This window comes from Crassostrea angulata, chromosome 4 (assembly GCF_025612915.1).
Source record: "Crassostrea angulata isolate pt1a10 chromosome 4, ASM2561291v2, whole genome shotgun sequence".
NCBI lineage: Eukaryota > Metazoa > Mollusca > Bivalvia > Ostreida > Ostreidae > Magallana > Magallana angulata.
The window spans coordinates 33,541,053-33,685,231 of NC_069114.1; the positions used below are offsets into that span (position 1 = coordinate 33,541,053).

The 144,179-nt window shown below is 32.2% G+C and overlaps 7 protein-coding genes and 2 long non-coding RNA genes across 9 annotated transcripts in view; 6 read left to right on the plus strand and 3 right to left on the minus strand.

Moving 5' to 3' along the window:
• The first annotated feature begins 3,758 nt into the window (after positions 1 to 3,758).
• LOC128180297 (uncharacterized) lies at positions 3,759 to 11,028 on the plus strand. Its single transcript, XM_052848276.1, has 7 exons — positions 3,759 to 3,880; positions 4,067 to 4,116; positions 4,210 to 4,338; positions 8,016 to 8,099; positions 9,026 to 9,104; positions 9,204 to 9,235; positions 9,323 to 11,028. Exons 1-7 carry the CDS (start codon positions 3,765 to 3,767, stop codon positions 9,868 to 9,870), a joined length of 1,038 nt encoding a protein of 345 aa, XP_052704236.1. The 5' UTR covers positions 3,759 to 3,764; the 3' UTR covers positions 9,871 to 11,028.
• A 4,161-nt stretch (positions 11,029 to 15,189) lies between these two features.
• On the minus strand, positions 15,190 to 17,669 carry LOC128182227 (uncharacterized). Its single transcript, XM_052850824.1, has 3 exons — positions 16,984 to 17,669; positions 15,609 to 16,852; positions 15,190 to 15,437 (listed from the first exon to the last, which is right to left on the minus strand). The coding sequence occupies exons 1-3, from the start codon at positions 17,667 to 17,669 to the stop codon at positions 15,190 to 15,192; spliced, it is 2,178 nt and encodes a 725-aa protein (XP_052706784.1).
• A 7,342-nt stretch (positions 17,670 to 25,011) lies between these two features.
• Positions 25,012 to 27,164, plus strand: LOC128180304 (uncharacterized). The gene is made up of 4 exons (XR_008243207.1): positions 25,012 to 25,258; positions 25,413 to 25,544; positions 26,136 to 26,235; positions 26,574 to 27,164. It is a non-coding gene; the product is annotated as an uncharacterized LOC128180304 (long non-coding RNA).
• A 5,610-nt stretch (positions 27,165 to 32,774) lies between these two features.
• Positions 32,775 to 42,863, plus strand: LOC128182228 (platelet endothelial aggregation receptor 1-like). The gene is made up of 11 exons (XM_052850825.1): positions 32,775 to 32,908; positions 33,121 to 33,170; positions 33,452 to 33,580; positions 34,418 to 34,448; positions 34,534 to 34,586; positions 34,755 to 34,886; positions 36,004 to 36,034; positions 36,212 to 36,264; positions 36,416 to 36,547; positions 41,227 to 41,329; positions 41,610 to 42,863. The coding sequence occupies exons 1-11, from the start codon at positions 32,775 to 32,777 to the stop codon at positions 41,731 to 41,733; spliced, it is 972 nt and encodes a 323-aa protein (XP_052706785.1). The 3' UTR covers positions 41,734 to 42,863.
• Positions 42,864 to 44,035: 1,172 nt separating this feature from the next.
• LOC128180305 (uncharacterized) lies at positions 44,036 to 46,693 on the plus strand. Its single transcript, XR_008243208.1, has 3 exons — positions 44,036 to 44,517; positions 45,140 to 45,240; positions 46,187 to 46,693. It is a non-coding gene; the product is annotated as an uncharacterized LOC128180305 (long non-coding RNA).
• An 11,852-nt stretch (positions 46,694 to 58,545) lies between these two features.
• On the plus strand, positions 58,546 to 70,793 carry LOC128180303 (multiple epidermal growth factor-like domains protein 6). The gene is made up of 19 exons (XM_052848282.1): positions 58,546 to 58,679; positions 58,900 to 58,949; positions 59,198 to 59,326; positions 60,359 to 60,389; positions 60,578 to 60,630; positions 60,794 to 60,925; positions 61,758 to 61,809; positions 62,030 to 62,079; positions 62,396 to 62,524; positions 63,240 to 63,270; positions 63,456 to 63,508; positions 63,673 to 63,804; positions 65,154 to 65,184; positions 65,375 to 65,427; positions 65,599 to 65,730; positions 69,089 to 69,166; positions 69,648 to 69,726; positions 69,821 to 69,852; positions 69,935 to 70,793. Exons 1-19 carry the CDS (start codon positions 58,546 to 58,548, stop codon positions 70,465 to 70,467), a joined length of 1,914 nt encoding a protein of 637 aa, XP_052704242.1. The 3' UTR covers positions 70,468 to 70,793.
• A 5,171-nt stretch (positions 70,794 to 75,964) lies between these two features.
• LOC128180302 (uncharacterized) lies at positions 75,965 to 76,324 on the minus strand. The gene has a single exon (XM_052848281.1). It carries the CDS (start codon positions 76,322 to 76,324, stop codon positions 75,965 to 75,967), a length of 360 nt encoding a protein of 119 aa, XP_052704241.1.
• Positions 76,325 to 77,542: 1,218 nt separating this feature from the next.
• LOC128180296 (uncharacterized) lies at positions 77,543 to 80,072 on the minus strand. Its single transcript, XM_052848275.1, has 5 exons — positions 79,943 to 80,072; positions 78,880 to 79,566; positions 78,662 to 78,781; positions 77,744 to 78,427; positions 77,543 to 77,657 (listed from the first exon to the last, which is right to left on the minus strand). The coding sequence occupies exons 1-5, from the start codon at positions 80,070 to 80,072 to the stop codon at positions 77,650 to 77,652; spliced, it is 1,629 nt and encodes a 542-aa protein (XP_052704235.1). The 3' UTR covers positions 77,543 to 77,649.
• Positions 80,073 to 138,558: 58,486 nt separating this feature from the next.
• Positions 138,559 to 144,179, plus strand: part of LOC128181318 (multiple epidermal growth factor-like domains protein 10) — a 7,506-nt gene continuing 1,885 nt past the window's right edge. Inside the window, exons 1-6 of the mRNA XM_052849680.1 lie at positions 138,559 to 138,691; positions 138,930 to 138,979; positions 142,158 to 142,289; positions 142,645 to 142,669; positions 142,967 to 143,016; positions 143,716 to 143,847. Of these exons, the coding sequence (XP_052705640.1) occupies positions 138,588 to 138,691; positions 138,930 to 138,979; positions 142,158 to 142,289; positions 142,645 to 142,669; positions 142,967 to 143,016; positions 143,716 to 143,847 (493 nt within the window). The 5' untranslated portion in view covers positions 138,559 to 138,587. The remainder of the gene's footprint in view (positions 138,692 to 138,929; positions 138,980 to 142,157; positions 142,290 to 142,644; positions 142,670 to 142,966; positions 143,017 to 143,715; positions 143,848 to 144,179) is intronic.

Here is a 144,179-nt window from a genome sequence, read left to right on the forward strand (position 1 = left end):
CGGTGTGTGCAGAAAATTTTTATAACACGCTAACGCGCGTTACTCAATTTTTATGCATACGCCGCTGCACCTATGAAATTGTATTTAAAAAAAATAATAATGAATCAATGCTTAGATAAAGATTTGATTTCGATACCATACTATTCAAATATTGGTTATTTCTGAGAGCAGATATTTGACAATACTAAATATAGTAATTTTTGTGTTGTCATGGCATCATTAGTACATGTACCAAGATCAGATGTAATGCTACATCATTGTAACAATAGGATTAATATACGTACCGTGTTGACCACCAGAAGTGATGTGGACTAACTGATTCCTCGCTGTTGACAGAGTTGAGACTTTGAAACAGACATCTGTGCGGCATGCGGCGAGCGGACATTCCACAGACATAATAATTAGGGGTACTGCTAGGATTTTTTTATTGAGGACATTTGACGTCAAAGCTTGGTCTGTGGCCAGCGTTGGGCCTGCTATTCGTGGTTAGTATGTGGCATGTTTGCTTCGTGCAGGACTTGCGTAAGGAGACTTTGTTTGGATTATCAAGACGATCTCGCTCTCAGCATTCCAGTGCTCAGTCTTTTGCAATTGTCCTAACGAAAACTCAGTTTGTAAATCTAAAAAAAATTCAGTTTGCCTACACGTGCTCAAGTATTGTTGTTAAAAAATTAACAAACGAAATGAAACTACATTGACGAAAAATTTGATTGCATGTTTTATTTCGTAATTTCGAAGCTTAAATTAAATCAAATTTCTACATACCTTCCTGATTGAAATTAGTTTTTCCGCTGCTCAATTTTCGTCTGCACACGGCCAAGGAGGCCAAGGACGCATATAGGGCGAAAAAAAAGTATCAAGTTATGATGTATACTAGATAAAAACAAAATCCGCAAAAATTGCATAGTACGAGGGTTGTCCAAAAAGTCCGTGGACACATGTAATTTCATTCTAAATAACGACGCTATATTTAGAAAAGTATTAAAATATTTTAATATAGACTATAATAATACATGTGTATAAAAATCAGAACAATGTACATTCTCATAATGTAGTTATCACTACAAAAACATTGCCTGTACAGGCCGCACGGCCCAGTCTGACGGTTACACGACGTTTTTATAACGTCGTACGTAGCGCGATGGTTTCTGTTACTTTTCAACGTAGTCACCTTTGCACTGCAAACACTTCTCACACCTTCTTAGCCATAAATCATAAATACCATTTACTGTCGATTTTAGATACAATGGTTCGAGTAGCATATTTAAGTTCATCAGAATCCTCAAATCTTACTTCTCTAAGCTGTGATTTGATGAAAGGAAAAATTGGAAAATCCATCGGAGCAAGATCCGGACTGTATGGCGGGTGTTCAAGAAGATCGAATCCTAGGAGTTCGATTTCCAGACACGTGGAAGCTGCCGTATGTGCAGGTGCATTATCTTGGTGTAGGATGATATATCCAAGGTCCACAGCCATGGCAGGGCGTTTTTTCTTACTTCTTAAATGTAAGTCGCGGCGTAACATCTGTAATAAATTAAACCAATGTTTCGTTTGGTACACTGTATGTGGCTTTAGAATATGTGAATTTATTCATATATATAGTAATTAAATGAATCAAAATTAAGATTAGAATGTCCGGGTATTAAATTTATGATTTACAATATGCTAAATGTAGCGAAATGGACGTTTTTAAATCTGTAATTACAATTTAAATGTGATGAAATGGGTAGTTCTCTACCTTGGAGTAGTATGCAGCATTCACCGTCTGACCGGAGGATACAGCGTGGACCAAAATCATTCCGTGCCGATCAGCAAAGAATATGTACATTTGTTTACCCACGGATTTCGCAACCTTTGCCTTTTTAGGTGCTGGTGAACCCCGGTGTTTCCAAATGCTGGATTCTGTTTTTGTTTCTGGATCAAAATGATGCAGTCAAGTCTCGTCCGTAGTAATGATTCTGTCAAGCCACTTCTCTCCTCCTCTTTTGAAATTCTGTATGAAAGCCTTACTTATCTGCATTCGTCTTTTTTGTGCTCATCGGATAAAAGTCTGGACACCCATCTTGCGCAAACACGACTCATACAGAAGTCTTCAGTGAGGATATTAAAAACCGAAGATTTGCTAACATCACTTATTGACGCGACTTCTCTTAACGTCAGACGTCTGTCCTTCATAACAATGTCATGAATGCGGGATTTCGTTATATCGTCACAAAGCAAAGGCCTTCCACTTCTTTCAGCGTCTTTTAAATCGCAAACTCCATCCGAGAATCGTTTGTGTCACTTGTAGACTAGTGATCTTGATATATGTCGATGCCTTTTTGTGTTCTCCATCATTTGTTTCGTTTCGATTGGTGCTTTCCCCGAGTCTACGCAGAATTTAATGATGGCGCGCTGTTCCATGCGATCCGCCGACGTCGCTTTTTCTGGCGTTTTCAAAGACATGTTCTTGCCGTAAACTCCTTGAAATATCCTCTGCTCAAATAAAAACGGCTTTAAATGACGTATGAAAATGACGTTCACAATTCTGACTACGCCACAGTTGAATATTTTGACGTTTTTACCTGTATTAAAAATACTGTTAATATTCATATCTTATAACTCATTCTCGAAGTTTGGACAATTTTGACAATGGGCCGTTCGTGCTTTTCGCGACACTTTAATACAATAAAATTTAAGTTTGATTTTAATGAAAACATTCAAAACCACTTTAATCTGATTTGGAATTTCATGACAAATATTTTGGTATACAATACGCATATATAAACCCGTTTAAAATGACAAAAACTTTTTGGACAGCCCTCGTATATTAAAAGATATTATTTACATGTATTTATTCTTGATAACTACATTTATTTGTGATGGATATATTTGATTATCCAGGATAGCGGATGTTCAATCAAACACCATACTTGATTGATAAGATTTCAATTCTAAATTTAAACATTAGTCCAATAAAACACGGCCGTAGCGCAGTGGAGACAAAGGAAGGAAATGCCTCACATTTGAAACGACGAGCGATCTGTATATCTGTTTTTATCAAAATTGGCCCCACCCCCATGCTACGTTGTACGTACCTGGAATGCACAAACCTCCTTGCGAACAGAGTAATCTTAGACTTTCAAGTAGTTTCAAGTTGTTGTAATTACCGTTGTAACGTTAACATATAAGAAGCCAGTTGTTCCTTCTGTTTAACGTTCTGATCGACAGTAATAATGATTTAAAATGTTTGATAACTCTTCATTACATAATTCAGTAACCATAAACACTAAGCTAGCATCGCTGCTTCAATTATACGATACATTTTAACGCTTGAATCGCCAAAGGTAAACAATGAATTTATTGTTTAAATTTTGTTTTATTCCCTTTTTGATTTTTGTTTATACTCTGTTTGTCCTCAAGGTCATTCTACTGCCTAGCTCTAGAATAACTTTCCATTATTTCCTGTTCTACACGATACATGGCCGCGCAAAAATCGCATCAACCTTTAAGCTAATTAAACAATGAGCCGATATTTTGATTGTAAATTACTATTACCGTATTTAAAAGTAAAGCTTAGCTGGTAAATACCAGTAGTGAGTCACGTCTTTCGCTGGCATTTACGGATTTATCTCACTAGTTATCAATTTGCTAACAATTTAACCTCATTGAAATTAATTTTGTAAAAATGTCAAAATCCTTCCTTGTTTTAAATATATTTCCGTATTCATTCCAATAAATTACAGTGTATCAATATACATGTATAATTAAATATTTGAGGCGATATGTTGACACATGTTTGTTTTCGTAATCTTTGGAATTTTGTTTTGCTTATATTGCTGATTTTGAATTTTGGCATCAATGCACAAGCAGAAACTGGAAATTGCACATCTCCAGAATCGTAAGTCTATTTTTCTATTTGAGCACAAACATTTAGATTTATAGTTTTTGTATTTATCTCAAGGGTAGACATTCAACGAGAAATATATTTATATAATCTTTTTACAGTGACAAGATATGTGAAAGTCAATATCATTATCGCTTAGATTTACAAATCATATATGTATCAATTTCTATTGTTTTTCAGAAAGAAAGTTTGTTGTACTAATTATCACGATGTTAACGGTGTTTGTATGAGTAAGTTTATTTTCTTTAAATCAAATTCATACATATGAAATTAATGAATACAAGGCCATATATGACTCTGATTTGAAATTGTTTAATTTGTAGAATGTCCAGTCGGTTCATATGGTAAAAATTGTACGGAAACTTGTCCAGATGGGATGTATGGAGAGTTTTGTTTACAGCAATGTAATTGCACAATGAATCAACAATGCAATTTTATGTTTGGATGTTTAGGTAATATTTTTGTTTTTGGTTTCATTTCATAATTGTATCCAGTAAATTATGCATTTTATTCCTAATTGTAAGGGTCTATTACCGAATAAATCTTTAACAATATACAGTACAATGCAGTAACCACTTACAACCCATGTCTTGTATAGTTTGTTAAATAATACCGATATTTTTATGATATAAAAGACTTTAATAACATTTAGTGGCGAGTTTTGTCACAATCTATTTATACTGACCCTGAGACTGTCTACTGGGGCCTTGGCGATCCGATGAGGAATGACCTATGGTGCTGAATGTAGATGATTCAGGCTAACGTTGAGCGTCTCCCCTCCGCTGTTAGATGCAGGAGCGCATGGTACATCACTGGTCTTGCTCGCCGCCGAGGTAGCCTCGATAATCCTTCGGCTCGGCGTTATAATTCGTTTCGCCGGGTTCCCCCGTACGTTTTGGTTGCCTTTCTTGTGATTTTTAGGAAGCATTTTAGTAGATGGCGACCGATTTAAATTCTAAATGCTCTGAAATTTTTAAAGCTGCTCGTCTACCTTGTAACCGTCGTCTGATAAATCAGTATCTATTATAGGCTTAGTCGTATGAAACAATGAGTATATGCCAAGATCATAGTCTCATGGACAATTGAACAATGATGCAGAGTTGTTGCGCTTGTACAGGAATTAAAAGCATTTATCACCATAATGCAATAAAATTCACAGGAAAAAAACCCAGATTTCTTACGTAGATTTATAAAGGGGAATGTTGACATATGCATCTTTCTTCCATTCGAAAGTCAATCGGAATAACTCGCACAATTTTTTAACGTTATCATCCGGACTTCATAATGGCTAGTGCAATGCAAAATCCCCGTTGAATTTATATTTTTAGCTATGTATTGAAACCCGACAAGTTCGAGGGGGCGTTTCAAAAAGGAAATCTTGGTATTTTTTTCATACTATTAGATGAACATCGTCTGAATCAAGAGGAATTTATAAATATCGAAATGTTTTAGAAAATATGCGGCAAAAATATCATGGGACAGACTATAGGAGCCAACTAACTACCTACGGTTTCTTCCAATATTTTATAGATGTGTGTAACCTTGGGAACCTAATCCGGCTAGTTATAGTTTGGTGACAGTAGAGCCAGTTTTTCTCGAACTAGATAGTTATATTTCTGATGACGAAGTTGCACGTGTTTTCATTGGCTTAAAATGTGGCAAAGCCACAGGTCGTGATTATTTATTGAATAAGTATATTGTAAAATTTAAGGATACATACATACATACAATGTAATTATTACATTGTGCATGTGTGGTAATATCTTATAATGGCAGATGTGTCTGTGGACTGCAATAAAAATATTCACTCTGATTATCTATTTACATAAACGATTCGAAATTTATTCATATATTCTTTCACTCTAATTAACAAATTACAATTTAAGAATTGTTTAGTACCTGAATCAAGGTGTACAATTGTCAAAAATAATTTGGTTGCCAATGAAAATAGGAGATAAATTAAAGATCAAACAAAATATACAATTCTACAATCATGTCATTTATGACTATGCAATTGAACTAATATAAATTTCACTAAAATGGTCACAATGTTGATAAAAATTTGTTAATCTGTATTTATTGTTTAAGGATGCCGATTTGGGTTTTCTTACGGAAAAACTACAATAGCACAACTCTTTATGTTTTAACCATATGTAATTTAAACCAACTCTAGTTTATTTGGGAAGGTTCATGAAAATCGACCGTCTGGTCCTTTTTAGGGACCATCTCAAAATAGAGGTACATTTACTATAGGAATATAGAGGAAACTGTCATTTTCCGCACATCAAAGCAGTTAAAAAAAATACAACAATAGCTTTTTTTCTCAAATTGTTATATATGATTAGTAATATCATTTCCTACCTTATATGTAAAAAACACAAAATTCTACCGTCTGGTTTTTAGTGGGGGCCATCTCAAAATATTAAAATGCACCAAATTTTGCTATATATTTGGATCATCACGAATGATGATTGGTATTATGGATTCATTCCAAAAATAAGGAAAATGTCTTCGAGGATAGCATCATTCTGTATATAAAATTTCAACAGCGTACAATTTTTACTTTTTCTTTTATGTTATTTCTTATAACGTACTCCTACAAAGCTTCATTTTATCATAACGTCATAAAAGCGCAATGGCAATACTCCCCTACTGCACAACGTAAAAATCGTGTTAAAAATAAAAATTTCCTTTAACAATCTAATATTTTTATCTGTATTTTGTTTATTGTGTTCAATTTTATAAATGATATCGAAAAAAATTCATAAGAAAACGCAAAACGCATTTCTCATCGATTTTGTTAATTTCATTTACTTCCAAAGCCGCTTAGGATTTATTTGATGGTCTTTACAAATTTGTATCAGCTACTGCTGCGCCTCTTCAACGCTGAAAACGTCATTTTATTACCACTTAAGTTTTCAACTTGTCACAAAACGCGCTATAAAATATTTAAAAGTTTTGTTATAGCCAAAACATTTTCAGAGTAAATAGTAGAATTATTATCAAATATCGGTGTACATTTTATTTGAATTTTTTCATTCGAAAAGTACTTTTCCGCCCAATTTTCAATTCATTATGTTAAATTTAACTTTTTGTTTTTGACATTGCGCCGCATGTAGAATTTCTGATTTAACATGCTTTCATTTCACTAATTTAATCTCAAACAATATTCAATTTTTAAACATTATTTGAATGCAAATTTCTTGAACCCTTTGTGGCACAAATTTCATCTTCCTTTGTCTTCGATTAACTGAATAACGCCACTTGTCTACGCTTTTTTGGGACAACCCTCGTATAAATCAACTGCATTATATTAGGATGCGCAAAATCATGCGCAATGCAAACTAAAGTCGACCTCCTTAAAATGTCCCGGTAAGGCTTTTCGAATAGTCAACTAAAAATTAAGCACCAATCGTCGAATATCAGCGAGATCAATGGTTGCAGACCTCACAAATCTTTGTAAAGTTAACAACACTAAGGTCGGGTTTTTGTTTACACTTTGATTATTGAAAAGAAAATTCCAAGTCACAAAATTTGAGCTTATGATTTCACAAGGGAAATGTAATGATCAAGTGCTTCTTTCCAATAAAATAATTTGACATAGTGCTCTCTTTAAATCTTCGTTTAACTTTTCTCTAAATTATGATTCTCAAGAGCTATAATGTAAGAAACCATGAGTGCAAAGTCCTTTTCGTAAGAACATTTGATTTATAAAAATGATTTTAGATCAGGTTTGGTCATATATTTAATCTGCGTGAATGGGTTTTCTAAGCGATGCAATTAATCGAATTGTTTTACTTGAGTCACTTTTCTTTAACTTAATAATTTCTAACTTACTTTCGACATGATCCATTTTATGATGTGGGACTCATGTTGAGGTGTTTTTTTTTAAATATTCAAGAATTAAAATCGTTTTTTCAAAACATAAAGCAGGGTATGTTTTGATAGGGAGTATAAATTCCTTATACATTTTGTAAGAACGTTTCGTTAAACGTCATGACAGACTAACAAATGGTTTGAATACTTTTTCTTATCAATCTTTAGTCAATAGGTACGGTTTAAGTCATGCGGATGAATTCTTGCAAAATTATTAAAATATAAGTTTGAAAGTAATATTCAATAACTTCAGTTTTAGATTGTCAGGCGGGAAGATATGGAAAAAATTGCTCCGATGTTTGTCCTGATGGATTCTACAATTGGTTTTGTATATATGGTAAATATCAAACAAGTTTCAGTTATCAATCTTAATAAAACTGGCTTTATGTATCTATTATCCAAATGCTCTATAGGAAATCAAACTTTTAGGGCTTAAAGGGGCATTGTCACTATTTTTGTCAAATTTTATTATTCTTTTTTTTATTATTTGATGCTCTAGAAATGCACTTCTAATGATCAACGTATAAATCGTAGTTATACGCAAGATGCAGAGTCTTCAATGCTTTGTTATGTAAACAGGGCCCGTGCCCTGCTTTTTTTTTTTTTTATAATAGTTCAATAATCCGGTAAAAGTTCTTTTAAAAGCTGATTTTTTTCTCTTATCCGTTTTAAGCATAAATAAATAATTTCTTGCATTTGTCATATTCAATTTAGGTCTAAAACTGGAATTTTTGCTTTAACTTTCAAAACGTAAACAAAAATTTTGTTTGCATACCAGAGAATTGTGAGTTATCTATTTCACTTATAATACGACGAATGACACTGAAATTTTAGTTGAAAATTATATATACCTTAATGAAGCATTGTAATTATTAAAAGCGAGCGAAAATTAAATAGATGATTGATATCGGGACCATGCCCTTTCAAAGCTAGTTTAGGTTTAATATATAGTGATATACCAATTTACATGCAATGAAACTAGGCGGTGTTTAAATATTTTAATGGACATATAAGCAATTAACTAATTGTTTCAATTAGATTTTTGTCAGGTTGAAACATTTAGAGGGCGATATAATTACCGAACTAGTGACTGATTCTAATTTTATATTACTATAGTTATCATAGTCTATCGCCAAAGGATAGGCTAGGATAAATGGCAAATTACTCATGGTATATAAATTTCATCTAATTATGAAAGTCTTACAAAGTATATCATTTACTTCAATTATGTTTTATCATTTTTTTTCTCCTTACTCTTTAAAGAATCATACAGATACATGTTTTGGATAATTCCAATTTTACTTGGAACAGTAATTTTCATCATGGTTTGTGTTTGCCGAAGGTAAGACATATTATTTTATCTTAAATCCTACTATTCATACATAATATAATATAAAAGTGTAGATCAATACTAACGTAAATAAATTCAAATAATATATAGGTGCCGAAAGACCAAACCAAGAAACTTTGTTGGTAAGAACTCTTCGTAGAATGCTTAATTCATTATTATCATAAACTCTTCTGTTTCTTTTATAAAAAATGCATTATTTGTTTTTAAAGATATCCCAACGTACACGACTGAAAAGAATAATACTACTCATGATGACTACGATCACGTTGTATTTACATGGAATAGTAGCAATAACAATTCACTGGAGAGAAGTAAAATTAGAAAATCAGCTTCGGAGATTGAGACAGGAGAAGCAGGGATGTCCGACGAAAATAATGAAGCTGGGGTTTACAATACACTAAATCTGCGTGTTTTTGATTATGAGGAACCAATCAAACACCAGCCTCTTAAAAGATCCAAGTCTGAAAACTCTTCCTTGTATGTTAAATGTTCGATTCCTCTTGAACCTTCAGCTTTCGACTCTGAACGAGTGTTAAATTGTAACAGGGTTTCGTCTCTAAGACTTACAACAAGCACTGACAGAAATAATTTTGTAAAAGGTGGAAAGGGTATTACTAAAACTCATGAGAATGACGAACCTTTTTTAGATTTTAATGTGCATGATTTGGCAACCCTTCCAGGTAAAAGCAATGCGTCTCAACGACAATTGTTTCTTAACGAATTGTCATCTCAGCTTTTAAATTTAAAGAAAAATTAGGATAACTACGTTCTTCGATTTGGAAAATGATTTTATGGTTTTAAAACTCTTCGGGATACAAGTGTTGCATACAAGCTCAAACTTCATTATTCCTTTCAGATGTAGAATTTTTGCTACATTTTTCTTAAAGAATGAAAACTATGTATCAATTTTTGAGAGAAACTAACTTGTATTAATAAAAACGTGAGACCCAGCTGCTTTATTTAAATTAAGGACCTAAGAATCATTGCACTACAGAGATAAACACTCCAAATGATATGAAAATTGTTTGAAATCACAATCCTCTAACGCGTTGTAATTATAAGTAAAAGTAATAGGGTGTCTATGATCCATATGGTACAAAGTGATAATCGTCATTATTTTATTTTTTAGTATTTGTGTTAATAAACTATAAACCTTTTTTTTGTTCATTTATATTAAACGGGGTATTTGGATGTGTTGATATTTAACATGTTGCATGATATTAGGAGAAACGTATTTTTTTCCAGAAATACAGGACGTATTCTTTCAAATTCTTAAACAAAGAACTAATGACACATTTGTTTCTTAAGTAAATCAAATCAAGCACATTTTGTGTTACATGTACTTCCTTATATGTTGGCGGTTTCAAAATGATACGATTAAGTATCTTAATTTCAAACAGCTGGCTGATTAAAATGTGATATTTTGTAATTTGGTTTGCAGAGCAATATAATTAGCACCAGTTTTAATATAATTTATATCAAACTTTCCAATGTCTAAAATAATGATAATAAGATATGTCTAAACATCAAACGATTTGAAAAAAATAGATCTACACCATAAACATTGAACTTAAGGTTAAGTAACTAACAGAATGATCATACATGACCTAAGGTATACTTGAAAATTTCTAAACAAGAGATATTTTTATTTATCAAATGTTGTTAAGGTAAATCCCCCTGGTAAACATGGATTGTTTATAAATTTATAAAGGAAATAGAGATAAACTGTACAGCTATGTAAATGCCAATTTACCGGAACAAAAGCACTAACGCTGCATTTAGAATTTTGTGAGAAACTGCATCTTATAAAAATATTGAACTGAGCTTATGAACGATATCTCCATGCATTACGATTTTCCCTTTCCTTATGGTTTACAGCTGCTATTTTAGTGTTTTACTTTCTGTAATTAAATATGTTATTCATGTTTTTGTTGTTATTTTTACATACTATTTATGTAAATGTATTACAGAGAGCAGACATGTAATATTGAACGATGTCTACATCAAAAGAACGCATATTTGTATAAATAGTTTGAGGCGCAAACGTAGAATATATATGACATGCGTTGCTTGGTGAGTAAGAGGAAAGTTTTCATTTACCAAAAGAAAATGTAATCAAAAAAGGAAATTCATGAGTCAAAAAATTATCTCTGTGGCATTTGAAAAAAAGGAGGAAAAAGGAGCAAAAAGTATCTTAATTGCGACAAAATGAATGTTAAAAATGGGCATAATTCTTCTATTAATAACAACCAATCTCTTAACTGCAACTTTATTAACATTTAGTCTTTTTTCATATTTACTAAGGACAAAGTCGATAACATAGGCAGGGGTCATTTCATTTTCTTGTATCTCCATAGGATAATGAGGATGCCTCCTTTTTACAAACATAAAATATAGTTAGTGCATGTTTGTCTATTGTCTTCTTTTAATGGAAGTTGTATATTCATACATGTATTTTAAGCTTATGTTGAAAGGCGATCATTAGACAAACATGGCTCATTGTTAAACAGACAAAATCTGTCTCTTCTTGCGTTTGTGTTCTTTGTTGTAAACTGTATACTTTGACATGTTGAATATTTTGATTCACTTCGTGATTTCTCACTCCAGGTCACGTGACGAGTAAGGTAGCTTAAGGTATTCTACTAGGCGGTATTATTTATCCATACATGTACCTATTTCAATTCATTCCAGTGGAGAGGCAATTACTTGATTTCTCTGAGATATCTTGAGATTATCGGTTGAGTGCGTTACTGGTCAATCTGCTTGTTTAATCTTTCCGAACACGTCAATTGATGACTCTAGTAACTGGTTTACAATCACCAATGGCTACTTGTGCTGGCCGATATTATCTGATATTTTTTTTAAAATGGTAACCTGGAGAGAGAGAGAGAGAGAGAGAGAGAGAGAGAGAGAGAGAGAACCCCTCCATGCATTGGTTTAAGTCTTGTCATCAACCAAGGGCAGATAAGTTTAAGAAACAACAACTTACTTTAATGCTTTAATACTTTAAATAATTATGACAATAGATTTTGTTTGGTTTTTACGAAACTTTATAAAAAATGATTTGAAGTAATATTGAGCGAGGAATAAACGGAACAATAGTGATGGAAAATGGGTCTATAATCATTTTGGCGACCAGTGACTTTAATGAAGCATTGGGTGATAAGAACATTTTCTCACTTGTCAATAAATTCATTACCCCGGTACAAAAAATCATACATATGATTAGGCAGAGGTTGTAGGTTTGTTTACATGTCAAATCCATCAACACGAGTTTCTTACAACTGTCTTTATTCTGGAAATTGTAACAATCGAAAATCGCAAATAATACGTTGGTAATGAATATATATCATAGTATATTGTATATTAATCTATGGAACGCTGGCACCATGTCCATCGTGCCTTGGCTGATCAAAGTAACGTGCTGGGGTTATTTCAACTTGGCTGATCAATGAAGCTTGCTGGAGATATTTCGACTTAATAATGACTAATGTGGTAAAACTTCCTTATGCTTAGTTCCCACTGTCGTGCGATCTGTTATAAACACCAGGATAGACAAATAGTAGTTTGTTGTGGAAGTTATCTAAACTTTTAGGATAGAATACAAGGTGATAAATACATCCTTATTTGGTTCGTTAATCTTTGATACGTTAATAAGGTCACGAAAGAAATAGTTCAGGTGACGCAATATATGATGATTCTATTGCCTGTTTCGATACGATAACATGCGTTATCATAAGACTGTCTAGATAGAATTTTCGATTGGAGCTTGATTTGAATCTTCGACGATTTAGCGACACAAGTCCTATATTTGACACGCTTGTGTACGTGCAGATACGTCTGTATGCGTTATGATACGTTTAGTGCAAACTGATGGTCATATTTTTTTTGCGATAGAGCATGATTATGAAGAAGATTCTGTTAACGAATAGAAGGTTCTCCCAATTTAGCCAAAATTTGACCACGACTAATACATATATAGTATTTATTTAGCCTGACAGACAATATTAACACATTGCGACGGAACCGAGGGCAGCGTGGTGCTTTTTTTCTCCAAGGTTAATACAAAGACCTTACCTATAATTCAAACCAACTGTTTTCATAAGTATTTTTTTTTAAATGTTTATGTTATGTAATGTTATGAACTGCTTCATATTGTATCTCAACAGCCAATTCGTTTCCGTTTCTTTATTAATCAAATGTAGGAAAAGATTGACTACAATAAAAGGTAAAATTACGAAACTTACTATGATGTACACGTATAAATCTGACAGAAATTTCCATTATAATAATAATAATGCCTGACCTGATGATATATTATATAATAAACAAGCAATGTACGAAAATATTAGACTTATATTAGAAAATTTAGACTTGACCGATGTTCCATACCCTTCATTTTGTTTACATATTGAAACTTGTTTAAACGACAAAAATACACTATGGGGGGAAACGCAAAAAGTTATTACTGTGTATAACAACAATGCAAATGGTAATTACCGTGATTATTTTCTGATGCATCAATTAGTATTCAACAACAGTTCAAACTTCACTACGCCGTAGTCTACAGTTCTTACAAGTATGGCGGCCTTGCATCACATAACGAAAATAATATGTCCGGACGAAATTGGGAAAAATGAAAAACCTGTTCTGATAAATTTGGAAAATAAATTTGGAAACCATAAAATCAATTTTATATACCGGCCCCTAAAATATGGTCCTACCTAGAACATATTTTACAATTTTGCATACAAAGCAACTTAGTCTTTCTCATCTGACTCCAACACGAGACAAACTTTGGCTATTGGGCGCGTAAGAATACTGGACACAGTTTTCACTTTGACAACACGCACGATACCATGTACATCCTTCTGAACCTCCAGAATTCGACCAAGATTCCAATGATTCCTCGGTCCATTTTCGACAATGAGAACCAAGTCACCTTCTTAGCATTGCGACCTTGCTTCAGCCACGTCTGTCTACTCTGAAGAAGAGGTAGGTACTCCTTAATCCATCTGCGCCAAAAAATGTCTGCAAGGTACTGGATCTGTCGCCATCTACGGCGTACATAGTTGTCTCTTTGTGAAAAAGTTCCAGGTGGTAATGTTTCTCCGGATTTGAGAAGTAGCAAATGGTTTGGTGTTAAAACACTCAGATCACTTGGATTATCTGATGTAGGCGTCAAAGGTCTTCCATTGAGAATAGCTTCAACTTCACAGAACAACATTGCGAGTCCTTCATCGTCGAGATGGATAGTTTCTTCATGTAGAACAAAAAATAGCACCTTTCTAACAGATCTGATGAGCCGCCCCCAGACACCTCCAAAATGTGACGCTGATGGTGGATTGAATGTCCAATCTATCCCTGACTGCAGTAAGTGAGAATGAATCTGGTTTATGTTCCATGTTTTGAGAGCTTCTTTTAGTTCTTTCTCAGCACCCACAAGGTTTGTACCATTGTCCGACCTGATAAATTTTGGTTTTCCTCTCCGTGCAATGAATCGGCGAATAGCATTAATACATGAATCTGTATCCAAGGAGAATGAAACTTCAAGATGAATTGCTCGGGTGTTAAGACAAGTGAACATCACACCATAGCGTTTTACCATACTCCTTCCTCTCTTCAACTCAAATGGTCCAAAGTAGTCCATGCCTACATAAGTAAAAGGCGGATCATCTGTTTTAAGCCTTTCAGCGGGTAAATTAGCCATCTTCTGCTGCATTGGAGGAGACTGGTATCTTCTGCATATAACACATTTCGAGATAAGCGATTTCAATAGAGAAGAAACACCAGGAATCCAAAACTTCTCTCGAATCACAGCTAAAGTGGAATTCTTGCCCAGATGTCCTGTAAATCTGTGGGCATCTAACACAATCAACTTTGCCAGTCTGGAATTTTTTGGGACAATCATTTGATGCTTTGCGGTAAAGGGTACATTTAGCTTTTCTAGTCTTCCTCCCACCTTTAAGACTCCTTCATGTAGAAACGGATCTAATCTGGAAAGCTGCGAAGACCTTTTGACATGTCCGTGTTTGGCTACAAGATCTTTCAATTCGTTAGCGTAATATCGCCTCTGCTAATATGCAATAAGTTCTCTTTCTGCTCTATCAAGGATGTCAGCATTGAGGTATGGAATGTTCTTTACTAATCTAGGCTTCTTTAATCTATCTTCACTCCTCATGTTTTCATTCTGCTTGATCTTTTCTTCAGGAATCCCAGAGTTCATCATTTTCTCATGTCTTTTTCTCTTCTGAATGACTGTTTTCCGCAGGTTATTCTTGGCTGTCAGGAACCATCCAACAGCAACTTTCATTCTTTTCCAGTCTGAGAAATGTTCCAGAATTTTTTCAACACCTTCTACTGGAGATTGTATGAGAGCAGTGTTGGCACATTTTTTCACTTCCACATCATTCGTCGCCAGAGTGGTATCAATTTCATGTTCCGCAGGCCAGGTAGATTCTTGTTTCCAGAGAAATTCGGGTCCATGGAACTAACGCTGATTATCGATAAATTTAACAACTGACGAAACCCCTTTAGATGCACAGTCGGCTGGGTTCTCTTTTGTGTTGACATAATGCCATTGGTCAAAGTTTGTAGCGGCATGAATGATGGCAAGCCTGTTTGCAACAAAGGTTTGGAATCGAGTCTTTGTGTTAGCTATATAACGAAGCACTGACATACTGTCAGTCCAGAAGTGTATCTTTTCTATAGGATAGTCTAGTTGGTCATCAACTAATTTGCTTAACTTCACAGCTAGAGTAGCAGCTGCAAGCTCCATTCTAGGGATTGTCATCGACTTAAGTGGTGTGACTCTTGATTTTCCCATCACAAATGAACAATGTACTACCTTATTCTCATCAGTAATTCGCAGATATATGACAACTCCCATACCAAGTTCACTCGCGTCTGCAAAACAATGTAACTGGTACGACGCCAAGTGTCCAAAATTCTTTGGTTTGTAACATCTTTCAATCCTTACATCTTCTAATTGTTTTACTTGTGTAAGCCAGCTGTTCCAGTTTCTCAACACAGTTTCATCAATTTTCTCGTCCCATCCTATGCCATTTCTACACAGCTGTTGCAGCAAAGATTTAGCCGTCATAACAAATGGTGATGCAATGCCGAGAGGATGGTATATTGAACTCGTCACAGATAGAATTCCTCGTCTTGTCGTTGGTTGGTCCTTTATTCCTAGTTGAAATCCCAAGGAATCACTCTCAACAAACCAATACACCCCCAGGGCACGCTCTATCAATGTTTCACCATTTAGACTCAACTTCTTGATGTCATCAGCTCTATCATCTTCTGGAACTGACTTTAAAACCTCTGCACAGTTACTAATCCACTTTGTTAAACGAAATCCTCCCTTTTTACAGAGGTCTATCAAGTCCTTAATAAGAGATATGGCTTCCTCTTCAGTGTCAACTGATGCTAAGCAGTCGTCAACATACATGTTTCTGATTATGACATTTTGTACACATTGATCATATTCTTTGCCATATTCTTTGACGGTCTTTTGCAATGCATAATTACAGCATGCCGGTGAAGACGTAGCCCCAAAAATGTGCACTCTCATCCTGTAATGATTAGGTTCAGCGTCCAGATTTCCATCTTTCCACCAAAGGAATCGCATGCAATCTCTATCCTTCTCTGGTACGATAACTTGATGGAACATGGCCTCTATGTCACCTTGTACTGCGATACGTTCCTGTCGAAATCTCAAAAGTACACCCAAGAGGCTATTGGTTAGGTCAGGTCCTTGTAGTAATTTACTACTTAGAGACACACCCATAAAAACTGCTGAACAATCAAAAACTACTCTTATCTTTCCTGGCTTCTTTCATGGTATACACCGTGATGAGGAAGATACCATACTCGCCCGTCATCCCTCTTTAGCTGCATCTCAGGAACTGCTTCTGCGAAACCCTTTTCAAACAGTTTGTTCATAAAGCTGATATAATCATTTCTAAATTGGGGATTTTTCAACATCTTCTTCTTCAAACTTTCAAGTCGTTGCTGTCCTTGAATCATATTATTTGGTAGATTCACAGAATTCTCTCTGAATGGTAGTCCTATGGAATAATGACTATTTTCTTGACTGATAGACCCTTCTACCTGACTCAGAAACTTCTTATCTTCCACTGAACGTTCTCTTTTGTCTTCTATCGCACGTTCTGGAAAATCAGAGTTTATTGATGCCTTAACTAATTCTTCTAGTTTCTTGTCACATTCACAATACTGTTCAATTGTCACTCTGTTCACATCACATGTTCTAGTTTCTCCATCCCTGAGTACGTTCCATACGATCCATCCTAACCGCGTCTTAGTAGCGTGAGGGGAACCGCTAGGCCCAGTTACCACATCATATGGAGCGAAAGCATCTGGAACATTGCTACCTAAGAGGAGGCCAATCTCAGCATTAACATCTGTAAGTGTTACATGCGATAAATGGGGCCATCTTGATATTTCCTTCTTAGTTGGGATATGGTCATGGTTGACCGGCATCTTGTCTTTAGTGTAGACTTTAGGAAGATCAATGAATTCTGTCATGCTCATGTCGCTGATCTGCAGACCCTTAACTGAGTGAGATTACAGTTGGTAGGCTTCTCCCATTGTGTTCAAAGTGATGTTACATCTCTTGCCACTTGCTCCGAGTTGCCGCATTAGGTTTTCAGTGCAAAAGGAGACACTACTGCCCGAGTCGAAAAATGCATATGTTACAACACTATGGCTTTTGTCCTTCAATTTTATTCTTACCGGGATTATAGCCATGGCACATGTTTGATCACCGGCCCCAGTATCACAACAAGCACTAATACTTGAATTCTCTGCAAAGCAATTAGCAGCAGACTGCTTTATTTTCGGAACTGCAAGTGAAGAGTCACCAGCCTCGCTCTTATGATTTGACACGTTTACTGAGGATTTCGTTGGATCATGAAGAATTGTAGGGTGAAAACGTCCGCATAATGAACACTTCAGTCTGTTTCTACACTTCATACTCATGTGTCCTTTTTTCAAGCATCCATAACACAGTCCTTTACTCTTCATAAAGCTGTATCTTTCCTGGAGACTTATCCCTATGAATTTCTTGCAGTCACTGAGTAGATGAGAAGAATTTTCGCAATAAACACATTTCACGTTTAAGTCTGTTGGTTTAGATGTGTCATTTATAATGTCCGTTGACAGTACAACTTTCTTCTGTGGTTTATAATTGCTCTGTCGAGATTCGTTAACTGATATGTTTCCATAGGTTGGATCGTTGGATTTTTTAGCTTCATTTTTTATGAAAGTCACAAAGTCTGAAAATGCCACTCTTTTCTTTGCATCCCTTTTCTTCAAGACGACGCTTCCCCATCTGTCATGCATGTATATTGGTAATTTCAACATTAATCTTTTCATGTTTTCCTGATAGTCTAAAACTTTGATGCTATCCATACTCTCTGCAGCATTTTGACATTCTACCAAGAATAAGGAAAACTCATCCAACATCTTTGAGTCTTTCACTTGAGGCCATTCGAGAGCTTTCTTAATAAAGGTTGTGACGATTAGTTCATCGTCGCCGTACCTTTCTTCAAGTTGGTTCATTGCTGCTTTGTATGCCCTCTTGCCGTCCATATGGCTGAAGCCGGATACGACGCTACCTGCCTCCCCATGTGTCATTTGTTCCAGATAGTTCATTCGTTCATCATCGTCTTTAGTGTTTATAACTACTTTAGCATGGAACCGTCTAATAAATCTTCTATATTCCAGTGGGTCTCCGCCGAACCTTTTTATTTCTGGTAAGGGTCTTCGCAAATAGTTAACAACATCTTGTTGCTTTGTTTCCTTATCAGTGCTGTGGGATCTTGGAACAAAGGCGTTGGCATTTGGATCCAGAGAGCATGATATCTGTGACCCGATTTCTTGTTGAAACTTAGGCGTTCGTGGCGAAGGTTTCGGAATTAATTGTCTAGGACAACCAACACTATCTTCCTTATTCTCAATAAAATCAAACCGATTTAAAAACTGTTCTTCAGGAATATTTTCATATTTTTGTAGCACTTCACTTTTAGCGTGTGATACTGCAATACCTGTGTCGATATCCAGCTCCTCTTCATCTAGTTTCAGTTGCAGCTTAGCCATCTCGAGTTGCTTTTTTCTCTTCAGGACAGATTTACGAGCTTCTAATTCTGCTAACTTTGTTTCTACTTTAATTCTTTGTGAAGAAATGTTTGATGCATTAGAAGTGAATGATGTCGCATGACTATTAACTTTAATGATCTTGCTCTTTGTCTCTTCCATGCGAGAAAAGTAATCTTCGACTTCCTTCTTAAAGTTAATCAGGAATATATCTAAGTCTTAGTGATCTGCAAACATTTCACTCTTTTCCCTTTCATCTATTTGCGTTGCAAGTTCATCAAAATAATTGAGGAAACGTTCATATGTATTCAACCATGCACTGTATTGTTTTCTAACATCTTCAGTGTCACTTTTATTTTCGAACATCAAGGTCTTTATTTGTGAACCTAATGTTTTCAACTTTCTAAACGTGCTATAATATTGTTCTAATTTATATGACTTTCCACGTTCTGTAAGTTTTCTGTTTCTTGAGGGTCGTGATTCTCCAGCATCAAGTTCTGTGGCATCTGCCAATGGCTTCTGGCCATCTTCTTCGGACTCCTTGGCTGCCATGTCGGAAGTATTCACGTCAATGTTGTAATGTTATGAACTGCTTCATATTGTATCTCAACAGCCAATTCGTTTCTTTTTCTTTATTAATCAAATGTAAGAAAAGATTGACTACAATAAAAGGTAAAATTACGAAACTTACTATGATGTACACGTATAAATCTGACAGAAATTTCCATTTTAATAATAATAATGCCTGACCTGATGATATATTATATAATAAACAAGCAATGTACGAAAATAATAGAGTAGAAAATTTAGACTTGACCGATGTTCCATACCCTTCATTTTGTTTACATATTGAAACTTGTTTAAACGACAAAAATACACTATGGGGGGAAACGCAAAAAGTTATTACTGTGTATAACAACAATGCAAATGGTAATTACCGTGATTATTTTCTGATACATCTATTATTATTCAACAAACAGTTCAAACTTCACTACGCCGTAGTCTACAGTTCTTACAAGTATGGCGGCCTTGCATCACATAACGAAAATAATATGTCCGGACGAAATTGGGAAAAATGAAAAACCTGTTCTGATGAATTTGGAAAATAAATTTGGAAACCATAAAATCAATTTTATATGTTATATTGTTAATATGGCTTGGACTATCAAGAACATAACACAGTTTTTAGTAAATGAAACCGATTAAAGAGGAAGCGTGGTGCTCTTTTTCTCCAAGGTTAATACATAGACCTTATCTATAATCAAACCAACTGGTTTCATAAGTATTTTTTTAAAATGTTTATGTAATATTGTTAATATGCCTTGGACTATCAAGAACATAACCCAGTTTTTAGTAAATGAAACCGACTAAAGAGGAAGTCTTTACAATTGTGAGATCATCTGATATTGGATGCCAGATCAAACAGAGCACGAAATGGGACCTCCCCTGCCCACAACTAAAACGTGTAATTTCTATACAACATATGCATACAACAAAATATTGTTTAAACAAACCAAGAGGCCAAGGGGTCTCATCTGAGCAACAATAGCCATAACTCTGATTAAATCAGCATTACTATCAAAATAAAAATATCTAGACAACTTCGTACAGTAGATCTTGCTCAAAAAGTGAAAACAAACCTGTTAATTCATATCCACTCATTTTTATGGTAAACACTAAGCCCCTTTTGTAGGTTTTGTATTTGAAAGACCATTTTCTCGATTTCTATATACCCCCTCCCACTTCGTAGCCCGAGTTTTCTTATTTCTTTAGGAATCGTCGGTTGATAAACTTTAATCTGTACAAAAGTCTACTTTTTAGACTAAATGCTTTTCTAGAATATTTTAAAAGTGTTTTCTCTATATTTTCCAATGAAAAAAAATTGACCCAGCCCCAATGTGACTTCATCATAGCCTGCGGATCATGATTTGCACAATCTTGACTCTACACTCCATGAGGATTTTCTCCTTATATTCCTATGTAAAATTTATTCTACAATTGTGGCCCATCCTACTCTCGGTGTACATTATTTTCAGAAACTTGACTCTTTACTACCTAAGGATGCTTCAACACAGATTTGCGCTTTTCTTGCCAAATAAATTTTGAGAAGATTTTTAAAGATTTTCTCTATATATTCCTTATAATTGATACCCCCATTGTGGCCCCACCCTACCCATGGGAACTATAATTTGAACAAATTTGAATCTACACTACCCGAGGATGCTTTCACACAAGTGTAACCTTTAAGACCAAATTGTTTTTATAAAGAAGATTTTTATAGACTTCTTCTACTTCTTCCCATGCAAAATTCATCTCAAAATTGTCGCCTCATCCTTCCCACGGGGACTATGTTTCGCAAAAAAATTCGTCCCTCAATTGCGGCCCATCCTTTAACAGGTGTCTATGATTTAAGAAACTAGACTCTGTACTACCTGAGGATGCTTCAAGACAGATTTGAGCTTTTCTAGAATAAAAGTTTTCAAAATAAGATTGTGTGCATCAAACCATCGTCTCCCTGAAAGAGACAGGCAGATGGTATAGTATCTCTCAAAATAAGAGAGAAGGTTTATTGTGTAACAAAGAAATCATCGGTGATGATTTTTATTTTTTTTAAATGTACGGCGAGAGAAGACATTCGGGGAAAAGGAACACGAAATATTGTAGAATAAAGACAATTTTTTAAAAGTTGTCTGAACTAATGTCAAATCATTAATCTATATATACGATTAAATTCAAATTTTTTCCATTCTTTATGTTCGCTGTAGTTGTTGTCCTGATATGATCTTTTATATCAAATTCTTACATAAATGTTAATTCTGTATTAAGTATTTATTCGTTCCACTCAACCAAACATAAATAATTTACAATAAAATGATTATACAAAATAAAACAAGACATTTAAATGATATGCCAAATTAATATACATCAAAAGCAAAGAAGGGTGGATGAGAATTGATTGAGTTAACTGCGCTGAAGAGAACCTTCGAATGGCTATATGATTTTAGCGCTACAAGGTGACCAACAACTAACCATTAGATTACTTGTGTAAATAAACAGACACGTATTATTCGAACCTTTAATAAATACATATATCCCTCTTATACTACATGTATCATTTTCCGGTATGACAAAGACCTTATTAAACCTCTGACAATTTGTTGTTTTGTTTATTTTGTATATGTGTTCCTCTTGTAGCAAAATATTTGAGTGAATAAACTGAACTTTAGCTTGGCAATTACAAAGCTCATTTTTTTCCGGTTCATGTCTGGATGTTTAGGACTTATTTCTGCTTATAATTAAATAATTAACGCTTTCAGAAAATTAAATAACATCCTATTGGAATAATAAACTGAGTAAAATGTTTGTAAAAAACTTTTGATCGTTCTTTCCTGATTTACTGCTGATGATAACATAACTGACTGTGGTCAATAGCGAAAAAATGTGTTTTCTAAATACTGATTTAACGAGATAACTATTTCATTAAGCTCAAATATCCAGTATTTAACAAGTCTTTTAGTTCTTAATATGTTGATTAACGTTCTTATATAAAGCTTAGACGGTGTTGTTAATATCCATAACTTAAAAACAAATTTACCATCCCAATTTTTTTTATTGTATTAAGTCGTTTCAAAAGTTCTTAAATCTTCTTTTTGAATATCATGCAAATTCTTGGAAAAGCACCTTATTTACACACATTTTTAAAATAATTTTTTATTTCTGCCTTTGAGATTTTTTATTCTGTCGAATGGTGGTATATGAAATTATTGTACACATGTTGACCTTTTGGTTTGTCTAGGGTTTATGAAAGTAGAATTTTTTAACATGCAAGATCCCTCTTAAATTCACATGTGCATTATGCATATTAGCGTAGAAAAATTAGTTATTGATTTTAAGAAATGAAATGAAAAGGGTAATGGTAGCAACGGTACTAATGAGCTATATGCAATCGGGACGATATACATTTCTACATATATATTTATATTTAGAATTCGGTCATAATCAAAATGTATCCTCTGTCATCAAGTTTGTTTTAACATTTAAAAACTATGAAGAGCTGTAAGTTCAAATTTCAAAGAAAAATCCATTAAAATTCTTTAAGTAATAGTATAGTCCTATTTTATGTAATTAGAGTAAAAAAAAATTGATGCCCTATTATGAAACACCCTGTACATTTGTGTCTATTTGTTCCGTATCAATGACAACAACATCCAGTTTATTGCATATAACAATGTCTGTTGCAACATCAAGCGGTCGACTTTTGTTTTTTGTGATGAGTATCTTGTTAGATTTCATATTAATCAATGCCGCAGGATTACACCTTAAGAACTCAAAAACGGCAAGGGATGGCATTTCTTTAGTTACGTAAGTCTGTCCTTTCTTACTTTTATCACAGAGGGATTTAAGATTTTTAATTTTTAATGACATTTTGAATCCGGTAGCAGTGCATTAGAACGGAATGTTATACGGTATACACTTTGGTAACTGTTTTTAGAATGCATAGCAAACAAATCTCATTTTAATTTGATTTTAACCGTTATTATAAATAATTGGCATGTGTTTGATATATAAATCGACCAATTATTATTTTCTTTACGTATAATGTCATGTTTTAAAGGAAAAAGGAATGCAGCATCAACTTATACAATGCTAACGGCACATGTACTAGTAAGTGCTAGATTTTTATCATTATTTTGAAGACTTCTATAAAGATCAAATATTAATGAAAAGGATTCTTAGTTTGTTGTTTCTGTGAATGTAAGCGTAATAATTATAGCTTATGTAATTATCATTTTCTTTTCCATTGATAAACATTAAACATTCATAAAACAAATGTAGAAACGTTGAGAATGCAAATGTTACTAAGTTTTGTAATGATTTTTTTATTTATCTTACGTATATACTTAAGAATGTCCAAAAGGAACACAAGGGGTAAATTGTTCTGAAAAATGTCAAGCCAACATGTACGGAGAATTATGTTTAGAGAAATGCGACTGCCAACCACACCAAGAATGCAATAACATACATGGCTGCATAGGTAACATATAGTATTTGGTTGCTATTGTGATTTTGAGTCATTTAGTGACAAGCAAAGAAAAAAAATATATCAACCTTAAAAATGTTAAAAATAAGTCATTTCGGGTGTTGTTACACGCTATCCTAAAATACACAGTACAATTTTTCTTCATTTTATGTTTGTTCTCTTGACATCTTAAGCTTGTGATGTTTTTTTGCTATAATTAAAATTATTTGGCCGTAAGTTCTTCATACTTACACAAATTAGCTGAAATAGGGCAAGTTAACTAGCAAAGTATACTTGCCAACTGGGATGGTTGATCCCCACGGGATGAAGCTCTGCCATTTAGACAATTAAAATTACTGAAATATAACTAAAAGGTACATGTAGTCTAATTGATTGGCATAACTCTGCCATTTAGCCACATTGCCAGATCTTTCAGTTATAATTCAGTTGACAGCACGACAAAACTTTATCTCGTAGTAAACCATAATATTTTAAACGAAAACAATGTATATGACGTTTGGTGAATATTAAATGAATATCATTAAAAACAAATTAGATACAAGGCAATCCCCTGAAGGAATTCTTTTTGTTTCCTGTTTTGATTATCATATTTTAGCATATTCTCTTGAAGCAAATACAATAAATGTTGTTGCTTTTTATTTCACAAATTTTTCTGTTGATTTTCTATTGTAATGAACAAATGAATACTGAAAATCTATTTATCTTTTTTAATTGTTTAATTGCAGATACTTTGGGGATATGCAGTAATAAGGAAAGGTAGTTTCTATGCATCTAACAATGATCTCGAATTTGAAATACATAACGTAAATAAAATCCAAAACTATTTTTATAGGTCTATTATTTTTGTGATACTGATTTAAACAAACAAATAATTGTGACATTTAATATCACATAACGTTTACTAGTATAGTTGATTTTTTATCTGTTTTCAGCCCTAATGTGATTTGTTGTGATAACTTTATACTGTCTAATGGATATTGCAAAGGTATTATGGAATTTACAGAAATTATTTTTACAGGATAAAAAATGGTAGATATAATTATTTTTTTTATTTCAGAAACTGTTGACATGCCACTGGTCTATGTCTTATAAGTATTCTACGAACATTGAAAGCATGCACATTAAAATATCAATTTCAGCTTGTCCATTGGGAACATTTTGGACAAATTGTTCTCTGGTATGTCCTGATGGTTATTACGGTATGTTTTGCAAAGAAATGTGTGACTGCAAAACGTCAGAATGCGATAAAGCTGTTGGATGTCCTAAAAAAGGTAACCCTAATCTTAACAATCATTGTTTTTTTTTTTTTAGAAATTAATCATTTATATTTTCGTGCAAAGGGATACGTTGTAGATGTACATGTAAATTTTTATTTTCAGTGGCAATATTGTATATATATATTTTCTAATATATATCACACAAATGGAAAATTAAAAACCCTGTGCAAATACAGAAAACTCGATGAACTATATAACCTATGTGAGTCCCAAAATACAACTTTCATTTGTTGAGTAATTGTGTTGTTTTACCTGATCTGAAAGCTGAAGCACACATTAGTCTTTTGAAATTGGAAATGTTACTCAGTTTTGTAACTTAGAGAACGAAAACTACCTGTAGAGGTGAAAAAAATAAATATTCATTTGCAATTGAAATTTGTATGTTTGTATTTAAATCGTCCTCAGTATAATAGCTTTTATTTATTATTGATAACTAAATACATAGATGAAACATTTAGTTGTGCCATAAGTGGAAGGTAACAACTGTGTGGTATGTGCTCTGTTACAGTAAACTATAAAATTTAACGCACTTTGATTATATAACTTTATGTCAGTATATTTGTTTTCTGCCTGAATATTTAACAGACTCACCTCATTTGCCACCAACATCAAATATAACTATAGCAGCAGTTTCTCTGGCCATCACCAGCGTTGTGATAGGAGTCACAATTTGTGTAGTTGTAAGGTAATCAATTGCTATAAATTTTGAAGATTGTTGTGATATTGGATATGACATTACTGTTAAATACTGTACAGAATAATATCTTACATTTATGTTTGTCGAAAAGTAATGAATATTTTTTAATGATATCATACTTTTAAAATAATAAATGAGAAAACGATCTGTACGGAAGCTTTTTATTTTTGAAATTTCATTCATTTATACTATGATTTTAAAGGACCTTATTTAACTTATAAAGGTAAATATATTGATAACGGAATAAAATTATCTAGTTATATATTTTAAAGACTTTTTTAAGATCCCAAAAACAAAATAATATACATATATTTTATTTATTGTAGATTTAAATCAAGACAGCAAAGTGTTTACATAGCGCCTGTATCATATTTGAACGAAGGATCAATCGGATTGTCAAGAATAATCGAAAATAACTATTCATTCCTCATCAAAGAAAGTCCAAACTAGCCTATTGTGTTACATTTGTTTATAAGGAGTACATGTCTTAATGTAAATTGTTCGCCAAATACGATGAAACATTAACCTTACATCAGGTGAAAGATTTCCAACGCTTCAAATTTTAACAAACATTAAGCGATATGTAGAGTGGAGTTTGTATATACTAGGGTATATTATCTGCATCCTGCACATATTGTATATAAAATATACTAAGTAGTGTAATCTACAAAATGCTGATGGAAATCATGTTCTTTGCCAAGAAAACATATCTGGAATCAGTAAAATAGAATAGATTTGTCAGTAAGAAGCAGTTTGAGAAACTATAACTTTTCTATAGAATTAAATAAAATACTATTTGAAATAATATAGATATTTTCTGCATATTGTGGCATTGAATTTGAACAAACATTTTAAATACCAACAAAGAAGCATTTTTTCAATCCATTGTCGGAAACCCACAGCTGATTACACTTTTTTCCTTCTTCCTCTAAATGCTGATGGGGATAGGAACAATGCATTATCAGCGGGGTCTCTGACGATGACTTCCGTCTAACAAAATGGTGTGCCATTGCAAACGGTTACGATACAAGTACTTAATCAAACAATATTGGAAGTTATTATATATATATATATATATATATATATATATATATATATATATATATATATATATATATATATATATATTTTTTTTTTTTTTTTTATTTTTTTTTTAAAATTGGTGTCAGAAATCTCTGTGCTTATATATCCATTTAATTTGTTTTATTGAGTAACTGGTTTATGCCACAATAAAAGATTTTCTCTGACGTTTCGGATTCTCGTTAAGAAGCGATTAAAAATGTAGTTGAACAAATATAGCATTTTTAATTGTAAATAATACATTATCTTATTGTGGTTAACGAGTATCAATTATGTATTTAATTTGTATGCTAATATGCATTTTGGCGCATTATTTTGATAATCTAGAGAATACTTAAAGGAGTTTTAGCTCACCTGAGCTGAAAGTGAGCTTTTCTGATCACATTTTGTCTGTCGTTCGTCCGTTTGTCTGCCTGTCTGTAAACTCTAACACTTTCAACATTTTCTCCAAAACTACTGGACCAACTTCAATCAAACTTTGCACAAATTGTCCTTAGAAAAAAAGAATTCCAACTTTTTAAATTAAGGATCACGCCGTTTTTCAAGGGGAGATAATTAGGAATTATTGAAATTTCCAAAAATCTTCTCAAGAACCATGTAAGAGAGATCTAGAACGGTTTTAAGAGTACATAAAAAATTATATATTTATAGCTATTTTTTGGATTAAAAAAAAGAATGCTGTATAAATTATTACATGGTTAATTGTATATGTAGTAGAAAGAATACATTATTGTAAAATGTCAGATTACTTATTTAAAAAAAATCAAATCTTCCCTGTTTCTAGAATGTCAAAAAGGTACATATGGCAATAACTGTATGCATAAATGTCCCGACAGCATGATTGGGAATTTGTGGGTAGAGAAATGTAACTGCAAAGCTCATCGATAATGCCATTATATACAAGAATGTATAGGTCTGTATTCTTTTTTCTTTTAAATTGTATTAACTTTTTTTCACAAACAATATTTACAGAATGAACTGTTTTAATTTGCAAAAGTTTTTTTAAACATTTGTACAGAATCGAAATTGTAGATGTGACTTTCTCATATGATGCATTCAACATGTAGATGTCTTCTGTCAATTTTTTTAACTTTATCAATCTTTTCGAAAAAATGCCTTGTAAGTTTTATACTTTTTAAAAAATATAAAATTTGACAAAAAGTGGGTCATCCTTCGGTAATAAAATGTCTTGCAATTAATTTTTTTAGTTCAATAAATTTTCGCCAACAATTTATCTAAATTTTAACTTAACCTTATTATGCGATAAATTAATCATAATATTGGAAGCCAGGTTTCATTATTCCCTTTTTTAAGTTTTGTTACTGATCTTTTGGCCAAATATTTCTGTTTTCCGCCTACCATTTCCTTTTTATATAATTCAAAGGCTTAATTATTTAAAGCCCCAGTGGCTTATAATTGACTTTTTATTTATGTAATTTTTTTCAAGGACACTTTTGAATCGATTTAATGAATTTTATCTGACATCCGTTTGCATATTTCAAAAATAGAATCACATATAGCTTACAAACATTATTATACATGTTGATGTGTCTCGCTAAGGAAGTTGCATGGAGATTTTTCCGCGTATATTTTTGATACCTTCTATTAGTTAAGTTTTAATTATACATATTTTGATCCAGAAATTCTAGCATAAAAGAAAAAAAGTTGTGTCTTTTAACTCTAGTATTTTATCAAGCAACTAGTAAAGTAATAATTATACATAAAGATACGGAAGAACAAATGGCTTTTTATTCGTGTTTAGTTCGGCAGCAAAGATGCCTATAGCAAAATTGGAAAGCTGAATTCATTCTATTTACACTCCTACCTGTAGGAAATAATATTTCTTTATATATATATATATATATATAAATATTAACTTAAACAATTGAAAATATATTCGAATAATTTTGCATTCTTCCTAGAAACTTTATTACAATATCCAATTCTCAACAAAGTTTAAAAGTTAAATTGTTAGTATTCTATCTTCACCAAGGTATTGATTCCAAACAGTTTTCCGTTGCAAGGTTTTACATTTACATAAAGCATACATTTGTTATTTCAGTAATAAGGAAAGATATTCTGTTTACAAATTTTGTCACAACTTCAGTTTTACAATTTAAAAAGATCGGTTTTTAAAAAGATATTTTTCACTTGCAAATGTTTACCATCTATTTATGATTTCATTTTTAAGCAATGTCATCAATATCAACCACCTGAGTCCTCCATGTGTTTAAAGTAAAACTAGAAACAAAAGGTGAATGTTGCATGCATGCACTCTGCCATTTGTGTGACTTTTTTTTAAATCCCAAATAAAATTACAAATAAACGCGGATGACAGTAGATGATTATATAATAATCACTTATTATAAAAATAAAATCAAATTATGAATATTTGATCCTCTCTCACTAAAAAAAATTAACAACCAAAATAATAAAAATTACATAACTTGCAAAATTAATGAAGAAATTGATTAATAATTTGTAAAAAAAAAAATAAAAAAATCCTTGTGGTGTGGAACTCAAATATTTTAAAATCACCACAAATTTCCTAAGAATGTAAACTGACCGGCGTTCAGGGATAAAGGAAATACCAACTCTATCGAATCAACGCACCCACAATTTTCCCCTTAAACCATTTCATTAGTACACGCTGCGAAATCACTTTCGTTACTTTAATGAAGATGCCAAAGAATTTAGTATCATACTGCAAGAAAGATAAATTGTACAAACTAGACAGCAACATTATCAATAAACATAAAACATTTCAAGAAACCCTGAAATTCTTAAATGAAAAAGAAATTCTGACTTTTATTTTTTTTTTTTGGACAAAGTTCTGGGGGCCTTATTTCAGATTATCATTTAAAAAAAATGACATTTATAAAAAAAAAAAAAAAAACCTTTGTCGATTTAGTGGGCACGCTTAATCAAAAAACAACCTTTTAACATAATATGTACATGTCTAGGTGAATCAAGTAAACAAAACAAACCTGTTTAATTTTTGAAAATGATGAAACAGTAAAAAACATGTAAATTAAGTGCCTTATACGTTTTACGATTAAGATATTCTTAGAATATCCAAACCAAGCTATAACCAAAGAAACTGCTACTTGTACAAGCTTCTTGGAATTTCCCTCAATTTTAAGTTCGAAAAAACGAAATAATGTTCTCGTTATGGTCCTTTCTCTAAACTGCGTCCCCTGGTATGAAAGAACTACCTTGAGATAAAACCACAAGAGGTAGACCTCAACTTTTGCCTATTGTACCACAAGCAACTGGTCTTCTTTCACGTATCAACAAAACTACCCCCAAATCTTTTTCTGTGCTGTACTTAGTATAAATAATCAAGAACTGTAACATCTACATATTGTCATATCGCTGTTATGAAATGCATAATTTTAATGTTTCGTTTTGTGCAATTTATTGCTCAGAATTTCGCCAATGATATTTTAAACAATGACGTTATCATCTCTGATTGCTTTCATACTGGCTATATTAAAAAGATTTTTTACATTCATTGATCATGATACATGTAATTGTCTATATAAAGTACCGATCAGACCCAACTAAACCCAGGGTTTACTTTATGTGTTTACTCCAGCTTTCCTTTTTGAAAATTGGGTCCACTCGGGATTTACTTCAGGTTCACTCGAACATTACTTTTGTGGTCACCTGTATGCACTGAAGTGTGAAGCAGACCTGTAATTTATCTTACCATCTTACTGTCTGTAATTCCTGCCCCTTGTTATTAAGAATATACATGCAGCGTCTGCTTTCAGGGGTATACTTCTGATCTGCGTTTACAGTTTGTGTCCAATCTCGGTTTACTTTGGGTTTACTCTGGGACACTATAGTAAACCCGTAGTAAACCCGTAGTAAACCCAGAAAGTAGACCCAGTGTTTAGTTGGGGTTTACTTCCTGTTAGGTTGGGTCTGATCGGTACTGTATGTACATATCCATTAGTGTAATGTAATGAAATTAATGTGTTACTTTGATATAAGCTTGACCCATGGGAACATTTGGGAAGGATTGCTAAGATGTTTGCCCTTCTGGATACTACAGCTTGTTATACACTAAATGTGCAACTGCAGTGTAACAGATGGTGATTAAGCTTCCAGATGACTGAAGGATAGAGGTGTTGTTTTAGGATTGCATGTTAACATTCTTTCTTTCATTAGTATTTAGATTCGATTTGTATTGTTGTTTCATGGAATATGTAACGCAACATGCTATATGCTACCATTTGACAGTAACCAACACCTCAATTAAAGCGGTTTGAAAATTTTCTCTCAAATATAACGCAAATACAAATACGAATACGCGTACGTTCTAATCATTTAGATAATTTTACACATATTACAAAATGAATATCAGTTAATAAGTATATATTTTTTCTGTTCATCAGAATCAAACAACGAGAATGGTGTGAACTTATTATCGATGGTTCCAATAATACTAGGGGTTCTTGTCGTAACTATCTGCCTGTACCGACTGTAAGACAGTAATTTCTGAATGTTGCATTATAAAAGTTGTCATTTTCCAGGGAAAACGATAAAGAAAGTTTTATATTTTGAAGATGTCCCAACTGCAAATTTAGGAATTCCGTTTGCATGTATTATTTTATCATTATGATTATGTGAATTATCTCAATTCAATATTTCATCATTGTTTTAGTATCTTTATTGCAAGATACTCTAACGTTTCAGCCGGAAATACATGACATTGCCCAAAATGACTATGACAACATTGCCAGTATCAATGATTCAAATGAAATTTAAAGAACACCACCGATTCATTAAATCTTAATTACAAACTTATGGAAGCATTTACAAAATAAATGCAAAGGACAATTGTACAGAAAACACTCATTTAAACAACCATCAAATATATGTACCATCGAGATTGATCAATAACTAAACATCTTTCTAAATGATGTAATAGAAAGGACATTATTATGGAAAAATATACAACGTTAATTAAACTACGAAGAAAGTGCATACTTACTGAACTTATCAACTAAGACGACATTTAATTCCTGGAGAATGTACAACTCTTAAGATATACCCGTTTGCGTATTCATTGACGTAAAAAGCTTAATTCAATTGAATTGTTTTGTTCGTCTCCTATAAATGAAATGGATAATGGTTATGGTAATAACGGTTATGATGAGCTTTGTGTAGCAAGGACGTATAAACATCTATTCAACATATAGAATTATTTGGCTATGATTATGAAATATCCCTTTTCGATTTTCTTTTTACATTAATAAAAGAAAATATAGCAACTGTAAATTTGAATATCAAAAGAACGACCATATCATAAAGTTTAAGATTTAAGTATAATCATATTTATTGTCATTACAAATCAAAACAATTGAAACCATACCACTTATTATGAAACACCCTGTACAATTTTGTATTACGTGTTTTCCGGTTCAACGAGAATAACTATGTGTGTTGCAACATCATGCGGTCGACTTTTGTTTTTTGTGATAAGTATCTTATTAGATTTCATATTAATATATGCTACAGGATTACACGCAAAGATCTCAAATACGACTAGGGATGGCATTTCTTCAGTTACGTAAGTCTGTCTTGTCATACTTTTGTCACAAACGAAATTTTGCATTCGAACAAAATGCTATTCGTACTCAAATTGGTTACTATTGTAAAATGCATAATAAACAAAACTAGTTTTGATTTCGTTCTAACTGTTATTGTAAATGATTGATATGAGTTTAATATAAAAATCGACTTATCATAAATTTCCTTATTTGTTGCTTTTATGTTTTAAAGGAAAAAAGAATGCGGCACTGACTTACACAATGTTAATGGTACTTGTACTAGTAAGAATCAGTTTTTTGTGACGTTATACAACTATTAACATATATTACATATATTTTATAAAAATAAAAATATTAATTAAAAGCATTATTATGTTTGTTGTCCTGCAAATGTAACGAGTGCACTTATCCTGCAAATGTTACGAGCGCATTTATTGTCACTTATATAACTATTATATATTTATTATTGATAAAACATTAAATATTCACACATGCAGAGGTGCAGAAACATTAAAGTTTTCAAGTGTTAAGAAGTTTTTAGATCTTTTTTATGTATATTAAAGAATGCCCTAAAGGAACACGAGGGAATAACTGTTCTGAAAAATGTCAAACCAATATGTACGGAGAATCCTGTTTAGAGAAATGCGACTGCCAATCACACCAAGAATGCAATTACATACATGGCTGCATAGGTATATGTAACTTCCGAATTAGATTGCCATTGTGATTGTCAATTAAATATTTACTGCCAACCTAAACCAAAGAAATAACTATATCAAGTCTAATGAATTTACCGAGAAAAGTGAATAATTGGATGATATTACCACCGCTGTTCAGATTGGTCATGAATGATATACTCATATACAGTACTTTTTTCTCTTTCATTTTATTTTTTTTCTCTTTTCTTCTTGTTAAGATCGTTTGTTATACTTTAAAACAAGTCACTGGGTGAAGTTGCTGAGGGGCATGATTTAAAATTATTTGGCTGTTAGTTAATATCAATTACAAAACGTAGCTGGAAAGTGGCCAAGTTAAAAAAAAACCATATTCACTAGCAAACTTCAATGGTCGATCTCCACAGGAGGAAGTTATGCCATTCAGAAAACTGAAAGGTGACATCAAAATAACAGAAATGTGTTTGATTGGCAGACATTTCAGCTATAATTCAGTTGAGAGCATGGCAAAACTTTATCTTGTGCTCCATTAATATTTTAAAGAAAAAACAACCTTTGTGACTTATTGTGAAGATCGATGCCATTTTCTCATGAACAAAAATATGACAAAATAAAGGTATGAGTCCTGGTTAAATAATTGAACTTCCTATTTCAATGTGTTCCCATTTGTGGGTTGTGTAAATCACTTAGTTTATTGTATTTGATCGAACTTGCATGTACTCTTGCAGAAAATAGAATTACCAATGCTGCTTTTGTTATTTATCTTAACAATTTCTGGGGGAGGGGGGGGGGGGTTGTGTATTAAACAAATTTTTACCAAAAATTTGTTAATCTATTTTAACTGTATAATTTTAGATTCTTTCGGAATATGCAGTAATAAGGAAAGGTATTTTTATATACATTTATCAATGAGCTCGAATTCATATCATATAAAAATTTGCCTAGTATACTTTTTTTTATCTATTTTCTAGCGATGATATAATTTGCTGTGATAACTTTCTACTGACAAATGGACATTGCAAAGGTATTATGAAATTAGATAGAAATTAAAAATAATTTTGCGTGATAAAAAATGAAACATAAAACTAAATTGTCTATTTTTCGTAACTGCGGACAGGTCACTGGGCTAACGTTCATAAATATCTAACGAATATTGAAAGCATACATGTACACATTAAAATATCAATTTCAGCTTGTCCATTGGGGACTTTTCGGACAAATTGTTCTCTGGAATGTCCTGACGGTTATTACGGTATGTTTTGCAAAGAAAAGTGTGACTGCAAAACGTCAGAATGTAATAAGGCTGTTGGATGTCCTAAAAAAGGTAACCCTAATGTTAACTTAAAACGAACCATTGTATTTTACTTTTAAAAGTTACTTTCGACAAAATCTTTGCTTTTCCATTGATAAACATTATATATTCACAAAACCAATGAAGAAACGTTGAGAATGTAATTTTTACCAAGTTTTGTGAAGATTTACATTTATCCTACGTATATACTTAAGAATGTCCAAAAGGAACACAAGGGAAAAATTGCTCTGAGAAATGTCAAGCCAACATGTACGGATAATTATGTTTAGAGAATTGCGACTGCCAACCACACCATGAATGCAATAACATACATGGCTGCATATGTAACATATAGTATTTGGTTGCTATTGTGATTGTCAGTCATTTAGCGACAAGCAAAGAAAAAAATATATCAACCTAAAAAAATGTTTAAAATAAGTCATTTCGGGTGTTGTTACACGTTATCCTAAAATACACAGTACAATTTTTCTTCATTATTTGATTGTTATCTTGAAATCTTGTGATTTTTGTGATTAAAATTATTTGGCTGTAAATTCTTCATAAATACACATATCAGCTGAAATTGGGCAAGTTAACAAGCAAAGTATACGAGAAAACTGTAATGGAGGATGCCGGGGATGGAGCTCTGCAATTTAAACAATTGAAATTACTGCAATACATGTATGACTAAAAGGTACATGTAGTCTTATTGATTGGCATAGCTCTGCCATTTAGCCACCTTGCCAGATCTTTCAGTTAAAATTCAGTTGATAGCACGACAAAACTTTATCTCGTAGCACTCCATAATATTTCAAAGAAAACAATGTATATGACGCTTGGTGAATATCAATGAATATCATGAAAACATATTACATACAAGGTAATCCCCTGAAGGAATTATTTTTGTTTCCTGTTTTGTTTGTCATATTTTAGCTTTGTAGCAAAAATTGATAAAAATAATGTGTCCTGATTTGTAAGTTCTGTTTTATCGTAATTTTTTTTCATTTTGTTTGGTCGAACAAGCATATTCTCTTGAAGAAGATATCATAACTGGTCTTGCTTTTTATTTCACTAATTTTTCTGTTGTTTTTCTATTGTAATGAACAAATAAATACTGAAAATCTATTTATCCTAATCAATTTAATTGCAGATACTTGGGGGATATGCAGTAATAAGGAAAGGTAGTTTCTATGCATCTAGCAATGATCTGGAGTTTGAAATACATATCATAAATAAAATCCAAAAATATTTTTTGTAGATTAATTATTTTTGTCATACTGATTTAAACAAACAAATGATTGTGACATTTAATATCACATAAAGTGTACTAGTATAGTTTATTTCTTATCTGTTTTCAGCCCTGGTGTGGTTTGTTGTGATAACTTTATTCTGTCTAATGGAAATTGCAAAGGTATTATGGAATTTAACAGAAAATATTATTACGGGATAAAAAATGGTACTTGTAATTTTCTTATTTGAGTAACTGTTGACATGTTACTGGTCTAAGGTTTATAAGTATTCTACGAACATTGAAAGCATGCACATTAAAATATCAATTTCAGCTTGTCCATCGGGAACATTTTGGACGAATTGTTCTTTGGAATGTCCTGACGGTTATTACGGTATATTTTGCAAAGAAAAGTGTGACTGCAAAACGTCAGAATGTGATAAAGCTGTTGGATGTCCTAAAAAAGGTAACCCTAATGTTAACTTAAAAAGAACCATTGTATTTCAGTAATTTAGTTATTGATATTTTCTTGCAAAGGGATACGTTGTAAAAGTACATGTATATTATTTTCAGTGCTAACATTGTATATATATATATATATATATATATATATATATATATATATATATATATATATATATATATATATATATATATATATATATATATATATATATATATTTATATATAATTTAAAAATGATAAATATCCAGAATAAAATCACAAATTGATCCTATTAACCGCAAACGTTTTCGCCATTCCTGGCTCTTCAGGCAGTTATGTACAAATGACTGATATGTAACGTAGTAACGTCAATAAGCAAAAGTTCATTGTGACGTCATAATAACGTTAAAGTAGCGGAAAGTTAGAGTCACAGAGCAAAAAGGCGCTAATAAATAATAATCGCAAATATAACAAATGATTCAATTATATCACATGCATATAATAAATTGTTCACTGGGTGCGATTAAGTTTTGGTTTAAATAATTTAATAAAGTGGTCTTCCTTGGCTAAGCGCAGTATTTCATTTTCATTTGGAAGTTTATAAAATGGGAATAGGGTAAATTTTCCCTGGCCGCATTCAGCAAAATGTTCACAGCATGTCCAAAGGAGAATTAATGATTTGCCAAACAAACAAAGATTCAATAATGCTAGACCCAGCACGCATGAACGAAGACAAAATGGTGGACAAAAGCATCATCATACGGATAGCGAAGGGACCAGAAGAGAAAACCAAACACGTAATCCTAATTCCAGTGTGAATTTTTTAGGCCAACGCCGAGCCCAGAGAACACGGAAGAAACAGGTCACGTTCCGTTTCAAAAATTATTGATAAATGAGCCAACGGGTCCTAAAATTATAAATTTATCCGGAAGGGATTTAAATGAGACCGAAATAGGATTATTAAAACATGGCTTGAAATTTACTCCAACTCCTAAAAAGGAGAACGTCGACTTAATAGCTGATACGGACGAATTTTGTCGTAAATTGCGCCTAAAGGAATTCTTTCAAAACTCAGCAGATGAGGATGAATCATTTGTTCGTAATAAAAAAGGCTTTAGACCCCCTCATAACAGGGACAAACATCTGGAGGAATACATCACGTGTCTTAAATCATCTGCAATCTCAAACAATGGAAAAACAAAATAAATAATAATTTACCCGTATCCCAACAACATGCTATCAACAACTTACAACGGGATTCAACAATAATTATAAAAGAAGCCGACAAAGGAAGCGCAGTAGTTATTATGGATAAACTCCATTATAGAGAAATGGTGTTGAACGAACTAACTAATTCAAGTTTTTATCGTAAAAAATTAACAAACGAGGATCGACACACAATGCTGAGAGTGGAGAAACTTATTTAAAAACATGCCGAAAACCTGACTTAAGATGAAATTGATTATTTGACAAACTTTGAGGTAAAATCCAGTAACTTCTATGGATTGCCCAAAATTCACAAATCTAAGGAAATCCAAGACGCGGTAAAAAATTGTGCTGATATATATATTAAAATACCTCAACCAACCGACTTGAAAATTCGTCCTATTGTCGCTGGACCAGCATCAAGCACTCAAAGACTAAGTAACTTACTTGACATTATACTGAAATCTCTTTGTGAATTATTACCTAGTTACGTCAGAGATGATATGGATTTTCTGAACTATATTCCTAAAAGTGTTGATCCTAAAACAATTCTCGTCAGCTTCGATGTTATAAGTCTTTATACTAACATCCCACATACATTAGGACTAGAGGCCATAAATTACTGGATAGACAGACATCCAAACACTCTAAATACTCGGTTCTCAAAAGAATTCATACTTGAAGGACTAAAATTAGTTCTGGAAAATAACCACTTTCACTTTGACGAGGAATTCTTTTTACAAACAAAAGGTACCGCTATGGGGACTAAAGTTGCGCCCACATATGCTACGTTAGTAATGGGGTATTTAGAAAATACACTTTTTGAAAGAACATCAGCCGAACTTAGTACCTATATAGGATCCAATTGGAAACGCTATTTTGACGACTGTTTCATTTTCTGGACTAAAGGGGAAGACGACTTAGAGAAATTTCATTCTTTACTAAATACTTTAAATGAATCAATACAATTTACGATGGAGAAGAGTGACAAGGAACTTCCATTTTTAGATCTACGTATTATAAAAAATGGGTCATGTATAACAACGGATTTATACTGTAAGCCCATGGACACACACCAATATCTGGATTTTAGATCATGCCACCCTTCCCACACAAAACGCAATATTCCGTTTAACTTAGCACGGAGAATTTGTACAATTATCACAGACAAAACCTTACGATCTAAACGTCTGGAAGAATCAAAAATACTTCTGCAACGTCAGAGATACCCGAAAAATTTAATCAACGCTGGAGTAAAAAGAGCGACACAAATTCCATTACATGTTCTACGTAATCCTCGCCGGTCTTCTAATAATCGCAACAACGACGGGAAACTTGCTTTTGTTGTGACCCACAATCCAAGGAACAGAAATATTCTAACAGACGCAAAACGACTTTACCCTATATTAGAACAGTCAAAAAATATGAAGAAATTATTACAATCCGAGGACATGATCAGTAGCCAACGACAAGCACCCAATCTTAAACACATATTGACCAAGGCCCGATTTACAATGCAGGAGGAATTTCCATCTGTGAAAAAATGCGGCGACCCGAGATGTGGTACATGTGCCTACATAGAAGAAGGAAATACAATTCTACTAAAATCTGGGATGGAAATTCGTGCCAATTCGTCGATAAACTGTAAATCGGAAAATGTTATTTATTGTGCTATTTCTCCCAACATGCAAAGAATTTTATATTGGACAGACGGGGAAACTAAACGCGCGTGTTCGTGTCCACAAGCAACAGATTAAAGACCCGAGTGTTTGTAATACTCCATGCTGTGAACATTTTGCTGAATGCGGCCAGGGAAAATTTACCCTATTCCCATTTTATAAACTTCAAAATGAAAATGAAATACTGCGCTTAGCCAAGGAAGACCACTTTATTAAATTATTTAAACCAAAACTTAATCGCACCCAGTGAACAATTTATTATATGCATGTGATATAATTGAATCATTTGTTATATTTGCGATTATTATTTTTTTAGCGCCTTTTTGCTCTGTGACTCTAACTTTCCGCTACTTTAACGTTATTATGACGTCACAATGAACTTTTGCTTATTGACGTTACTACGTTACATATTAGTCATTTGTACATAACTGCCTGAAGAGCCAGGAATGGCGAAAACGTTTGCGGTTAATAGGATCAATTTGTGATTTTATTCTGGATATTTATCATTTTTAAATCATTTAAAACTGTGCCGATTTATTTTTTGTTGTATTGGGAAATTATATATATATATATATATATATATATATATATATATATATATATATATATATATATATATATTTGTTATATTCAGTAGTATATTCTCACTATATAACTCTATATAGACGAATAGTCAATAATTGTAATATTAGCTCGTCCGAAAAATATTGACCGGTCAATATTTTTTTTATATTGACCGGCTAGGAATAATATCTAGAGAACATTCCCTCTATTTCCAATAATCGCCTCTGATTTGTTGATTCGTAAACGATGACGTAAATAATTCTTCGCGACTCCAAAACAAGGTGACGTCATAATAGACAGTCAGTCAAGGCAAGTAAATAACGGACGCGCAATGCGACGGTTTGCTATCATAACGGATATAAGGATTTGCGAATTACTGTGAAGTAAAATCAGGTAGAACATCTGTATGTTAATTCTTAAGGTCGGCGGAATATCACCAGTGACCGTTTGATGCAGAGGATATTTTGGAAATGAACTTCGCACAAAATTGAATTCGTGAATTCTTTGTTGAGCTGACAATATTACGGCGATCTGTTTTCAATTACTTTCTTAAATTTTGCGTTGTTTCTTCATATAACAAAACAAATGTTGACTGTGTTTTCGGGCAACATTGATTATATTCGTCCCTCGGGGGCTAATATAATCAATGTTGCCCTCAACCCCAGTCAATATTTGTATAATATATATATATATATATATATATATATATATATATATATATATATATATATATATATATATATATATATATTTTTTTTTTTTTTCTACAATATATATCACACAAATGGAAAATTAATAACCCCGTCCAGTTTACATACACATGTATTGATATATAACTCGATGAACTATTAGAACTGTAAGAGTCCCAAAATTCAACTTTTATTTGTTGAAGGATTGTATTGTTTTACCTGATGCAAAAGCTAAACACACACTGGTTTTTTTGAAAATAGAAATGTTACTCAATTTTCTTATTCAGAAAACGAAAACTACCGTAGAGGTGAAAAAAATGAATAATCATTTGTAAGATTAAATTCCATTTGAAATGTGTATGTTTGCATTTAAATCTTCCTCAGCTTTTATTTAATCATGAGAACTAAATACATAGATGAAACATTTAGTTGTGCCATAATTGGAAGGTAACAACTGTGTGTTCTGTGCTCTGTTACAGTATACTATAAAAATGATAATTAATAAATATTTGATTACAAAGCTTCATGTCATTTAAATTCTTTTCGTCCGGAATAATTAATAGACTCACCTGACTTGCCACCCACAACGTCAAATATAACCATAGTAGCAGTCTCTCTGGCCATCACCAGCGTTGTGATAGGTGTCACAATCTGTGTTATTATCAAGTAATTAATTGCTATAAATTTTAAAAATTGTTACGATATTAGATATGATATTGCAGCTGAGTACTGTACAGTACGATTTCTTACATTTATGTTTGTAGAAAAAAAATCAATTTTGTTAATGAATTTCAAACTTCTTAAATATTAAAGGATAAAACAATTTGTAACGTAGAAGTCACAGTGGAAGCTTTTTTGAAATTTTATTCATGAACGGCATAAAATCATCTAAATTTTATGACTTTTAAAGACATCCTAAAGAACAAAAAAGTTTTATTTATTGTAGATATAAATCAAGACAGCAAAGTGTTTACATAGCGGCTCTATCATCTTTGAACGAAGAATCAATTGGATTGTCTAGATTAAGAGAAAATTACTATTCATCCCTCATCAAAAAAAGTCCAAACTAGCCTATTGTGTCACATTTGATAATGTCTGAATGTAAATTGTTTGTAAAATACACTGAAACATTAACCTTACTTCAGGTTAAAGGATTTCCAACTCTTCAAATTTAACAAACATTAAGCGATATGTAAAGATGAGTTTGTAAATACTAGGGTATATTATCTGCATCATGCTCATATTTTATAGAAATATATACTTAGCAGTGTAATCTACAAAATACTGATGAAAATCATGTTCTTTGCCGAGAAACAAATATTTAGAAAATCAAATACAAACTCAACAAAACATGGTTCTGTAGAATAGAAATTGGTAATGTAAGGATGGCATCAGAAGTCTTTTATCTGAACGTTTTAAAATTCAATTTTTGAAACGTTTTAAAGATAAATGTTATATACAGATATATTTGACTAATGCTTATCTTTAATCATTTACATTTATGTTCTTTATTTCATTGTAATGACTTGATACTTCGCATTTAAAGCATATAGAATGCATCCTTAATTTTATATTTTAATTATTTTATGGCATCCATATAAAAACAAATACATGCAATGTACTTGCGAAGTATTATAATTTTATAAGTATTATAAGTCTGTCTTATTATCTCTTCGATAAAAACAATTCATATTGACTGTTGAATGGGGAATTAATGAAGTTGTTGTTTATCGAAGGGGGGATTTTAATATATCGTTCGATATAAAGTCAAAGTAGGTTTTAAAAAGAAGAGATACTTAATAGAGAAGAAAAACTTCTTTTTAACAAATGCAACTTATTCGATGGTTTTAAACTACGTAATGTTCTGGATTAAGCTAAAAATCATTTTTAAAAAAATCAAAGATGAAACATACTGGATATTAATACTGCCAGTGATTTTTATCAATAGTTAAATAGCGCTGACATTTTTTTTGGTTTAGAATATATTTGCCTAAAATGTCATTTTTCTCCATCAAATGTTTCTCAGAATAAATGTTTTCCGCATATTTTTATAGAATGCATCCTTAAATTTATATTTTGTTTATTCTATAGCATCAATGTAGAAACAAATACATGCAATGTTCATGCAAAGTATTAATTAGAAAATAAAAATACTATCCCTGATCTATATATCTGTTTTGAATGTAAAGAAGATTGGTAAATCTTTTGAAATTAGGTCTTATTCAGCTATGGCAAATGCACTTCCAGTGCTAAAATGATTAATGATAAAAGTGTGCATTTTTTGGCACATTATTTTGATAATCCAGAGAATACTTATAGGAGTTTTAGCTCACCTCAGCTGAAAGCCCAAGTAATCTTTTCTGATCACATTTTGTCTGTTGTCCGTCCGTCTGTCTGTCCGTCCGTCCGTCTGTCTGTACACTTTTCACATTTTCAACTTTTTCTCAAGAACTAGTTACACATGTAACCATCCAAACTTGGCACAAATCATCCTTAGGCAAAAGGAATCCAAAGTTATGAAAACTAAAGACCACTCACGTTTTCAAGGGGAGATAATTATGAATTAATGAAAAACAATTGGGGTTGATGTTTTACATAAGTTTATATAGAGTAATTCTTTAGAAATCTTCTCAGGAACTAATCAACCAGGAAACCGGACACTTGTGCGGAAGCATCCTAAATAATGTAAATTTAAAGATGTAAAAATCATGATCCCCGGGGGAAGGGTGAGGTAACACCGGGATGTTGAATTTTTACATAGAAATATGTAAAATAAATCTTAAAAATCTTTTTCTAAGAACTAACAATCCAGGAAAGATTTAATTTGTGTGAAATCATCATCTGGGAGTTTAGATTGAAGATTTTTAAAATCAGGATCCCCGGGGTGGGGCCACAATGTTATTGAGGGGTCAAATCTTTTACATAGGAATATAATAGAGAAATAGAAAAAAATCTTTTGTCTCAGAAACCAAAAGAGCTGAAAAGATGAAACTTGTGTGGAAGCATCCATATGGTAGGGTAGATTTAAGTGTGTTTAACTCATGGTCCCCATGGGTAGGGTAAGGTCACAACAGAGGAAGGGTCAAATTTTCACATAGGATTATATACATAAATATCTTTAAAAATCTTCCTCAAAAAACCTTTTGCCTTAAAAACTGTAATTTTAGTAATGTAGATTCAAATTCGTCCAAATCAAAATCTTAAAGAGTAGGGTGGGGTCACATTGGTGATCCATTTAACAATTCAAAACATTTTTATTATTCACAAAAACTGATAAATTATGATTTATGCTAGTACTTATATGCAAGTATTATGACATATTGCAGATTTTTAAAAGTTGTTAAGACTTTGGTCTCTGGGCGATTCTAAGGCCTCACAATGGGTTCAGAGTTTGATAAAAGTTTACATCCCATATATGAAAATAATCATCTATGATCTTTTTGAGAATTTCATTGCTCACCCTGTGATATGACCATAAAATCATCCTGTTAGAAACACACCTCACAGCCTTATTAGCATAATCGGAACCTTTCTGATTTTTATATTCACGAAAGAATGAAAAAACCCGAGAAAGTCAAAACTTCGTATATCTCGGGATTTTAACGAGACCAGTCTAACACTCGTGAAAATCGAGAGAGGAGTTCAAATGGAAAAAGTAAGTAAAAGTTTTTGTTTCTTATATTGGCAAGCTTTTAAATTATTTAAAGTTGCAGAACAATTGTTTATTAATGTGAAGTCGAAGTTTGGGGTGAATCGCCTTATCTCGTTACATTTTGTTCAGCATGAAACAGTCTGACCAGCAATCCTCGATTTTGTCAACAATCTAAAACGTGCTAAGGAGTAGTCATTCGTCGGTAAGAACATACTTACTTACATTGTTAAACTACTCAAAAACTCTTTTAAAAGCATACAATGCATTAAGTCTAGTACACATGTTACAAAAATGTCGATAAGCAATGGTCGTTGTGAAATGTGACTTGAAAGACATGTTTTAGTATGAAATGTGTATGCAGGTGTATTATAGTCAGTTTTTACACATATTGTTACGTAGCATACGTTAAAAAAATATTGTATGTTTTTCCTAGAATATTGAGTTTGTGTCAATCATGCTTTCAGTCTTTTCCATACAGAATTTCCTCGATACGTACAATGTACAGTGTACATGTGGTTTTGATATCTGTATCTCACTCAAACTGTTAACTTTATGTCTTATTTATCTATTAACGATGAGAGTGTTTATGATTCAAGGGCCTGCATTTGTTAACAAATTTTATAGTTAGTATATATCAATGTATATGTCATTTCCCACTTAATGAGTTGTTTAATAGCTGTTATCATGGTAATGTTTTGACCATGTCTCAGATACTGCATGTGCCCATAAAAAAGTGTAATCTAGGACACACCCTTTTGTTTTGATAATGACAGCATTTAGCTTTGTAATGATAGCTAGTGTATCTTTTTTCTTCTAATCTACAGATTTACCTGCGGTTTCCAGATGATCTGAAGATCGGGATTATAGAAAATATTGTCAATTTGATATTGCTAATGACCCATTCATGTCTGCTGAAGCCCAGAAGGTACTTCTTTGTCATGTAATAAACTTACAACTTGTCTTCCATATGTAGATATATTTGGTTTAAGCTGATTGAAAGCCAAGCAAGGTCATCTAAATAGCTATAATGTCTTGTGTAAAAGGGAAAGGTTAATATGGGCATCTTGTTGCAAATCTGCTTGATTATCTGTATTTTAAGGGGTGGGAACCTCTGAAAGGAATACCAGGAGTTTGAAAATATTATAAACTTTAGGAGATGTGTTTTACACTCTCTGCGAAAATGGGATTTGCAGAAATCCCAGGAAATATGTTTTTCAGATTAGTTTTTGTTATTGACGCAATCATATTTTGGTGTACATAGAATGTTGATAGTTGAAACTCATACAGACAATCATATGTTACATAAGTGTTACATAAGTGTTTATGACTTTGATCTTTGTTCAATATATTTAATATCTTTCTGTCCACTGGATATCTAAATATCTTTGAAGTTACAACATTGAAGTTACACATTCATTACGTTTATCATGTGTGTGCAGAATTGATTGAGCCAGGTTTCCTGATGTTGTCATATAAGTGATACATTGTACTGCTTTAAAAAGTATATATCACTTGTGACTTACTGGTATATTAGTACATATTTCATTTGTAAAATCATTTGACAAATTTAAAGTGTTTTGTAGTACTGAAATGTTTTTATGGCTTTTAAAATTACTGAAAGTACATGCACATGATGCAACTATCTTTTGACGCTGTATATATAACAAAAAGAAACTGTCAGCTGGGTTTAAAATCAGTGGCAAAATGATGTAATACATGTATGTACAATATTAGAAAAGATTACATTGTTAGTAATTGCACATTCCATAAATAACTTCATTGAATATATACATGTAAGTATTTGATGAGTGCACAATGTTTGCAAAAATTACATGTAATTCTCTTAACACTTTATGTTTATTCTATTTTAGTTTCCAGACCATGACATTAATGAATATTTCTTGAATGGAATGCATGAGGATTAGCATGGAACCTTAATCTGCCTTTTTATCAACTCACACCATCTTTTCAAGATTTATGGAGCCAACCACAGAAGAATTTGTTCTATACACATCATTCATAACATTCTTATTTATGTTGCATAACTTTAAATGTTACTGGATGAATTGTGTTCACATAATGAATACCAGCAAACTTTTTATCGAGTGCACTTAATTTGTATTTTTCCTACCCATCCATCTAACATATGTTTTTATGTAACATATTCATATACATGTAACATTTTTGGAAACAGCTATTTTTTTTTAAATTGGAATTTAGCCTTACCGGTACTATTTTAAACAAGTTTTTTTTAAAGCGACTTGAACACGATTTTAGATCAAAATTTTGTTTTCAATTTTTTTATGCATAAAATGATTTACTTGCACATTTTGAATAATTGACCATAATTTGAATGTTAAAAGTCAGGTTATAAGAGAGATACAGGGGTAAGAATTTATTGTTATGTAAACAAAGCTCGAGTCTTATGTTTGTTAACAAATAATATAAAGTATGAAATTGCCAATTCTTTGAAAAATGATTCATAGAAAAGAAGGTAAACTGATTCGATGTGATCATAAATGATATTATTATTAGAAAAAAGCAACATTTGAATTAAACGTACACCAATAAAACACATATGTAAATAATAACAAGACTCGCGCTTTGTTTACAAAACAAAGAATATTTAATTTTTTATCTTTCTTTTAACTCAGTATTTGACTTTCAAATTTTGACAAAGCATTAAAAATACCCATATCAACCATTCTAAGTATTGAAAATGGAAATATAAAATTTTGAATTTTAAGCTCAAATCGTGTCGAAGTCCCTTGAATATACTCTTTTGTATACAAACAGAACAAAAAATACTTAGTTACAATGGGAAATAGACATAATATATATATAAGTGTCTGATAAAAGTATAGGTCTTGTTTTTGAACAGAAGAAATTAACAGAAAAATATTCAGTTTTATCCATGAAATACAAATATTAATATTTTTTAAGAATATTATTTGATCTAAATAAGTTATAAAAGTTTTTTTTCCCCTTTATTCCAATGTTTGGAAACAAATCCTATATATAATTAAAATTGATTCCTATAATATATCACTTAAGTTTAGTTTCTTGAACAGCATGTTTATTACTTTTTTTTCTTAAAATGATGAATACAAGGTCATTAATTTATTTTCATTATATTCAACTTGATACAAATAGGCCTTCTGCAGCCTTTTCATTGTTTAAATGGTATGGAGTTTTAATTACCTTTCATATGAAAAATGACATCTAAATCTTAAATTGCGGTACATTATATCCTATCCATCTAATGTATCACTTTATTTATGTTGAACTTTGTGTCTATTAGTATTATGATTTTTTTTAGAATGATATGTGCAATTTTTCATAAATTTATTTTTCATTTTAAGAAAATTCATTTTAAAAAAGATCTCTTAAACCTGTGTATTTTTTTTTCAGTTTACATAACACTGTATTAATTGAATGTAGTTGTGTAGATTTATACATGTACCTACAAGCAATATACATTTAATATTCACCGGGTACATGTACCAGCCTACTATATTTGATAAATAAATGTACTTCTTTCATGCCTTTTTCATGCCTTTTACTCATGGATATATGTATTATTTATAATTTAAATACTTTGAAAACTTTTCTCAATTTATTTATTTTAATAAGATTAAGAAACGGACTATAGTTAATGCACGTTTTCAAGAGTTGTCTCTCTTAGGGACAATAATGAATGCTCCCCAGGGTTCATGACCCTGAATATTGAGTAGGCTGTGAGGTGTGAGAAAGGGGCTTGTTTATAAACATCAGTCGAAGATTTATAAGCGAGATACATAGCTCACAAGTCTTTGCTATGCAAACAAAACTGAAGCAAATAAATGTTTTTGTATACATTTTGAACATTGAAAAGAAAACTTCAGCTTTAGAATTAAATGATGTCAAACGCTAGGAATTGTATGTTTAATATGTGTTAAACCAATTAGAAGATAGAAAGATCAGGTTAGAAAAGAACTTTTGTTGGTAAATAAAACCATTCAAAACAATAAAAATTCATAAACTTTGTTTTTCATAACAAAGAATTTTTAGCTGTGTATCTTGCTTATAACTTCTGACGCTCAAATTTTGATTAAAATTAGAAATGCATTATTTAAGCATCAGGAATAACATTTAGAAAATCGCAACCATGCTACTTTTAATTTTTTTTCAGACAGGGAAATAACTTACTAGGAAACCTTTGCCCTATTTAAACATATGCGTTCATCGGACGCTGTCAGTTGAAAGCACTTTTGTGCAATTTTTTTTCATTATTTGATCTCGACGCAGATCATGATATTGCAAAATGTAAAAATTACTATATACTTACTAATAATCGGTCATTGTAACAAATTAAATTCAAATAAGTAAAGACTTAAAAAGCAGTCCAATGTAATTGATATTAATGTCATTACTAAATTAAAGAAATTTGACATGACGTTTTCATTAAACATGAGCAAGAATGGGATTATTGAAAATTTTTACATCCTGCGTTGTTATAATGAACTTAATATTGTACAAGGAATGAAAATATCAAACTTTTTTTTACAAGATTTATCGATTTATAAGGTACAAAAAGTGCATATCCTTATTCAAACGGAGTGCGTGCCTCTTCAGTATTTTTTAGACCAAGACAGTTTATGTCTATCAAGAGCAGTTAGTAAACAATAATTAATCAACGGTAAGTATTATTTTGAAATTATTTTTTGGCGTTCGTTTCTCTAGATAAGCCAAGACAGATACAAGGAAAGTTTTAATGTGTTAAATTCATTTGATGAAAGTGGATGTCCTGGTGCTATAGAAAAACAAAGCAAAATATCAATTTATATCACTGACTTCTCATCAGACAAATTAAAATAAAAAATTAGTAAATTGAAAAATTTAATCAGAGAGTTTATTCAATGAATAATGCATAAAAGAAAACAATTTTCAAAACGCAAAATGACAATATAACTTTATCAATGACAGATGAGTACATAATTACTATGACATTTGGATACTTTCCCTATTGTAAATGCTTTATATAACAAGGAAAGAAACGAACTATAAATAAAGAAACTAGAAATAAGAGACTTGTTCACGATAAATGATTGGATTCGTCATGTTGACAGTAACTACTTTAATTTTTCCTCCATTTTCTTACATTATTTTGTCACAAAACGATTCAATGGAATACGAGAGTTGATCGTTGGTAGGAAACTGTATATTTTTCGAACTGTTAATTTATTCTAAAAGAGCTGATTCAAAAATGCTTGATTTTATTCATATATCGGTATAGCTCAATTTGTTGATTATTCATATAGACATATGTGTATTCTAGATCGACATAGAGAAATCTAAAATGGGTTTAAAGTTCATAAAGAAAATCTATATATTTATAGCTCTTTTTTATTAAAAAAAATGCTGTTTAAATTATTACATGGTTAATGGTACATGTAGTAGTAAGTATACATTATTGTAAATAAAGCAATTAAAAATGTCTCAAATTACTTATTTTAATAAATAAAATCTTAACTGTTTCTAGAATGTCAGAAAGGTACATATGGCAATTACTGTATGCATACATGTCTTGACAACATGTATGGGAACTAGTGGGTAGAGAAATGTAACTGCAAAGCTCACACAGGGCGAAAAACAATCTTTAAGCAAGTCCTTAAAGGTGGCTTAAAGGTGGCGTAAAGCTGGCTTAAAGAATATACAATTTTTAAGCCACCTTTAAGTCACCTTTAAGCTGAGCTTATAGGTCCTTAATGTCCAAACTTCTTTAAGTCACCTTTAAGCCATCTTTTAGCCGGTTTTAAGCATCTTTAAGTGGCATTTACGCTCCCTTTAAGTTGTCTTTAAACCATCTTTAAGTTCCGTTTAAGTCAAGTTTGATCAAGCTGAACAATAAAAACATATATTAAATACAAAAGCTCTTTTATAGGGATGGGAGGGGGTTATCCAAGTGATAATATAATTTCCAAGGAAGGGGGGGGTTCCAAACGGTTTTTATTGTCGCTCATTCAACACAGATCGCTATCATCAACACCGCGCCGATGGACACAGATTGCCGTTATAAAATTCTTTATAATTGTTGGGGGGTTTCAAAATTATTGTAGGGGTGAGCGCAGTCTCTGTATCTTTATCTTTGCATGAAACTAATTAAAGTATGTTTGTTTCCTATTATAAATTAATCGTTGAAATCTCTCTATCTCTCTCTCTCTCTCTCTCTCTCTCTCTCTCTCTCTCAGTTCATCCGGTTATTAAACAAAATAAAGATAATGAACCAAAAATGCATGATATAATTTGATATTCGGTTTAAGGTTTGTATTTTTTTTTTCAATTTTCATTATTTCTAGGTCTTACTCTAGATCTTCTAGATACATGTTAAAGATGAAAAGACTCTCAACTGCCTTTGTTATATCGGGCAGGATATTACTGCTTTGTTTGTCTAGACATAGTTTTGTTCGTTTGTGTATATCTAATTAGAGTCTATTGTTTGTCCAACTTTAGAAAACCCCTGGAACTAACACAGAATGTACAAGATATACACAACAGTTGTGTCGTGTGCCCAGGTGCACGTTTGTGTATATCTGATTAAAGTCTATTGTTTGTCCAACTTAAGAAAACCCCTGGAACTAACACAGAATATACAAGATATACACAACAGGTGTGTCGTGTGCCCAGGTGCACGTCAGGGTTTCTAAAGGCGTTGAATCTTAGTATGTACGAGTATACGATAAGTCTAGTGAATAAAAGTAAATTTACATTTGTAATTCATTTTCAAAGTATTATTTCCTAGCTCTGGGTTTTAAAAATGTTACGTCTACAAATTAATGATACATGTATGTAAGAGTAAAATCTTGAGGCTAATTAATTAATGTACCGGTGATCATAAGCAGGGGTTCATTATTTAAATATATGTATAAGGGTAAATATGTCACATACCCGGCCTGGTACATCATACAATTGTATGTACAAGTATATGTATACATCATTTGCAATTGCCACATGCAGTTAATACGTCACCGGTAGTTGGTAATATTGTGGTTTTTTTTTAGAATTGATAGTTTAAAAATCATGTATACAATTAAATATTTAAATATACTGGAACGGCGCCGCGATCATGAAAACCTGGAAATTGAACAAATACCCAAATAGTTTCAATGCATTTAATAAAAGAAATGATTTCATTTTCTTTCTTACATTTTTATAGCTATAAATTAGATGAACGTATATCTACTCGGTTTAAATTTATTAACTAAGAAAGCATCTAGTTACCCAAACGGTTTCCATTTAGGTATAATACATTTTTGTTCACTGAAGACCAAGTTCCGTATTTCATTCTAAATACATGCATACATGTAATTTATAAATTAGATATAATTAATTGTTACAAACTGAATGGTTTGTCAATGGTTTGTCAAAATCTTTTCAAGTAAACACATTCAATACATTGATTCAGTATCCACTGATATATAGGATATAAAAACACTCGTAAATATGAAAGTTACCGTGGCACAGAGGAAGTGTGGTGATGCTAGTTTTTTTTTTGTCCCATTTTATTTTCTAGAAAAAAACCCCCCGTTTTAATACCTTTTCTTTCATAAAGTTAATACATTTTGTTGGTAAATTAAGCACAATATTGAATTAAAAACTTTTAATGGCTTAAAGGTGGCTTAAAAGTGGCATAAAGGTAGCTTAAAGGTAGCTTAAAGGTGGCTTAAAGAAGTTTGGACATTAAGGACCTATAAGTGTCCTTAAAGGTGGCTTAAAGATAGTCTTTAAGCTGCCTTTAAGCAATCTTTACGCTTTGTTTAAGCCACCTTTCTCCACCTTTAAGCAACACATAAAGCTTAAAGGTGGCTTAAAGATCGTCTTTAAGCTACCTTTAAACACCTTTAAGCTATCTTTAAGGTGAACTTAAAGATGGTCATTCATCCTGTGTCATCAATAATGCCATTATATACAAGGATGTATAGGTCTGTATTTTTTTTTTAATTGCATTAACTAAACTATTTTTTTCACAAACAAGAATTACAGAATGAACTGTTTAATTCGCAAAAGTTTTTTTTAAACATTTGTACAAAATCGAAATTGTAGATGTGATTTTCTCATATTAAGCTTGAGCATTCAACATGTAAATGTCTTCTGTCAATTTTTTTAACTTTATCAATCTTTTCGAAAAAAATGCCTTATAATAATAATTATACATCTTAGAAAAAAAATTAAGGGGTAATTTTGTTTCAAATCTTAAATCTAAAAAAGTTATTACGAAAATAATAATAAAGGAAAGGAGTGTTTCAATCAGTTTAATAGCTTCGTGCTCGGCATCCGGTAAAATTGGTAGGCAAGACTTGGCCTGGGCAAAACAAAAGATTGGCAGTTATTAATCTGCCAATCTCATTAAAATTTCAGGATATTTGATGGACTAGTATATTTGTATTCGCTGTAGATATTGCTTCAAAATAATGCGTATTTGGAATTGACGATTGCCGATCTGCCCCGGCATTTATTTTGCCACGGCCCGAGTTTGCCTACCCATTTTACCAAGACTCGTATTCCATACTTCTAAAACGAGGTTCTTTGTTTAAAGCAGCCATGACATTATACGAAAAAGGGTCGATCTGACTATGATGAATTTGCTTGTTGTGCAACAGTTCGCGTATGAAGGGAAATTTTGAAACATGAAAAATATATTGGTGCCGATTTTGTGAAGTAAATTGAGGCTAAATATTTCAATGCGGTGACAGTTTTCACACATGACGTTGATGTTAGCTTGTTCTGATTTTCGTTTCGTTTTCATTATTTATGCTTTGTAACCTTGAAACTGTCGTCTGTATTTCGTGATTTTTACGTATCAAATCAAACAGAGACTTCGGTAAATCAAACAGTTACGTTGACTGTTTACCTGCGCAAATTAAGCAAAATCTGATGTATGAGTACTGAATATACAATTACATATCAATTCATTCTATCGGTAATTCGGCATTATCTTTTGCGTAATGGTAGATTAATGCAATAGGTTTTGTTGAGATGCTCGGCATTTTCTCTAGTTTATTTAGTTTAAATAGAGTTTGATATCGCTTACGGAAATATGTAGGTATATACATGTATATATATGATTCATTTCGAAAAAATAAATTGTGTTCTTTATTTGTTATACATGTAGTGCATGTTTCTTGTGTTTAAATGTTTAAAATTTCTATTTACTAACCATATTTGAGTGTTAAGCTTCGAATTATAAAATATGAAATTTGGCATCATTGACGGGTAAAACTACTGCAATGTCTATCATTATACAAATACTAAGCATAGCCATCGTTTCAAAGCGTGCATAAAATTTGATATAAAATCGGACCAAGCAGCTTTGAATTGTAAGTATTTTATCTTCAACAAGGAATTGATTCTAAACAATTTTCCGTTGCAAGGTTTTACATAAAGTAAACAATTGTTATCTCAGTTATAAAGAAGGATATTCTGTTTACACATTTTGTCACAACTTCAGTTTTACAATTTGAAAAGATCGGTATTCAAAAAGATTTTTTTTTTCAATTGCAAATGTCTACCATCAATTCATAATTTCATTTTTAAGCAATGTCATCAATATCAACCACCTGAGTCCTCCATATGTATAAAGTTAAACTAGAAACAAAAGGTGAATGTTCCATGCACTCTGCCACTATTGTGACTTTTCTTAAAATCCAAAAATAAATATTAAAAATATATACAGATAACAGTAGATGATTATATAATAGTCACCTAATTGTCGATTTCGAGAGCACACTTAATCGAAAAACAACCTTTTAACATATGTACATGTCTAGACAAATCATGTAAACAAAACAAACCTGTTTAATTTTTGAAAATGATAAAACAGTAAAAACATGTTCATTAAGTGGCTTATACGATTTACGATTAAGATATTCTAAGAATATCAAAACCAAGCTATAGCAAAAGAAATTGCAACTTTTACAAGCTTCTAGGTATTTCACTTGTTGGTTGATGGAGTTCGAAAAAAGAAATAAGTTTTTGCTCTGGTCCTTAATCTAACATGCGTCCCTGGTATGAAAGAACTACATTGAGATAAAACCACAAGAGGCAAACCTCAAATTTTGCCTATTGTACAATAAGAATTAACCTGGTCTTTTTCACGTATTAACAAAACTATCCCCAAATCTTTTTTCTGTATTGTACTTTGTATAAATAATCAAAATACTGTCACCTCTACATATTGACATATCGTTGTTATGAAATACATAATTATAATTTTTCGTATTGTGCAATTTACTGCTCAGAATTTAGCCAATGATATTTTTAACAATGAAGTTATCATCTCTGATTGTTTTCATATTGGCTATTTTAAAAAGATTTCTTACATTCATTGAATGTACATATCCATTAGTGTAATGTAATGTGTTACTTTAATTTAAGCTTGTCCCATGGGAACATTTTGGAGGGATTACTCAGATGTTTGCCCTCCTGCCTACTACGACTTGTTATGTACTAAAATGTGCTACTGTAGTGTAACATATTGTGACATAGTATCCGGATGTCTGAAGGATAGAGGTGTTGTTTTGAGGATTGCATGTGAACATTCTTTCTTTCATTAGTATTCAAATTCGATTTGTATTGTTGTTTCATGGAATAAGTAACGTAACATGCTAAATGCTACCCTTTGACAAAAACTATCACCTTAATTAAAGCGATTTAAATTTTTTCTCTCAAATCTAACGAAACAACAAATACGCATACGTTCCAATCATTGGATAATTTTACACATGCTATACATGTACAATAAATATCAGTTAATAAATATATGTTTTTTCTGTTCTATAAATTAAATAACGAGAACGGTGTGATGGTATTATCGATGGTTTCAATAATACTAGGGGCTCTCGTCCTAGTTATCTACCTGTACCGACGGTAAGACAGTAATTTCTGAGTGTTGCATTATAAAATTTGTCATTTTGCAGGGAAAATTGATAAATCAAATTTTAAAATATTGCTGATGTCCCAAGTGCAAATTTAGGAATTCCGTTCGGATGTATGATATCATTTTATCATAAAAATTATATGAATTTATCTCAATTTGATATTTCATCATGGTGTTAGTATCTTTTTTGCAAGATACTCAAACGTTTCAACCTGAAATACATGACACTGGTCAAAATGACTATGACGACATGGCCAGTATCATGAAGGCAGCCGAAAGCAGCTGCAGTAAACCAGTTGAAGCATCTACAAATTCTGAAACAAGAGGGGCAGAATGTTTAAATGCAGATTTAGATAATAGAATATACCATAAAATGAATTTGCGGGTAGATAATTATAAAGGAACCTATCATACTCAAGCCATTTAGATGATATATCTCAAATTTGTCTATCCTCTCAAATGTCAAACAGGCGGACTGTGATGATAACAAATTAACCTGTAAAATGAAAATAAATATACACACATTTGTCAGACATATCTACACAACTGCATCACAATTTAAAACGTTATGTCACATTTAGTATTTGGATTTCTTTTGAATAAAGGTTCAATATTTGTTGTTACCTTTTGTCGATGTACAGTGAGTACATTTAGATGACAAACTACTGCAACAAGAAGTAATTTACTGCAAAGAATGATTCTCTTTCAAGCTTGCGACGAACTTACAATTTAAATCTTTGAATTTGTATTACTGTCAAAATAGTATTTATTTGCGGGAATATATTAAAGACGTAGAACGCCTTTTCCCATCATTTCGCCTACACGCGTGTTTGAACGGAAATTACCTGTTACTAAAAATAGCTTCAGGTACGTAGCTCTCTTAATATGATTTTCAAAACCTAGATACACTATACTGATTTTATAATGGTGTCTGTATCAACTGATTTGTCATAAATTCGGGAAACTGTATAATACTAGTTTTAGTTGATATTCTGAAGCGTGATATGTTCAATCAAAATGCAATGAATCTGAGTGTAAATAGAGTAGATGTATAGTGTTAATGAATAAATCTGTTTATATTGGGTGTGCCCATACTTAGACTGAATTAAACAAGAAACCGAGAAGATGAAGTACATGTAACTTAATCTCTCTCTTCTTTCCGTGTTTTAATAAATAAGTAAATAATGAGTGAAAAAATTACTACATGGTGGATTCGATCAATCGACAACAAAATCAAAAAGATCTCCGCGTTACCACTAGGTCACGCATCAAACATTTTCAGAAAACGCATTTTTTATATTAATTGGTATATACATGTATCAGAAAAGACGCTGATTGAAATATTTGTCTAATTTTCAGTACGAAGACCACGTTAAACCAAAACTGATTCTTTGTAAACGTGTACTACTTCAATACCTGTAGAACATAATTTTGATAGTTTTTTCTGGTTCAGAGTGGTTCAAATAGTCAAATATCCAATTTTTTATCGTATACCAACTACTTTCCTTTAAATCCTTAACAAACCTGAATATCCAATGATGTCGTGTAAGATAATTTAGATTCTTGGAGCATGGAAATTGTGAATTATGTTTCCTTTTCTTTGAATATACTTAAACTATCAATATTGTTTGATATTGAAAATATATAATGTTTGCAAAAGTGCTATATTTTTGACCAAATCGTATGTTAAGTGCGCTATACCACTTTGAGTCAATCGACAGTAAACAGAGCGGGAAAATTAAAGCGTTTTCATTTGCTTCAGTGAAAAAATCAATAAAACATTTTGTCCGGATTAGCATGTTTAGTTTTTAATTGCGCCCTATATACAGTTTAAAACATAGTCTTTCATGCAAATATTGCAAACAATAGGGATGCAGCAGGCGAAATGATTATATCTAGGCTGGAAACATCATGAAAGGCTCAGATCACGTTTTATACTGGAGAAAGATACAAACTGATTCAGTAAAACTACAATTTAGGTCAGGGTAAAGCCGATGACCCGATCTGAGACTTGCACACACGTTGTAGAATAAATCAGTAAAGGTACTAAAAGGTGAGTTAAAATTTTAGAACCAATTGTAATGAAATGTAATAGGGACCCTACATTCGAGCTTCGTATACTTTACTGACGAATACATTTCAATTAACGGTGTATTGATATCCTCTACCATCGTCTCAGATTTATATTGCAGAGGCAACCTACAGGTGTCATAGACTCGATAAAGTTGGATGAATCTCAAAATATTTTTTTTCATTTGAAATTCAAGCGTATTTGGATGAAATGTTATCCTTCAATTCTTCAACGATGCGGACGAATCGTATCACATTATAATGAAAACATTAAGCCTTTTACTGGCAATGAATCAAATGAAATTTAAAGAACATCACCGATTCATCAAATCTTAGTTACAAACTTATGGAAGCATTTACAAAATAAATGCAAAGGACAATTGTACAAAAAACACTCTTTTAAACAATCATCAAATACATGTACCATCGAGATTGATCAATAACTAAACATCTTTCTAAATGCTGTAAAGAAAGAACATTATTACGGAAAAATATACAACGTCATTTAAACTACGAAGAAAGTGCATACATACTGAACATCAACTAAGATGTTGACGTAAAAAGTTTAATTTGATTGAATTGGTTTGTTCGAATCAAATGAAATTTAAAGAACATCACCGATTCATCAAATCTTAGTTACAAACTTATGGAAGCATTTACAAAATAAATGCAAAGGACAATTGTACAAAAAACACTCTTTTAAACAATCATCAAATACATGTACCATCGAGATTGATCAATAACTAAACATCTTTCTAAATGCTGTAAAAAAAAGAACATTATTACGGAAAAATATACAACGTCATTTAAACTACGAAGAAAGTGCATACATACTGAACATATCAACTAAGATGTTGACGTAAAAAGCTTAATTTGATTGAATTGGTTTGTTCGTCTCTTATAAATGAAATGAATAATGGTTATGGTAATAACGGTAATGATGAGCTATGTAGGGCAAGGACTGTATTCACCTCTATTTAACATATATAATTTAGCTATAATTATAGAGTATCCTTTTTCGTTTTGTATTTTCTTTTTACATTTCTAAAATAAAAAAAATAGCAACTGTAAATTTACATATCAAAGAAACGACCATAAAGTTTAAGATTTAAGTATAATCATATTTATTATCATTACAAATCAAAACAATCGAAACCATACCACTTATGAAACACCCTGTACATTTGTGCATAATGTGTTTTTTCCGTTTCAACGAGAACAAAATCCAGTTTGCTGCAAATAGCCATGTTTGTTGCAACATCAGGCGGTCGACTTTCGTTTTTTGTGATAATTATCTTATTAGATTTCATATTAATCAATGCTGCAGGATTATACATAAAGAACTCAACTACGGCTAGAGATGGAATTTCTTCAGTTACGTAAGTCTGTTTTGACATACTTTTCTCACAAAAAGAATTTTTGCTTTAGAACGAAATGCTATTCGTACTAAAAGTTAATTACTATCATAAAATGCAAAATAAACGTTAGCGAATCAAGGTTTGATTTCGTTCTCACTGTAATTATAAATGATTGATAGGAGTTCAATATAAAAATTGACTTATCATAAATTTCCTTATTTGTTGCTTTTATGTTTTAAAGGAAAAAAGAATGCGGCATTGACTTATACAATGTTAATGGTACTTGTACTAGTAAGTACCAGTTTTTTTTTATAACGTTATACAAATATTACCTTATATATTATAATAATAAAAATATTAGTTAAAAGCATTATTATGTTGTCCTGCAAATGTAACTAGCGCATTTATTGTCACTTACGTAACTATTATATCTTTATTATTGATAAAACATTAAATATTCACACATGCAGAGGTGCAGAAACATTATAAAGTTTTCAAGTTTTAAGAACTTTTTTAGATCTATTTTATGTATTTTAAAGAATGCCAAAAAGGAACTCGGGGGAATAACTGTTCTGAAAAATGTCAAGCCAACATGTACGGGGAATCCTGTTTAGAGAAATGCGACTGTCAACCACAGCAAGAATGCAATTACATACATGGCTGCATAGGTATATGTAACTTTCGAAATAGGGTTGCCATTATCATTGTCAATTAAATATTTACTACCAACCTAAACCAAAAAATAACATACATGTACATGGCTGCATAGGTATATGTAACCTTTCGAATTTGGTTGCCATTGTGATTGTCAATTAAATATTTTCTACTAACCTAAAACAAAGAAATAAATGTATTAACTCTAATGCATGTACTGAGAAAAGGGAACAATTGGATGTTATTACCACTGCTGTTCTGATTGGTCATGAAACGTTATCCTCGTATACAGTACTATTTTATCTTTCATTTGATATTTCTTTTCTTTTCTTTTCATGAAAATCGTTTGTCATACTTTGAAACAGGTCACTGGGTGAAGTAGCTGAGAGGCATTATGTAGAATAATTTAGCTGTTAGTTCATATCAATAACAAAACGTAGCAGGAAAGTGGCCAAGTTAAAAAGACATATTCACTACATGTAGCAAACTGTAATGGTCCATCTCAGCAGGATGAAGTTATGCCATTCAGAAAATTGAAAGGTGGCATAAAAATTACTAAAATGTGATTGGCAGACATTTGAGCTGTAATTCAGTTGAGTGCATGGCAAAACTTTGTTCTGTGGTTTATTAATATTTTAAATAAAAACAACGTATGTGACGTTTTGGTGAATATCAATGCCATTTTTCTCATGAAAAAATTATTACACAAACGCTTCATACCAGGCAATACCGGAAAAAGTAGTTTTTGTTTCCTGTTTTGATTAATCATCTTGAAGCTTTATAGCAAAAACATGACAAAAATAAAGGAATGATTCCGGCTTATATGATTGAACTTCCTATTTTCAACATATCCTCATTTGTGTAAATAACTTGTTTTATTGTAAACCTTTTTTATTGTTTGATCGAACTTGCATATTCTCTTACAGCACATAGAGTTACTGGTGGTGCTTTTTGTTATTTTATTTCACTAAATTTCTGGGATTTCTTTTGTATTCAACAAGTTTTTACCAAAAACATATTTATCTATTTTAACTGTATAATTTTAGATTCCGGGGGGATATGCAGTCATAAGGAAAGGTATTTTCTATACATGTAGAAATGAGCTTGAATTTAAAATACTTATAAACAAATTAAGAATATAAAATCCGAAAATATTTTATGTAGATCAATAACTTTTGTGATACTGATTTTAACAAACAATTGAATGGCATACTTAATATCACATACAAATTTGCCTAATATACGTATTTTTATCTATTTTGTAGCGATGATATAATTTGCTGTGATAACTTTATACTGACAAATGGACATTGTAAAGGTATTATGAAATTAGATAGAAATTAAAAATTATTTTTGCTTGATAAACAATGGAACATAAAACTTAATTGTCTATTTTTCGTAACTGCGAACAGGTCACTGGGCTAACGTTCATAAATATCTAACGAATATTGAAAGCATGCACATTAAAATATCAATTTCAGCTTGTCCATTGGGGACTTTTCGGACGAATTGTTCTCTGGAATGTCCTGACGGTTATTACGGTATGTTTTGCAAAGCAAAGTGTGACTGCATAACGTCAGAATGTGATAAAGCTGTTGGATGTCCAAAAAAAGGTAAGTCTATTATTAGCTTAAAACGAGCAATTGTGTTCTTAAAAGTAATTTAATCATGAATATCTTTGTGCATTTACGAATACTTTGTGCATGCATATTATTTTCACTGCTATAATGGAATTTACATTATATCCGTTACCATTACAAACTGGCTTAAACATAAATGAGATTAATCGATTTAGAATGTTTTAAAATGTTTAGAAAATTCAATGCAAAAATGTTTCTTCATTTATTTTTAATGTTTATGTCACAATTCTTTTAATTAAACGCTTTGAAATTTTTTTTACATAACATCTTCTCTATTGTGTCTTCTTTGTGACAAAAAAGTTATAATGCTATCTCTGTAATCCAGTTATTACACCAGCGCATTCTTTTCATTTCTTGCTTCATAAATTAATTAAGATCATTTTATGATATGACAGCAGATTGGCACACAAGATTTTTCAAACCCAAAGAATAAATTCTACGTGGCTTAAATCGGATTTTTTTGGTTAACATTATTTGGGAGATTTTCTATTTATCGTGCGGCCTAAAGCTTGTCTGATTGTTTTAAATGTTCAGTAATTGATACAATTGAAGATGCTTATTTTCAATTCAAACAAAACATTATGGAAACATTTGTTTCAACTATACTGTATTTGAAATTTCAGTCATTTTCTGGACTGACCCTTTAAATTTTCTTCTATTCCCCTCTTAACTTTTGGACTAGAAACAGGTAGCCTTGCAGTGTTTTTTCTTTCGTATGGTTTTGTTTTCGTTGCAACATCAGGCGGTCGACTGTCGTTTTTTGTGATAATTATCTTATTAGATTTCATATTAATCAATACTGCAGGATTATACGTACAGAACTCAACTACGGCTATGGATGGCATTTCTTCAGTTACGTAAGTCTGTTTTGTCATACTTTTCTCACAAAAGAATTTTTTTATTAGAGCAAAATGCTATTTATACTAAAAATTTGCTACTATATTTAAAATGCATAACAAACAAATCTACCGTAGTTTTGATTTCGTTCTTACTGTTTTTGTAAATGATTGATATGAGTTTTAATATAAAAATCGACTTACTATAAATTTCCTTATTTGTTGCTTTAATGTTTTAAAGGAAAAAAGAATGCGGCATTGACTTATACAATGTTAATGGTACTTGTACTAGTAAGTATCAGTTTTTTTGGACGTTATACAAGTTTTAACATATATTTTTATAGGAATAAAAATATTAATTTAACCATTATTATGTGTGTTGTCCTGCAAATGTAACGAGCGCATTTATTGTCACTTATATAACTATTATATCTTTACTATTGATAAAACATTCAATATTCACACATGCAGAGGTGCAGAAATATTAAACAGTTTTCAAGTTTTAAGACGTTTTATATATATATATATATATATATATATATATATATATATATATATATATATATATATATATATATATATATATATATATATATATATATTAAAGAATGCCCAAAAGGAACACGGGGAAATAACTGTTCTGAAAAATGTCAAGCCAACAAGTACGGGGAATCCTGTTTAGAGAAATGCGACTGTCAACCACACCAAGAATGCAATTATATACATGGCTGCATAGGTATATGTAACCTTCCAAATTTGGTTGCCATTGTGTTTGTCAGTCAAATATTTACTACCAACCTAAACGAAAGAAATAAATATATTAACTGTAATGCATGTACTGAGAAAAGGGAATAATTGGATGTTATTACCACTGCTATTTAGATTGGTCATGAAACGTTATATTCGTATACAGTACTATTTTATCTTTCATTTAATGTTTGTTCTCTTTTTTGGTGAAAATCGTTTGTTATACTTTAAAACAGGTCACTGGGGGAAGTTGAGGAGGGGCATGATTTAAAATTATTTGGCTGTTAGTTTTATTAATTACAAAACGTAGCTGGAATGTGGCCAAGTTAAACAAACATATTTACTCATGAAAATAGTATTACAGAAACGCTTCATACAACGCAATCCCGATAAAAAAGTTTTGTTTCCTGTTTTGATTAATCATATTTTAGCTTTTTATCAAAAATATGACAAAATAAAGATATGATTCCTGGTTAATGATTGAACTTCCTATTTTCAATGTATCCCCATTTGTGGGTTGTGTAAATTACTTGTTTTATTGTAAACCTTTTTTATTGTTTGATCGAACTTGCATATTCTCTTGCAGCAAATAGAATTACCAATGCTCCTTTTTGTTATTTTATTTAGATAAATTTCTGGTTTTTATTTCATTAAACAACTTTTTACCAAAAATATATTTATCTATTTTAACTGTATAATTTTAGATTCTTGGGGGATATGCAGTAATAAAAGCAGGTATTTTCTATACATTTAACAATTAGCTCGAGTTTGAAATACTTATAAACAAATAAGGAATATAAAATCCAAAAATATTTAATGCATATCAATAACTTTTGTGATACTGATTTAAACAAACGATTAAATGATATAATTCATATCATATAAAAATTGCCTAGTATTCTTTTTTATCTATTTTGTAGCGATGATATAATTTGCTGTGATAACTTTATACTGACAAATGGACATTGCAAAGGTATTATGAAATTAGATAGAAATTAAAAATTATTTTTGCTTGATAAAAAAATGGAACATAAAACTTAATTTTCTATTTTTCGTAAGTGTGGACAAGTCACTGGGCTAACGTTCATAAATATCTAACGAATATTGGATGCATGCACATTAAAATATCAATTTCAGCTTGTCCATCGGGGACTTTTAATACAAATTGTTCTCTGGTATGCCCTGACGGTTATTACGGTATGTTCTGCAACGAAAAGTGTGACTGCAAAACGTCAGAATGTGATAAGGCTACTGGATGTCCTAAAAAGGGTAAGTCTAATGATAATTAAAAACGAACAATTGTGTTTTTAAAAGTCTTTTGATCATGAATATCCTCGTTCATTTATGGATTCTTTGTTTATAATTTTCACTGCTAACATGGTTTTTACATTTACATTATATCCGTCACCATTACAAACTGGCTGAAACATACATGAGATTAATCCATTTGGAATGTTTTAAAATGGTTAGAAAATTCAATGCACTTATTTTTTCTTGTTTATTTATTTAGTGTTATGTCACAATTCTTTTGATTAAGCCACTTTGAAAAAATAGTATGTTTTACATCACATCTTCTCTATTGCGTCTTCTTTGTGACAAAACAGTTCTAATGCGATCTCTGAAATTCAGTTATTACTCCAGCACGTTCTTTTCATTTCCTGCTTCATAAATAAATTAAGATCATTTTTGATATAAAAGCAGATTGGAACACAAGATGTTTCTAACCCAAAGAATATATTCTTTGTGGCTTAAATCGGAATTATTTTGCTAACAATAGTTGGGCGATTTTTTATCAATCTTGCGGACTAAACCGTGTCTGATTGTTTCAAATGTTGCGTAATTGATACAATATAAAGATATTAATTTTCAAAACAAATGAAACATTATGGAAAAATGTGTTGTAACTATACTGTATTTGAGTCATTTTCTGGACTGACCCTTTTAAAGTTTCTTCTATTCTCCTCTTAACTTTCGGACTAGAAACAGGTAGCCTTGCAGTGTTTTTTCTTTCTGTTGGTTTTGTTTTCGTTGCAACATCAGGCGGCCGACTTTCGTTTTTTGTGATAATTATCTGATTAGATTTCATATTAACCGATGCTGCAGGATTACACGTAAAAAATTCAAATACGGCTAGTGATGGAATTTCTTCAGCTAACATTTCAGGTATAATTCAGTTGAGTGCATGGCAAAACTTTATCCTGTGCTCCATTAATATTTTAAAGAAAATCAACATAAGTTCCGTTTGGTGAATATCAATGCCAATTTTCTCATGAACAAGGTGTAATTACAGAAACGCATTGCACAAGACAATCCCGGAAAAAAAAATTTTTGTTTCCTGTTTTAGCTTTTTTAGCAAAACATGACAAAATAAAGGTATGATTCCTGGTTAAATAAATACACTTCTTATTTTTAAATGTATCCTCATTTGTGGGCTGTGTAAATTACTTGATTTATTGTAAACCTTTTTAATGGTTGACCGAACTAGAATATTCTCTTGCAGTAAATATAATCACTGGTGCTGCTTTTTGATATTTTATTTCACTGAATTTCTGTTGTTTTTTTGTATTAAACAAATTTCTACCAAAAAATATTTACCTATTTTAACTGTATGATTTTAGATTCCTGGGGTATATGCAGTAATAAGGAAAGGTATTCTCTAAACATTAAGTTATAAGCTTGAGTTTGAAATACTTATAAACAAATTAAAAATTTAAAATCCGAAAATATTTTATGTACTAGATCAATAATTTTTGTGATACTAAATGAAACAAACAAATGAATGAAATACTTTATATTGCATAAAAAGTGTCTAGTATACGTATTTTTATCTATTTTCTAGCGATGATATAATTTGCTGTGATAACTTTATACTGACAAATGGACATTGCAAAGGTATAATGAAATTTGATAGAATTTAGAAATTATATTTGCGTGATAAGAAATGGAACTTAAAAAAAGTAATTGTCTATTTTCTGTAACTGTGGACAGGTTACTGGGCTAACGTTCATAAATATCTAACGAAAATTGAAAGCATACATGTACGCATTAAAAGATCAATTTCAGCTTGTCCATCGGGAACGTTTTGGACAAATTGTTCTCTGGTATGTCCTGACGGTTATTACGGTATGTTTTGCAAAGAAAAGTGTGACTGCAATACGTCAGAATGTGATAAGGCTTTTGGATGTCCTAGAAAAGGTAACCCTAAACTTAACCTAAAACAAATCATTATGTTTTTAAAAGTAATGAAATCATGAATATCTTCGTGCATTTATGGATTCTTTGTATATTATTTTCACTGCAAACATTGTATATACATTTACATTATATCCGTCACCAATACAAATTGGCATAAAAATACATGAGATTAATCCATTCAGAATGTTTTAAAATGTTTAGAGAATTCATGCATTTTTTTCTTGTTTATTTATTTATAGTTTTTATGTCACTATTCTTTTAATTAAGCAACTTTGAAAAAAAATGGTCTGTTTTACCTTACATGTTCTCTATTACGTCTTCTTTGTAAAAAAAAAATGCGATTTCTGAAATTCAATTATTACTCCACATTTTTGTTCATTTCTTGTTTGATAACTAAATTTAGATCATTTTGTGATATAGAAGCAGATTGGCACAGAGGTTTTTTCAAACCTAAAGAATAAATTTTGCATGACTTAAACCGGAATATTTTTGTCGACAATATTTTGGCGATTCTTTATCCGTCTTGCGGACTAAAGCTTGCAATGTCTGATTGTTTCAGATGTTGCCTAATTGATACAATATAAAGGTGTCAATTTAATATAAATAAAACATTCTGGAAACGTTTGTTTAAATTATACTGTACTTGACATCCTAAGTCAAATATCTTGTAAAGAGGTTAATACTGTTTTTTTTATCAAGTTTTGAAGTATTTTTGTTTTTGCTTGAAACTGTCTTTATATCAATTTTATAACAGTTTTTAGTGAAAGACACTTCAAGACTTTAATAGTGAGTTCGTTTGAAAAAGACATAATTGAATCATTAGCATCCAATTTATGACGTCACAAAAACCATCATAACAGGAAATATCCCATATTTTATAAATATTAAATTGATTTATTTCCTTTCTAGACATTCTTTTTTTCAGAATATGTTGATTAAGATTTTAATGGTGATTGTAATAGGGACAGATATTACGGGACATTGGACAACAATTATGAAACACCCGGTATATCAGAAATGGAAAAATTTATTAACGAGTTCTATTTGAATAGAGGTGTATTGATATGACAATACTCAAAACTCGATGGCGTACAAAAACTGGTTGAGTCGACGTCTCAAAATACAACTGTTATTCATTAATTAATTCCATTATTTTACTTGATGGAAATGCTGAAACACACTGGTCTCTTCAAATTGAAAATGTTAATTATATCTTAATATACATGTAAATCTGATACAATATAATGCAACTTAGTACAATCATACTAAATTATATATACAAAATAGATACAATTAAAGAAAGAAACTCTTAAACATTGTAACATTGAACAACTGTTTTTTAAACATTCTACCAGATTTTTTCTGTTCATTAAGCGATTTCTGGAAAACTACTCAACCGATCTCGACAAGTTTTTCACAGATGATGGGACATTATCTGAATTTTATATGTTTTTAAATTTTTTGTCGTCGTCACTTCCGGTCTGGATTTACGGTCAATTTTGTAATTTTTTACGACCAATTATGTGCAGAGCTGATCTCAGAAACTAGTAGAGATATGACTTTGAAATTTTCAGGATAGGTAGAGCATGGTTTGAAGTTGTGCACTATATACTTGTTTTGCACCAGTGGCGCAATCTTTTAAAGCTCGCTTACGCACGAAAATTGGGTACAGATTTCGAATCAAAATTTTCATATGTTTTTATCAGTATCTTTTGATATTTTGTTAAGACATATAGAACAAAAGTAGTAGAGAATCAAACGTTCTATCCAATAAAATCAAGAAATAGGTGCTGGCCCCTTTAATTAGGGACCAAGAGACTCGTAAAGTCTATTACGAATAACTTGAAAACGATAGATATTTTGTTATGCCATGCATTATAGAATCAAAGTAGTTGATCACTACATTATCGGTGTGAAAAAGTCATCGTCAGGCCCATTTTTGACGTAATTAGGGATTTTTATTCATTATTCTAAATTTCTTTTAGGGGGGGGGGAGGGTTAATTTTGAAATCGTATCGATATTTCGTAGTAACATTTAAAATAAAAAAAATCGGACGGAAGACCTACTCGTTACTCGTAACGAGGTCATCTCTAGTTTTGATAATTATTGTTATTGTCTTAAACTAAAAAAAAATAACAATATTTTTTTTAATTCAAAATTTGATATTCAATTTCCAATAAAAGATTTTTTAGATTTAGATGATTCTTCTATATATAAAGCCTTGATTTACATATAGTTTGCATCAAAATTCAACACGTTTTATACCTTCAATTTATGTTGCGTTTAAGTTAGACATGTAGCATAACGTATTTCTTCCACTTAAACTTATGTAACGATTTGACACTTATAGGTTTACCCTTTACATCAACTTTAATGAGAAAGTCTAATTCAAAAGTATTCAGACCCTGAACCAAGGTGAATAATTGACAAAAATTGGGTTTGGTTGCAAATGGAAATATAAAAGAAAAGATCAAACAAAATATACATTTCTCCAATGCTATTCATGACTCTGCAATTATACTGATATAAGGTGCACTTAATAATCTCTAAATACGACAATAAATATATCCCAAATCCCAACTCCTAGAATAGTATGTAATCATCATAGAAAAACATACCTAAATATTCTTCCCGCAGGAATTTACAATTGCTACGTTGGATGTTTTCTTCGCAAGTAATCAGATGCAAGTTGATTTAACTTTAAAATTGAAACCTAACTAAAGATTGGGCTAAAAAGGGGGTGCTGGAAAAAAAAATTGAGCTTATGATTGCATAAGGGAAACATTATGTGAAGGTGCTTTTCAATCATAAAATTTCTCATACTACTCTCTTCCGTTTACGTCTTCCTTTACTATAAATTTTGATCCTCCAGGACTATAATGAGACAGACTATGACTGCAGGGCCTTTTCATAGAACAGAATTAAAACAATGTTTGAGATTAGTTTTTGCAATATCTTTGTCCCCATGAAAGGATTTTGTAAGTAATGTAATAACTCAAATTGTTTTTCTGGAGTCAATATGCTGTAAACTTGTTACTTTCAAAGCTTACTTTTGACAAAATCCATTTCATGGTGTGCGGCTCATGTGCTTAATGTTTTTTTAAAAAATGAGATTAAACGGTTTGTTGAAACAATAAAGCAAGTTGTTTTTTGATAGGGAGTTCAAATTTTATATACATTTTGTAAGAACTTTATGTAAAAAAAAGTCACTATTAGGCTAACGAAATGGTCCCAGTACTTTTTTCTTATTAATCTTCAGTCAATATGTACAGGTTTATGTCGTTAACTTCAGGTGAATTCCTGAAAATAATTTTCAAATATAAGTTGGAAATTAATATTAAATAACTTCAATTTTAGATTGTCGACCGGGAACATATGGAGAAAATTGCTTTGGTGGTTGTCCTGATGGATTTTACAATTTGTTTTGTAATTATGGTAAATATCACACAACTTTCGTTTATGAATTTGTGTTGATGGTTGATCTCTCTCTTTTACCTATTAGATATCAGACTTTATATTAGATTTTTATCTATTGTTCATAAGAAAATCTAATTTTTAGGGCTTAAAACTGATTAAGATAAAACCGCCAAGAGTTAAATATATATTAATTTATCCATGTAAATGCAATAAAAACAGGCGATATATAAATATTCCTAAGAAATATTTAAGCAATTTAGTAGTGGTTTAGATATGATTTTCGACCCGATATGATCGGGTTGAAGCATATAGGTTGGTGAGTGATATAAGTTACCGAACGAGTGAACGATTCAAACTTTATACATGTATTAGTACAAAAATCATAGTCGCAAAACTAGAATTAAAAAATGCATATGACGTATGGTATTAAAATTTTAACCGATAATTAACGTCATGCAAAGTGTATTATTTATTATGTCTGTTTATTTTCTCTTTGTAGAATCATACAGATATATTTTTTGGATAATTCCAATTGTTCTTGGAACAGTAATTTTCATCATGGTTTGTGTCTGCCGAAGGTAAGACATATCTTTTATCTTTAATTCTATAATGTGTATATTATACCATAAAAGTGTAGTTGAATACTAACGTTGTTTTAAAAAATATATTTAGGTGCCGAAAGACCAAACCTAGAAGCTTTGTTGGTAAGAAATAATTCTAAAATACTAATAATTATGATAAACTGATATATTTCTTGTACAAAATGTGTATGCCTTATTTTTAAAGATATCTCAACGTACCCGACTCAAAAGAATAATAGTACTCATGATGACTACGATCACCTTGCATATGCATGGAATAATTGCAATAACAATACACAAGACAGAAGCAAAATTAGCAAAACAGCTTTGGAGACTAAGACAGGAGAAGCAGAGATGTCTAACAGAAATATGGAAGCTGGTTTTTACAATACACTGAATCTACGTGTTTTTGATAATGAGGAACACCGGCCTCTTAAAAGATCCCGATCTGAAAGCTCTTCCTTGTATGTTAAAAGCTCGATTCCTCTTGAACCTTCAGCTTTTTGCGCTAAGCGAGTATTAAATTGTAACAGGACCTCGTCTCTTAGACTTACAAAGAGCACTGACAGAAATGGAAAGGCTGAAAAGGGTATTACTAAAACTAACAAGAACGACGAACCTTCTTTAAATTTTTATGTTTATGATTTGGCAACCTTTCAAGATAAAAGCAGTGTATCCCAAAGACAACTATTTCTAGAAGAATTGTCTTCACATCATTTATATTTAAAGAAGTATTAAGATATGTTCTTGGATCTGAAAAAAATGACTTTTATTGTCTTTAACACCTTTGGGATACAAATGTTGCTTACAAACCGAAACCTCAGTATTCCATTGAGATGTAGAATTTTAGCTACGTTGTTTCGCAAATGATAGAAAAATGAGGAAATTTGGGGGGAAATCAACTTGTATTAATAAAAACGTGAGGCCCAGTTGTATTCAAATTTAGGGCATAAGGGTATTTATAGCTATTGCACTACATAGATAAACACCCACTATGGTGATATAAATGACTTCACATTGGTTTATCTCCATACTGTAACGTATTGTTATTAAGAGTAAAAGTCAGGAGGTGTCGATAATTTTTAAAGTACAAAGAAATAATCGTTATAATTTTATTTTTTGTATTTGTATCAATAAATTACAAATCTTATCTTATTTTTTGTGATTTATATTTAAAGGGATATCTGTTCATATTCTATACAGGTCATCTTCTTTCGAATTCTAAAAAAAGAACTACATGTTTTCTTAAATAAGTAAATCAAATCAAGCACCTCATGTGCTACTTCCTCATATGTACAGAGTTTCGAACTGATACTGCAAAGTATCGAAATTTCTCACAAATAGTTCATTGAAATATGATGTTATGTAAATTGGTTTGCAGAACAATATTATTATCACCTGCTTTAATATAAATTATAGCAAACCTTCGAAAAGGTATAAACAACATGGCCGTAGTGCACCCCTGTTGCAGTTTAGGCAAAAAGAACACCTTTTGATGTATACGACTGAAAAAGGGAAGAGCAATTCTAGAGAACACAATAAAATAACCTCGAGGATAAACATAACTTTAAGAATTAAAAAAACCCTTTAAACAATAAAATGTTTTATTTTGATGTTTCGTGCGGTGTAAAGGTAGCGAACATATTGCAATTTTTCTTTTCGCAATGCTTGCTAAGCACTAGTGACAAAGCTTGTATGAAACACCAACGAAAACATATTACTGTTTATGCATATGTTTACTGAATCGAGTCATGAAATATCCATAAAAAGTTATTAAAAATATTAAATCATTATTAATGTTGAACGTTACACAAAAGAATCCGCTGATTCTTCTAATATGTGAAAGTTACTACGGTAACTACTTGAAACTACTTGAGATTAGCCTGCGTGCAAGTATGTGCATCCACAACTTTCATTTATTTGTCGATCCTTCCAATGAGGATTAATGTCAAAACGTACCACTACTTGTACTGTCATATCTTCCCATTTGTGACCACTTGGGTTGACATGTTTGATTCCGTTGGAATCTTTAATTTTGGGGCTTTATTTTGATCTTAATGGTAGAAAGTTGATTGCTTTTGCGGAGTTCACTATTGTTTTGAGCAATCCGTACAGCCGATGAGATAAATGGAATCATATCTGCGGCAAGACGTGTTACTTACTATTTTGTATGTGCGATCGCGACTTATTATGGAACTACTAAATATGTCCTTTGCAAAGCTATACTTGCACAAACTTTCGTTAGTATAAAGAATGAAAAGATTCTAAGTTCTTGAACGGGATACTTTTGTCTTTTTTCTTTGCAAAAGGAGTTCCCTGTCATTTTGGCTTTCACATAAATTGCTTATGCACTGTTTGGACTTTGTAGACTCAAACACACAGATGGGATTTCAATACCTTGTTTTGTTCTAATGAGAAAACAAGATTCGTCAAACTTTACTAGTTTAGATTATCTTTAAGGAGCACCGCTAAAGGTATGGTGAGGGTAGCAACTTGACGGTTTAAGGAAAGTACATGTATGAGAGTCGGTGGGTTTAATATGGATCATTAAGTTATCATCTTCAAGATATTGTTATATTTTTTTACATAACTGTATATTTGGCGACTTCAGGCCCCAGGCCATAAAAGTTAGACGAACTTATTTTTTGATCTCAGTTTTATTTTCACAATAACAAAAATATACTGAAAAATTTATAAAAAAATTATCGTCGTTTTGAATGTGACGCATTTGCCGCATTTTCCTTCTATTGCGTTACAGCCACGAACAATGCACAATTTCACTAGGAATAGAACTACTACGTATAAATTGAACCTTAGTTTTAGTGACTAATACAATGAATAAACATAACCGCAAAAAGTGCTTGAAAAACTATAAACTAAATGTATTTCGTAATATAATAATGTATTGTTGAGGTAAATTCCCCCCTTGTTAACACTGGTTATTTATAGATATATTGAGGAAATTGAGAAAAACTGCATGGTTATGTAAATACCAAAAAACAAGAACAAAAGCAGAAATGTTGCATGCAGACTTTTTTTGAGAAACTGCATTTTGTCAAAATACTTTAATTTACTGAGCTTATAGACGATATCTCCATGCATTACAATGTCCCCTTTCCTGTTGGTTTAAAGCTGATATCTTAGTGTTTTAAATTATGTTATCAAAAATGGTATTCATTGGGGTTTTTTACATAATATGTTCATGTACATGTATTGCAGAAGGCATACACGTATCATTGTATAAATACATACGTCAAAAGCACGCATATATTCATAAAAATTTAATGCATAAAATTTTAATGCAGAATATTTATATAATGTGTTGCTTGATAAATAGGAACAACGGTTTAATTTTCCAAAAGGAAATATAATCATTTGCAAAAACTGGTATTTACGAGTCAAAAATGTCTTCTGCGGCAAGTTGAACGACACATTTGACAACCGACAGGGGAAAAAGAAGCACAAATGAGCAACCTATATTTTAAAAAAATTAACTAAACCATATTTGGTGACCAGTGACTTAAATGAAGCAATGGATGATATGAACACTTTCTCTCTTGTCAAATAGTCCATTACCCCGGTAAGAAATAAAGCATGCATATGATTATGCAGAGGTTGTAAGTTTGTTGTTTATAAATAAAAACCACCGAAAACAGATATTCTTACAACTGTCTTCATTTCGTAAATTGTAACAATTGAAAATGGCAAATACTACGTTTGTTATGAATATCTAACAAAATGTAGGGAACGCTGGCACAATGTCCATCGTGCCTTGGCTCAAAGTAACCTACTGAAGTTGTTTCGATTTGGCTGATCAATGAAACCTACTTGAGTTATATCGACTTAATAATGACTAATGTGGTAAGACTTCTTTATGTTTAGTTCCCACTGTCTTGAGATCTGTTATAAACACCACGATAGAGAAATCGTAATTTGTCGTGGAAGTTATCCAAAGTTTTAGGATTGAATACGAGGTGATATGGGTCGATGCGTCCTTATGTGATTCGTTAACCTTTGACACATAAACAAGGTTAGGACAGACATACATCAGGTGACGCGATCTGTGATGATCTCATTTCCCGTTTAGATACGATAACATCCGTTCTGATCAGATCATCAAGATAGAATTCCCGATCGGATCTCGATTTGATTCTAACATCGCGACAAGAGTCCCATATTTTGGACGCTTGTGTACTGATAGATTCGTATGTATATGGTAAGATACGTTCATTGCGAACTGACGATGTGATCTGTTGCGATAAAGCATGATAATAATGACGATTCTGTTCATGATCAAGAAGATGAATTTAATTTATTGTACGATTTGATCTTAACTGATTTATCACATGTTTATCTCGAAATGCGGTGGATATCACTCTTGGGATAAATTTTTGATATTACACTGTGTGTTCTTACGCGACTTGACGTCACAATTAAACATCACATAGGTGTAGGCGGTTGATTGATATAGAATGAAAAAGTAAATAAATATTTCAGTTGAAAAGTGTTGAGTGTGAAAATGTGAAGTGGTTGCTGTTGTTTCAATTATCATTATATATATTAGTATATTTTCAATTACACAAGTGTTTTTGAATTCATTTATTAAGTTGGCAGGTAATGTAAACAGTGGTCAAAAAAGGTTACAACAATAGGGTAGCCGACAACATGGTATACCCCCTACATCAACATTTTATGCCCTCCCTGCTTGGAAAAGTAGCACGCTGGGTTGACTGCAATCGTACTACGGACACAATTCAACAAAAATATCATTATATGATAATAAAGTTGTACTCCATAATTTTTATTTTCTTTACTCAAATGTCTTATTAGTACACCTGATCTATCTGTATCTATCAACATCAACCACAACAAACACAGTACATACTAAGAACAGTTCAATGGTTAAATTGAAGTTGACAAATACGCCACATTGGCACCTTTGGGCTCCAAAGCTCGTGGTGGTAGGCAACTTCAATATAACACCACTGTGGACATGTTTGTTAAGACCCTAGAATGTAATTCACTGGGAAAACCACTCCCACCTTGTTTTTGACAAAGTATTCCAATGCCCCTTGTAGATTATTAAGATAAATGTCGTTTCCTAGACCTGACAGATGTACCCCATCTCGGCCGAACAGTTGTTTAGGTTTTCCTAAAAACCGTGTATGCCTGAGAAGCCTCCCCCCACCACCAAGGATTTCGTTGGCTGCTGTTGACCCTGTTTTGTGTCTGTTCCATCGCCCTAACGTTTTTTTAAATAACGCCATGCTACCCCGGGCAGCATGAACGACTAAACAAGTTTTGTGTTTGGGACGATAGAGGCAATTAAATGTAAATTCCACCTTACTCCATCTTACAGTTTTTGGGTTTTTACTTGCTCTATGTCATTTGCACCAAATTTTGATCATTGACCTCATATAAATCATATGCAAACAGAATAAGATCAATATAAGTGGTTTAATACTATAAATGTTTTTGTATTATCATCATTCAATTTTTTGTAAAATTGGATCAAAAATGGGTAGGAATTTGAAAAGTGATAGAGGTAATTCGGACTGGAATATTTATTAAAATTGTGAAGGAAACTTAATGCTTTGTATGTATTTAGTGTCACTGCCATTCATAAATTGTATTTCATTTTCAAAAGTGTTGAGCATTTTGTTTTATTTTCACAATTAAGAAAATCTCAATCATAGTGTACAATTTTAAGTGATTTTCCTTTAATTTTCCAAAAATATACAATGGCCATTAACTCAAAAAGTAGGTCATTGACCTACTTTTTTGAAAATAAAAAATAACACTACAATAAAAGGTCTATAACACACAATAGTTGGTTTTTCATTATCATCAGTGGAATTTTTTTTTCATTCTGAGTAAACGTCATCCTTAGCAAAGGATTTTTTTTTAAAATTAGGTATGATTTAATGTCATTAATCACCTGCGCCGATGCGATTTAAATACATCATTTGCAATTTAAAGATTCGCCCATCACATGATTTCAAAGAACATATGACGTCACAAAAAGGCATCAAATATAATGTTTAACATCGGTGTCAATAAATGTAACATAGAAATAATCCCGGTCAAAGTATTTTTGCGATGATTCAAACAATATCGTTTTCCAGCCATATTTTAGCATCGGTACGCCCTAACATTGCTGCGAACTTTGCACATGAGACTTTTGATTGTAAATTAAGGCTAGTGTAGGTACATGTAGAATGTCAGTACCTGGATACTATGCATCCTGTGTCATCTCAAACTGGGGATGAGGGATCTCTGCCCTGCTAGACATGGCGGCAATCACTGCCTGTGTCACCTCGTCCAACTGCTCCCTGTTCAGCGCTGCTGGTTGCTTTTGGGTTGACACGGTTTCCCTATTTAGGTTATGTGAGGTTGAGAAATCAACCAGATTCACACTATGCTGGGAACCAGATACATCAACCAGATTCACACTATGCTGGGAACCAGATAAATCAACCAGATTCACACTATGCTGGGGACCATCAGAGCTAGAACTGTCTGTTGCGGCGCGCTTCGGGTCGCGCGGCTTTGCACGTGGTGCAGGTGGAGGCTCTCGAACTTTCCCCTTTGGCATAGTTTACTCTTGAATTTTTTGGCTAATAGCCAAAAATTTAAGGCCGATGGTAAGGCTAATACCAGCTGGCGCTGGTTATTATGGGAATAATAGTTGTGAAATATATGCCTAGATTTATGAGTTACTAATAAGATAAAATGTTAATATGATGAAATCTAAACATGATTTCGCTTTGATAAATGGATTTAACTCTGATTAGTTAAATCATATTAGTAAAGAAGATAGAAAACTTAATTTCATTTTATATGGAATATATGATCAAGAAAATGTACAAGAAAACTGATCCTGAAATATTTTTCTCCTCTCTATCAGAACATCGTATCAAAACAAGTTATCTGATCTATTCAATAAATTCATTGATAATAAATATTGATATAGCCACAAGGGTTTAATTATGGCAAGGCCTCTACGATCTAAACATAAAATGTCTCAGATTAATGTGAATCTTTTTAATGCATATGTACCTTTTTCAATCCTGCGGAGGTTACGTAGATTTATTAATCACTTTAACAAACGTTCAACACTCGCTGTGGTAAACTAAATTGAACTAATGTATAACTAGAGTATGATACAACTAGTATTATTCCCTCCTAGGCCTACTACTCAATACATCAAATGCATCTCATTCCTTATAACCTTAAAATATGCATAGATTAAGGACCATTATTTGGGTATGGTTCGCTTAATTCAACCATAAAAGCCATTTTCAATAAAGTTGGAATTACATTAAAATATCAGCCAGTACATGTAACTGTTTAATATGTGTATTATAAAAGATATGCATTTGTTTAATTGGTAAAGGCTGAGTATAAGCAATAAAAGGATCACAAATCGCACAGAGGCTTAGCTTATTTTGATTACACATTTTTCTTTGAAATTATAGATACGAGGGAGGGGACTCGCGTTGTCAAAACGGCTATAGTGATGACATATTTATGAAAAGGCTTTTTTCATAATTCTAGAACGATCACGGAATGTTTGATCTTTAAAACACTGTTAAAGTTTTGAAGAGACAAAGATCTCGTTATAGATTTTTTTTATAATTTTAAGAACAAAAAAAAAAATGGTAAATGGAATTCTTTTTTATTCTTGTATGATTTTATCATTATTTCCTTTTTGTCGTTGCAATCATAATAACATCTAATACATGAATTATCTAAGGAATATATGTGACAAAATCATTGATTGAAGAAAATAATTGTATATTTAACAATTTGAAATGTTATATAAAGAAAGCAAAGGTCAGCAAATACTGCATGTATAGCCCATCTTGGTTTGTATCATATCATTGGTAACATGAATCTAGGAACTCTTCGTTCATTAATTCATAACTCTGAAATTAGATTATAACTTTTAAAATAAAAAAGTTGATCAAACAGCAAAAACAAGTGATTCAAAATTTTAACAAAAGGCACTTACCAAATCGCATGCCTAATGCTGCCCCTTCGATATTCGCTAGTGTATTGTATCCATTTATCGCATATCCACCACAACCACCAAAATGCATCTCAAACTGCAAAAAGTAGGACTTAGGAAGTTGTCGAGCGGGGTCCACAGGCACTCCAGCATCAAGCCATGTTTTCATCAGCGGCGTGTAACAACACCTTTTGTAATATCCACCAGGAAGGTTGCTTTTAGGGTTGAAATAAAAGGTAATGTAACTGTTTGGATTCCTATCACAGTTGACAAACGTTTGATCGGCATCATTGACCCTGTAGCCCTGCGTGTTCTTAGCCTTAGCCGTATTATTATCCAGAAATCCAAGGTAGAGATAAGGCCCCATCTTCTTGGCATTTACTGGAGCTCTAAAGCCAGCAAAAGAATTATACCTGACAGTTAATGGCTTGTCGGCATACGGAGTTATTTGCTCCAAAATGGAGTCGTATTGCTTTTTGTTTCTAAGATGTCGAACTACCACTTGAGATTTGATTTCAAATAATTCGTTAGCATCAATAGTGGCATTAGTGTTTGAGACAAATGTTAACCCGTAGGTCTGATGAAACTCGCAGAAAACGTTGTACGATTGATTCTGTTTTGTTCTGCTGTATATCAAGTATTCTCCAGTTATAGGCCCTTTAGATATAGCTATGTCTTTACAAGAAACTGAAAATAAAATATTAGAGATGTAAAGTAGAAATACCACGAAATGTACGTCACGTCCAAATAATTAAAATGAATAATCTGGGATTCTAAGATTTTAAATAAAAAATGTAATCATTATCCAAAACATTAGGAGCTGAAAAATTGTTACTCAAGATAATTAAATTTCATATACAAAAAAAAATAAACAAGAGCACCACGACAAATTAAAAAATGATAATAAATGGGACATCCTACATGGGATTTTTTCTTTGCATTGAGATCCGGTAAATCCGGAAGAACAGAAACAGGTTGGTCTTCCATTTGCTATGATACACGATCCGCCATGATGGCAATGCATGTCACTGCAGGTTACATCTTCAGAAATAAATAAAAACATATACAAGAAATACAGTGATGGGCAAATATAGTCAGGGAAAACCAAAGAACAATCCATGAAGATATGAGGAACTCACCAAACCTAAATCCAGGTACGGCACCAACAATATCAGAAAATGTACCATAGTTAGGGACAACATACCCCCCACATCCACCCATATGCATTTCAAAAAACCGGAAGTAGTCATCAGGAATAGGAAGGCTGTATCTTGTAGACACATCAATCCAATTTCTCATATATTTGTTATAGCAACACCTTTTGTGATAGCTGTGGGTCTGCAATGGTGAGTTATTATAGAAGAAAGCTATGTAAGAATTCGGATTGGCATCACAGTTGTTGAATTCCCAATCCTTAGAACCAGCCCGATACCCCTGTATACTGCGTCTGGCTGCAATCGACCGCGGAAGGAACCCCACGTAAATATATTTGCCGAGGAAAGGGACGTTCAGAGGTGCATTGAACCCTTTATTTTCGTTGATTTGCAGACTCAATGAATAATTACTTTGATAACGTTTCAACTCTTCCAGAACTGTTCCATAGCGTTTACCCGACGTGCGGAGATGAACCACTTTAACTTCATCTGTAGTGGAACAGATGGAGCGAAGATTAAACTGGCTTTCGGAATAGTCTTTTAGATATGTGTACCCATGAGATTTCAACGAAAACTCACAAAAAACAGAAATCGGCGTTTTTGTATCTTGAGTGATGGTATACTCTCCACTTTTGCTTTCCGGGTTATTCAAAATGATATCCTTACACGATCCTAATGGAAAAAATAAAATATTATTAAAAGCATATTTAAGTATTTAAATTTCTATTGTTTTTCTTTAAATTTGGTTGCATATCACATTTAAATCAAGCTAACTCCCTTTTCTCCATACTCCACAAACATATAGCCAGTATTTCTATATCTTTCAACGCCATTAACACAGCATACAGAGGATATTAATGATATACTACAATGTCTAACCAAAAAAAATGTAAAAAAAAAAAAGTATGAAGAAAATAAAAATAGTTTTGAAGAAATATTTGATATAGAAAAAAAGCAAACCATCTTCTCTCTACCGCCATGAAGACAACAATTACATCGATAAGGCATTATAATATTATGTAAAAGATAAATGTTGTTTAATTCCTACTTGGCCTTGGGTCGCAAGAGATGCTAGCAATGACAACGTATTTTGTCATCTGAAGTACTGCAAAAATCCTTAAAACTGAGATTATTGTTTTCTTCATGATCATCTTCTCTTTAATCATGTTCTGTATCATGTAATCTCTGTATTCATATTAATTTTAAAGGCTGGATTTTCCATTTAATTGCGAAATGTTTACAGAAAAAGTATTTGATCTTGTTTTTTGAAAATGAATTGAAGTACCAAGATGTTTTTTTTATCTTATTGTTGGAACATATAACGTATTAGAATTAAAAAAACCTAGACAAAATCAACAGGTTGTATAATGATATACGGCCGTGTAATGCATTGTCTGCAGTGATACAGGTATGGTGACACGGTGCAACATTATTTGTTATTCAAACAATACCACTCATCAAGGACACAGACCACAAAATTCATGAATCATCCTACAGGTAAACACTACTTAGATGACGTTAATTGGATAACATTGACCGATATATCCAACGTAAATAATCAGATTATTACAGTAGGAGGAGACGGATATACAATCCCATAAAACATTCCGATATTTGCTCCGACTATCATTCTTCCACAGATGGATACGCTTGATGAAAGCTTGTTCAATGTCTTTTGTTTTGGATACCAACATAAAGTTAACTCGGTATCTAAATTAAATAAAATTTTAAAAGTCAGAAAGTTTTACTTAGATGTGCAGTTTCTACAGTGCATAATTTTTCATCATATTGTAGATCTAGTCACTCCATTAAAGAATTGATTGTAAAAATAAACGATAAAAAATCTTTAGTAAATGAACTAGGACTACTTTGTATCTGACTTTATATCAACATTACTGCTGTTAGACAAAAGAGAGACAATGTTTAAAAATGGTTTTATAGGTTTGATATGTACATGCATATTTATGTATTTTCCCGAAGTTTTCAAATACCACAATAATATTTGAGTTGTTTTTTATTTGAATTGTTATATGAAAATATGATAGGTTTCTTAAAATGACACACAAAAAGTTAACATAATAAATCATTTTCTTTGTGTAATAATCTCAAATAATTTGCCAATTCTTGCTTTTAATTGAGTTTTATTCTACAATGACTTTTTTTAAACCATAGCTAAACGGTAGAAATGGGAATATTTTTGTTGGTCGCTACACGTAAAAGACAGATTATTGCTGCTTATGACAGATTACGTTTAGGCGACCATGCATCACAAAAATATTTACGCATTTGTGTTTTAATTTACTTAATTGACAATTGTTTTTTATAATTTGTCTATGAATAAAAGGGACCATTTTAAACACATCTTTATCGTTCATGAAACTGTTTGGATATTGTCTAGTCTTACTGGAATTTTTAAATTCATTTATTTATTGTCTAGAAAGAATCTTTTTAGATCGTGCTTTGCATAAAAAGCTTTTACGTTTACTATACAAAAATCGGTTTATTCTATTAAAGTTTTAAAACAAATTTTTAAGTGTTTAGCTAGGATTCTTTGAACAAACGGTTGTTAATGTATTTAAATGACAAAAAAAGTAGGGTTTGAGATATCTTTAAAAAGTAATTATACTATATTATATAACAAATTCATGATATGTCAGAATGTTTTTCTTACTCTCAAAATTCTAGCTAGTGATGTGTAAGAATGAATTTAATAAAGGACTGCAGTATACATATAATCTGTGTACACAAAATCTGAGTTCTAAAGAAAAATTTGCAAAATACATAAAGATTTTACTAATTATCATGTAGAAATTGAATAGAAAGTAAATAAAAGTTAGCATACGGTTACCCAAAACGATGCAATAGTGTTATATGATGTCATTAAGATCATCTTATTTTCAAAATTTATGGTTTGGAACAAACATTTACTATTTCAAGTCAGTGTTTGTGTTGGACACAATGTTTTAACAAGGTGTGTATAGCTATGTTAACTCGTATTAATCGTTGTTACATAAACATATATTCAGGCCCATTGTAAGGTAAAATACCTATCAAAAATTTTTTTTAAAATCGTTTCAAAATAAAGCAAATGAAAAATATAGTTTTCACAAACCTAGATTGATTACTAATATTCAAAAAGAAATGTTTTATTTTAAAACAGTATGAGCTGCAATATTCATGTTGAATTTGTTTTTTTTTTTTTTACAAAAATGCTATTTTCTAGTATAATGACCAAAACATATCATGGTTTTTAAATTTCTATAAGCCATATTTTTGTGGAAAGGGCCATCAAGAAGCCTTAATTTGAGCAAAATTGAAGTATTGTCGTCCTGTACAAAAATTGATCTGCTATATATTCCTTAGAAGAGAAATACTTCTTTTGACAAAAATTAATGATGTTTTCAAGTCTAATTTATCATTAAAGTTTAAGTTACATGCAGACTTATTGTTTTTGAAGCAAAATAAAACTAAAAAAAATACAGCTCATATTGCTTTAGCGACTGTTATTTTAGCTGAAATACTTTTTAAGTTTTTGCATATTTCCTTTTTAGTGAAGCACATGGTTCAGTGGTTTTGGGCGTTATGCCAGTGACCAAAATGTTGCTGGTTCAAATCCCGCTGTGGTCACTTAATGTGGTGTGTTGTGGACTTAGACAAGACACTTTATCTACATTGCCTCAGTCCACCCAGCTGATACTGGGTACCGGCTTACGCTCTGGGTTAACCTGCGATTGACTGCATCCAGGGGGAGTCAATGACCCTCATCCGCTTTGCGCCACGGAAACCGAGGACAATCACAAGCCCTATATGCCTTCATGGCACGGAGGAGTTAACTTTAGCCCTGTTTTTGTAAGAGAAAAGGTGTTAATATATTAAACAATGATTGGATTCTTTATGTCGATACTCAAAAGTATAAAGCACTTTGTGATGCCAATATTACATGTTAAAATGGTAAAGTCTGTAAAGACAAATGTCCACGTGATACGTGTCCACGTCCCCCCGACTTGTATGAATAGATTTTTAAATGTGACACGCATACTACTTTTTGAACGAATCAATATCATTTTTCACGAATGTGCAGTTAGTTTCAAGGCAATAATATAAAAATCTTAAATATTGAGAATAGGCATTTTGCAAATACATGTGACAAAGTATATTAAATCTACATGATAAATCTATTTCGTCTTTTATATATGAAAAAATGGCAATAACAAACCGTAAACCATCTCAAAAATCCATAAAACAAAGTACAAATTCAAAGCAGAGCAACACGGACCTACAAATAGATAGATGAATCAGTCAGGAGTGAGCATCCTCTGCTGACCGGTCACACCCACCGTGTGCTCTTTGTCATTATCGGGAAAAAACGGAAAAGTCCGTAGAAAATTAGGTGATTAATTATGGTCTTAGTATTAGTATGAAAAACGTCAGTCAGCATGCGACCCAGTGGAAGATTGTATTTGCTGTCAAGCTTAAGGTCGTTGTACCGACCATAGAACGTGCGAAAGGATGACTTCAAACGAGACTGTTGATAGTTCTGTTTTATCAACTTGTTTGTCAGTAGCTTGCCTCGCTTTAGAAATTGTTTATAGGAAGAGCATACCCTTGCATATCGAATTAACTGAGAGACAAAAACACCATTTGCAGGTGATGAAAGAATATTGCTACATAAGTAAGGAAAGTTGACTGTAGAAAAATTCAAGTCATCGCGTTTATCATACAGTTTTGATGTTAGGTTACTATCAATATTCATTTCCGGTAAACTATCCAAATATGAAACAGATGATACAGACTCTGTGGTATCTTTTATTTCAAGTTCACTGGGATATATTGAGTCGACGTTGGTATGGAAATAACAATTGCTAATTCATACATGTAATACGTCATCGATAAACCTGAATGTTCAGTATAAGGCAACAGCGAGTGATTGACTTTTTTCACGTACAGGTTTTTGAATAAATTCTGCTTCATAAATACACAAAAATAGTTCTGCTAACAATGGGGCACAACATGGGAATTCTAACAGATTATTTGAAGACTTCATTTCCAAATTTTTTTTAATGTCAACTTCAGAGTACTTGTATAAGCATGTACTATTTTGTTCAACATTTGAGCTTTGTAATCTTAGATATCAATAAGAATGCTAAATATTATTTCTCACTCATATTTCAGATCCTCTCGGAAACCACGGTCCTAAAAGGTATTTGACTGAAGATTGCTAGTGTAAAGATATGTTTCCTCTTTAAAGTCTATTCTTCTATCAAATATTCAATGTTACCAACATTATCGTCATTTGTTATATGCTTTTTTATCATAGTTTATGTACATTTTGATTTACAAACTCTAGGTAGAGACGGTCGTTAAGAATAAACTTTAAAGGGACTTGGACACAATTTGACATAAAATTTTCAAATTTTATTTTTCCATTTTCAATGTTTATACTGAAAAATATAGAAGTTTAGAATGCTATGTCAAAATTTGAAAGTCAAATATCAAGTTATAAGCAAAATACAGAGTTCATAATTCTTTATTTTGTAAACAAAGCTCGAATATTGTCATTTTTTACATATGTGTTGTATTGGTATAAGTTTCAATCAAATGTATCTTTCTTTTGTTGAAAATAGTATTTATGAAGATACTGAATAAGTTTAAATTCTTTTTACAAGTCATTCTATCTAAAAATGGTAATTCTCTACATTACATTTTTTGTAAACAACTATAAGACTCGAGCTTTGTTAACATAACAACTAATTCTTATCTCTGTATCTCGCTTGTAACTTGACTTTAACATTCAATATTTTGGTCAATCATTTAAAATGCAACAGTAAACCATTCTATATATAAAAAATAAAAATAAAATTGGTGATCTCAAATCGTGTCCAAGTCCCTTTAATATAGTATTCCTGAAACCTTTCTATGTACCATTTTCTTTATTAACAAAAGGAAAAGTTTATATGCACGAGTCATTCAATTGAATCGAATGATTTCCGGCGAATAAGGATGCCAGAGTTGTTCCACATACATATATAGGAATTAAAAACATCGAACGCAATATAAATCTATTTAGAGCAATATGATTTACGAAACTGTCACCTCAAGCAGTTAACAATTACTATTTGCTCAGAATTTAGCCAATATTTTTTTAACAATGACGTTATCTAATAAAAACTGTTTTTATAATGACTATTTTCAAGTGATATCTAACATCTATTGATACTGATACATGTAAATGTTTTGATCTATAATAATTGATAATTTTCAAAATAGACCAATATACTGCATATAGCATTATTCCACGCATATTGATAAAATAGTTAACCTATATCTGCTCGAAATTGAACCACCTGAGCCCTTCATCTTTGTAAAGTGAAACATCATATAACAAATAGGAATGTTGCACTCTGCCATTTTTGTGACTTCATTGCTTAACCAAATTTGATTTGAAATAACCAGGAAAATGACAATAGATGTTTATATAACAAAAATTAATAAATTTATAAAATTGATCATAAAATTATGAATATTTCATTCTTTATGCCATAATATTTTACAACTGAAATAATCCATAACTCCCATTACTGATATAATCAATGATATGATTGATTAGATAATTTATGCAAAACATAATCCTTGTGCTCTGAAAGCGCCATGCTTAATAAAGAAAAAAGAAAATACACAACGATTTTTCTTTTTTATATACGTGTTCATGAAAAAGGAAGGTGGAGGGGTGTAGGTGGTTTACAGATCGCTTTGAAAATTTCAATGCTTAGCTATCGGCGTCCTGAAAGAAAGTGAGAACCCACGCTATTAAGATGACGCTCCCAACTTTTACCGCGTAATAAATTCATTGGTTACATCCGGCGACGTTGATTTTGTCTCCATATATGAAGATGCTGTATAACTTTGACAATACCGCAGGAAAGATAACTCTCGCGAACTTAACAGAAATTGTCAATATGCATAAAATATTTTAAGAAATCTTAAAAATCATTTATCCATTTATGTAAACTCCTACTGACTTAAATTAGCCAAAGCGTGTCCATCACCTTACTCGAGCTCCCATTTTTGCTATTTCGGACTGGCTTAAAGAAAATGAAGGTATGATTTTAACTAATTTCACATCATCTCACACGTGTTGAAATACCAAAGGTGTAGCAGTTACTGTGGTGCAAGCAGTTCATAGTGTATTGGCAAAATGTCTTAATTTATAAATCAAAATATACAATGCAATCTAATATCATAAAACTGTCATAAAACTTAACTTTTTGTATACAAAACATAATTCATGTGGTATCTGCAATACTTCCTTTTCCATTATATTCCTCTCTTGCGGGACATTTTTTCATTGTACGTTTAATCATTAATTGGTAATGTTGTCAATCACTCGTTCTGAGTATATTTCGTTGCATTTCTTGACGATGGTGATTTTTTCCTATTCGCTCAAAGTGGATCATTCCAGTAGAGTACATGGTACCTGCTCAAGGTCAGGGTGAGTATTGCATTAAATTTGTCCGAGTTACAACATTTCTTTACTTTTTTATTATTCGAGAAGTGTGAATGTGTATCTGAATACTAGTTATGTTTTTAATCAATGACCATTCATTTATCTCGAATGTCGCAAAATGGTTATTGTATAATGCTTAACATAAGTATAATAACAACGCGTATCAAGACTCAATTTCAATCAAAAAAATGTAAAATTGAGCATAAGTTATTAACAAAATTGTCTACTTCTACAGAATAATACAATGCTGTCATAATTATTACAACGCCAATGGTACTTGTACTGGTAAGTATTATGATAAGATAAAGCTGCTTTAAATTTTTGATAAACTGCCCCAGCTACATGAGCTAGTCTACTGACAAATTGTTTACAATGTAAATTCAATTTTACCATGTATGGAATCCGGATAGGGCCATGTAGTTCACTATCGTATCATCGCACCATCAACGTTTGAATCGATACTGCGATGGTGCGATTATGATGATGCGATAGTGCTATAACGATGATGCGATAGCGCAATGACGATGATTCGATGGCACGATAAAGCAGTAGCGCGATGGCACGAAGATACGATAGCGATAACGCGATGGTGCGATAGCGATGATGCGATGCTCTATCGCGTCATCATTAGTTCTTTATCTCGTCATCGTCATTGTGCCATCGTACCATTGCGCTATCGACTGTTTTTCGCATGCACAAGAGAGAAAACGCGCCAGGCAGTGAATATATGAACGGATTTTATTTGAGAAATTGACATTACTGGGTTGATAAACTTGACTCTCTCTAATTATAATTAGGTATTATAAATAAACCTTTTCCTTCAAGTTTCAATATAGATATTTAAATTATAGGTAAGTAAACAAAGAAAGCAATGCAATTAACGAATACAACATGATCAAGGCATGGCTTTAAACTGGGAGGCTGATAATTCATATGTTAATTAATTAAAAACAAACACATACGCTCCATTTATTGAGCGAAACAAGATTCAAGTCCATTCCAGTATACTAGTGAGCTATTACATTTGATAAAGAGTGTGTCATTAATATTTTTAACCTGGTCCAGTACTTATTGTTATGACTATTAAGGGAGAACTACGTACTCTATATTCATTGTAATTGTCAGAGTTACCTCCCTTTAAATATTTAAATGACTTGTGTACATACTATGAATTATGATATTGCAATTGTATTACTTTCATTTAGATTTAGATGGAAATTATGTACAAGTTAATTACATTATAGTTATTTTTCTTAAACACATATATATTTGCAGGGTTTATATGTATACATCAACAAACACTAACATCTGCACGTTACTAATTCCGGAATAAATTTATTTCATCTTAAATCCTATCCATTAATAATATTTTCTAGCATATCTTCGTCATCTAACGCCATGTTTTGCAATGGCTCCTGGGAATGTTATCCTTTTCAAAGAAAGTCGATAAAGAGATGATGCGATGATACGACGCGATAAAGAACTAATAATGACGCGATAGAGCATTGCATCATCGCTAACGCACCATATGTTATCGCTATCGCACCATCGCGTTATCGCCATCGTATAATCGTGTCATCGCGCTATCACTTTATCGTGCCATTGCACCAACGTCATCGCGTCATCGCACCATCGCACTATCGACTCAAACGTCGATGGTGCGATAGTGAACTACAAGGCTCTATCTGGATTCCATAACCATATGATAAGTTCAAACTGCAAAATCTTTAAAGCAATCTTTAGAGGTGGTTTTCTGTAAACGTTATGTTTACCATAATTGCAGAATAATTTTTCCCACATAAAGTGAAGTACAAAGCGAACTTTAATGCCAAGTCATATCAATACCTAAGTAATTATTTCCTTCTAGATCAAACTTTCAAATAAACCATCAAGTCCTCTTGGCTTTTGGAATACTGTGACGTAGTGTCTATTGTATTATTGTATTCGTTAAATTGTCCGCTAAAGATAAGGAAGGTTTAACTTTTATTATAGGGTAAAAGCATTCATACAATTTATAATGTTCCTGTTCTTTTTAATGTTAAGTTTTAAGGACTCAAAGTTACTATGAAAATAAATGCCATTTAAAATTACATAACCAACAAATGGTTTAAATTTATTGCGAAATTCTTTATAGTATGTCCCAAAGGAACATTTGGTCGAAACTGTTCGACACGATGTCCAGGCAACATGTATGGATATTTCTGTGCAGAAAGATGTGACTGCAAAAAATATCAATATTGTAATCATGTGCATGGATGTAAAGGTATACTATCTCTTAAATCAATTCAAGTGATTTTATCAATATCATTCAGATGTGAATAATGATTTCTAAAAACTTTATTCCAGCAGTTTATATTGTCAATGAAAAGTCTCCTAATTGAAATTTCTATGATAATATTAATGTGTGAACGCTAACGCTAAACGTTTACACCCCGTACTAGAATGGCAGTGTATATAAAGCTGATCTTCACTAGACTATTTATAGAAACGTTGACGAATTATTAATTAAGAAATAGCAATGTAAATAAAGCTGATCTTCACTAGACTATTTATAGAAAAGTTGACGAATTATTAATAAAGAAATAGTTGACATGACAGGAAGCTTTTGGTGAAAAAAATGTTCTTTGATTAAAGTTGACAAATATCAACCTTATAATAAAAAATGAACATGAATTATTTCAATCCCTAATTCAAAATTATTCAATGTTTTCAATTAATTTTAAACAGATACGCCCATTCTTGATTACTTTATTTATACACCCAAAATGTGTAAATTCTTCTTTATATGGTTCTTTAAACTACATAATCATGTTACACAAACAGATATAAATACATTTACATTGTGAAAAAATAATTTCTTTTGACTGATTACTTAATTTTTCAGATCGTGTTGGACTATGTGATTATGGGTAACTATAGATTTGTCTATCAGCAAACACGAGTTACCGTGGTCGAAGTGACATTAGTAATTAAAATCAAAACATATGTATAATCATATTGATTTAGTATTTGATATTAATTGTGATTTTTTTTAATGGCAAGAGAGAGAGAGAGAGAAAGAGAGAGAGAGTATTAGGAGGAATAACGTTTACAATTTACTTCTTCTGTGATAATCTGGTAAGGAAAAAAACTTATGCGTGAACAAAATTTACTATGTTTATCATATTAACATTGTTACGTTGTTATGTTTACAACTTACAGCTTTATGTACAATTGCTCTAGCTATGACGAGATTTCCTGCTGTCCTGGTTACACACCGATAAACGGGAACTGCAAAGGTAATATGACATAATAATGTCGATAACAATTGCATGTTTTGCCATTTTGATGCAACTTTAACAAAATTTAGAACTGTTATGCTAAATAGAGTTGAAGAACAAGTTGGACATTGACCAATGGAAATGTAAACATATTGTAACGTGCTAACGCTACACTTTGGTTTGATTTGTTCTTCTGACACCAGGTACTTTTACTGGCAATTACCAAACCCAAATATAAGTAAATAAAATAAAAAAAAATCTGCTGTAAAGTTTCACAATTTATTGATACACAAACTATCTCTTACAAGTCAGAAAAAAAATAAATAGCCTCCTCAAAACAACATTAATTAAATTCCTGCCCTTTTTATTCACTGAAATAGCCTCATAAATGTTTGAATAGTCTGATTCAGAAAAATTCTGAATATGTGACTTAGGCCTAACTAAAATTACCTATCCTGATTTAAATATAAACACTGATAAAAATTCTCACAAAAGAAGTTTATAAGATCTGATTCCGATATTAATCTGAAAATATGACCTTAATTAATTATAACTCACTAATTAACTTTAAATTAATTGATCTGATTTCCCAATAATGGAAATATGTGATCAAAACCTAATCTCTTAAACCCAATTAAATTTCCAATAGAATAAATTACTTAAATCTTTAAAACCCCTAAAATTGCAGACTTACATCTTTAAAACCCCCAAAATTGCAGACTTACATCTTTAAAACCCCCAAAATTGCAGACGAACGAAAATTAACGGATTCGCGCTATATATACCCCGTTCATATCCGTTAAACCTTATCACTTCTAAAATTCGTCTACTAAAGACAGATTTTGTTAACAGTAAGCGGAATACATCCCAAATAACATAGTTCTAAGAATAAAAATCACAAACAATTAAAGTTAAACTTTTAAAACAGTACTTTTCATTCAACATATCAAGTATCAATATAAAAATACAATTTTGTTTACTTACGATGTCAATTTCAATGGAATTCACCGGGTATGAATATTAATGAGGATGAACTCTAAAATAGGAAGTTTGACCCGGAAGTAGAGGTCAACTTCGGAATAGTAAAATAGAAATGCATACATGTGCAAGAAAAACAAGTGAAATACTCAATAAAGAGGGACTACGGAAACAGGAGGATAAAGATATAAATAGATAATGATATTACAATCCCGTAAGTACATAAATAGCCTTTTAAAAACAAACACATAGGCTGTAAACGTATAACACATATAATTTCGAATTTCCTCTGTTCTGTAAACACGGTAACAATTTATAACAATAATTCATAAATAACAAGTGATTTTCTACCAACCCTAAATATAGGATTCAACTCTTCCAGATCGCATATATATAATCTAATTATAATCATTTTGTAAACATTATTCACATAAATTCACATATCAAAAGATACAGGGGGAGGGGAAGTGTCAAAACACATATTTTGACCAACATGTATTCAAAGATACACGTAAGAACCAACACTCTACACTTACCCCCCTCTTAAGTTTCCAGTGTCCTCACGGAAACTTAAGAAAATTCATATACAAAAAAATCAAAATATAAATACAACTATAAGTAATATTCGAATATAGTCTTTCACTTTCTCCATCCTCTCCGTTTAGTTGTACATAAATGCATCGACTACTTTCTCACTCAGTGGAGGAATACTGTAGTTGTCTACCAATAGAACCTTGCGCACCAATAAGGGTGATCCAACTCTGATGATTGGTATCCTTTCATGCCTTAATTCTAAAGAGCTGGCTTTCAGGTTGATCTCTGCCTCCCCTATATCATTATACATCAAAAAATCTATTCCAATAAATCCGTCATCTTGGATATCTGCAACAATAAACTCAAAATTCAATTCAACATTGCTAAGTTTAATCTTGAGAAGAGCCTTTCCAAATTCTACAAGTGGATCCCCATTTACAGTCGTTAAGATGGAGGACTTTTCTAATGCTGGTCTTTGCAGAGTTGGGATTTTGTCGTAAATCCTCTTCGAAATCACTGACTTCACTGCCCCTGTGTCTATTGTGAAGAATATCATGATATCCTCAAGTTTGCCATTTAGGTAAATACCATTAGCTTTTGGTTGCTGTCTACCAATTGAATATCGGTCAGCTTGAATAAGGTTCGCTGGCTCTGTCACTCTTTCCCTACAGGTGTTATCATCAGACACTAGTCCTTGGACCCCTTCACTGTGACCCACTTCCCCCATATCTGTCATAATGACTTCCTCTGCATTATGGCCCATGGAAAGGTCTTGGGTCATTGAGTCCTTCACCTCACCTGCATCTGTAATATCAAAGCCTCCCCCCATGTGATCCTTGACCCCTTTACTCTGACCAACTTCATCCCCCATCTTCCGCATAATGGCTTCCTCTACATTATGTCCCATGGAGTGACCTTGGGTCCCTGAGTCAATCACCTCAATCTCACCTGAACCTAAGTTATTACATGTACTTTCAAATAAATTATTGTTCTCGTTTTTACATGATCCACTTGTTAATTTAGATAGGCCCTCTTCATCACCTGGGGTCTGCTCATGGCCTACTGAGCCGACCCGCTGCAGTTTAACTGTGACTGTCTGGGAATGAATTCTCTCGCATTGGTGTTGTAAGCGGTACGATTGTCTAATGTTGTTGGTGGAAATCCTCTGTGTCTTTCATTCGTGCTCCTGTTCATCCTCTGCGAACAGTTCCTGGAAATATGGCCAGGCGCCTGGCAGGTAAAACAAACTATTCTCCTTTTATTCTCATTGTTAGTACCGGTAGGCTTACCTGAGAACTGGATATTGTTGTTTGAATTATGCTCTTTCCCTTTCAAATCAGCCAACATGTCTGAGAGCATTCCTTCCAAGTCTTGTTTGCTAATACAAATCATCTCTGCCTCCTTTGGCTGTTCAGTTTGGTCAGGTTTTTCATTTTTCTTTCCTCCTTGTCGTGCAGTCTCCTCATTGTTCGCTTTCCTTCCGACGTCATGGCCATTTTCGGTGTGATCTTTGTTTGGTTTTACTTGGCTTGTCCTCTGGTACCTATCATGGTCTTCTTCTTGGTGATTCCCGATGTTGGTATTTCGAGCAGCCTCAAAGTAATGTACTACAAGGTGAACTGCCTCCTCAATAGTGTTTGGCTCTTTGTTCAACTCAACATGCATCCGGGCATTGTTGTTATGCAGCCCCATCAAAAATCTCCTCAGCAGATCTTCTTGCCTCGTCTCTGCTCCTCGCTTTGGATATGCCCTGTCATGAAGCCGCTTAAGTTCCGCTGCGTATTCCTCTGCAGATTCCCTGAGGTTTTGATTACGACGAGAAAATTGTGTCACATATGCTTTAGTTGTTACAATGACGTCAAACCTCTCCCTCATCTCCTGGACCAGAGTTTTATATTGAGATGTTACTGCTGGTTTCAGTTGGCCATAAACAAACTCCGCAGCCTTACCTTGAATCCTTGGTAATAGTTGTTGTAGTTTTTCATGTTCATCCCATCTATTGAGATTAGCAACTGACTCGAACCTGTTGTGCCACACTTTCCATGGCTTCGTGCCTGTAAATGGGGGTAGCTTGGCCCCAAAGGTTTTACTATACCTTCCGTCTTTTATTAGGCTGGAGGTGTTTCCTGTTGAAACACAGCTTCCATCAGCATCATCTTCAGTGGACGAGGAGTCTGTACTTACCTCCCGTGTAAGTTTACTACATGTACAAGAGGTCAACTGACGCTTTACTCTTGAGTTTGAGGTACGAGAATGATGGGTAGAACCAGTAACTAATTTATCAGGTGTTTTCTTACCGGTACTAAATTTTCCATTGCGATTTTGTACCATTGACCTCATCTCTGTCATGGTGGTCGTCACCTCCTCAATAAGAGCTTTGAAAACCCCTACAATCCCTGCTTTTTCCATGTGTCTTCCAACAGCTGCCTCGTCATTCTCTGACTCTGCTCGATAGAATGGCGGTCGTGAACTGTGAAGTGGAGATCTTACACGAGTAGAGGTAGGGGTGTTCCTTACAGATGGAACTACGAATCTTACCTCGTCTTGACTACTATAGTCTGTCTCTGCACTTGCCCCTCTGTGGGAGTTTGAGCCGACCCTACATGTATTGGAGTTCCCAATGAAGGCGGGTTGTTGAGTAGGTAGACCATTATTGTCTGATGTACATGCTGTATCTCTTGTTTCGGTCATTACCATCTTTGGACTGCTTCCTATATTTCGTTTTACTAATATCTCATCAGCTGACTCCCCATCCATTTGAGTGTCTACATCACTTGACTCTAAATTGTCACCTGTCTCAAAATTGTTTACCATTCTCTTGTGTGCTCTTGTCTCATACATTGAATCTGTGAGTCCGTTTCACTGGATCCTGAATAAAATGTTATAGGATCCCACTTCTGACACCAAAAATATGTAACGTGCTAACGCTACACTTTGGTTTGATTTGTTCTTCTGACACCAGGTACTTTTACTGGCAAGTACCAAACCCAAATGTAAGTAAATAAAATAAAGAGTCTGCTGTAAAGTTTCACAATTTATTGATACACAAACTATCTCTTACAAGTCAGAAAATAAATAAATAGCCTCCTCAAAACAACATTAATTAATAAATTCCTGCCCTTTTTATTCACTGAAATAGCCTCATAAATGTTTAAATAGTCTGATTCAGAAAAATTCTGAATATGTGACTTAGGCCTAACTTAAATTACCTATCCTGATTTAAATATAAACACTGATAAAAATTCTCACAAAAGAAGTTTGTAAGATCTGATTCGGATATTAATCTGAAAATATGACCTTAATTAATTATAACTCACTAATTAACTTTAAATTAATTGATCTGATTTCCCAATAATGGAAATATGTGATCAAAACCTAATCTCTTAAACCCAATTAAATTTCCAATAGAATAAATTACTTAAATCTTTAAAACCCCCAAAATTGCAGACTTACATCTTTAAAACCCCCAAAATTGCAGACGAACGAAAATTAACGGATTCGCGCTATATATACCCCGTTCATATCCGTTAAACCTTATCACTTCTAAAATTCGTCTACTAAAGACAGATTTTGTTAACAGTAAACGGAATACATCCCAAATAACATAGTTCTAAGAATAAAAATCACAAACAATTAAAGTTAAACTTTTGAAACAGTACTTTTCATTCAACATATCAAGTATAACTATAAAAATACAATTTCGTTTACTTACGAAGTCAATTTCAATGGAATTCACTGGGTATGAATATTTATGAGGATGAACTCTGAAATAGGAAGTTTGACTTGGAAGTAGAGGTCAACTTCGGAATAGTAAAATAGAAATGCATACATGTGCAAGAAAAACAAGTGAAATACTCAATAAAGAGGGACTACGGAAACAGGAGGATAAAGATATAAATAGATAATGATATTACAATCCCGTAAGTACATAAATAGCCTTTTAAAAACAAACACATAGGCTGTAAACGTATAACACATATAATTTCGAATTTCCTCTGTTCTGTAAACACGGTAACAATTTATTACAATAATGCCTAAAAAACAAGTGATTTTCTACCAACCCTAAATATAGGATTCAACTCTTCCAGATCACATATATGTAATCTAATTATAATCATTTTGTAAACATTATTCACATAAATTCACATGGCAAAAGATACAGGGGGAGGGGAAGTGTCAAAACACATATTTTGACCTACATGTATTCAACGATACACGTAAGAACCAACACTCTACAATATTTTGTGAAATTGAATCAACGATAACTGATCAACATTTCTCATCTACTAGAATTGGATATGATAGCCTTTGAGTTGCTGACGTCACATAAAGATTTGACGCAAAAACCACACCCTTCTTAAATATTTGAGCAAGTCATACTTTTACTCGTCGTCATGCTTAGATTTGATTATAAGACTGAACACGATTATGCTGTTTCGGCGTTTTTAACGTTTTTCTAAAAAGATAACCCATAAAATCACAATCTCAACACAAAAACGTAATGAACTATGTTGGTCTTAAAAAACAAAATATTAAACATTTAAGACGATGCATCGTTGACTGTAGGAGAATAAAAAGCTGAACAGAGTCATGCGCAGTTTAATTGTACTCAGTTTCGCAAAGAGTTGTGCAAAAAAAAAATTAAATTTAAGTTATTTGTTAACGTCAATAATCTGCCGTCGTCCTTCAAAATATTTACTTATTCTTATATATTGTTATTAAAGTGTATCATATACAATGTAAGATAATATCTTAGTTATTCATTAGTAGAAAACCTCTATCACAGCACTATAAATTAAATGTTATCACTCATCATTGTCCAATGAATGTCTATCTATTGACCTCACTTTCATTGGCATATTCCAATTTTGAAAACAATTTAAAAATTACCTTTTTTGTTTCAATTTCGCCGTCAGAAGTATAGAAAACATTGTTTCTCAAGCACCATTTCTGCTCACACTTTTGTTAAAAGAAGCATACACATCACAAACAAAATGTAACAAAAATTTTAACCTGAGCACGCATGTGCTTGATTTTAGCTAGCTATTCGAAAAAATATACGACAAAGATCAATTTTGTATAAAAACGAAGGATCTTCCTCATGGGACATTTTTGTATATGACTTTGATTAGTCTGTTAAACAATATTTTTGAATGTATATTCAGGAATTTGATATTTAGGACAATACTCACAAAATAAAGAATAAATTACCTTGGTTTTGGCTATAGATTAATATTTGTTATTGGATTGTGTTGGTTTTACCTTTATTTATGCGTTAAAAACGTAATTTCTTTAATTAGTTTTAAACTCCTGTGCATGGTTTTCATATGTATTAAACAGTTAAAATGTGCATGCTATGTTTTTTAAATATTTCATTGAAATGCCGTCATTTTCGTCATGCGTGTGCATATTAGATATAATGGTGATCTTGAATTCATTCTCTCTTTTTTTATTAACATCTCTGGTCAATTCTACTTATCATTTTAATGAATTGTACGTACAAATTCCATTAGTAGAGAATGCCTCATCTACAAATTGTTTATTCTAATTCATCGATTTCTTGCAGTCGACATCAAATATTGACAATGTCTTAGCCTCTGTGTGGTTTATTTAATGTTGATATCTATCAGATCCTTTGGAAGCGAGCGAGTACCGAACCCATAAATGTAAGCGGTTAAATATTCAAATTTCTGTCTGCGATCTTAAAGGTTTGTTTTCATTACAGATGGTAAATTATCTTCTAGCCATCCACGTCATGAATTGCCCGTGAGCTTTTTTAGGCTTTGTCGTAATAGAAATTCAGAGACAAAAATTGTGGACCGCTCGATTTCCTTGTTCTCATAAGAAAGCGTGATAGCTTGATGGGTTAATAAAATAATATTTTTTATATAAATAAACAAATGCAACCACCAAATAACATATGACTCGCACATGAAAAGTAAAGTTTTCCCTTTGAATTAAATAGTTATTCTAAATGAACAGATTTTTTAATTCAAATAGTACAACTGGGTTTTTTTTATAATTAAAGGGAAATTAAACTTCTTGAGACTAATTCACTGTACACGTTAGGAAGAACATATAGACAGTAAGATATGGCTTAATGCTGGTAAATGGGCAAATAAACAGAATGGTATCATTCTAGCCAAGTTTTCTATCCTATTTGTGTTTCAGCTTGTCCACCGGGAAAATATGACAGAAACTGTTCCAAAGATTGTCCTATGGGTCACTACGGTTTGTTGTGTGTTGAAATTTGTCAATGCAGGTTGGCGGAATGTGATAAAGCTTTTGGATGCATAAATATAGGTTAATATATACACTAATCAAATTTGAAAGTGTTCTCCAAGTATATGATTAAGAACCGAGTCCTTCACATTTGCTAAATATCACAAACGCTTCCGGTTTGGTTAATCTTTGCATAGAGCATTTAGATTGTTTTAAAGTCAGACGACACTTTCCTCGAAAAATGATGATTGTTTTTAAAATGTTCAACGATCTTGATACATGTAATATACCACATTAAATTATTATTATATTTTATCATTGTTTATAATGATTAAAATTAAAATGCTAACATATATTAAAGCAATTCAAGTTTATTTTTAATAAGATTATAAAGGAAATTGCAGACTCTAGTAACTTAAACTAATCCCTGGTAAAATACATATTTTTTGACAAGAAATTTTGTCAAATTAGTATTATATTAATAAGGTTTTCCTGGGAAAAGTTATTTAAAATTGAGGAGCCTGTCGTCTGACATTAAGTTGCAAATAGAAATAACGTTACACTTATAGAAGAAAAAATGATATCAAAATAACCTTTGGATTCCTTGATATTTAAAACAATGTTAAGGAAAAAATGAATAGAAATTTAAATGAGTATAATATGTCGTAGAAGCAATGCAGACACCACTGACTGTTTTCTCAATGATAATTTCGGCCATAAAAGTGATTTTCTTTTTAAACTCACCTCTACCAAAAAAAATTCTAGTCATATTAAGTAGGCGTAATGAAAATACGAATTTGATGTTTTGACGTTTCGGCACGAATAAATGTTTTTATTTGTTGTTGTTTTATTTTATCTATGCATGTGCTATTGATGAAAAGACTTATCAGTTACAAACTATTGCAAATTTCACGTAATTTTAGTTCGTTATTTTTGATTAAAAATAAGATTATGGCTTATTTTCAATATATATTGTTCTTTTTAATATGTGCATGCCCTTTATCAGAGAAACACAGATAAAATCAGCATATCGTATTTTTCAGCTTCAGAATTACCGACTAAAACCATTATCTACTGGATCATTCCCATAATATTTGCAACAGTAGTTTTCATCTTGATCTGTATTTGTCGATGGTAAGACAGAATTGATTATTAGAATTAAAAAACTCATTAATTTAAAATATAAATTTATGAACTCTAAGAACATTAAAAATGTTTCAGGTGTAAAAGAAATAGACATGCTGTAGGTAAGGAGTATACTTGGTACCTTTTCATCTATCTATCTATCTATCTATCTATCTATCTATCTATCTATCTATCTATCTATCTATCTATCTATCTATCTATATGTCTATCTATCTATCTATCTATCTATCTATCTATCTATCTATCTATCTATCTATCTATCTATCTATCTATCTATCTCTCTCTCTCTCTCTCTATCTATCTATCTATTATTTTTTAATCTGTTTTGCAAGATTTGTCAATATATCAACCCGCAATACACGGTACTGGTCGTGATGAGTACGATCAGCTGGCAGTAAACAGCAACATAGTCGACAAGAGAAAATTCACAGAAACATCTGTAGATGCTAAGACAACAGAAACTGGAACTTTTGATGCAGAGCATCAGAATGAAATATACCTTACACCGATTATGCAGACGTTCGATTATGAAGAACCCATTAAACATGAGCCTGTTTAGATGTTTTATTCTGAAAACCCCGGAAAGCAATATTTAGGCGGTATACTTACTATAGTTAAATAAGCGGGAGTTATATTATTTATGGTTATTTATAAGACATAATTAGATTTTTCTCAATGTAAAGAAAACATTCGAGAGTATATCGATCAATTAATATTATAATTTTATAATAAGCATAGATGTTTCAATTGTAATCAGGTACTATTGAAAGAAATAAAAAAAGATATGAATAACGCAATCGCCATTTCACTGACCGTTTCTGATAAAATCATTTTAAAGCAATAAGAGTGTCTACTTTTCAGTCAACTAACAAGTGACTAAAAGGTTTAAAATTGAATGTGACTTCCATTCAGTGCCCATCCTAAAGCTGCTAGTAAACATTCGGTTGACGGAATGCAGATCTCCAATATGTGCTCTGTATAAAGATTAAAATGATTGATTGTTGGTAACTTTATTGGTAAGAAAGCATTTTTCACATATATTTAGATATTCCTGTAATTTTTGCAAGCTGTGTTTCATATGCAAATGTACAAAAAATGTTAAATGTACATGTATAATTTAGGCCAATCATAAATGTAATTTATTTTTATAAGTTTTTAATATTCATGACTGAGCATGCATGTTTCACGTCTAAGGTAAAAAATGACAATAACAAACTGTCAACCATCTCAAAAATCCACGAAAGAAATACAACGAAATACAAATTCAAAGCAGAGCAACACAGACCTCTAAAAAGAAAGATGTAGGATCAGGTGCCTACATGTAGGAGGAGTGAGCATCCTCTGCTGACCGGTCACATCCGCCGTGTGCTCTTTGTCGTAATCGGAAAACGGAAAAGTCCGTAGACGATTCAGTTAGCATGCGACCCAGTGGAAGATTGTATTTGCTGACAATGTCGTTGTCTTGACCATAAAACTTACTAAAAGATGACTTCAAACGAGACTGTTGATAGTCCTGTTTTATCAACTTGTTGTCAGTAGCTTGCCTCGCCTTAGAAACTGTTCATACAAAGAGCATCCCCTTGTGTATCGAATTAACCGAGAGACAAAAACACCATATGCAGATGATGAAGGTATATTGCTACATAAGTACGGAAAGTTGACTATAGAAAAATTGAAGTCATCGCGTTTATCATAAAGTTTTGTTGTTGAGTTGCCATCTATGTCCATTTTTCAGTAAATTATGAATGATATATTTGTGAAGAATTTTGCATGTGCGTTTTTGTTGGATTTAATTTTTATGGCAACCTTACTTTTAAAGATTTATATGATAAGAGGTGGAAGATGAATATATGTGTCTGCAAACTTAGCACGAAGCATACTTGATAACAAATGTAGTTCATCTAGTATAAGCTAAAACATTTACCCTTTCCAAAATCTCAAGTTTCTCGTCCGCTTACTGTAATTTGTTATTTCATTGTAAAGCTTATTGCAACATTCCCACAAATAACTGGAGATAATCTGCAGTATGAATCTAGCGTCATGTAAGGGTGGAGCAAACTGATGTTGCAGGATGAGCTTAGGAATGAACCACAATCGATGAGGTAGTTTACTTATCAACTGTAAATAAAGAATCCAACATCGCAAACATCATACAGTTCGAGACGTTTACATCGGCGATAAAATATATAGCCGATACTAAATCGGCTTTGATATACAGTGATAGATATTTTCTATAACATAGTTTTTTTCTTAAATTTTTTTCCTAAATTAAATATTCATAAACAAATTATTTTTGGTATTTAGTATACGATTGGATTAGGGCTTACCACAACATCCAATTGTTTAGCAGGTCAAGTCCCAGTAACAGTAAGATGTTCCTGCAAATAATGCAGAAGTACGTTTGTTGACGTAAAGTTATCACCGTAGCAAGGTCTAAAACGACCATTTATATTGTACATGTATTGATCCCGTTCGATAAAACCATTGCAAAATCAGTTTATCATATAGGGGTTAACATTAACGCGTCTTGCTGCCAAGTAGTAACTTACACCTGCTTGCAGTTTAGTGATTGATTGATTTAGCATTTCAATGTTTTAACATGGCATCGCCTTTTTGTTTTTTTCTTCTGTTAGTGCTGCCAATGCTTTCCCTTACACTCTTGCAGTTTTCTTTTTTAAGTGCTCAAAACCCCTCAGAAAATACATGTGCAATGCTACTCTGCCGTGCAAACAATTGCGTTGATATATAAGTGGATGTAAGTCGGGTAATGAATTAAAAGATTCAACGCAATGGATGGTGGGAGAATTTTGAAGAAAGTTCTTGAAATAGTAAACAAATAAAAAAAAAGTTGGGGGAAAAGTGCGTTTAAAAATAACTGTTTTTACACTGTTAGTATTATGTATTTTGTCAATATAAGTATCCATTTACGGATAGAGGGTTTAAAATGTATTTTTAACAATTTAAAATACAGTTAATATAGTATGTAATATATGATAATTTTTATGTACCTACATGTTTATAAAATCAATAAAGAAAAAGAACACTAAAATTCATTTTCAGGGAGAAACTCGTTCCTTCTTCCACTTCTTTGAGTTAATTTGCAGAAAACAGATAAGACAAAATAAGTTTTCCGAGAGAAACGGAAAAATGTGGTCCTCAATCTGTTTTAGTTTCAAAATGAATGCAAGAAAGTTGGTCTAAAGTAAAAACTTAGATTTCCAACAAATGTCATATCTGGAGCACCAACATGCTAAACTCTAGATCTGTTATGCTCTATCCCAGCTTTCTGTACCAATTAACGACATAAAAAACGTCCTATTTCTCTGTTTTGATCCCCCATCCCTTTGGATTATTTTTGCAGCCAAATATAAAATTTCTACAGTAACTGGAATTTTGCATTGCAAACATTATTGGGTAAGCTTTATTAGAGATGTGCAGGAGGGAATGAATGACAGTGAAGAGGTATGCAACAGTTTGTAATTATGTAATTAATTTTTTTTAAATAAACTTGTAAATATTAGATATGCACATTTTGTTAATCATTGCGTCTTACATGTATATTTCTTAAAACTACACAGATGATGATGTTGAAAAATGATGCAAGTTGAAACTAAAATTTCCTGCCAAAGTTCTAAAAGACTATCACATTTTTAAATACTCACAAAAAAGATTTTCTTCCATTTCCCTGCTATAAATAGCTAACGTGTGGAAGGAGAATTCTGAATATTTGTCGTTTTCAGATTATTTAATAATTCAGAGATTGCGAGGAAAACAAAAAGAGTTTTGTAAATCATTTATTGGCGATAATGGGCTTATATATACGTATCTGTGTATTTTTACATTTAGCAGTCAAATGTTTGTTCAAAATTCAAATCAATATGTATTGTGAGCAAATGTGACCTTGACCCTGGGAGGTGCAGCAGTGAAGGCCAAAGTTTCAAACAACAACTCTAAGTTGAACGTATGACTTAATTTCAAATAAACTAGATGAAACCACGCGCAAGCGCGGGAATTAACACTTTATACGTTATTATCATATAATGCTTAAAATGTTGAACCATATTTTTGTTCATTTTGTAAATACTTTGTCCGATTTTTTCCTTATCGTATTCTTTAAAATTGAAATAAAAAACAAACTGCATTGTTGCTATTTGGAGGAGCGGGAAGGGATGAAAAAATAAACTGAAATTGATAATTTATACATAAACGTGGCATTAATCATGTTTGCTGCAGCTGACTGAAAAAATGTTTTTATTGTATTTATTTCAAATCAGTGAATGGGTATTTAGTGCATCTCTGCCTAAATTTGGTTCTTTAGGTCAATTTTCAATATAATTTCTATTACTGTCACAAATAAGAATTTCAGATAATTAAATCCTCATTAACCACGTTTTATGCATACATCATTTATCCTTATAGCTGTAGAATACATTAGTCTGTTCATTAATGTTTACAAATTAATGTCTAAGGTTTACAGCCATTCTGTCGTTGTATGAAAATGTATGGAATTGAAATACGTTAGGTTATGCTTTATTATCCAGTTGCATTCATATTATAAACCACAGTTGTCAGATTTGAAGTATCTGCCCGATGTTTAACTCGACCACCACTTTCCGCCATGACGTCAATTAGGCAACCCGTTTCTGGGCATCCCGTCCTGAAAATTTCTTTCCACTAACACAGAAATCGCTTTCCATTTTACTTTTTGTATTAATCAAAGTCTGATTAAAGGTATCTGACCGCGCTGCATAATGAATTTGTCCTACAATTCTCATTTATTTGTCAATCTGCGTTCTTAGTTACCGCATTCTAGAGAAAGTTCTATCCCATTCTCTCGCCAGAGGTCGTGCTTCGCAAACGACCAAGTATCGAACTAAAATCGCCCACTAAAGAAACGAATTGAATCATTTAATTTATCCGACATTTGTCAGATCTTAACTTCTATGAATTCTTTAAATATGCTCACGGTAAATATATTCACTCTTTACGTAATCATTCAATATTAATTCATTGCAAATATATATTTTGAGTGAGACTATTCCTGACTTGGATTGGCCAAAGCGTGTCCACCACCTTACTCAGATATATATTTGCTAATTCAGGCTTATTTATCGAAAAAGAAAGTAGGTTTTGGATTAATTTCGCAATAATAACTTATCAATTAAAATTCAATTATACCTTACGGACATCATCATGCATGTGTTGAAATACCAAAGAGAGAGAGAGAGAGAGAGAGAACTAGGGACACAGAGCGAGGTTAATAATTGTTGCCAGCGATCGTCGTAAGTGACGTCTTTTGTTGCCCGACAACATTTGTCCTCCGAGGAATGGAGATGAAGAGGATATGAAGCGGTTTTATGAGTTTAAATTATGATTAATTTTTAAGGTTAAGGTTACAAATGACTACCGTGTAGATAACGATGAACATTGAGATGTATTAAGATCAAAAGCAAAACATCTTTCCTTACGCTGAGATAAATTGAACATAAGTCCAATTAAATCTCGAACGAAAGTGCATACTTACTCTAGCTCTAGATCTACAAAATTGACATTTAATGAAAGAAAGTACAAATTTGATTATGATTCAACAACTATTGTGCGTTAATGGTGACGTAAAAGATTTAAAGTTTATTTCATTTGTTAAATTATTGGGTCATGTCAAGAACCGGCATTAAATAAACGACTTTAGTTTTTCCTCATTGTTGTTAGCGTAAAAACCCATTGCGTACACTGACATATGCTTCGTTTGGCGCACAACTGTTTTATTGATTCTAACCTACTTAAAATCTACTTCTCATAAGTGTAAACCGAATTAATTTTTTCAGGAAACCTCTTACGCCAATGAAACCTTTCGTTTTGTTAAACAAAACCCTTATTAAAATAGTTATAGTATGGACGGTTACCAAAATAAACGCATTAGATCATGTTGGTTTGTTTGCACTAATATGTAGACACAACATCTACATGCCGTTACAAAAAAAGTTCCATAGTGTGAAAATATCATATATATGCATGCAATTCCACATTTCAATAATGTAATAGACACATCACGTAACAAGTATTACTGTTGGAGAATTCAGTGATATGTGTTCATTTTCCCCACGACACGATGAGACCTGTGATATCGGAACATTGTCGTTGATTCAGCAAAAATAAATCAACCCAAATAACATACAATGTACAGTATAATATTGTTATTATAGTCCTACAAGCAGAAACTCAAATAAATAACCGAAAAACGTCTTATTGCTATAGAGGAGCAGCAACGTTTTGAAATGCAAGTACAGCGACAGGTGTCTTAAGAGTACTCTTTTTTATCACTGCGTTGGCTCTAAGAATACACAAGATTATAATCATCCCAAATTTCGTTACGATAAATCTTTATAAAAAAATCCTATATACTTCCTTGTAGAAATGAAATTAGTTGTGTCTTTGTTTGTTTGAATTTTGTTATTTATATGTAGAAAAAAATATTGCAGCAATTTATTTTTTGTATGCCTGTTTAAATACATGCATGATGGACTATTCTTTTAAATCTAGAAAACTGATGAAAAATGTTAATTAAATAAGGTAGAAAAGATATTAGGAATATAATTTAGCTTTTAAGCCCATTGAGCAATTATGTCTTACAGACTTACAATATATCAAAACATTGAAAAAAACCTTTATACCAAAGCAGCATTAAAATGAGCTGCCTCCTTTGCGTTTCTAAAACAATGCTTATAATTCATCTCAAAATATTCATGAAATAATATAAATCCAAACATAAAAAAGAATCTTTTACAAAAAAATATATAACAAAAATGGAGATTATTGATTTTGATAATGCAATCTGGTATAAAATAGAGACTAACAACTAGCTAAATGAACAAGCATTTTGAGAGTATTGCATAAGCAATACACGTCCCCTACCGGTTTGTAGAAATTTGTGAAAACAATGCACTGTTATGCAGAATATCATTCTTACCGTCTTCTGTACCCCGAATCAACAGACCAACCGGATAACGAACCCGATTGTAATTATACAAAAAAACCTTTCGATTAAAATAACAACATAATGCTTGAAACTATTTTAGAGAACTTATTTGTTTTGTTAGAAATAATAAAAGAAATGGTCCAAGTAATGCACAATATTATTACTGATTACATACTTTCCTCGTTTATTCGTTACACAGCGAACCCGATACCGAACCCGAACATTAAAAAATTGGAATATAAAAAATTAATTTTCTCGAAAATATGTCAACCAGACGCTACAAAAATGTAAACTTGATCTGTAGTTGGACATTTTGAAGCTGTTCAGCAAATTTCATGTTATACCTCAAACGCATAAAGAAAAAAAGCGTGGAAAACTGAAGTGGGACAGACAGACGGACGGACGGACAGACAGACAGACGGACAGACAGACATACAGACGGACTGACGGACGCAAAAGAAAGCTAGAGTCCCCTCCGGTGAAACCGTTAGGGGACTAATAATACATGTAAACATATTACAATAAGTGTATGAATAAAGGGTGTTCAAAATAGTCTTATTCTATGATGTAATGTGTTACCATCAAAATATCAACAAATAAACGTGTTTGTATACAAATTATGAATCACATGGTCTTCAAATACTTCCTTGACTCTTATACTTCCTTTTTTGCTAGGGAACTTTCATTCGATGTGATTGATGCTTAAATATATCATGTTGTTAAGCAGTGTTCTTGGAGTTACAGAAATTACTTTTATCTTCATCTTGTTGTCTTCCTTTACGCTGAAAGTAGATGGTAATAAGGCATATGGAAATTGCACAGACTCAGAAAAGTAGGTCATTTATCAAAATAAGTAAAAGGAACCAGTTCTGATGCATTTTATTACCATCTTACAAGGAGTGTAGACATTTACATGTTCATGTATCAATAAATTCTATTTTTTAACCAAAACCTATTGTAAATGATTTGTACCATCTGAATAAAATGTATTTGCCAATTAATGGCAATCAAGAATTAACGGAAAAAAATATAATGAGGTGCATTGTTGAATCTAATTCTAAAAAACCATTATATTTGGTTATAGGAAAACTAGATGCTGCAATAATTTTTATAACACAAATGGTACCTGCACTAGTAAGTATAGCTCTTCGTCATTCTTTTTAAAAATATCTCTAATGCCAAATAAGTACTTAGTAGAAATTCATTTTTGCAAAAGTAAAAAAGCATACACCGTATAATTATTTCATCAAACGTGAGCTTTGATGTGGTCATGTACCCAGTAAAAATTTTGTACACAGTTAATACGGAGTAAATATTTTCTCATGTTTTATGTAAAAGCAGTTTGTTTATAAAAAGAACGTTTAACTTTAAAGTCATATAAATACCTATATTTCCGTGATGTTTAAGTGATATTTCCGTTAGAATCGAATTTATCACATCAACTATCTACATCCTTATGAAAAACTAGACTTCATTCGCACTAGTTTTTTAATCTGATAATTTGTTTGCTAAAGATTAGAAACAGTTTCCTTACCCATGGGTTGAATACTTTATTATATGTATAACTATAGGTGTTTTGCATTTATTAATGTATAGTTCTCAAGAATTAAACTGTAGAGAATGCCTTTTAAAATTATAAATGTTTAAATTGTGTTATTCATTATAGAATGTCCAAAAGGAACATTTGGTGAAAATTGCTCAGAGCAATGCCCAGACAATATGTATGGAGAGTTGTGTGCAAAACGATGTGATTGCAAGGCAAACCAAGTTTGCAATCGTGTGGATGGATGCATAGGTATTCTTTTATTTCATTTTAATCATTCAAATGCTAGTGTAAAAATATTAACATCATTTAGAAATAAATGATGATTTTTAAAATCTCTTTTAACATTACTTAGTTCCTACATGTAAATTGAACCTTATTTGATGATGGAGATACCATTATAGATTCTTTCAGCCTAGTTATTTAATCGCACTAGTCGTTATCTTTGCCAGACATTTTAAGAGCCATTAACAATTTTGATAAAGTACTTAGAAAGTATATAAATAAGCTAATTGCGTGTTTTAAAAACGTCGAAGTCCATTTAATCTAGCGTGTTTTGAAATACGTTAATTAAAAATTAGATACCCTTAATGAAAAATAATCATGAAATATTATATCATCGATATAATCCTTTGGTTTTTTTTTAAATCACACACTCCTTTCGGAAAAAAGCAATTTCCAGATCGTGGGAAATGAAAAAAAAAAGTAAATGCATCACAGTGCATAAACTTTGAAATTAATAGAATATTTCCTTTAAAATTCTAGAGGCGTTCAAAAGTCCACGGATGTCGTTAATAACAAAATAATGTGACGACGCAAGCAAATAAAATTTTATACATATAATTGAAAAAAAAAGAACGATAAAAACATATTGTATCTGAAAGATCTCTATCAAGAACGTCTACCCTGCTGCTTGAATGAAGGAATTCTTGTTGTAGAAAATTAGATTTAATTGCTCCTAGACTTTTTTGCGATGTTTTAGTATTATGAAATTTTTCGAGGCGTTTCCATCGACCATAAAGTATAAAACAAGCGCAGTTCTAGATGGTGGGTAATTGGACCCCCCTCCTGCAAAATTCAAATTTCTTTATATTGACATCATTGAATTACCAAATATATGCCTCAGATGTTCTAGATGGAGGGTAATTGGACCCCCCTCCTGCAAAATTCAAATTTCTTTATATTGACATCATTAAATTACCAAATATATGCCTCAGTATTGCAAAAAAAATAACCTGGTAGCGTTGTTTTGTTCTCTTTGATATACGCTGATGAACTTAAAAATTATATGTGTCGTATTTTTTTCATAAAATTAATAATACAATTATTTCTGGTACATATCATACCATTGTTCTAGGATGAAGACTTACTATAACACTCAGACTTTTGTCTGGCCATGGTACCAGTAATCGTAAGCTTTTCCTGCAAATGATGTACGAGTATGTTTGTTGATGTAGTGTTAACACAGCGACATGGTCTATAACGGTCATTTATTGATCCCGTTCGATAAATCTTTTGCAAAACTGACTTAATATACATGAGTCAACATCAACGCGTCTTGCTTCCAACTCCTGACTTATACCCGCTTGCAGTCTACTGATTGCTGGAGTTAGCATTGTATTGTTTAAAAGTGGCATCGCATTTTTTTCATTTTTTGTTCTGTTAGCGTTACATATTATTTTGCAAATGCATTCTGCTGTGATCTTTTTATGTGTTTTGAAGTTATTGTATGTCTTATTGTATTTCTTAAGCTTTTTTTAACAAAAAGGCATCTAGAAACACAGCTTTAAAAAAATCAAAACAAAAATTGGGTCTTTAGTACTCCTTTTGGCCCTACGGTAGATTTAACTAATTGACTGATAGTGCAACTTAAAATAAATCTCTTTCTCTCTCTTTTCATTTAGAAAGAATCATAACATCAACTACATATTCATTCTATTCAAAAAATAAAATTTTGAATATTATAGGGGAAAAGTTCACAATTTCATCATGAAATTATCATTTTTACCTTTTGCACTTATAAAACGCTTTTTTTCAGTTAAACTTTTTTAAATTTATTTAGAAATAATACTTTAGTAACTAAAATTAACTCAAATTAGGCATATATCATATAATTTTCTTTGAATTGATATGTAAACGCAATGCGTAAATACTGTTACAAAAATAACATTGCAGAGTATACCATAAAGTTTAGTCATCAAATGTATGCAAGCAATGTCGCATTTCAATGATGTAATGGACATACAAATGGACAAATTAATATTACATATTCAATCTCTTTCAGGAAAAATGTAACGCCAATAAAAAAAACTTTAACTTTATCAAACTTGCTTAAAATCAGAAAAAGTCATTAGAATAGCATAGATGGTAACTAAAATTAACTTAAGTAGCGCATTAGATCATGTTGTTTTTTGTTTTTATTAATATGTAGACACAACATTTACATACTATTACAAAAAATACCAATGCAGAACGTAGAATGAGAATGTAAAATTATCAGATGTATGCATGCAATGCCACATTTCAATGATGTAATAAACATATTGCGTAACAAGCATTTTTGTTAGAGAACTCATTGGTATGTGTATATTGTTCCCACGACACGATAAGACGTTTGATCTCGGAACAATGTTGATCCATCAAAAAACAAAATTAAATCAATCAGATTAACAATTTTGCCTTACTATAATAGTCTTGCAAGTATAAAACACATATAAATAAGCTTAAGGAAATAACCCAAATAAAACTATAAATGGAATCAAAGTACTGAGAGTACTGAAAGACGGGGTCTTGAAAGTTTGAAATTGTAATTGTCCTTCATTTTCTCGAATATGCTTCCAAAAATTATGAATTTTAATTAGTTGTTTCAATCTACGTTAAATTGGCTTTTTTGCAATTGTCTGATACTTTGTCTAAATTTTACTCAATCCCAGCCTTCATAATTGTAGAAAATTGACACAACGGTATTTTATGTAAAATAAGACCAGAAGGAAAAAATTTAAAAATTACTATATGTACTAACCGGTAAATTCAAAACAACTTTTTTAGGTTCATGATTTGAATCATTAGATTTATTCAACTTTGTGATCCAAGAGAAAATCCACAAGTCGGACGGTATCCGTTATACAAGGTTTATGAACCCCGAAAACTCTCAAACTGCTGAATTAATAAACAAAGTTAATATTTGTATACCGATAAGAAACACAGGCACCTGATGTTAAAAATATTTCTTTTTACATTAAGATTCCAAGTACTCTAACAATAAAAAGGTTTGTTAAAGTCGCCATTTTGATTCTTTAGACCGACTTATCTGACACGATTTTCTTGCATCGATCCATGCAAAATTAATAAGTAAAAATAAATCCGTTCGCCACTTACTGCTTTTTTGTGTAAACTCGTGCATAATCTACACGAAGAACGATACAACCGTTCCGTCCATTAAAAATCATAGTCCGAAAATCAGAGACATAAATAACAGAGATTGGCAACTTCGCCATTAGCGTGTAAAGGATACGGGACCAACCTTACTTTGAGAACTACAAATGCAACAACAATCTTGTATAAGTCATTAAATTTGAACCTGATAGTGAACACGTACCTGTATATTTGTTTAAGCATGTTTTATTTATGAAACATATACAAAAAGTTTAACTCTTTATATAGCTTTTAAATTACTTTTTTAAAACTAATTGACTTTTCACAAAGTAATGGTAATGGTAATGCATTACTTTACTCATGTAATGGTAATGTAACGCATTACTAAAAGAAAAATAAGTGATGGTAATTTAATGCCCTAATTCATGAAGAAATGGTAATGCAATGCATTACTTTACAATGTAATTCACTCCAAGCATGATTCCAACTAAGCCGGACAACATGAACATTAACATTTAACTTGGTTTTTCAATCGATAAGATTGTGTATATTATTTGATGTATTGGTCACCGAAAATGTATAATCTGTATAGATTTTCTTACAATGCATTGTTAAAATTTTTAATTCAGTTTAATTAATTAAAGAGCCAATGAACGAGAAGGCAAATTCGGACTTGTTATTATTTTCCATGTACAAAATTTCTTTAGAGAATAGACTGGAAGCCATTGAAACACCTATTTAATATGTAAGACATCTGTGTATAATCCGTGCTAATTTTAACTTCGGCCTGCGCATGACGGTCGGTAGTATTCAGGTGAAAGATTGTCAAAATAAAATTCACAACTTTTCAAACATTGCGTTTAGGAACATTATATTCGATTCAACCTTGAACCTCTTCTATTGATTAATGAGCTCGAACACTAACTGAATCGTCAACGGCGTTGTGCATTCAGTTACGTAACTCATTCCACATTTGAACCCGAGCAGGAATATTTTGATCAATAAAACTATTTGTTTAATTTCTAAATAGAATTAAGTTTATAGACAGAGGACTAAAAAGATATGATGCATGTTTTTATTATATATATATTTACTGATATGCAAAAAAACTTTCTGCACAATTTTCTTACGCGTAGACTCAATTCATGTGTTCTACGCGTGCCTTCCGGTTTGAGACTTCAGCTGACAGTAAACTTATAGACGGGGTCAAGTGACCCCCGTCAAAAATGATTCATTCTACAAAACAAAAAAACCAAAAAACAAGCAACTTCATGAAATGCAAAGATAGAGATGAATGGTCTAATTATTGCCCTTTTTGTAACTGCATTGGTCAATTTCCTTATGATATAGATATATATATATATATATATATATATATATATAGATATATATATATATATATATATATATATATATATATATATATATATATATATATATATATATATATATATATATATATATATATATATATATATATATTATAAAATGATTGAAATTGAAATAACCACTGGAAATTAAATACTGTATTAATAATTTTTACGCTGTTGGCTCTTGTATGAGAAAGTATGGGTATTATATATAGCTCTAAATACTCAATATAGTTTGTTATTATAAAAGCTGTCCTTGTAAAGGTCAGCCTAGTTAGTCGTCGCTGATACTCTAGTAGTATTAGGGAAGGGGTACGCCTTTAGTTAGAGTTAGTACACTGTCCATCCTGAATAAGGTGTTAACACAGTGGCTGCCTCTGCGGAGGGTTTACCTCTTGAGTAGGCCATATAGATAGTGGTTACTTCGTGGTATTATTCAAGTTTCAACACCGGCCGACCATATTTATTTTGTGATTTTGCCATAAGTAAGGGGAGGTCATTTTGTTAATAAGGAAAAATGAGGAAACCTTTTGCCAGACCAATCAAACCAAGTACAGTAAAACACGCTTATAACGAAGTCCCAGGGACGGCCAATTTAACTTCGTTATAAGCGTTATTCGTTATATCCGTCAAGTTTACAACATGAAATAGAGACTTGGGGAATGAAATTCACTTCGCTGTAAGCGTCAACTCATTATAAGCATGTTCGCTATAACCGTGTTTTACTGTACATGTACTTGAGGCGCATCATTATAACTCATCCTCACTGGACCTGTTTAGAACTACTGACATTGTTGGTAGGGATGCACTCATTTTTTAAACAATTTAATGGACGTGAAACATGCTAATATAAAACAACTATGTTTAAAATACTCTGATGAAAACCCCGCAGAAATACTTGGACACAAACTTTCTGTATTTAGGTTGTTGTCAAAATTGCATGTTTTATTAAAAAATTTCCAGTGCATGTAACACTCCTTTTTAGTAAGACTTTTTGTGAACATGAAATTTGTAATTTGTTTTGTGTTTTCTCTATTTCCTTTAACTACACATTCTATTTTAAGAGCAAGTATGGCTTGCATAATTTTATAAACACTTAATAGTTTTTAATTCAGTTTTTCCCTCTTTTTTTAGATTCTCGGGGAACATGCGGTAATAATGGGTAAATTTATAATTGTCTTCATGTAAGCGATTTGATATCATTGTCGATAGACGTCTCATTGAATATCAAACTAAAACAAGTGGAAAGTCGTGCTTACAATTTAAACCATATGTAAAATCGTGTATAATCCTGACATAGACTTGGTTTAATCTCAGAATATTTATAAGAGAGAGAGAGAGAAATAGAAAGAAAGAGAGAGAGATATGAAAATATGGTTTATTGAATATTATCATTATTGACATGAATATCATAAAATTACATAAAGTGCAGTTCATTTTAGTCTTTCATATATTCATGTACATTTTTATAGCTATGAACTGATCTGCTGTATTAACTACATTCTCAAAGATGGATACTGCAAAGGTAATCTGAGATTATTATTTCGATAAAAATTGTACGTTTTCTCTAATTTCACATCATTCAACATAATTTTTTTTCTTTTTAAAACATCGAGAAAGATAAACTAATCATTCATATTTCACAGGTCTCCTGTCCACTAATGCATGTTAGTTTGGCTCTCTACAAATATTAAACAGTGATTTCTGCCTCTGTTGGGATTCAATAAGCGTTATTTCTTTTATTAATTCGTTTGAGGACGGACAAGATTGTCTAAGATAAAATATTATTCACTCTGTCTGCGATAACGACGATTTATTTTCATGCTAAATAAAATTCCGATCTCATAGCTGTTTCTTTTGAGGTTTTGTGTGCTGTTAAAGCGCATATATCATGTAATCAAAAGTATTACGCAACCCGGATGATTCGTGAAGGCAATATCTATGATGAATAAAAGTATTGAGGGTACCAAAAGCCGGACCTGTTTGATATGTGCCCCCTTTTAAACAAGAATGACACATTGTTTAATTGTCTAACTGATATAGCGATTGTACATTTTAAGAAAGCAAACACCTTACTGAGTTTGAGCAATTAAGGTACATAACTACACCTACGCGTATACCTTTTAAGACACTACGTCACAAGATGGCGAATTAAATGTTTTGTTTAACTGTTTATATCACTCAGTTGGGTTGAATATCGTCGTAGCTCAGTGGTTAAAGCATTGGAATCGCAGATCGAGAGTTCGAATCCGCCTGGAGCTTTTGTTCATGTTAACTGCATTATATTTTTGAAAATGTAATTCTTTATCCAAAATTGCGCACAATTTTGCCTATTAGACTTTAATAATTCTTATCCATTATGATATCTATCAGGTATCAGGTAATTTTCTGCTGATTTGAGAAAATATTTCAAGGTGTAGTGAGCCACCTTAAACTACTACATTAAACTACTATATAATGCCATCATTCAGTCATCTGGATCAGTACTTTGAAAGAAAATAGAATATTATAGTACATTGCGTAAATAAAGTAAATCGTTTCCTGGTTCTCTATGCATTAAACTTGGGTTCATTATCATCATCATTAAAAATATCGGTGATTTTGTGATGAAAATAAGTATACCCGTTATTACATTTTCCATTTCATGATAATCATAATTTAAAAAAATGTGTTAATTATTTCCAGAGGTAGATTTTACCGTTATCCTCCTACATTTTATATGCAATTATTGGTGGTTACATGTATTTTACACGTGACCTTTTTATTTAGAATGAAGAAAATTCTTTCCTTGTGGGATGATTGTATTCCCGCTATCTTTTAAGTAAAACCGACTTGAACGATGTTTTGATTAAATTAAATTCTAATGTATCAATATTATTCTCAAGCAATTTGATTCATATTTAGTAGACATTTGAAAAACTATTTAGGTTTTTACACCACAGTACATTATATGTAGAAAGATGAATTGATATTTTTTCTGCTTATTCTTATTTTTCTACCAGTAAGCGAAGTGAAATTTTTGTTTACGACATATCAAAACATTTCCATGCACGTCGTACTGCTTTCGGAAAATTATAAGTGGATTTAACCCTGCGTTTTAAAAACGCCTCACGTTTCGTTACTATTGACACGTGCACGTAAAAGTTTGTTATTCTACTTCGCGGGGGTGTTAAGGAAGCATATGGAATCTGAGTTACATGTTATTCCGTGAAATCACAAATCTTACTAATTATGTACATATTCAAATATCTAAGCAACGAAACGTAGACCAAAAACTAATAAAAAATACTGAAGACAATTTTTTTTACAGAAATTAGTTTGTATTACGTAGATTGACACATTGATGACGTCATGACTAAAAGTTGAATGTCGTGTGAATTTGATCGGAAAGCATTGTAAACAGAGTCAAAATATAACTAATCTAAGAACTCTAATAATGTATTGTGGTGTGATTTATTGAGAATTGAACATAAGAATACTGGGAAAGAAGTTAGTTTTATCAACCATTCGCTAAAAGGTATGTAAATTTGCTTTTATTTATCGGCCAGGCTTTCCTCTGTCGTTGTTTACGATATAAAAATCCGCCTAGAACAACACTACCCCGTATATATTGAACTTGAAATTTTATACGTATCGTTAGTTTGATCAATGCTTTATTTGAAAAGTGCTGCTAGAATCCCATGTTTTGTGTTGTTTTGATGGAACATACCGTTTTCCGTGCAAACTTAATAAAAGTTGGGAATGTTTTACGAGAGCCGGATGAATAACTATTTAATTAAGAAGAACATAGAATTCTAGCAGCAGTTTTGATTAAACTGAGATGATTTGCCTTCACTTGGTATGTTTATTTTATTTTAGAAACCGCGAGGTAGTGTTGTTCTATCACATTTTACGTTAAGGAATATACGTAAGCTATTTATAGTTGTCACGTGATAATGCACCAATGTGGCAGTAATGTACTACCCGATTTTTTTCAACGGACATCTGTTTTAAAGGATAATACTAAGTTTTTGATCTTATTCAAAATATTTATTTAATTTCACGATTTTGAATATAACAGTTAAAATAAGACGCTAAATTGCCCATATGCTTCCTTAACACCCCCCGCGTTGACAGAAACTGTTACATTTGCACGTTATAAACCATAGCGGATTTTGTTAGTTTGACAAGCAAATGCATTTGTTCTAGAGACAAAAGGTTTTGTTTACCTTTTTGCATGCATTAAGGTCAAGGTCAAATGTCGACGTCCACTAGAAATTGGAAAAACACTGTCACCCTTGGATATTTTCTGATCTCTCGACGCGGGCGTATCCCTTGAGAGTTGACTATGACCTTTGACATTGACTGTTGACCTTGACAGCTGGTGATAGAGGACCTTAAGACACAAACTTCGAAATTCTCTCGTGCGACTAGTGCGAAGAAGTCTTTTTTCAATTTTATGTAACGGACGACCTTGACTTACGACGTAAAATGAATTGTGCTCTCGCGTCTTCTTTGTTTGGTTTATTTATCACAGTGTAAAAGCATATTGTGCTTTTTTCTGTTAATATGTTTCTTATTTTTCTTCTGTAAGCAAAGTAACCATTTTGTATTGTGTTTCGCTTCTTTTAGAAAAGCTCTTACGTACACCGCAATGCATTTGGGAAATCGCCAGGTCAATTGACGTCGTGTCTTAAAAACACCACACGTTTCGCAACTATTGACGCGTTCACCTGAAGTTTGTTATCGTTACTCTTCGGAAGCTGTGACACTTGCACGTTCGAGACCTTCACGAATGTTTTGGATACATCAAGTAGTTGCGGATCTCTAAAAGACAAACATTTTTGCAATCTGCTGTAAGAACAACTGTTCTCAGCTTTTTTAAATTTCGCGAAAAATCAAAAAAGAAAAGAAAACGATAAGCCGTAGAGACACGAAACATTTTGCAATGATCTTTAACCTCGATCTTTGACCTGAGGCTATCTTAGAACTGATGTGCTTTTATAATCTGCAACATATACATTGTATAAGCTTACAATTAGGGTCCCATTTCCTTGATTGAATCCTTAAATGACCTTGAATCTTAATATATAACCTTGAAATTCATTTTCTCTTTTAAAATAACATCTAGCAAAGTGTTCCAACCGTTTGCCAAATTTTTTACAAACTGGAGAATTTCTGGGCGATTATTCCTTACACCTGAATGCAATTGCCTGCCAATTTCGAAACGAAATGAAGCATATTGAAGAAATTTATTCACTCCAGCGGCATCAAACCATCATCCCGAGAAACGAAATTCCAACGCTTGGATATTTGTATCTAATAGATTCATGCTCAACTTTCACTGAAAATATATATTGGCATTTTTATCAGCAAACTGTGTTACACATTGTGACGTTCCATAAAGGATAACTTTTAATTCCTCCAAAGACCTTGATTTTATTTGAATATAGTTTATATTTTCTCTGTCTCAGTTCGTTTTTTTCAACTTGGCTAAAATACATGACTGGCCTTATTTCATTTCAGAGGGATCCCTATCTGCTCTTCTTTCTATCATCATCTAAACTGATTAAACAACTTAACATTTTTTACCTTATCTAAAGAAACGGATCAGAACGATAGCTCATTGCAAAAAAGTGTCTCTTCTTAACATTTAAAGATTTCCTGAAAATTGAACAAAACAAAGGGACACATTAGCGGTCGAAAGACCTTCTAATTGTTTCATGAACAATAAGTCTACTAGTTTTATAAGTTATTATTGCCAATCTTTTTGGATGTTTCCAGCTCAGAGTGTTAATTTGGAAGGACAAACCCGATCCCAGTAAATTGAAGGGGGGAGGGGGGGGGGTTGCAACAGTTCTCGACTTCATTTTTGTTTTGCATACAAGATACAGTGGCTCAAATATTTTCTTGTGAAAATAAAGGCACTTATTTTCTATGGAAGAAAATAAATGCGATAATTTACCCAGAGAAAAATCACTCAACATATTATGTTTAAAGATTTATTTGCCGAGTATTGGCCGTTGCATAAATAAAATGTGGGACGCATTTGACAACATGAGGGAAAACCCACTCAAAAAATGTTACAGCAAATAATCACCAACATTCAAATATCATCAAAATAATAGTCTGAAATTGTCCACCCTGGGTTTACCGAGGATTGTCACAGATTTAGGTATATACCTAAACTTATTTAATGCATACAATGTAAATAACTATGTTGAGTTATTGTTAAATGAAAAGTAGATAATAAGAAAAGTACAATTTTACACAATCACTTCTTCAACTGTTCAGCAACTTAACATGCACAAATCAATTGTCACAATGTTTTTAACAAGTCAGCACAACACTACAGACATGTAGGCATCAGCTGCTTTGTTGTGCACAAACACCACATGACTGCTAATTGCCTACGGAAATCCGCAGTCATCAAACACTTGAAAGGAGAAACTGACCGATCAGCTACTCGGCCATTAAGAATTCGTAAGGATAAATAGGCTCCATATTTAGAGAAAATACTCTAGTCCCCCTGAATGTTGTAAAGAAAAATTTTATAACCCAACTCAGTGAGGTGAACCCCATCAGGTCTCAAAACTGATTTATGTCTTTAAACAAGTCTGGGTATTTAATGTGGCATCCTCCCAATTCTTAAACTTTCAAAACAGCTGCTCTCTTACAATGTAACTCGTACATGGGACCTGTTCATTGCTCCAGTATCCTGCAAATACCTCCAAGTTTTACATGGAAGTGTCTGAGACCAAACTAGTACTGAATTTGGAAATTGTTGCTTAATAATTTCCAAGCGAACAGCAAGCAATTTCAATCAACTCATATAATGGTATACGTTTCAGACCACTATCGTTACCCCAAACATGCATTTCAAGAACGTCTGGAGCAGCTTCGATTTCTCTGAGTAAATGCAGCTTGCTCTTAAGATGCAGAACTTTCAATCCAAAATAACCCTGTCATCATAAATTTATGCTCAGTCTCCCTAGTCCTAAATTGGTTCCATCAGCTCTGCTTACTGCTTCAGTAAACGCATGTCTGATGATTAACGAGCCAACACATCTGGCCTTAACATCAATTTCTGCAATACTTTAAGGATTTATAAATATTGGATAAATGTTTTGGAAATGAAAACAATGTAATCTGGTGTAATATTATATCCTATTCTCTCTCAATGCTACTGACAATAAACTACATGTAAGACTGGACAACGAATATATGATTTGTACCCCTTAGATTCCCAGCGACCTGCTTCCATTATAGCTTCTGGAGAACAAACAGCCGGAAATGCAGCTGTAGCTGTCCCAATTCAAGCAAATGAGCCTCAAACTTCCCTTGTATCCAAAGAATGTTCATTGTCTTTTCCAACACAGAAGAAAACTGATACCTAGTTAAACCCTTGCCTCCTTAACATGCTGAATGAATGAACAGTGGGCCATCACTTTTGCCTCCAACTAACAAGAAATCATTTAAACACCCATCTGAAGACAAAATACAACTAATTTTATTTATTGCCACTGTTACACCTCTGCTTTGCTGATATGACTTTGAACTTCTTATCCTGATATAGACGCTAGAGAAATTCAACTCAAACTGTACATCATATACTTGTAGAATTGAATGTATGCTGTTAACTATTGACAACCAACATTTTCCAACCCTTAGAAATCCATGGAAGGCCAATACAGCTCTAGATCTGATCATTCTTATTTCATAGGAATAATAACAACTTGCGGACAAACTCTTAACAATTTTTGTAAGCAAAGAGAATGAAATTGGTAGCCGTGAATCAATGCTTTTCCTAATTCTTTCATACTCTCGAATGCTTACTCACTATCAATTTTTTTGTAATGTTTGCAATATTGTGAATTTTACTCTGGAAACTTAAAGCCGATACATAGGCCCTGGCTGTAGAATAAGTGTAATCTTTACCGGATAAATATGTAATAAACTGCACCACATCAAGTGGTGGAGGTAAGATTTTCTGGTACCCAAGGACAAGGAGGAAATTTTCAAAAGCTCTCACTCAAGTGTCAAATGAAGTCTTTGTTGTTGTGTAAGCAGATGCAAGATGTTTCCCGCAAACAATCTTCCCGTCTGTACGTAGTTAATTGACCAAGTCCAACTCTCACCAAAGTCTCACAAGTTTATTTGGATCGTATAGTGGTTCTGTTCTCGTTCTTCGGTTCTCGTTCTAATCAAGTCTCTGAACAAGTCTAATTCGGTTCTTCGCTACTAACAATTTGACAGGCATATATATACCCTTTCGGCTGGGACAGACAGTTTCGGTTACTCATGACCACCTGCGCTGGTCATGAGTGTAGATTTAGTGAGCAAATTCCTAAACAATATTTTAATTCCAAATTCAGTATCAAAACTGTCAAACTGTCCATCACAGCGTCGGGGGATGCGGGCTTACAATCTCCCGCATCAGTACAAAACATGGGTATAGGTTAAAAGGTTAACAGAAAACATGTACTTCGTGACAATTATACAAAATCAGATCTCCACAGAGTCTGCAAATATGACAAACATAGCATTACTGTCCTACACCAGATCTCCACAGAGTCTGCAAATATGACAAACATAGCATTACTGTCCTACACCTGGACATATGATATCATGCTGCTGCGCAAATAATTTCCAAAATATAATTTCCCAAGGACTTTCTAACATAGTTATTGACATTTTAATAATTGCGCAGTTTGCATAAACAGCTTACATGTTTATTGCATAGTACTTAACAAGGTCATCTATTTACATACGTCCCCCAAACAAAAGAAATATCCCAAGGGAGATTTCTTCTGCCTGGTGCCCAGAGCAGGAAAGTGTCCTTGATCTCCCCTAATTCGGATGAACTTTCCAGCGACATACCAGTTAGAACATATCCTTAAGAGGTAGCACCAAGTGACCTCTTTCCTTTTCTGGCTAGGGACAACAAATAAAACAATCAAGTACGATCAATTAATCAAGATGACCAGGATGTAACACTTAATAAAGGTGATCAGGATGTAAAACGTGTTAGAGGTGATTCATATACATATAGGTGATCAGGATATATACACAATTCAATCAGTAACATAAGTTGTTACATAATATATATACATCTCAAACCATGTAATGGTCAATCATGACCAGGATCAAACAATCATAGTCACATATTTTACAGTTCATAATGGTCAAGAATGACCAGGATTTCAACAGTTCATTATAGTAAAAGTTACACTGTTCGTGGTGAGCGGAAATGATCAAGATTCAATGACTAAGATTCTTAAAATATAAGAACGTACAATTTTATGACAATATTACAATATAAAGATCAAAATTGTTAAAGCACCACAGGTCCAACAACTAACACAGTTGCCGTAGTTTCACATTGTTCGTCGACATTGGAAACAGGATCCTTCCAGAAATGAATTCACATTTATTTTAGTACATAATACAACACATTTTTTCACAGTCTTCACTGGATTTCCTTATTCGTACATCATAGCATTTATCATTGGGTATAGATTTGGCGCCGATGGCAAGGTGTCTCCTTGCGGAGTGCTTCCTACGCTCCTCTGATTTTCAGACATCGTGGTCTTTTCCTCAAGGTATCTTCTTGCGAGTTCGGGATCTGGTTGGTAATATTTGCTCCAAGGAGATTCCAAGTCGTCTTTCTTTCCAGTAAGTCGTTGTATTAAAGTTTCTGAAATGGTTCCGGTACTATGAATGGTCTTCCGGTCTTCCAACTTTCCGCTTCGACGGGGCTTCTTTGGGGTTGTAATGTCTCTCAGTTCAATATTTTGTTTGGAAGTCCGTGCTTCAGGATCGACACAACTATATGGCGTACTTCCAGGAGAATCCTTTTCGACTTCGTCACTAGGTCTCCCGTGGCAACGTGTCCAACTACCACCACAGCAACTACCCAGTTTCCTAACTTTCTTATATTTCCTAATACAAAGTCCTGTCACTATTACCAAAGCCAAAATTAAACACACATAGAACCAAGGGCTTCCCACCCAAGACGAGGATTTCATGGGTTGCAGATTAGTTACTGGCAATTCCGCCATAAATGAATTCATAGGGAAGACTTTAATATGTTTTAGTTTTAAGACATTAAACCATGAAAACCTGAGCAACCTTGTCCCATACTCAAGATGTCGATTGTAATATATGATTGTTTTGTTTTGGCTAATTCCTTCATAATAGCCAACGTTTGTTATTTTGTCTACAGGGCTTAGGGATTGATTTACGCGGTTTAGAGATTGGTTTTCGCTGCTTAGGGGTTGGGGTGAAGCCTAGACCTATTTTAACTTCATCTACTTCCATGTCTTCATTCAATGGAACTCTAAAATTATCTCAGGGAATTTGTGACTCAGGGTGCTCATTTTCAGACTCTGACTCATAGTCCTCAATTATCTCTTCTGTCGATTCAGTGTTTTGTTGTTGATCATCCATGATCTTTTTGGCTCTTATTCGTTGTTGAAGTTCTGCTAAAGGGATATTTTCTTCATCGGAAGATTCTTCTCTTTCACGTTTCTTAAATTGAATTTCTCTTTCCAGTGGTTCTGGTTGTATGTCTTCTTCTTCAGAAGAATCAGATTCTTTTTCAGGTGGTATCACATAATTATTTCTTCTTAAAGTTCGACTATCTTCAGCACTTCCTTGCGAAAACGAAATGGGCCAATGCGAGATGTCAGCCAACCTTAATTGTCGTGCATGGCACTTGGTAGTTGCTCCTGTCAACTGGTTCTTTATGACGAAACTTACTGGTCCTTTCTGCTCGATGATTCTATAATACGGAAGCTATTTCTTATCTAATTTATTTTGTCTCCTATTATTCTTTAGGTAGACTGGATCTCCTACTTGAAATTCTTCGTCTTTACTCTTCTTATCTGCTTGATCTTTCTGCCTTTTCTTGGCTTCTTTCACGTTTTATGCACCAACATGAAGGCTTTATGTTGTTCTTGTAACGCAATCTTATGTTGGTCCTCTCCCATGTATCTTCGTCGAGGCTTCAACAAGGTATCCAAAGGTAGTACCACGTCTCTGTTATACATAAGATAGTACGGAGAGAATTTTGAAGAATCATTGGGGTGAAATCAGATTGCGGCTAGCGTTTTGTTAAGATGAATATCCCAAGTTTCTGCACTGTCTACCAACTTTTTAGCCATGACATCATGTAAAGTCCTGTGGAATCTTTCTACTTTGCCATTTCCTTGGGGACTGTAATAGGACGTAGTTATATGATTGATGATAAGTTCCTTTAACGTCTCTTCTACTTTCTTGTTGATATTTTCCGTTCCATTATCCGTAAGGATTTGTAAGGGACAACCATATCTTGGATATATTTCTTCTAGTATCAAGTGTACTATATTGTCTGCTGACTTGTCGGGTACGGGAAAAGCTTCTGGCCATCCAGAATAGATGTCGATGAATGACACTATGTATTTATTTCCTGATAAAGATGTTGGGTATGGTCCAGACAAATCAAGTCCCATTTTAGCCATAGGGAAAGGTGGTATATCCGTTTCTTGCAGTGGGGGTTGATTTTTCTTGTTACTTCGGGTCTGACACAGAACACACCCTTCTTTGTAGGAATGTAACCTTTTATACAGGTTAGGCATATAATATTTCTGTCTGATGACGTCGTAAGTCTTGTCAACTCCCATGTGTCCGAGTGCATCATGATATTGTTGCACCACTAAGGACTCTAAATCTCGTGGTACGTACAAGCGAAGTCTTGGGCATTCTGCGTCTCCGTCTGACAGATAGTACATCAATCCATCGATTTCTAGAAATTTCTTTTCTTCGGTTGCTGTCGCTGTTCCTTTCTTGAGTCTATCTTTCAATTTCTTTATTTGTTCGTCGCTCATTTGGCTTTCTCTAACATCAATGTCTTCAGGTAAGTCGATAAATGGCCTAAGTATTTCATCAGGCTGCTTTACTTCACATTTAGCTAGACTCTTAGGTGAAAAGGCGTTTGAATTTAGCACATTGATTTCAAAGAAGTTATCTTTCACATCTGGTTCATCACAATCGGATTGATCTTCCGTTTCATCATCTTTTCCTCCAGATGGTACTCTCGACAAAAGGTCAGCACAGCAGTTGAATCTGCCTTCAATGTATTCCACTTTACAGTTGTATCCAGCAATATTTAGTGCCCATAATTGAATCTTTTTGTTCTGCATCGGAGATTCTAGGATATACTTCAATGGTTTATGGTCTGTCCTTATGGTAAACTGAGCGCTGTGAAGATAGTGATCTAACTTCTGTAAGGCATAGTGTATGGCAAAAGCTTCTTTTTCAATAGTTGACCATTTCTCTTGAGTTTTGCTTAGCTTATGAGACAGGTAGTATATTGGTTTGTCTTCTCCTTCATCAGTCTTCTGCGTGAGACAGGCTCCTATGCAGTTGTTACTAGCATCGGTATATAAGATGTAAGGTTTATTGGTGTCAGGGTATGCCAATAATGGTACTACTGTTAGGCTTTCTTTAAGGAAATCAAACGCTTCTTGACTGTAAGGCGTCCATTTGAATCTGGCGTATTTTCTTTTAAGGTCAATCAAAGGTTCTGCTATTTTCGAGAAGTTGGGGATGAATCTTCGATAATAGCTACACATTCCTATGAAACCACGAACCTCTCTGACAGTAGTAGGTGCAGGTAACTTCTGTATAGCTTCTACTTTCTTCGGATCGGGTTTAACTCCGTGTTCATTGATGATGAAACCGAGATACTCTGTTTGTTCTTTAAAGAAACTGCACTTTTTCAACTTTAATTTCAATCCGTGTTGTCTCAAGCGATGGAATACGTCTTGGATATGGCGTAGGTGGTCTTGTGGTGTTTCAGAAAATATCAAGATGTCTTCCAGGTATGCAATGGCAAACTCCTCCTGTCCCTGAAGAACTATGTTCATCAGTTCTTGAAAGACTGCCGGCGCGTTACTCAACCCGAATGGCATCCGATTGAACTGGAACAATCCTTTGTGGCATGCAAAGGCTGTCTTTTTCTTACTAGAGTCTTCTAGTTTTACTTGCCAATATCCGCTTTTAAGATCTAAGGCTGTAAAGTACTTGGCCTTTCCTAGCAAGCATAAGATGTCATCTATAAATGGTAATGGAAATGACACTGGCTTCACAATCTTATTTAAACTTCTAAAGTCAACACACATCCGGTCTGATCCATCTTTCTTTTTCACTACCACTAAAGGGAATGACCAAGGTGATTGGGATCTTTCTATTATCTTGGCTTCCATCATCTCTGCTATCGCCTTATCTATGATTTGTCTCTTATTTAGGGGGGCTCGGTAAGGTCGATTCTTTATAGGGTGATGACCTTCAGTGTCTATCTTCATCTTCACTGTCTCCGTAACTCCAAGATCACTATCCTTTTTGGCGAATAAGTCTTTGTTCTTGTTTACTCGTCTTTGTACAGATTGTTCAAATCTTTTTGGTACGTCAATCTTCTCATTGGTGTTTTGTCCGGAGGATATTTCTGAGATTTCCTTCGGGTTTACGCTGGTAATACGGCCCACGATATACCCTCTTGGAATCTTGTAGCTCTTATTTGATTGGTTTACGATGATCAAGGGAATTTTTCCGTCTTTGCGAACTTCACAAAGAGAGTCTTTTAAATAAAGTCCTGGTTCCTCCATTATTCAGTCATTGTCTATACAATTCACTTCAACCAAGTTACTTTCTTGAGAAGGAAATTTGTTATTCACTTTCCCATGAAACACAGTTACAGTATTTGGTTTCACAAATAGTTTCTTTTGAGTTCTCACGATTGTTGAGATATGTAAGTCTTCTTTGAGTTCCGCATAAGTTTTACCATTTATACGCATGAGTCCTAAGTCAAAATATAATCGAACATTGTTCTTCTTGAGCCAATCGCGGCCAAGAATCAGATTCCGATTGAGTCCCTTTGTCACATAAAGCTTATGTTCTAACGCTAAACCTGAAATCTTAAAAGAAATATTTACGTACCCTATCGCAATTAAGGAATTACCATTTGCTGCTTGAAGAGTGGGGATGTCATTTTTACATAATTTAGGGCGAGGAAATAAGTTATCATACATTTTCTTGCTGATTAAAGATACAGCAGCACCGGTATCTACTAAAGCTCTGAATTTATTTTTACCTATCTTTAATAAACAACTACTGGGATCATTGGTAAAATTAATTTCATATCTAGGTCTTTGTTTAAAGTTCTTTCTTCGGGCTTCAACGAAGGAAGAACATCTTAGTTTTCCTGATTTTGTTCATTAAAAGAGCGAGGGTTGTATCCTGAAGTCGATCTCTCATTATTTTTATTTTGAGTGTTGCGTGACCTATTCTGCCGACCTATCATTCTCCCACGGTTTTGTTGCGTTCTCTGATAGCTACGCGAGCTCCAGCAGTCAGCACGCACATGACCTACTTTTCCGCAGTTCCAACATTCCACAGGTGAGCGGGGGCTCCGTTCAACAGTATGTACAGGCCTATTTTGATTGATTGGTTTATTTATTTGGGGGCGAGATCTAACCTGAGGTTTGTTTTGTTTACAGAATCTGGCTCGGTGGCCTGTCTTTTTACATTTTAAACATCTGTTATTTCGCGCATGGTCGATTTCCATGGGCTCTTCATGCCGAATGTCTACCGGCGCGGGATTGTCTAAGCGATCTCTGAAGAAAGGAAAGGTAGTATCAAAAGTAGGGTTAATTAAACCATTACTTATGTTCTGTCTTTCGGTTATATCTGACCCTCGAATGGCCAATCTCTGTCTTAAATTTTGTTCTCTCATAGTAACTTGAATCGCTGATTCTAAGTCTTTCGGATTCTCTCTGAGAATTTTCATTCTTAGATAATCGAACGTCAGTCCGTCACAGAAAATGTCAACCAATTGTTGCTGCACTAAAGGGTCTTTAATTCTATCTTTGCTATACGCGTCTTTCGCGATTTGTAATAATCTTTCAGCAAATAATTGTACACTCTCGTTAGAGTTTTGTCTTGTTCTGCGCATTACCGCTAATGCATGTTGTGGGTCTGTTATCTCAGCAAACCTATTTTGTAATGAGGCCCTAAGATCATGCCATGATGGCACTTCCTCGGCTGCTGCCGTTTCGTCTAGATATCTTTTTATAGAATCTCCCACGGACCCTTTACTAGTTACATAAGCTAACATCGGGATTTCATGCTCTGGTTTTCCTGACATTGATGCATATTTCTCTACCTCTTTAAGCCACTGTTTAAATTTTCTGGGGTCCCCCTCAAACGGAGTGATTACTGAGGACAAGGGTACTGATAGAGCGGCTGTTACTGCCCTCATAAAAAAATCTTTTTCGTCATCCGGCTTCGGATGTCTGGGTTCACGGAACTGATATTCCCTGGTTTCATGAAATGATTCCTGACTACTTGATTGGGATTTATCTACAGAACTTTTACCCTGTTCCCCTCTATCTTGACCTAAACTTGCCATACTTTGTTCCTACTGACCCATTTGTCTTCTAAACTCTTCTTTATCATAACCAGTTGCCATGTTAGTAGTTGTTCAAATTACCACTAAAAATAGAGACGATAGCGATATGTAAAAGGATTCTTACCTTACGAAGTTTTCTCAGACGTTTTCCTTATCCTTTCTTGTACTTCGTCTTATCCTGGTCACGGCACCAAGAATAACTATGTAAGCAGATGCAAGATGTTTCCCGCAAACAATCTTCCCGTCTGTACGTAGTTAATTGACCAAGTCCAACTCTCACCAAAGTCTCACAAGTTTATTTGGATCGTATAGTGGTTCTGTTCTCGTTCTTCGGTTCTCGTTCTAATCAAGTCTCTGAACAAGTCTAATTCGGTTCTTCGCTACTAACAATTTGACATGCATATATATACCCTTTCGGCTGGGACAGACAGTTTCGGTTACTCATGACCACCTGCGCTGGTCATGAGTGTAGATTTAGTGAGCAAATTCCTAAACAATATTTTAATTCCAAATTCAGTATCAAAACTGTCAAACTGTCCATCACAGCGTCGGGGGATGCGGGCTTACAATCTCCCGCATCAGTACAAAACATGAGTATAGGTTAAAAGGTTAACAGAAAACATGTACTTCGTGACAATTATACAAAATCAGATCTCCACAGAGTCTGCAAATATGACAAACATAGCATTACTGTCCTACACCAGATCTCCCCAGAGTCTGCAAATATGACAAACATAGCATTACTGTCCTACACCTGGACATATGATATCATGCTGCTGCGCAAATAATTTCCAAAATATAATTTCCCAAGGACTTTCTAACATAGTTATTGACATTTTAATAATTGCGCAGTTTGCATAAACAGCTTACATGTTTATTTCATAGTACTTAACAAGGTCATCTGTTTACAGTTGTTTTTAAATATATCCCGTAATAAATTGTTTATTTGAAGTTGTAGATCATGCTGATTAATTGTTTTGATACTGGTTCTGGAAAAGTGTTTGCTAATGCTGCTAACTTCTGAATTGCTGCCACTGCTTGAGAGAGAGAGAGAGAGAGAGAGAGAGAGAGAGAGAGAGAGAGAGAGAGAGAGAGAGTCTGAGTCTACAATGTTATTGTCAATACTACCTGTGTGTTTAGCCTTAAATAGGACATTATGCAACATGAGTCTAAACACGAAATGTCTAACTAATTCCATAATCCGCTTTTTATGGAAGACTGCTAATAAATAACACTACCAAATGAGAAGTTATCTACCCTGAATGAAACTTTATTATTATGTAAATGGTGACCCCATAACTCTAATGCTAATACATCTGAGATAAGCACTAAATAAGTCAGGTCCCTCATAATATCCTGATCTTTCTAATGGTAAGGCCATGGGAGAAAAAACCCATCTACCCTGGAAATACGCCCCACACCCCTTGTCAATTGATCGAGGACTATTAGTATCAACAATTGTTTAAATCTCATCAATCTGACTTTTGATAATATGTTATGCTATGAAAAGTATTCAAAAACATAAGCCACATCTTGAGATCTCTTTTGATTTTAGGCTTTTATATTTTATTAAGATAAAATATAAAACACAATGGTATTCCAAAAAAGTAAAGAAAATGACTTTTCTTACACTGAAATGTTTAATTTTTTATGAGCTTCGGTTACATTATTAATTTAAAATGGAATATATCTAAACTTAACTAGATTATAGATTTAAAATGTACCAGTTGCGTTGAGGACATAAGTTTCGACTTTCTTCTCTCAGATAAACGTGCGTAATGATTTGTATAAGAAAAAACAAGACTTTTTTATGACACAAATTATATAGCCTCATCGACAATGGTCATTGAATGAGATACGCGTATCTCATGTATATGTAATTCAATCTTCCGGCAAAATAAGTGCTGAATAATAGATGTTTGAACGTATCTCAACAGCTATGTCTACACGTGAATATCTATTTTACTGACATATCAATGCCATTTTCGGTTATCGGAAAAAGCAAAACCTGACAAAGAATGACAGTGGAATAGTTTAGAACCCGAAAGATCCCTGTTGGGTTAAATGTACTGTAACCCTCACTTCTATTTTGGGCTAACTGTGCTTGAACCTTACACAATAAAGTGTGTAATGTCTAACTGTGTTGGATTTCCACACACTGGCGCCAGTTTTATGAACATAATTATATACATCGGAATTACGTGCTTGAAGTTACAAACGTTAAGTTTTTGTCTTGGAACTCAGAGACCCGATTTACATTGTAATATCATGTACCTTTTTTTCACCAACTAAAATATAACTTCTTGAACTTTGGGGTTTTTATTTTACATTCTTATTTAGCGTTTACTTGACCCAGTATAACTGATAGAGCTTTCCCTTGAATTCACCATATGAATTTTAAGAAGCCTTACAATACATTACAATTTACACTATATTTTACGGTATAAACCAAATCAAGATACGTTCGAGAATGTTCGGTAGTATTTGTAGTAGAAAACCTTAGTGCAGCTTATCAGGTTAGTGCTTACCACAACTTCACGATAAAAACTTCAAGCTAGGAATCAAAGGTACCGGTGAAACTTGTGTTGGAACTCTATTTTGGACAAATATCTATGCTACTATGGACTCGATTTTTATATGCTAGATACCGGTAAATTGGTTGTTTTAGTTATTATAAAGATTGTACTTAACTTCATTAATTTCTACTAGTGCTATATTAAGTTAATAAATTATCAGCAAAAAGTAAGTCAGAAAAATGGAATTTGATTCGTAATAAATTGGAATTTTGTTTACAACCCGGGTTTCTGTTTCACTATTAGTTTCGAAAGTGAACACTACAGTTAAGAAAATGCAAAAGGAATTTCGTCAAGCTTACACAAAAGCTTAATCCGTTTACACCTAATTCCTTTACTGAAATATTTTTTGCAGTGACAAAGCCACAATGAATAAATGAAAAGTGTTTTGTTCAAATTTTAGTTTGTAAAAATTGTCTTGGACTGTATCTAAAAACGACCGAACATGGGATAATATCACATACACATCAAACTACTATTTCAAAACGTTTGAAAAGATTTCTGGGGGTGGGCTGGGTGTAAATACTATCCAACCATTGGGACACTCTCTTCTATGCTTTTTGTTGAACCGCTTTAATAGAGTCTTTTGGGTAGGAAAGGGTAGTAAAAAAGGCATAGTTGTTTTTATTATATTAACCTTTAAAAATTATGTAAGTTTACCTCGATCTACATATGTACACATGTGCGTGCAAAGTTTAAATCTATTTTTCTTTACAATCCAGAATGTCCACATGGAACATTTGATGAAAATTGTTCTAAAGATTGCCCTCCGGGAAATTACGGTTTATTATGCAAAGGAATCTGTAACTGCGATGCAAAAACATGTGATAAAGCTCATGGATGTTCAAAAAAAGGTAAATATAATTTTCAAATGAAATTTTTTTTATAATATTACTTAATTAAAGTTTGCCAAAATCAATTTGTTTTTAATCCAATTGCAACATTTGCTAATTATTGAATTGTTTGTGTGTTTTTATTTTTGTGCAATTATCGTTTTTTAAAATCTACATTATGTTAAATAAATATCGACACTTTTGTTTCCATTTTTTAGTATAGATATGAAAAAGTATAAAGAAATATACAGGTAGATTTAAGAATATTTTTATGCCAAATTAAAAGAGGGTTCGCTTTATTAGTCTAAAATTTATGTTATTAGTTAAAATTATTTAAATATAATCTCTAAATTCAATCAGGATGTGACTTGTTTTAAATTTCATTATATGATAACGATCTACAATAATTTTTATGAAATAAAAAAGGAATCCCTTAGGACAGAAATGCCTAAACAGTGTAACAATTTGGCACGTTTTCATGAAACTTCGATGGGTTTTTTAAAAACATTTTTTATCCTATAAAAATAAAGGAAGAAATTTCATCAAATGCTCTATGAAAGAAATAATTGAATTAAGCTTCGTTTAACAAACTTGCATTGCTATGTCCGTTCAGCTTTTTTTCATCGTTGATTAAAGATACTAAATTATTATGTAAATTGTTAAGTTATCATTCAACGGACTTGGATACAACTTGAATACAATTTCGAATTATCATGTTTAGAATAGTTATCTGTTGTAAAATAAATGACATTGGTTGAGTAACAAACGAGATGGAGGGCAAACACTTCTTTGTTAGCTCAAGCCTTAATCTTTTTATTATGGGTGAGATATTAGTTTAAGTTTCATCTACCTATTTTTAGGCTTTTTCCGTTTTTAAAGGTCTTTATGAGCACAATACAATGTTTATCTTTTTTGTCACGAATTATCCTGTTTAAGATAAAGTAATCATTTTACAATACATTATTTGTAAACAAAACATTTGCATGAGCGAAAAATTCTATGCTCTGTATCTCGATTGTAATAAATTTTTATTATTCAAATTTTAAAAGAGCATTTCAAATGCTAATAGTTACAGTTTTATACATTATATCTATCTATCTATCTATCTATCTATCTATCTATCTATCTATCTATCTATCTATCTATCTATCTATCTATCTATCTATCTATCTATCTATCTAGTTTTTAGCTAAATCCTTCTCGGTTCATACATATTCCACCTACAATGTACGTTTAGTGTGTTTATTCAATTTGAGCACATGATATATATATATATATATATATATATATATATATATATATATATATATATATATATATATATATATATATATATATATATAAAGGACAGGTTTAACTGTCAAAAGCATACTTCTACCGATTTATGGTCAAATCCAGAAAATAATTTAGGATTATGTATCTAATTTCAATATAATAACACAATCGCAATTTTTTGGTATGTCTTATAATTTGAACAAAGTCAAAAATATGAATGATTCAGTTTTAAGGTGGAATAACACACGTGAAAAAAGTCACTCAAATTAACAGGAAGTTTTCTGATAATGAAATATATAATCATTTATGATAAGTAAACTGTACAAATGTCAAATCAGCAAACAATTTACAGTTTACAAGAATTATGTAGAAAATGAAACAAATTCTTGACAGTCTATATTTAATCGTGGGAAACCAATCCCAATACCTTTATTCAATTTGACATCATTTTAAAGAGGGTGCCAAAAAAGTGTTTCTTTTTTTTTGAGAGACTGGATGGCATTCTAGATATATCTCAAACTCAAAAATTGATAAAACTCCGAAACTTGCTACTTATTTTATTCATATATCATTGAGAATGACAGTTTAAAACAGGATTTTTAATTGTGTTTAATAGGCGACCAACATTTAAGTGTCATTTGTTGAGTTATAAGCGAGTTAAAAAGCTTGTAGCTCTTCGCTATGTTAACAAAACTTTACATTTTGTTTACATTTCAGTTTTAGACCTCAAATGAATGTTTTTATCGTTAGGAACTGTTTATTTATGCTTTAAATTAATAAGAAGATTGACAAATCAGCTTGAAAAAGATTTTTTACTGGTGTATTGAACCCAGATGTAAACAAAAACAGGGCTCGAGCCTTGTTTACATGGTGAAGAGTTGTGAGCCCTGTACCTTGCTTTAAACTCATCGACTGGCACCCAAATTGCCTATGATCTTTATAAATTCATTCCTAAAGCACTGTAAATAATAAAAACATAAAAATACAGAAAAATAAAATTTGACCAAATCGTGACCATGTCGCTGTAAGCCCCGGTACATCCTAACAAAGCGCTATTGTTATGAAGCATCATTAATAGAATTTATATTTTAAATTTCATAAACTTGAAGGCACATTTTATTTACTAGATCTTGACTTAAACAATGGTTACAACCATCCAGCTCTCTTATGTAAATCAAAAAATGCTATTTTCAATAATGTTTATAATCTTAATCTATAATCTATAATCATAATAAATGATTAAACCCTTGTCATTACTTTTCAGATTCAGAATCAGATTTTCAAACAACTGGAGAAATCTATTGGATTATTTGGATTATTCCTGTTTTAATCGGGATTGTAATTTTTATCATTATCTGTATTTATCGACGGTAAGATCCGATTGTTTGAAATGCTCATTCGTTATTGTGAAGTGATATTAAAAACGTTGATTAAACTTTAAGAACAGTACGAATTGTTTTAGGTCTCAACCAAGGAAAAGGCAATTTGTTGGTGAGGATGAAATACTTATTTTTAGTCAAAAATATCTATCTATCTATCTATCTATCTATCTATCTATCTATCTATCTATCTATCTATCTATCTATCTCTTAAATTCCTTGTTTTTGTTTTGTAAGATATCCCAATGTATCAGCATGAAATAAATGGCAATGCTAGTGATAATTACGATCACATGGCCGATATTACTATGGCAAAAAACGGTGAAACAATCGACAGCAGAAAACTGAGAGCAACATCTCCAGCCACTATAACAATAGAGGTAGGAACATCGGATGAGATTCAAGATACTGGAGAATACCATACACTGAATCTACGTGTGTTCGATTATGAAGAACCCATTAAACACGAACAACTAAAGAGATCTCGGTCTGAGAACTCCTCGTTGTATTTTGATTGTCCAGCTCGCCTGATTATCTCAGGTATCGACGACAATAATGGGTCAAATTGCAGAAGAGGTTCATCCCTCCGTCAAATAAGGAGCACAAATGATCATATACATGAATCAGACGAGCAAAAACTAACAAGAGAGAGACATTTTGTTCCCGAAAATTATGTTTCAAAAAGTGTTAATAATAGTGAGTCTACGTTTGACGATTTTGATCTAAATAACCGAACAACTTTGGAAAGGAAAAACATGGTGCCTCAAAGTCAATTATTTTTAAATGAATTATCATCCCATCTTTTTAATTTAAAAAAATACTAAACTAAGTTATTCGAACTGGTAAAGCAATATTTTAGCTGTATAGTTATTAGCATGATCATTCGATGAATGCTTCATTTTTCTATTTATACTTTATTCTATCTTGTTGTTAATTTATGTATCATTAAAAATATTTAAGATTCATTGTAAGAATTGTAGATCCAGATAATGAATAAGATACAAGTACTGCATTTTACATGATATGAAAACAGATATAAAAATATATGGGGCTCCTTTAACCATTAATTATGTTAACGTTTCGTTCATGTATACAAGTCAGATGAGATAACGCATATAGTAAAACATTAATTTGGTTCAGATATATCTACAACGTATGAATAAGGAATATCTCGACGGATTCGCACCATAATGTGACTATAAATATTGATTGAGGTTGCTTTTTTAGTGTGTAGGTACTGGCTCGTTAAAGATCTATAATTGTATATGCCCGGCATTCGGGTTAACAACGACCGCCTTTTATGGTGCACAGATTAAGGGTACAATATAAATATGTTTTACTTATCATGATAAAAACTGTTTGTCTTTAAAAAACCATTTAATTCATATATTTATCTAACGAACGTATGCAATTTTAAAAAAATAACGCAAGAGTAATAATTATTTGCTTATATCAGACAATCTTTTTATAGCATTAAAGAGATAAAACTTGGAATGACAAAAGTAAAAATGATATTGCCGACGCACGGCACCACGGAACGATTGATCTTTTATAGTATATATATTAAAATCCTGACAGAAAATATAAATAGACATGTACGAGAAGGTACTATTGTCATTGTGAACAATTACCTGTATAATAACCTACTATAAAGAAATGAAAAAAGCGTAGTTTGTATCTTCCTCGTTTGTATTGTTTGTATAACTACCCTTAACTCAGAACAGCTTTGATGATGTATAACATGACATTGTGTGCTTTGATTTGATGATCATGAGTGTGCTGACTTTTTGGAATGTATCGTTCGATGCGATTGTGACTAATGTACATGTAACTTGCTAAGTGTGAAAAATTAGCGTTAATTAAAATTGTGTCTAAAACAGATTGTCTAAATTATGAAATAATCAAAGCGCATTAATTAATCTTTTATACTTTAAATGATGCAATGATCGGTTTCTTTCATTGAAAAAATGCTATATTTCCACCCTAAATAATGAACAGTAATTGAAAGTTGCAAATTAAATGCTTGAATGACCTTCAACATGAATAATCTGTTAAACACCGAAGCCCATCAGAATAACGAAAGTTTCATTTTCCCATGATGTAAACTGAAGTAAAAACTTCCGTTAGATATCATTGTAATTAATTAAATCATCAAAGCACTATTTCCTTATATGATTTTGATAAGATAAGCATCTACGTTAAACTAATGAACATACTTTGGGCCTTGAGATTCAGTTACAAAGTTCACAATATACAATGACATAATGAGGATGTTTAAACGACAACAAAGTAGGTTATGTATTATAAAGAAAAACTGTGCAACGTGCTTTGTGCATACATGTATATGACAAATTAAATATGATATATAATTATGATTTTAAAAGAATGTATGACGATTATAACGATTTTGAGGCTACAATTGTGTAAATCAAATGAATTTGCACCAGTAAACCATGAATTAATCAGAAAATACTTCGCATAGTTCAATTACACGTAACACTATCAAATATATTACATTGGAAATCGAATGAATATGTTTGTCGTTTCAAGTGCATTGACAAGGGAAGATTTGTTTAAGAGACGGGTATTTGTAGAATTGTTATTTTACCTGAGATCCATTTTAACACATTCAAATTAATTATTTACTGCGTCTTAGCCGCATTGGTGTTTTTTTTTAATTTACTGTGATTATTATCTCTACGCACCGTTTTGATAAATTGAATTAACTTATCTTTTCTTCGGATGACTAACGTTAATGGCTTATTCGAGAATTGAGCTCTGTGGTCTGAAAAAAGCATTCCGATTTTGTCAGGAAATTGAATATTGATAGGGTACATTTACTTATAAAATAATGAATCAAAGGTCAAAACGAGAAATTAAAGTGGGACAACACAAAAAGCCTGTTTAAATTGAGATTACAAAATTGTTTTAAAATAATAATACAAGTTTAATTTTGATAAAAATTAATGTGTTGTTGCTTTCGTTTTCTTTCCATTTCTTTTTGCTACTGTAATTGTGCAATGAATAAGTTCCAACGTTTTCCTGTGCAAAACAAATTGATGGATCGGGCCTTTATTTTAAATTATCTTCGATATATATTTCTGGGGGTAATTTTCTGAACTCATTTTTTAAATCACTTTAGAGGCGGAAGTGATAAACTTTTCTTTATTGGTAAGTAGACCTATACTATATGTATACTTATTTGATTGTATTTAATCAGTTACATTATATATGGCATACGGTGTAATAATTAATGTTCAGAAAACTGTCAATATTTGTACTCAATCTAGCGGTTATCGCGCTTTATACAAAGAAAAGGAAAATCAGGAATATTTTTTTTTTTATTTTCTTAATAATATGGTGTTAAATTAATAATATGAACGTTTTGAAATAAAACATGTGACCTGAATGTGTTTGTTCAATATATTTTTTGACGTATGTGGTGGCAACTTGGACCAATGAGAGTAATCCCTTTTTCTGTCTTAAACCTTTTTTTTCCTTCCACTTGCAAGCAGTTTTTGATAGTTTTCTCTACATAAATTTCACAAGTTTAAGCCTTTCTATTCTTCAACAAATACACAATTTCCATCGGCTTTTTACCCTTTTTTTATAATGACTTTTGATACTCCACTGGAGTTTCTTTTTTGGCTCCCTTGGGAGAGGGTCACAGTATAGATAAATTATCAATTATTTTATTAAATTTGTTTGCCTAATTCTTATGAAGATTTTTGATCCTCCAATGGAGTTATTTTGTCCCTTGGGGAAGGATCATAGTATAGATAAATTATCAATTATTTTATTGAACGACTTTTAATAAAATGTTAAATTTTTATGTTTTTTTTTCAGATGAAAGGCGTTTTTTTTAATCAAACAAATATATTTCAAGATATAATTTTCCATTTAAAGGTGCCTAGCTTCTTCAAACATACGAAAATAGGCTACACATTATCTATAATGTAATCAATACGTTTTTAAAAATGCCAGAAAGACTCAACAAAATTGATTACACGAGTAACACTTGCCAACATTTGTATCACTCGTCCTATTCATAAAAGTGTAGGTAAATTTGCAAGTGAGGATGTATAGAAAATGAGGATCAATTGAAAGGAAGGTTGTTAGATACATGAACATGTTACTTCTCTACATCCTCACAGTGTCAGGGGTCATAATTATAATCTGATGAATACTAATTGAAAATGAGTTCAATGACTCCATGCATTGGTTTGCATAGAGAACATTCTAGCACATACTTCTTTTCACATATTTACCACTTATCGCCCATCTGTTTCATTTCAAATTACAACATGTGCGTCACTTATCGGTAAAGAGGTAATATCAATTTTAAATGTATATAAACACTGTCAATGCTGAATTCAGAAATTGTTGGTTTTCAATCTAAACGCTTATTTTTTAAAAACTTTAGCGTAAAAGAATATATACCATTTTAGTCTTTCATTTTCTTCTTAAAAACGAACAACCACTGAATACATATAGAATATCACACTATAATTGTATGATATATGATATTTGATATAATTAACTTCAATATGCGATTTAAATGTTTTGTGGTATAACTATTTAATGCCGAATGAGAAATCATACTATACAAATGAAAATATACAGTAGCAATAAAGTAACACAAAAGGTGTACAACAACTGGTCAGAAATGATCTTCTAAAATTTCGATATCTATTTGCAAAATTATTTCCGTCGAGAGCTGGAACTGTAGCCAGATCACACTAAGAATGCGTCACTAAACAATGTATGATATGTTTAGACGATTATCTGTAGGTCCTATTCTAATGTATAACTGAATTATAAGAAAGCTTGATTACTATTTGCGTAAAACCATACAACGTACAGGAAGAAAGAATGGAAAAGTTTATCAAGGATTTGATTTTACAGCCCTCTCTTAAATGTGTCATCACTGACCCCTGTATTGTATTATGTTTAATATGATGAAGAAATTATAAAACTAATTTCTAAATATGTATGTGTGCTATGTTAGTTACTAAGTGTGCTACATACAGCTGTCATACCGAAGTTTCAAACACATTTTAGTCATATATATTTTTTCATTATATTCCTTTTTACAGTCGGCAACATCCAGTTAAATTTACACATTAGTTAGCTGATTTTATATTATGTGACTTACATGTAGATAACAATTTGATTAGAGTTTAACTCATTAATATCAATAAGGCGAATTAAACGTTTTATGATAAAAACTTCCGTTATTTACTTTCCCATTTCAAAGAGGAATAAATGATATCTTTGCAATTCACGATCAGTTTAATCATGTTGTCATTTGCTGGTTTGAAGAATTTCGTAATTTCTCTTTTGATAATCAAAATGTCAATAAATTTGGTAAACTGTGTTGGGAATTGTACAAAATCAGATGGGTAAGTCGAATAAAAATTAGTGATTGTATTGTAAATTATCAATTTTTATATCATTTTTAGAGGAAATTACAAAGTAATCAGGAAATTATATATACATTTTGATTTTTATGAATAATTACATTCATCTTCTTTTAACCTAAAAATATACATTTCGAATTCATCATAAATTTATTTGAATGCAAATTTTCAGAAATATATTTGAATATATTTTATCTTTAAGATTAAAAATGTGTTTCAGGAAAACAGGGTGCTGTAATAATTATCATAGATCCAATGGTATATGTGTTAGTAAGTACATTTGTATTGGCATCATGTAATTTCATTTCATATTTTTATATTTCTAAAGTATTGTATAAGTGTTTAAGGAGTCTCGGGGGAGAATGTTTCAAACATACGATTTCCTTTAATTTTTTTTACAGGGAAATGTCAACTTATGAGTAAACTATGTGCAAAATATAAAGTAAATTGGCCGGATAGTTTATATGTTTGTCGCGCTCAAATATTGGTCGTATGTCCGATTCATCACCGACGTTTTATATAGGATTATACAGGAAAATGACGGTTTTCATTTTCAATTTCATATTTAAAAAATTACAGACATACGATTTCTTTAGATTTCGTGCGATGGAAGGTTAACGTATAAGTAAACTTTTTGCCAAATTAAAACGAAATTGACCGGGTGGTTTTTAGGCTATCCGTCCTCATAGTTTGATCCTATAAACGTGCCGTGCCAGCCATTTTACATTATAGAATTGTATAAAACAAAAGGATGTTTACGAATCAAAATTAATTTTATTTGTATTAGAAGAAAAAATACATTTCCACTCACACAGAACGTAGAAGGGTCGCGTATATGGTTTTTTTTTTTTTTTTTTGTTTTTTTTTTGGCAAATTATAGTTTTGATTTTAATTATTGATGCTGTAATAGAAAATGCACGACGTTAATTTTTGTCAATTTTTACGTCAGAGTTTCGACTGACGTCATCCAAAGACGTTGACTCCGACGACAATAACGTCGATTTTGAAGAAGCGGCGAAAAAATTAAAATACTTCTGACACTATTCTAACGATTCATTTCACTTAAAATAATTTTTTGATAAGTAATTTTTCTGAAATAAAAACGTTACATGATAACCTGTATCATTGAACATTTTACTTTAAATTTGTGTTTTACAACAGTAATGCGCAATACCCTGCGCAGAGGGCGCAAAATTTTAAACCCGCTACCGACCTGAAGAACAATACATGTAAATGTATATAACTCACATTACATATATCAATTTTTTAGATTAATAACGTCAAAAAAGAAAATATAAATAATTTTGATAAAATTCAATATACAACTATTTCAAAACAAGTTACTGCGGTTAAATGCATTTAAAGGTATGCCTGTAAAAGTCTTTCGAAAAAATCTTTTGAAACTATCTCGAAATCTGTAAGTCAATTAAAAAATAAATTTAATCACTTGTATACTTGTATCTTAGTATGCAACGAAACGTCATAAGCAAAAATATTTTTAAATGACTTTTTAAGCAAAAATGTCAGAGTCTAAATCCTTGTGAACAAAACATTTAATTGCATTTAATTTAATGATCATATTAAGTTATTTTTAGACAGCTTTACTACAAAAATATATATCTATATACCCATGCCTTTGATACATCAAATCATTTATTTTATCTAGTTGCAAAGTGGCCGTTGATTTTTTTCAAACATGTATAGAAGTATATTTTCATAAATAAGTTATATTATAGCAATGTAGTCTACAACTTTTGTCGAAAAATCCTTCAAGACACGCATTAGGTAAGTCTTTAAGCAAATGGTTTAAGATAGACCCAACCTTTTAGAAATTTGTATCAAACAAAACATTTTATAATTTGAACAGTAAATAGCAACTGATAAACTTACTAATGAGGCCAAAGTATTTGTACCTTGGCACGTTTGTTTTCCCACAATGAAGCATTATCTAATACTTCATTAATTCATGCAGCAATTTTTTCCCAAAAGTAATTTTCCAACAAGTTTTATGACGTATTTATGGTTTTCTCACCTTTTGAAAAATATGAGCTATATATTTGTACTAAAGTCACTAAACCATACCTCGACAATATTTTAAATCTAATACACTTCATCTTAAATGTATGGTGGCATATCTCTGCCTCTTGTGTGCAAGTTATTTTTCTATCAAATATGTCGACATGCAAGATAAATTTGTTGACATGCAAGATAATTATGTCAACATGCAACATAACTATGTTGACATCCAAGAAATTGCAATCTGATATGAATTATACGAAATCTCAAACAATCGCCCACCTGTGACATCCAAGATGCTAGATGCTATCTTTCTATGTCGACATGCAACTTATTTATGTTAACATGCAAAATAAATATGCTGACATCCAACTTATTTATGTCAACATGCAACTTATTTATGTCGAAATGCAAGTTATTTATGTCGACATGCGAGATGAATATGTCAACATGCAACTTAGATATGTTTACATGCGAGATAAATATGTTGACATGCAACTTATATGTTGCATGTCAACATAATTAAGTTGCATGTTGACATAAATATCTTGCATATCAACATATCTATCTTGCATGTTAACATAACTAAATTGCATGTTGACATAAATAAGTTGCATGTCGACCTAAAGAAGTTGCATGTTAACATAAAAAAAATGCATGTTTACATCAATAGGTAGCGTATCTAGCATCTTGGATGTCACATGTTGGCGATATTTGAGATTTTTTATAACTCTTATTTGATTGCAGTTTTCTTGCATGTCAATATAATTATGTTGCATGTTGACATAACTATCTTGCATGTCAACATATTTATCTTGCATGTCAACATAATTAAGAGAAAAATAACTTGCACACAGGGGGCAGAGATATGCCACCATATAAATGATTATTTTCAAGTAATTGTTTGCGCAAAACTTTAACCTGAAAAAACTACATATAGGTAAAGTTTCAGATATATTTTGCCCTGTTTTAGAGTGATTATTGGAAATATTAAAGGAAATTGAAATGTAACATTTATTTACATAAGAATACTCCTAAACCAAGAATCTAAAAAGAGTTGCCTTATTACATACATGTATTGGCAAGGGTAATTGTGACGTCATAAACAGTGCATTTTCCATTTAACTTTAATACAACTGAGAACAATACACCAAATCATCAGTGGTTTTTTTAAATAGAAAACTTTGTCCGCAGCTGTCGCCCAAAATGATACACACAGTATAATTTTATCATCTGATTTTACATAAAATATATTTCTTTCGTGGTCGGCGACGGCTGCGAACACATTTTCCTCTTTAAAAAACTATGAGAACATGTTGAAAGAAATTGCACTTTCTTCTTTATCAAGCTGTCTAAAAAAGAACCGGACACGAAAGCCACTGGGGTCACCTTACGATCACAAAATTTTAATCATTCTTGAAATTTGTTATAGAATGCCCAAAAGGTACATATGGGGAAAACTGTTCGGAAATATGCCCAGTCAACTTATATGGAGAATTGTGTTTAGAGAGATGTGACTGCAAACCAAATGAAGACTGCAATAGAGTACACGGATGCTTACCAAGTATTATAGTATATGTTATTAAAATTTGTCTTAAAAAGTATTGATTAAACAATATATATAATATAGCAATCATTTGATGAAAGCAAGCTCATTTACGATGAAGCAATGAAGATAAGAAAGTAATTCCGAGTTACGATGTATTTGATAATAGTGCATATTTCATTTTGACACTCTTGGTCTTAATTTTGCTACCTTTTAAACAATTATATGAGGTGGAGCAAAATGGTGCAAAATTTGTAAAATAAGCAAACAAGCTTCCTCAAAATATGTGCAAAAAGTATATTAACTATTCCTTATACATTACATTGTTGTATACTATATGTAAAATGTTATTTATCCCGCTATCTTTTTCCAGATCGAGGAATTTGCGGGCTTGATAGGTATTTTTGTTACGATGCTTCATATGAGAGTGAACAATTTTTGGATAAAACTGATAAAATAAGATAAAATTATCTAACTGTAATAACTGAAATATCTGACGGAAAATCATACTTACATTAAAAAAAATTGCTTTTAAATCATTATACAATCATGGGAGAGAGAGAGGAAGAAAGGGAGAAACGGTTGAACGGACACACAGACAAATGGGCAGACAGACAGACAGACAATGACTATAGAGTGATGTGTTTCTTCTTTTCAATATTCATTTTCTTATTATTTTTTTTTTGCATTTATAGGGAAAAGAAATGTTGTCGAAATTATTATAACCTTAATGGTAGATGTACAGGTTGGTATATTTATTAAACTTTTTATATCGTTACACTGTGAAAATAAATCTGTAAAACTTAGTAATGATAAGTTAAATGATGTCACTTTTGACAATGTATTTTTCTTATAACCCCCGAATCCCAAAAATCGAAATAAAACTATGTACTTTTTTGGCAACATTTCTGAAGCTCGTCGACTTGTTTACAATCAATGCCAAACTGCAGGCTTGAGAATCCCAAGCAATCAGAGGAGGAAAGCAAATGTTTTCCTGTATATCAATACGCTCATGACCTATGAGATTTGTTTTTATGGTCTTTTTGTGTTTTTAAACATACATTTTATTTACTTTAAATATCTCTAACTTTAAAAAGGAACCAATATGCTGGAAAATATAGGTTTACAAAAATAATAGGGAAAGTTTAACGCGCCATATTGAAATTATTTGTCAACATCAGATACAATATAACACTTTAATTAGCTCATGCATATCAGCATATTTATAAACTCATTCTCGAAATCTTAACATATCATAAACTGCTAAACATTGTTCGGGGTTCGCGACAATCTGGTCGTTGCGAACCCATCCCCCTTCCCATCTTTTTTAAACATGTATCCTTTGAATACATGAATTTTGTATTTTGGTATTTGAATTTTATAACTTACTAAATAAAAGATGTTTTAAATATATTAAGGAACTGAATCATTCATTTTTTTTAAGCCTGTCCATTAGGAACCTATGGGAATAACTGTGTTTTGGTATGTCCTGATGGTACTTACGGTTTGTTCTGCAGTGGAAAATGTCATTGTGCGACGTCAGACTGTGATAAAGATTCTGGATGTCCAGAGAGAGGTTAAATAGTATTAGCATTATATATTCATCTAACAGCTCATTAATTTCTTTTTTATATTGGAAATGGTCAGAGTGTTATGTTTCATTTGATTAGCAGTCGTTGTTCACCCCCTTGATATATTGCACTGCGTTGATAGACACTGTATAATGACTTACCGCCTTACACACTATAGATGCACTGCTAGAAAAACAATATCCAAGTTTTATTATTGATATTTACAAAATGTATTTGTTTCACTACTGTCATTTTTGTGTAGAAGACAATAAAAACAAATTAACTGCATTTTAATGATGACACCATAAAATTTATATTCAATAGAATAGACGGGAGA

Coding starts and splice junctions, on each gene's coding strand:
- LOC128182227 (XM_052850824.1), bottom strand. CDS start 17,669: ATGAGCATGACAGAATTCATTGATCTTCCTAAAGTCTACACTAAAGAC. Junction 16,853..16,983: donor AGGGATGACGGGCGAGTATG/GTATCTTCCTCA, acceptor CCTAACCAATAG/CCTCTTGGGTGTACTTTTGA. Junction 15,438..15,608: donor TAAATTTATCGATAATCAGC/GTTAGTTCCATG, acceptor AACATTTCTCAG/ACTGGAAAAGAATGAAAGTT.
- LOC128180302 (XM_052848281.1), bottom strand. CDS start 76,324: ATGCCAAAGGGGAAAGTTCGAGAGCCTCCACCTGCACCACGTGCAAAG.
- LOC128182228 (XM_052850825.1), top strand. CDS start 32,775: ATGTGTGTTGCAACATCATGCGGTCGACTTTTGTTTTTTGTGATAAGT. Junction 36,265..36,415: donor GTCTAATGGAAATTGCAAAG/GTATTATGGAAT, acceptor TATCAATTTCAG/CTTGTCCATCGGGAACATTT. Junction 36,548..41,226: donor TGTTGGATGTCCTAAAAAAG/GTAACCCTAATG, acceptor AATAATTAATAG/ACTCACCTGACTTGCCACCC.
- LOC128180303 (XM_052848282.1), top strand. CDS start 58,546: ATGTTTGTTGCAACATCAGGCGGTCGACTTTCGTTTTTTGTGATAATT. Junction 58,950..59,197: donor TGTTAATGGTACTTGTACTA/GTAAGTACCAGT, acceptor TGTATTTTAAAG/AATGCCAAAAAGGAACTCGG. Junction 69,167..69,647: donor CAATTTGTTTTGTAATTATG/GTAAATATCACA, acceptor TTCTCTTTGTAG/AATCATACAGATATATTTTT.
- LOC128180297 (XM_052848276.1), top strand. CDS start 3,765: ATGTTGACACATGTTTGTTTTCGTAATCTTTGGAATTTTGTTTTGCTT. Junction 4,339..8,015: donor TTTTATGTTTGGATGTTTAG/GTAATATTTTTG, acceptor CAATAACTTCAG/TTTTAGATTGTCAGGCGGGA. Junction 9,236..9,322: donor CAAACCAAGAAACTTTGTTG/GTAAGAACTCTT, acceptor TTGTTTTTAAAG/ATATCCCAACGTACACGACT.
- LOC128180296 (XM_052848275.1), bottom strand. CDS start 80,072: ATGATACAGAACATGATTAAAGAGAAGATGATCATGAAGAAAACAATA. Junction 79,567..79,942: donor CTCTTGCGACCCAAGGCCAA/GTAGGAATTAAA, acceptor TTTTTCCATTAG/GATCGTGTAAGGATATCATT. Junction 78,782..78,879: donor CGTACCTGGATTTAGGTTTG/GTGAGTTCCTCA, acceptor TTATTTCTGAAG/ATGTAACCTGCAGTGACATG.